Source organism: Chrysemys picta, chromosome 12 (assembly GCF_011386835.1).
Source record: "Chrysemys picta bellii isolate R12L10 chromosome 12, ASM1138683v2, whole genome shotgun sequence".
In the NCBI taxonomy this organism is placed as follows: domain Eukaryota; kingdom Metazoa; phylum Chordata; order Testudines; family Emydidae; genus Chrysemys; species Chrysemys picta.
This window is the reverse complement of record NC_088802.1, coordinates 30,212,654-30,355,856: the sequence shown is the minus strand read 5'-3', so window position 1 is coordinate 30,355,856 and position 143,203 is coordinate 30,212,654. Positions and strand designations below refer to the sequence as shown.

The 143,203-nt window shown below is 48.2% G+C and overlaps 3 protein-coding genes, 2 long non-coding RNA genes and 1 pseudogene across 10 annotated transcripts; 2 read left to right on the top strand and 4 right to left on the bottom strand.

Annotated features, from left to right (window-relative positions):
- Positions 1-1,367: 1,367 nt before the first annotated feature.
- LOC122172741 (zinc finger protein 34-like) lies at positions 1,368-4,813 on the bottom strand. Its single transcript, XM_065562556.1, has 3 exons — positions 4,659-4,813; positions 2,776-2,892; positions 1,368-2,419 (listed from the first exon to the last, which is right to left on the bottom strand). Exons 1-3 carry the CDS (start codon positions 4,783-4,785, stop codon positions 1,518-1,520), a joined length of 1,146 nt encoding a protein of 381 aa, XP_065418628.1. The 5' UTR covers positions 4,786-4,813; the 3' UTR covers positions 1,368-1,517.
- A 29,806-nt stretch (positions 4,814-34,619) lies between these two features.
- Positions 34,620-40,892, bottom strand: LOC101936779 (uncharacterized). Its single transcript, XR_006173287.2, has 4 exons — positions 39,541-40,892; positions 38,693-39,015; positions 37,349-37,393; positions 34,620-36,360 (listed from the first exon to the last, which is right to left on the bottom strand). It is a non-coding gene; the product is annotated as an uncharacterized LOC101936779 (long non-coding RNA).
- An 11,556-nt stretch (positions 40,893-52,448) lies between these two features.
- Positions 52,449-58,997, top strand: LOC112060670 (E3 ubiquitin-protein ligase TRIM11-like; annotated as a pseudogene).
- A 13,047-nt stretch (positions 58,998-72,044) lies between these two features.
- LOC101935053 (butyrophilin subfamily 1 member A1-like) lies at positions 72,045-134,356 on the bottom strand. 6 transcript variants are annotated; one of them, XM_065562452.1, is made up of 10 exons: positions 134,092-134,356; positions 118,891-119,007; positions 99,320-99,667; positions 98,153-98,434; positions 96,211-96,315; positions 95,232-95,252; positions 87,647-87,667; positions 85,860-85,880; positions 82,384-82,407; positions 72,049-79,791 (listed from the first exon to the last, which is right to left on the bottom strand). In XM_065562452.1, exons 2-10 carry the CDS (start codon positions 118,988-118,990, stop codon positions 79,277-79,279), a joined length of 1,437 nt encoding a protein of 478 aa, XP_065418524.1. In that variant the 5' UTR covers positions 118,991-119,007; positions 134,092-134,356; the 3' UTR covers positions 72,049-79,276. The 6 variants fall into 6 exon arrangements, with proteins under 6 accessions (XP_065418523.1, XP_065418524.1, XP_008173885.1 ...); XM_008175663.3 differs by having other exon boundaries at positions 134,097-134,356; XM_065562454.1 differs by having other exon boundaries at positions 99,320-99,582; positions 134,097-134,356.
- On the top strand, positions 111,989-116,772 carry LOC135974467 (uncharacterized). The gene is made up of 2 exons (XR_010591725.1): positions 111,989-112,069; positions 114,371-116,772. It is a non-coding gene; the product is annotated as an uncharacterized LOC135974467 (long non-coding RNA).
- On the bottom strand, positions 125,805-134,084 carry LOC135974446 (uncharacterized). Its single transcript, XM_065562584.1, has 2 exons — positions 127,843-134,084; positions 125,805-127,248 (listed from the first exon to the last, which is right to left on the bottom strand). The coding sequence occupies exons 1-2, from the start codon at positions 128,378-128,380 to the stop codon at positions 126,746-126,748; spliced, it is 1,041 nt and encodes a 346-aa protein (XP_065418656.1). The 5' UTR covers positions 128,381-134,084; the 3' UTR covers positions 125,805-126,745.
- Positions 134,357-143,203: the final 8,847 nt, after the last annotated feature.

Here is a 143,203-nt window from a genome sequence, read left to right as displayed (position 1 = left end):
TCTAATAGCCTTTAAAAATGAGTATCCCAGGAGATATCCCTCCAATTCACCCCATCACTCTCAAATAACACAGAACCTAAACACACATTTTCCTGTCCCTGCTCCAGAATTTAGAATCTATTTAATTCTGGTCTCTAAGGGAGTCAGAGTACAAAAAGTAATTTTTTTTCTTTGCATAACCTGGAGCAATGTGAGATTATGTGGGAATGAGACAATCTCTCCCCAAAGGGGGAACTCAGTGACTAACAATCACTCTGCTAATGGGGGGAAGAGAACATATAAGATGTTTGGGGTCAGTCTAGACTAGGACAAGTGCAAGGGGGGAGGGGGAGTTCAGGGGAGATTTGCTAGCTAATCTCCACAACCTTTCCCAACACAGACGGACCCTCGGAGGCTGATGCTGAGGAGGCAGAGGTGGGATCCCAAAGCCTTTAGGCCTCCCACAAGTCCCTGTGGAAATCAGCCCCTCAGTGGAGCTTTCTGAATACAGAAGGGGTGAGTGATAAGAGGCAGCACCTCTCTTCCCTGTACTCTCCTCTCTTATCCCACGATCCTTAACACTTGATTTCCCCAGCACCGAGTACCCTATTCTCCCCACATCCACCAGACCCAACCATTCAGTCACCCACTGTCTTCCCCAAAACCCATCCCTCCTGGTCCCTTCACATTTGATCTCCCAGAACCCAGCACCTTAGGGGATTTAGAGAGGGGAAGAGTTGCCAGCACTCAGGACACTCACCCTGCAGGGACTAGCTCCAGGTAAGTGGGGGAGCCCAACCCATAGGCTACTGGAAAATGGGGGGTGGGGACAGGTGTCCAGAGTGAATGTGGAGCCTTGCCCAAGTATCCATTTCCTAGTCTCTATGGTAGGGGCATCCTGACTGGGAAGGGAAAGGAAAGAGAACTTCATCCAGGCAGAGGGGGCTTCTGGAGGAATTTCTCTCTCCCATTCCTCAGCAGGTTACCAGGAGGCAGGAAAGCCCATCAGCAGGGAGGAGCGGCTGATCAGATCAGGGTTAGCTGCTGCTGGAACCTGCCCCCAGACATGGGCAGCTGGATACCTAGGAGCCAAATGTCACTGATGTATGTGGGAATTAGGAAATGGAGTTTTTACTACGTCCAGCCCTAGTCAGGGCACTGAGAGAATTTCTCTCCTGTGTGGAGGAGTCTCTGATGTTCAATGTGGTGTTAGCTCCAACTGAACCTATTCCATGTTAAGGACATCTGAGAGGGCTCCTCCCTGTTTGGATTTGCTGATGCTTGATGCTGTGTGAGCACCAAAAGAAGATACCCCCACATTCAAGCTCTTTCTTCTGTGAATTAGCTCATGAGGGAACAATGTGTGAGCTTAGACTGAATCTTTCCCTGCAATTATTGAAGATTTTCCCACAATCCAAGTATTTATGGGCTCTCTCTTGTGTGGATCGTCTAATGTGAAGCAAGGTTTGATATTCAAATGAAACTTTTGCCACAGTTGAGGCACTTATAGATTCTGTCCCTTGTGAATTCTCTGATGTTTAGGAAGATTTGGCCTGGGATTGAAGCCTTTCCCACCATTTATGCGGATTCTCTCTTATGTGGATTGTCTGATGTCTAATAAGGTGCGAGTTCTGACAAACTTTTCCTACAGCGGAGGCATTTTCACAGTTTTCTGTGTGGATTCTCCCATGTCTTATAAGGATTGAGCGCCGACTGAAGCTTTTCCCACAGTCCAAGCATTTATAAGGTCTCTCTCCCGTGTGCAGTCTCCGATAGGTAGTAAGATTTGAGCTCCAATTGAAGCTTTTCCCACAGTCCAAGCATTTATAGGGTCTCTCTCCCATGTGGGTTCTCTGATGTGTAATAAGGGCTGATGTTACAATGAAACTTTTCCCACACTGAAGGCATTTATATGGTCTCTCTCCCGTGTGGATTCTCCTGTGGTTAATAAGTCCTGAGTGCTGACTGAAGTTTTTCCCACAGTCCAAGCATTTAAAGGGTTTCTCTCCTGTGTGGGTTCGCTGATGTACAAGAAGGACTGATGGTGCATTGAAACTTTTCCCACACTGAAGGCATTTATATGGCCTCTCTCCTGTGTGGATTCTCCTGTGACAAATAAGGCCTGAGCACTGACTGAAGCTTTTCCCACAGTCCAAGCATGTATATGGTTTCTTCTCCTTCTGATTTGTCTGCTGGGCTGCGGATTCCTTGGGATCCTTGCCTCCTCTCCCACATTCAATGGATTCCTCCATTTTCTTCCTTTGACATTTTCCCTGTTTCCTTTCTGACCTGTGCCAATTACTCCAGGCTTTTCTCTGTTCCAAGCACTGGGAGAACTTCTCTCCAGCTTTTCTCAAGAAGGTCCCCTGGAGTTCCATTTGCTCAAGTCCTTCCTGCTGTAGATCTCCCTCCTCATTCTCACTCATTGTCTCATCACCTGCTGAGGAAGGGAGAGAGTCCCAGCAGGAGTCATTGCCTGAGCTAGCAGAAAGGGGAATAACAAAGAAGGAAAACACAACACAATAACTGTTGGGGAGCCTGAGAAATTGGATTCTGCCTCAACATCCCATCCAAACACTCACAGGGAAGTGAAGTCAGGGAGAAAATGCCTGACAGCTAACAGGGTGGGTGGGAAGCCATGAGCAATATCTGCCATGATGATATGACACCTGTTGACCACAACCTGACCTGGGTGGGATGAGGAGAACTGAGGGGGCTCACACCACATTTTGGGGATTTTCAACTTTTTCCTTCACTTACCATATAGTTTTTGTGCCAATATCACTGACTTCTCACCTGGGTGGGTGCCTCTTGGGATCTTCTTTTCCTCAGAGACCTGGAGATCCGGGACCCATGGCTCTTCCCCTGCTTCCAGCTGGGCGATCAGGTCAGGTTTGGGAATGGGGAGTCCTCCTCGGGGGTGAAATCAGGCATGATATGAGTGCACTGAGGATCAGTGGAGTATTTGTCACAAAGGACACACATTGAGTTTAAACTGAGCCCATGATTTTTTTGGGGGTTGTGGGGGTCTGAACAGATGGAAACATGGTCACTGAGCCCCCTTGGGAGAGACCAATGTCTGGGGGAGGGCAAGTTGTCACACCCTCACTAGGAGTGTTCAGGATCTGTGTGCTCTGGGGGACTTGCTGAAGCACACACAGCTCTAGTGTTAACCCCCTGTCTCTGTGTAAACCTCCAGAGCCCTCCCCACAGATGGAGCTGTGATGGGACAGCCCCCCCGCCCCGGGGTGTAGCCTGGGACTGTGGGACCACTGTGCCCCCCTGAACTCTCTCCAGCCTGGGCTGTCTCTCACAATGCCTTGCTAGTGACCAGCAGGAACCCCTCCACATGCTGTGATCACTCAGCACAACCACATGTGGAGCCTCCACACCCAGCTAGACTGCATGAATGCTCCCAGAGCCACTCATGAATCACACAGAGAGAGGCACCACAGCCAAATCACCCCAGCTCCCAACACTGTAATTTAGGAATATACCATCTAAATTTATTAATTGGTTCACTACTTCATCAATGGAAAGTGGATATACACCAGCTTTTGATACCGGAGCAATTTACCATTCACTTCAGGAAAACTCACTGGTAAAGTTAAACAAGTTTATTGACTATAAAAGACAGATTTTAAGTAGTATTAAGTGCTAGGCAAAAAGTCAGAGTTAGTTACCAAAAGAAATAAAATATAAGCACACAGTCTAAACTTTCAACCCTATAAGACTTGGCAACATCTAGATTAAGCAGTTTCTCTCACCCCAGTGGATACTGGAGTCCATAGTATATAGATTTCACCTTTGAAATCTGGGACAGTCCCCTCAGTTGGAGTCTCAAGTCTTCAGCATCCTTGCTGCTTGCAGTGTAGGAAGGTGAAGGAGAAAGTGGCCACATGCTGGGCCTGTGTTCTGTTTTATACCCTCAGAGCCATGTGGTTGGGGAGCACAAGTCCAGGCATGTCTGGGGGCTTTGCTGAGTCTCCAGAGCCAGGCTGAGCAATCCCCCTGGCGTGGCTTCATGCAGGTGAGTCACTGAATTGTAACTCCCTTGCTGGACAATGGCTGGTGATTTCTGCTCAATAGCACCCACCTGGGTGTTGATTACCTCCCTTTTCATTGTCTCTGTAGAGCCAGTATCTGAGCAACTCCCAAACCCACAGTATATTTTAGTGACAACCGTATAACACAGTCTCATAACTTCATATGCACTAAAGATACACATATTTAGATAGAACAGTGACCATAAGCCAATCTTAACCTTTTCCCTAATACCTCACATGACATGCTTTCTATGCAATATCACAATTATATACAGATGAGGAATATGGGGGCTATAGGGGGCCCTCCCAAGGTATAGAGTGTCACAGGAGCCAGTCCCAGGAAGGGAGGTGCACAGAGATCCTGTGTGTGAGTAAGAATTAATTCCCCAAACATAATACACTGCTTCTGCCCACGGGAAAGCTGGAGGGATGCAGATGAACTAGCATGTCCATTAGGTTAATGACTCCCCTATCCCGCTGGAGGGTGTATGGGGGCGAATGGGTCTCTCAAACTGGAGCTGTGGACAATGAGACCCATTTCCCTCTAATCTAACTGACCAGGGAAGAACCTGACCAGATGCAGAAATGCAGACCCCTTGGCTTAAAATAGTTTGAGGGGACAGGAATACTTACCCTGTGAGGTCACAGTCTCATAATTCTCCTGCATGACATCCTTGTAGAGGGCTCTCTGACTGGGGTCCAGCAGAGCCCCCTGCCTCTCGGTGAAATACGCAGCCACCTCCTCGAAGGTCACTGGCATCTGAAAAAACAAGTGCTCCCCACTCAGTACCCTGCTGCCCCAGCCACAATCCCACTGTTTATGGGGGAAATAGCACCAAAATACGACAGCTCTGGGAGGCCTGGAGGAGCAGAATTCTAGCCCCACCCCACTCAAGAGTGGCCATGAGTCTCCACGAAACACAGAGAAGGTGAGAGCTCCTTGACCCTCCCAGCAGAGGATAGAGGGCAGGGTCTTTTCATTGACCACACACATACTAGACACAGGCTGATGTGGAAAGCAGAGCTCCATGCAGGGGACAGGGACAGGAATTCCAGCACCTTCCCTTTATATTTCACCACAGTCTCTGCCCAGTGGGTTCAGGCTCCAGCACTCTGGTCTGTTTTCCCAGCCCTGTCCAGGGGGGCTGTCTCCTGTTTCAGAAATGGGGGAATTTTCACCCCATCCCCAATAGGCCTGTTCATAAATCAGGCCCTAAACTGAGCATGGATAATCCAACAGGATTATCACACCTTGTCCCTCTCCCTGCCTCACCCTGTGTATTTCCTGCCCCTCCCCCTCTACAACAATCCTTCCCAGCAGCTCCCCCTAAAATCCCCAACCTGACCTGGATCCACCACAGCCATTTCCCTGCCCTGTCCCCTAGGAAGATGATCTGGAGCAAAACGTGGTTGTCATTCTGCAACCTGTCGGGGTGAGAAGGGCAATTGGGGAGGTTTCTGAATTAGTGTTAGTCCATTTCACACCCTGATTCCTCCCAGGCTCTTTCCTTGCAGACAGACACTCTGCCATCCTTGGAAAAACCCCAGTTACATTATTACAACACAGACCTGACCCCTCCCATTGGGACTAAACCCATGAGACACTTTTAAACCCTCCCAGGAACACAGTCAAACCCTAGAAAAGAGCAGAATCAAAGGAGCCACTTTGAGGGTGTCACGGAGTGTGGAGGAGTCAGGGCCCTGCACCACCCCACTTCCTGCGATTTACGTGACTCTCAGCCAGCCAGTAAAACAGAAGGTTTATTAGATGACAGGAACACAGTCCAAATCAGAGCTTGTAGGTGTAGACAACAGGACCCCCTCAGTCAGGTCCATCTGGGGGGCAGGAGCTTAGACCCCAGCCTGGGGGCTCCCTCCATTTCCCCAGTCAACTCCCAACTGAAACCCCCTCCAGCAGTCTCACCCAGCCTCCCCCTGGCTTCTCCTCCAGCCTTTGTCCTGGTTCCCAGGCAAAGGTATCACCTGGCCCCAACCCCCTTCCTGGGCTCAGGTATCATCCCTCAAGTGAAGTCACACCCTGATATCCCATCACCAATGCAGACAGTCCTAGTAAAAGTCCCATGCAACATTCCCAGGTCAATCTACCCCACTCCCTACTCCGTCACAGGGGATCCCCCCTGACATTGTCCCCAGGCCAGTATTTCATACTGGAACCGGAACCAAAATTGAACCATAATTTTGTTTTACTGACTGAACTGAACAAAAAAAGGGAGGTGGTGGTGGTGGTGGGGGACTATTACCAGTTAAAATAGATATTCAGCATTTTGTAAACTCAATCTATTTAAAAAAACTACAGTGATCTTATTTTCATTTTAAGAGCAGAAAGAAACTAGCCAATGGGCTGGCAATGGCTCCCAGAATGGCCAGCCCCAGGATAGTGAGAAGAGAAGGGGGCCAGCCCACAAGTGCAGTTAGTGAGAGGGGAAGCTTAGGAGCTGCCTATACACCATGGAAGGCAGAAGGGGGGCCCAGAGGTAGAGGAACCATCTCTGAGATGCCCCCCCTGAGGAGAGAAGAGGGGGGATGCTCCCTGGGCCCTGAAGTTCATAATAACTCTTCAAGCCCAAGGGCAAAGATAATAGCTCCCCAACCTTCTCCCCTTAGACAGGCCTCCTCCCACCATCCCCAGCCCCTGGGGCAGCTTCTCCCTCCAGTTGCTCCACTTGAGGCTCCAAACTCCCTTCCCCACTGAAGCTGCCAACAGGGCCCACTCCCAAGGACACTGTCTGATACCCACCTCCAATCCCGCACCCCTACCCCAGATAGATATGTTTCTCTCATATGTATATCTTGATCCTAGGTATCAACCCCCACTGTCAGCAGAGGATAAAGTCAAGGCAAAATTTCATTACACCACAACATGAATGAAGATGGAAATGTTTGAGTCAGAAGTCAGAAATAAAGATGTCATAGAATGAATGTCCGACACGTCTGAAATTGAAAGATGAATTGGAACATCTTCTGAAAGCTTTTGAAATCTCTAAAAAGGAAGCAATATCTGGATGAAGGAAAGCCTAAAAAAGGAATGGGCCAATTTCTGATTCATTCACAGATGGGCCACATCTCCATAAGAAAGAAAACATATCAGACTACTGGGAACATCTGAAAAATGTCATGCCCAAGCTGAATCAACTAGCAAAAATTGTACTGGCAGTTCCACTAACACAAGTGAGTGTTGAAAGAAAATTTCCAGGCCTCAGATGTATCCTTTCACTGCAGAGGTCCAATATGGCCAAGCAAAGATGTTATTTTAGGTTGCTCAAACAAATTGTGCATGAAAAAAAAAATCTTGTTAATTTCACAACACAAAAGCACTAGGAAAACTCAAGTAATGGTAAAGTAAAAAACAAATAAACAGCCAATATTCAAAACATTTTACATTTTAAGTTGCAGCTCTCTTTTTTGAATTTACCTCCACTAAGACTGAAATAGGATTTAAACTGGTATCTGAACTTTTATTTGTGTTTCTCTGGGTGGCTAGAACCAGAAATGAAACTGAACAGATTGAATGGAACTAAACCAACCAAAATAAATACCAGTTGGATTCCTTGCCTGCTCTTGCTAGCAATCACTCTGGTTTAACACAGAATCCTGCACAGAAATCAGAGCAGGGCCCTGTTCAGTCCTGTCAACCCCAAACATTTAACACGCAGGAGTCAGACCCACAAATAATGAGACTGTCTTAAATAAAACCCAAAAAGACTAAATTGGGAGCAGGATGTGTGGGGGGAAGGAGGGAGAGGGGGGAATATTTGCCCTATAAATTCTGAGCCCTTAGTGGGAAGTCCCCTGCCCTCCCACCTCCCACCTCCAATGCTTGTTTGACCATTTATAGGGAAAAAAATTCCCCACTGCCTGCTGGGTGGGGTAGCCCTCTGCCCCTCTCCTCCCCCATGGGCTGGGGGAACTGCCATTGTATCTCTCACCATCCCTCCCCCTTCTCCTACCTTCTGGTTCTCCCCTCCCCAGCCAATCTCGCTTGCTCTCATATTCTCTCTCCAGGTTCCCCTCAGTCCCCCTCCCCACACACATCCCTTTCTCTCCCCACTCAGTTTCTCTCTATTCCAGCTGTGTTCCCCTGAGCCCCACAATTCTCTCCCTGACCCCTGGGTATTCCCTCAGTAGGGTTACCATATCTAACCAATAAAAAAAGAGGACCCTCCACAGGCCCAGGCCCCGCCCATTTCCCCACCCCCAGCTCCACCCCAACTCCGCCCCTTCCCCGCCCTAACTCCGCCCCCTCCTCCCTCCCACTCCCAGCCACGCGGAAAGGGCTGCCCGAGCACTACCGGCTTCATGGTTTGCCAGGCAGCCCCCAGACCCTGTGCCCCCGGCCGGCGCTTCCCCAGCGCAGCTGGAGCCCGGGAGGGGAAGCGCCCAGCTGGGGGCGCAGGGTCTGGAGGCTGCCCGGCAAACCGTGAAGCCGGTAGCGCTTGGGCTTTGGGCAGCCCCCTTGTCTCCGGACCCCAGCCACCGGCCGGGCATTTCCCCTCCCGGGCTCCGGCGGCGCAGGGTCCGGAGGCATGGGGGCTGCCCGAAGCCAGTAGCGCTGGGGCAGCTCGGCTCTTAAACAGAGCCGAAGAGTCAGGGGAGGAGCAGAGCCTCCAGCCGCGGCGGCTCTGCTCCTCCCCGACTCTTCGGCTCTGTTTAAGAGCCGAGCGCTACGGGCTGGTATTTTTCCCGGACATGTTCGGCTTTTCGGCAATTCCCCCCGGACGGGGGTTTGATTGCTGAAAAGCCGGACGTGTCCGGGAAAAAACGGATGTATGGTAACCCTAGATATGGGTATGTTATAGGGGTTTCTTTATTTCAGATTCTTCAGAATTTTAGAAAACTATTTTCTCCCAAAAAGTTGCACCAAGCCAAAAATTACTTCTACAACACACATAATGGCAAGTAAGTAGAATGTTTCCATGTGTTCCGGTGCGGGGGAGGGATAGCTCAGTGGTTTGAGTATTGGCCTGCATTGTGAGTTCAATCCTTAAGGGGGCCATTTAGGGATAAGGGGGAAAAAAACTTGTCAGGACAGTATTTGGTCCTGCTAGTGAAGGCAGGGCACTGGACTCAATTACTTTTCAAGGTCCCTTCCAGTTCTATGAGATAGATATATCTCCATATATTATTAAATATTATATTAATTGTTCATTCGTTTTCAGAACCCATTATCTTTTTTTATTGACATTTTTGTGCTGTTACACTACTGTCCTAAGTCACTATAAGCTTTATGCAGGGTAAAACAGATTTATTTGGGTTTAGACCCCATTGGGAGTTGGGCATCTGAGTGCTAAAGACAAGCACACTTCTGTGAACTGTTTTCAGGTAAACCTGCAGCTTTGGGGCAAGTAATTCAGACCCTGGGTCTTTGTTGGAGCAGACAGGAGTGTCTGGCTCAGCAAGACAGGATGCTGGAGTCCTGACCTGGCAGGGAAAACAGGGATGGAAGTAGTCTTGGCACATCAGGTGGCAGCTCCCAAGGGGGTTTCTGTGATCAAACCCGTCACATACATGTGATGAAATTGGGAAATACAGCATAATGTAAATTTCATGGTTTACTTCACTGGAAACTATAATTGCATTTCTATTTTTTTTTAAATAAATACAGAATAAATTACTTCAAAATGATAGATTATTGCTTCCTTATCACACACCAGGTCATTGGATTCTTGTGGTAAGATGTTTTGTATTGTACTTCTGGATTATGGGCAATAAATGTGGTATTAAACAAGAGATTTGTAACACAACTATAGTAGCAGTGATATAACTTCCTGTGTTGCGGGTTTTCAGTGAGTTCAGTGCATGTGTAAGGGGACTGTTGCCCCCTTACTAACATTCAGTGAGGGTGTTTTGGTTGGCTAGCTCCCAGTACTAAAAGGGGAAGGGTCGATGGCAAATCAGGAGCTTGAGACTGACAGTCCCCAGGAACAATGGGGAGAGGCCAATGCTCCAGATCAGCCTGATTGACAGGGCGGGCAGGCTAATCAGCATGACAGGAGGCCAGGGGATCCCGTCCTTCGTGTGAACTGGAATTGCCTGGGTCAGACAGAGGGGGGCTGAGCTAAGGAGAGAGCAGGGGCCCGAGCTGAGCTGGGGAGCAGAGCTGCAGCCCCAAAGCCAGAGCACAGCCCAGAGAGAGGAGACCTGCCCTGGGAGCAGAGCTGTAGCAACCGGAGCCAGAGGGGCCAGACAAGCAGCCAGGAAGCAGGTCAGAGCTGGGAGCAGAGTCACAGAAGCAGCCTGCAGAGCAGACCTGTCCTGGGGGCAGAGCTGTAGCAACCAGAGCCAGAGAGGTCAGAGAAGCAGCCCAGGGAGCTGAAGGCAGAGCAGCAGCTGCAGCCGTGCTGAGGCAGAGTGGGGCCAGAGCTGGAGCTGGAGCTGGGGCTGGAGCAGTCCGGAGCCGGGTGCGGTGAGCAGCTGGGGAGAGCGAGGGGGACCCTGGGCAGTGGGCGCAGCACAGGGAGACGCCTCAGCCAAGAGGCTCTGCAGGCCAGACTTGGAGGGGGATCGTAACCCTGACAGGGCGGGGGCGACGCTGGGAAGAAGGGTCCTGCCACCTAGAGCCTGAGAGCGTGTGGCCACCGCCAGAGCAAGTGTCCAACCCGCAACGTCTCTGCAGCACAGCCAGGGCCTGAGAAGGAGCCTGGAACCTACAAGGAACAGACTATGAACTGCCCTGATATTCCAGAGACACTGTTTGTGATGTTCCCTGCCACAGAGTGGGGTGATGTGTTTTCCTTTAACCTTTCCCATTTTTCCTTATTCTTTTTAAAAATTAATTGTTAATTAACCAACTTGTATTTGCTTTAAATTGTATGAAATGATCAATGGGTCAGGGAGGTGCCCAGTGCAAAGAGAGTACCCTGGAGTGGGGACACCCTAGCCCCTGTCCTGGGTGACCACAGCAGGGTTGGGGGTCGAGCCCCCCAGGAATCCTAGGCCCAGCCTTGTCGGGGTTTACGAGGACTCTGCCAGACAGGAGAGTGAAAGGGGAGTCCTCAAGGGCAGGGAGGCCTCTGGGTAAAGGAAGTGGGAGCGAGGACTCAGATCCTTTCACCAGCCCACTTCACTGCGGTAGTGCAGAAGCCAGGAAAGTTCCCCACAATAGCGGGACCATTCCCCTGCTTACACATGCAAAGGAAAGTGGAATGTGAACGTTAAAAATAAAATGTTACTGTCAAGTTATGTTGTTAATGTAACTTGGAAGAATACATTCTGTAATGAACTGATCAATGATTTCACAATATGCTTTTCTCTTGTGTGTTACTGAGACATTACAAACAAGAATATGTTAATTGCATTATGATTTTTTATAAATCATTATACAATTTTTGAAATAATCACATTGCCAATATAATTTGTTAATATATTTACACTTACAGATAGCCTTGATGAAAAAAAAGGAATTGTTAATAATTGATCCCTTGTGTGATGAGATGAGATATGAAAGAACATGCCTGAGGAATTGGAGGTGATTTATTAGATACTTACTTAGACTCATAGACTCTAAGGTCAGAAGGGACCATTATGATCATCTAGTCTGACCTCCCGCATGATGCGGGCCACAAAAGCTGACCCACCCACTCCCGGAAGAATTCTCTCCCTTGACTCAGCGGTTGAAGTCCCTAAAATCATGATTTAAAGACTTCAAATTGCTGAGAATCCTCCAGCAAGCGACCCCTTCCCCATGCTGCGGAGGAAGGCGAAAAACCTCCAGGGCCTCTGCCAATCTACCCTGGAGGAAAATTCCTTCCCGATCCCAAATATGGCGATCAGCTGAACCCCGAGCATGCGGGCAAGATTCTCTAGCCAGACCCTCTGGAAAAAGTTCTCTGTAGTAACTTTTAATATCCCATCATTGACCATTGTTGCTAATTACCAGCGATGGCACGTTATTGACCTATTGACTAAAATCACTTTATCCCATCAAACCATCCCCTCCATAAACTTATCAAGCTTAATCTTAAAGCCAGAGAGGTCTTTCGCCCCCACTGTTTCCCTCGGAAGGCTGTTCCAAAACTTCACCCCTCTGATGGTTAGAAACCTTCGTCTAATTTCAAGCCTAAACTTCCCGACGGCCAGTTTATATCCATTCGTTCTCGTGTCCACATTAGTACTAAGCTGAAATAATTCCTCTCCTTCCCTGGTATTTATCCCTCTGATATATTTAAAGAGAGCAATCATATCCCCCCTCAACCTTCTTTTGGTTAAGGTAAACAAACCAAGCTCCTCGAGTCTCCTTTCATACAACAGATTTTCCATTCCTCGGATCATCCTAGTGGCCCTTCTCTGTACCTGTTCCAGTTTGATTTCATCCTTTTTAAACATGGGAGACCAGAACTGCACACAGTACTCCAAATGAGGTCTCACCTTGTATAACGTAACCAACACCTCCTTATCCCTATTAGAAATACCTTGCCTAATGCATCCCAAGACCACATTAGCTTTTTTCACGGCCACGTCACATTGCCGACTCATAGTCATCCTGCGATCAACCAGGACTCCGAGGTCCTTCTCCTCTTCCGTTACTTCCAACTGATGCGTCCCTAGCTTATAACTAAAATTCTTGTTATTTATCCCTAAATGCATAACCTTACACTTCTCACTATTAAATTTCGTCCTATTCATAGATTCATAGATTCATAGATTCTAGGACTGGAAGGGACCTCGAGAGGTCATCGAGTCCAGTCCCCTGCCTGCATGGCAGGACCAAATACTGTCTAGACCATCCCTGATAGACATTTATCTAACCTACTCTTAAATATCTCCAGAGATGGAGATTCCACAACCTCCCTAGGCAATTTATTCCAGTGTTTAACCACCCTGACAGTTAGGAACTTTTTCCTAATGTCCAACCTAGACCTCCCTTGCTGCAGTTTAAACCCATTGCTTCTGGTTCTATCCTTAGAGGCTAAGGTGAACAAGTTTTCTCCCTCCTCCTTATGACACCCTTTTAAATACCTGAAAACTGCTATCATGTCCCCTCTCAGTCTTCTCTTTTCCAAACTAAACAAACCCAATTCTTTCAGCCTTCCTTCATAGGTCATGTTCTCAAGACCTTTAATCATTCTTGTTGCTCTTCTCTGGACCCGCTCCAATTTCTCCACATCTTTTTTAAAATGCGGTGCCCAGAACTGGACACAATACTCCCGCTGAGGCCTAACCAGAGCAGAGTAGAGCGGAAGAATGACTTCTCGTGTCTTGCTCACAACACACCTGTTAATACATCCCAGAATCATGTTTGCTTTTTTTGCAACAGCATCACACTGTTGACTCATATTTAGCTTGTGGTCCACTATAACCCCTAGATCCCTTTCTGCCGTACTCCTTCCTAGACAGTCTCTTACCATTCTGTATGTGTGACACTGATTTTTCCTTCCTAAGTGGAGCACTTTGCATTTGTCTTTGTTAAACTTCATTCTGTTTAACTCAGACCATTTCTTCAATTTGTCCAGATCATTTTGAATTATGACCCTGTCCTCCAAAACAGTTGCAATCCCTCCCAGTTTGGTATCATCCGCAAACTTAATAAGTGTACTTTCTATGCCAATATCTAAGTCGTTGATGAAGATATTGAACATCACCGGTCCCAAAACAGACCCCTGCGGTACCCCACTCGTTATGCCTTTCCAGCAGGATTGGGAACCATTAATAACAACTCTCTGAGTACGGTTATCCAGCCAGTTATGCACCCACCTTATAGTAGCCCCATCTAAATTGTATTTGCCTAGTTTATCAATAAGAATATCATGCGAGACCGTATCAAATCCTTACTAAAGTCTAGGTATACCACATCCACAGCTTCACCCTTATCCACAAGGCTCGTTATCCTATCAAAGAAAGCTATCAGATTGGTTTGACATGATTTGTTCTTCACAAATCCATGCTGGCTGTTCCCTATCACCTTACCACCTTCCAAGTGTTTGCAGATGATTTCCTTAATTACTTGCTCCATTATCTTCCCTGGCACAGAAGTTAAACTAACTGGTCTGTAGTTTCCTGGGTTGTTTTTATTTCCCTTTTTATAGATGGGCACTATATTTGCTCTTTTCCAGTCTTCTGGAATCTCTCCCGTCTCCCATGATTTTCCAAAGATAATAGCTTAGAGGCTCAGATACCTCCTCTATTAGCTCCTTGAGTATTCCTGTATCATTAGGATGCATTTCATCAGGCCCTGGTGACTTGCAGGCATCTAACTTTTCTAAGTGATTTTTAACTTGTTCTTTTTTTATTTTATCTGCTAAACCTACCCCCTTCCCATTAGCTTTCACTATGTTAGGCATTCCTTCAGACTTCTCGGTGAAGACCGAAACAAAGAAGTCATTAAGCATCTCTGGCATTTCCAAGTTTCCTGTTACTGTTTCTCCCTCTTCACTAAGCAGTGGGCCTACCCTGTCTTTGGTCTTCCTCTTGCTTCTAATGTATTGATAAAAAGTCTTCTTGTTTCCTTTTATTCCCGTAGCTAGTTTGAGCTCATTTTGTGCCTTTGCCTTTCTAATCTTGCCCCTGCATCCCTGGGTTGTTTGCCTATATTCCTCCTTTGTAATCTGTCCTAGTTTCCATTTTTTATATGACTCCTTTTTATTTTTTAGATCATGCAAGATCTCGTGGTTAAGCCAAGGTGGTCTTTTGCCACATTTTCTATCTTTCCTAACCAGCGGAATAGCTTGCTTTTGGGCCCTTAATAGTGTCCCTTTGAAAAACTGCCAACTCTCCTCAGTTGTTTTTCCCCTCAGTCTTGATTCCCATGGGACCTTACCTATCAGCTCTCTGAGCTTCCCAAAATCTGCCTTCCTGAAATCCATTGTCTCTATTTTGCTGTTCTCCCTTCTACCCTTCCTTAGAATTGCAAACTCTATGATTTCATGATCACTTTCACCCAGGCTGCCTTCTACTTTCAAATTCTCAACGAGTTCCTCCTTATTTGTTAAAATCAAGTCTAGAACAGCTTCCCCCCAGTAGCTTTTTCAACCTTCTGAAATAAAAAGTTGTCTCCAATGCAGTCCAAGAATTTGTTGGATAGTCTGTGCCCCGCTGTGTTATTTTCCCAACATATATCCGGATAGTTGAAGTCCCCCATCACCACTAAATCTTGGGCTTTGGATGATTTTGTTAGTTGCTTAAAAAAAGCCTCATCCACCTCTTCCACCTGGTTAGGTGGCCTGTAGTAGACTCCTAGCATGACATCTCCCTTGTTTTTTACCCCTTTCAGCCTAACCCAGAGACTCTCAACACTTCCGTCTCCTATGTCCATCTCTACCTCAATCCAAGTGTGTACATTTTTAATATATAAGGCAACACCTCCTCCCTTTTCCCCCTGTCTATCCTTCCTGAGCAAGCTGTACCCATCCACACCAACATTCCAATCATGTGTATTATCCCACCAAGTTTCAGTGATGCCAACAATGTCATAGTTGTATTTATTTGTTAGCACTTCCAGTTCTTCCTGCTTATTCCCCATACTTCTCGCATTTGTATATAGGCATCTGAGATACTGGTTTGATCTTTCCTCACAGTTTTGTCCTGACCCTCCTTTCTCTCTGCCAATATAGCCCACACTCCCTCTCGTTTCCAACCCATCTCCCCGGTCTCCATGTTCCCCACTTGCCTGTGGGCTTTGCTCACCTGTCCCCGTCGAACCTAGTTTAAAACCCTCCTCACTAGGTTAGCCAGTCTGTGTCCAAATAGGGTCTTTCCTCTCCTCGAAAGGTGAACGCCATCTCTGCCTAGCAGTCCTTCCTCGAATAGCATCCCGTGGTCTAGGAAGCCAAAGCCCTCCTGGCGACACCATCTTCGCAGCCAGGCATTCACCTCCATGATGCATCTGTCTCTGCCTGGGCCCCTACCTTTGACAGGAAGAATTGAAGAGAATACCACCTGTGCTCCAAACTCCTTCACCCGTACTCTCAGAGCCCTGTAGTCACTCTTGATCCGCTCAGTGTCACACCGCGCAGTATCATTTGTGCCCACATGGATGAGTAGCATGGGGTAGTAGTCAGAGGGCTGGATAATCCTCGACAATGCCTCCGTAACGTCTCGGATACGGGCTCCTGGCAGGCAGCCTACCTCCCGAGATGAAATGTCAGGGCGACAGATGGGCGCCTCCGTCCCCCTCAGCAGAGAGTCTCCGACCACCACTACCCTACGTTTCCTATTCGCAGTGGTGGCAGCAGACCTCCCAGCCTTAGGGGTACGAGGCTTCTCCTCCTTTACTGTAGGGAGTGATTCCTTCTTTCCTGTATCAAGAAGAGCATAACGGTTACCTATAACCACGGCAGGAGGGTTCGGAGCAGGGGTGGAGCGCTGCCTGCTGCCAGAAGTAACCAGCTGCCAGTGTCCACCCTGAGCCATCTCCTCCTCCACCAGTGGTGTATCAGCAGTCATGTGTACTGGGACAGCTACCTCAGCTGTCTCCACATGGACACTGTCGAGGAATTGCTCGTGGATTCGGATGCTCCTCAACCTAGCCACCTCCTCCTGTAGCTCTCCCACCTGCTGCCTGAGAGATTCCACCAGCAGGCACCTCTCACATTGGATGGTCCCCCCAGTCTGGATATCAGTAAGTGGAAATTGCAAGTTACAGTCTCTGCAAAACCACACCAGGATCTGGGTAGAAGCATCCATGCTCAGGCGCTCTGTCTGGCTACAGGCACAGGCGGAGGAGACAGAAGCAGTGCTGGCACAGGTGTTGCGGGTCCTCCTAACCATCGTAAGCCTCCCTCTGTAAAACTCCCGTCTGCAGCCCCCTGTAAGCTGAAAGGGTTGTTTAAGCAAGAAGTTTTGAATGTAGTTGGTTTATAGGTATTAAGGGGAATAAAGAGAAAACAGATGGAACTGGCAAGGGACCCTCGCCCCCTTCCTGCTCCCCTTCCAAACTCTCTTGCGAAACTCCCTGTTAGCAGCCCCTGTTACTATTACTCCAGTTTACAAGGTCATCCAAATCTCCCTGCAGGATATCCCGATCCTTCTCCGAATTGGCAATACCTCCCAACTTTGTGTCATCCGCAAACTTTATCAGCCCACTCCTACATTTGGTTCCGAGGTCAGTAATGAATAGATTAAATAAAATCGGACCCAAAACCGAACCTTGAGGAACTCCACTGGTAACCTCCCTCCAACCTGACAGTTCACCTTTTAGTACGACCCGCTGCAGTCTTCCCTTTAACCAGTTCTTTATCCACCTCTGGATTTTCATATCGATCCCCATCTTTTCCAATTTAACCAATAATTCCTCATGCGGTACTGTATCAAACGCTTTACTGAAATCGAGGTATATTAGATCCACCGCATTTCCTTTATCTAAATAATCTGTTACTTTCTCAAAGAAGGAGATCAGGTTGGTTTGGCACGATCTACCTTTCGTAAAACCGTGTTGTAATTTGTCCCAATTGGCATTGTCCTCAAGGTCCTTAACTACTTTCTCCTTCAAAAATTTTTTCCAAGACCTTGCATATTACAGATGTTAAACTAACAGGCCTGTAGTTACCTGGGTCACTTTTTTCCCCCTTCTTGAAAATAGGAACCACATTAGCTATTCTCCAGTCAAAAGGTACCACCCCCGAGTTTACAGATTCATTAAAAATGATCGCTAATGGGCTTGCAATTTCTCGCGCCAGTTCCTTTAATATTCTCGGATGAAGATCATCTGGTCCGCCCGATTTAGTCCCGTTAAGCTGTTCAAGTTTGGCTTCTACCTCGGATGTCAATCCCCACTCCTTTATTCCCATCCATCTCGCTTCTACTATTCCTCAGCCTTTCATTAGCCTCATTAAATACCGATGCAAAATATTCATTTAGATATTGTGCCATGCCTAGATTATCCTTAATCTCCACTCCATCTACAGTCTTAAGCGGTCCCACTTCTTCTTTCTTTGTTTTTTTCCTATTTATATGGCTATAAAAGCTCTTGCTATTGGTTTTAATTCCCCTTGCAAGGTCCAACTCTACACGGCTTTTAGCCTTTCTCACTCCATCTCTACATGCTCTGACTCAATAAGGTAGGTTTCTTTGCTGATCCCTCCCATCTTCCACTCCCCGTACGCTTTCTGATTTTTCTTAATGACCCCTCTGAGACGCTTGCTCATCCAGCTCGGTCTAAATCTCCTGCCTGCGAACCGTTTTCCCTTTCTCGGGATACAGGCCTCTGACAGCTCCTGCAACTTCAACTTGAAATAATCCCAGGCGCCTTCTGCCTTTAGATCCCTAAATATGTTAGTCCAATCCACTTCCCTAACTAGTTCCCTTAATTTATTAAAGTTAGCCCTTTTGAAATCGTAAACCTTAGTCTCCGATTTAATTCTGTTAATCTTTCCATTTAGTTTAAACTGAATTAGCTCATGATCACTCGAGCCAAGGTTGTCCCCTATAACCATTTCCTCAACGAGGTCCTCACTACTCACCAAAACCAAATCTAAAATGGCATCCCCCCTCGTTGGTTCAGCAACTACTTGATGAAGGAATTCATCAGCTATCACGTCTAGGAAAATCTGAGCCCTATTATTGTTACTAGCATTTGTTCCCCAATCTATATCTGGGAAGTTAAAGTCTCCCATGATTACACAGTTCCTATTAGTATTTACTTCCCTAAAAACGTTAAAGAGTTCTCTGTCCATATCCAGGCTAGATCCCGGCGGTCTATAGCACACCCTAAGCACTATCCCAGGGGAGGCTCTAGTAGTTCTTTTACCCAATGTGAGTATTGCCCAGACAGACTCCGTCTTATCCATTCCATCACTTATTATTTCTTTACAGTTTACCTCATTATTGACATACAATGCTACTCCCCCACCTTTACCTTTGATCCGGTCTTTCCTAAACAGCACATACCCTTCCATACCTGTACTCCAGTCATGGATACTGTTTCACCACGTTTCAGTTATTCCTATGATATCTGGTTTCATTTCTTGGACCAGGAGCTCTAATTCCTCCATTTTGTTACCTAGACTTCTCGCATTGGTGTATAAACATCTTAATTTATGCCGTTTGGCCTCTCTCACATTTGTTATCCCATTTGGTATGGACACCGTATTGCTAGTGTAACCCTTCTGCCCATCTAAGTTGGCAGCAACAAGGGCCGGGTTCTGTATCTAGGGGTTCCGTTTCAATAACACAATGCAAAACCGGCTCGAGCCCCCACCCAGTGACAATTACATACCACCCCCTGGGCACCTCTAAGAGGCAATACTTCCCCTCTCGCAAGCACGGAGTCTGAGTGTAACAGAAAATGTTTAATAACATGAGGTAAACAACATCAGCATTAAATTGGAAAAACACCACAACTAGAGTTCTTAGACCAAACCATGAGCGAAGACCCACCCCAACAAATTGGGCTGTGTCCTCTCCCGTTGGTTCTTGAAACCAGAGACCCAAGAATCACCAAAGTCCCAAAAGTCCACCAATCCCAAAGTCTCTTGGGTCCAGCAACCCAAGAATCACAAAAGTCCCGAAAGTCCGACAACCCCCTAAAGTCTCTGTCCATGATCACTGCAGCCCCAGAGTTCAAAAGGGGGTGGGGGTGAGCAGGGTGTTAAGGGGCACCTTACGTGATCCGAGGCCAACCGGCTGCTTCTCCGTGGGGTTCCACCACAGCCTTCACCACGAACTGCTCCACTCCACCCGCAGTCCCACTCCTGCCATCCCACGAACTGCTCTGGCAGCCGCGCCGCTCCGCTCACCAACCTGTGAGCCGCGCCGCTCCGCTCCGCTCACCGACCTGTGAGCCGCTCCGCTCCAGCCGTCCCTTGGGCCTCTCCCACAAGGCTCTGCTCTGCTCTGCTCGCTGCTCCTCCAGCTGCTCCGCTCACCGACCTGTGAGCCGCTCCGCTCCGCTCACCCCTGCTAAGCTAAGTTAGCTTTATAGCTTCAGGCTCCCCCACTAGTACAGCCTCAGTGATCTCAGCTTTTATATAGCTGTAGCTCTTTTGTGATTCCAGCTCTTAGCAATTTCAACTAGTAGTAGGGGAGCCCCAGTGCTGGTGCACTATTGGCCCAAAGTGAACTCAGCTCAGCAGTCTGTAACTAGACTCCTAAGGGAATCAAAGTTAGCTCTGACATTCAACAGTGGAGAGAGGAGGTAGTGCAATATATATGATATTGGGGGGGGGGGGGGCATACCATCAGGTACAAATACCTGTACCCAACCTCTCTCAATTCACTAGGTTTTGTAACCCATGCCCCTTGACAAGCAAATGCTACTTAGGTAATGGTGAATGACTCACTCAGTCCTTCTGTCATACAACAGTTCCACTGGCCTTGATTCACAGAATCAGGGTAACAAAACTTTATTCTTCCTGCCCCAATAACAGAGAAACTGGGGATCCCACACCAGCCAAAGTAACCACTTTGAGTTGCTGTGGTTTCATGCCAGGCGAGTGGGTGTGCCTATGCAAACAAGATCAGCCCCTGGAGTTCTTTTCCACACTCGCCATAATTCACCACCAGATGTCAGGGTAGAGCTCATCCTGACTCTGCTTACATCCTCCCCCCAGCCGAAAATTTGTCGTCCCGACAAATCACACTCCCTATTATAACAACTCACTGGTTCCCTCCAAAGGGCCTCAGATAGCCCACTTTAGCTTCCACAAGCCTGTGTGCTAAATATATTGGTTCCTCACTAGTTACCCCAGGTGCATCATAAGTCAACCGTTTTACTGGTCTTATTACCCTGTCTCGTCTATTGAAAATCTCTGTTGCCGTGGTGGGCGGGACAGCCTCTTGAACGATGGATGGAGAGGTTTCCTTTGAGGGTCCCTTGGCTACTGGCATAGGCCCCTGCATTTCTAGTTCTAACAGTGGAGGGTCCAAGGTGCCCAGGACGTCCTCCACCTGTATGTCTCCACTGTCCAATAACCTGGGTGTGTCATCACATGGGGGTCCCACCAGTGGCTCAGGGGTGTCAGGAATGGGCCTAAATACTTCTGCCATGGGGTTTAGGGTGGAAGAAGAGGAGCTCTCTTTTGATTCAGCCGATCGAGACTGAAATCTTGTCTCCATCCCAGGATACACCATGGTTGTGTCTTCCTCCTCAGACTCACTCTCAGATGTGCTGCATGGGGGTAGGTTAGCTGCAGGGGGCTGGCTGTCCACGTTGGAGGGCGGCTTCGTTCTGCCCAGTTGCCCTGTTGTGGCCCATCTCATACGGGGTGCCTACCAATTCCCCCACAGGGAGCAAAAGGTTTCTATGCACTGTCTTTGTCTGCCCTGGACCCTCTTCAGGTTTGATCTTGTAGACCGGCAGGTCTCCTAGCTTTTCCATCACCAAGTAAGGTATTGCCTTCCATCTGTCGGCTATCTTGTGTTTGCCAGCAATACCCAAATTTCGCAGCAGAACTCTGTCCCCCGGCTGGAGTTCTTGCAGACGTACCCTAGCATCATATCGATGTTTGTTGCGGTCGGCGTTCTTCCGAGCTGCAGATGTAGCTAAGTGATAAGCATCCCGCAGCTTTTCTCTCAGTCGGGATACATATTGCTGATGAGTTAGCTTAGCTATAGCTTCAGGCTCCCCCACTAGTACAGCCTCAGTGATCTCAGCTTTTATATAGCTGTAGCTCTTTTGTGATTTCAGCTCTTAGTGATTTCAACTAGTAGTAGGGGAGCCCCAGTGCTGGTGCACTATTGGCCCAAAGTGAACTCAGCTCAGCAGTCTGTAACTAGACTCCTAAGGGAATCAAAGTTAGCTCTGACATTCAACAGTGGAGAGAGGAGGTAGTGCAATATATAAGGGAGGGGGGGGACGGGGACCATACCATCAGGTACAAATACCTGTCCCCAACCTCTCTCAATTCACTAGGTTTTGTAACCCATGCCCCTTGACAAGCAAATGCTACTTAGGTAATGGTGAATGACTCACTCAGTCCTTCTGTCATACAACAGTTCCACTGGCCTTGATTCACAGAATCAGGGTAACAAAACTTTATTCTTCCTGCCCCAATAACAGAGAAACTGGGGATCCCACACCAGCCAAAGTAACCACTTTGAGTTGCTGTGGTTTCATGCCAGGCGAGTGGGTGTGCCTATGCAAACAAGATCAGCCCCTGGAGTTCTTTTCCACACTCGCCATAATTCACCACCAGATGTCAGGGTAGAGCTCATCCTGACTCTGCTTACACTAGTATGACCTATTAGTCCAGTATCCATCCCCCCCCCCCCTTATGTCCAATCTCGTCCCCCCGGCTATATCTGTTCTTATCTCATTGTCCTCCCTCTCAATGTTATAATCTGGTGTGGAGATTAACTGGACATCTCCCAACCATCTCCCCCAAATTCCTAGTTTAAAGCTCTTTTGATGAGATGAGCCAGCCTTCCTCCCAGAAGTCTATTTCCTTCCCTACTCAGGTGAAGTCCATCCCGTGAGAACAGTTTTCTGTCCCCGAAAGCCTCCCAGTGGCCATACATCCCAAAGCCCTCTTTATAGCACCACTCCCTTAGCCAACTATTTATCATCACAATCCTGTCACCCCTTTGCTGCCCTTCTCTAGGAACAGGCAGAATCCCACTGAAGATGATCTGAGCCTCGATTTCCTTAAGCGTCTTCCCCAGCCTGGCATAATCTCCCTTGATTCTCTCTTACTTTTACAGTGGACATGAACTGTTCCATTGAAACATTTTTTAAAGGGAATGTAACAATAGTGAGACTAATATCTTCTTGTTAGCTACAAATAAAAATTGAAACAGCATGTACTTGTACTGAATATGCTTAGTAATGGACTTTGAGTGAAATTGTGTGATTTGACTCTGGGGAATGACGTCACAGAATGTAGACGCGAAACATTAGCATGTTGCATGATTGAGAATGTGTTATTATCAACATGGGGCACAACAAATCAGGTGATACATTGTGTAAGAGTGAGACAATAATATGAAAGCAAGTGTGTATATATGTGAGCAATAAATAATTTCGATCATTAATTAAAAAGAGATAGAATGGATTTGTATCTATGTCCAGAAACTGGAGGGGGGGAAAAAAGGAAAGCAAAGTTCATTTATGCAGTCCGCTAATGTACTCTTTAAAAATTCCAGAAACTTTATCAAACGGTTAACTAGCAAATCCTCATCTGATTGGAATAGTAAAATTGTTCAGCATCCCAGACAAAGTGATGGCCACAACTGTGGACCACTCATTTTAAAGGTATTGAATACTAAATTGCAATTATCATTTGTTATGTATGTGTAATTATCCAGGGTGAGAGTAAATGCTAGAGATTACCAGTGGGCACTGCACCGGCGTCCTTGCCAAGGTGTGTGGGGTGGGCTTGTGGCCCCCAGAAGGGATGAGGTCTGCGGCGGAAGGTGCAGTGCTGGGGGGCCAGATTTCACCAGCCAGCCCTTCCTGACAGCCAGTGCCGGCTCTGGCTTTTTTGCTGCCCCAGGCAAAAAAGCCTCCCACCGCCCCCCGCCTCTGGCGGGGAGCGCGGCAGGAGAGGGCGCCGAGCCCGGCCGCGGGCCCACTCTCCCCGACCGGCCGGAGCACCGGGGGGAGACCGGCAAGCCCGCTGCGGCTCCGCTCTCCCCGGCCAGGGCTCTGCTTTCTCCGGCGGCCAGAGCGCCGGGGGGAGGGCGGAGAGCCTGGCCAGGGCGCCGGGGTGAGGGCGGCGAGCCTTCCGCGGCTCCGCTCTCTGCCCAGCGCTCTGGCCGCCGGGGAGAGCAGAGCCGCGGCAGGCTTGCCGCTGGGGAGAGCGGAGCCGCAGGCTGCGGGGAGGGTGGCAAGCCCGCCGCGGCTCCGCTCTCCCTGACCGGCCGGAGCGCCGGGGGGAGGGCGGCAAGCCCGCTGCGGCTCCGCTCTCCCCTGCAGCCAGAGAGCCGCGAGGAGGGCAGTGAGCCCAGTCGTGGCCCGCTCTCGGGCCGGAGCACCGCGCCACCCCACTCCAGGTGCCGCCCCAAGCACATGCTTGGTGGGCTGGTGCTGGAGCCGGCCCTGCTGACAGCTGCTGCTGCAATGGCCAGGAGCACCAGGCCCTTGTAAATTGCTAGAACCCAGGGCCCCTTTCGCTCCCCCATTGTCGGTGGCTCTGCCAGTAGCGTCCAACAGCATTGCTGGACCCTATGGCAGGGCCGCTGATGCGGTAGGGGGGAGATGGGATAAAGGGGGCAGCGACGAACTGGGATTGTTTAGTCTGCAGAAGAGAAGAATGAGGGGGAATTTGATAGCTGCTTTCAACTACCTGAAAGGGGGTTCCAAAGAGGATGGATCTACACTGTTCTCAGTGGTACCAGAAGACAGAACAAGGAGTAATGGTCTCAAGTTGCAGTGGGGGAGATTTAGGTTGGATATTAGGAAAAACTTTTTCACTAGGAGGGTGGTGAAGCACTGGACTGGGTTACCTAGGGAAGTGGTGGAATCTCCTTCCTTAGAGGTTTTTAAGATCAGGCTTGACAAAGCCCTGGCTGGGATGATTTGGAATTGGTCCTGCTTTGAGCAGGGGATTGGACTAGATGACCTCCTGAGGTCCCTTCCAACCCTGATATTCTATGATTCTATGATATCTTTAAGTACAAAAAAATTTGAATGGGGTGAATGATTGCTATTGATTGACCAGTTACATGAAATTGGTATTTTTATATACAGGTGCAGTAAAATAAAAATTTGAGAAAATATGACTGACAAAAAAGAAAAAGATATGTTCAAACCAGTGACTGGATTAAAATATTGACATTAATTAATAAATCAAGATTTGCATTTTCATTGTTGGTCGTAACGTATTCATCATTTCATAGCGCTATATTTATTTTTAAGAAAGCATGGAGGACTACTGCATATACTACAACCTTGTCAACTGTGAAAAGGAAAGTGAGGATTGCACAATGGTAAGAAACATAGAACTGTATGAGAAATAAATGCCATAAACTGCCTAAGGATCATGATTCTTGTAAAAATTCCACATCAGTAAACATTTTCATCATGCTGATGGGCATATGTTAGGTAATCCTGACATGTGGACGGAATAGCATGAGTGAATGCAAAGTATGTGTAACATTATAACGTCTGTAATTTCATTTTCTCAATTGTTACTTATCAAAGGTCCAGTATGATTCTTGCAAGAGGTGGGCATATGCCCTGCATTACAGAAGGAACTAATCAAGAAAACCTGACTGATGAGGAGAAAGAGTTCACTTCTTTACCAAAACAAAACAAACAAACAAAAATGCTTAAATGCCTCTTGTTCAAAACATAATGCAACCAAAAGAATTGTTTTTATTTATATACCAGATTATAATCATAGAATCATAGAATATCAGAGTTGGAAGGGACCTCAAGAGGTCATCTAGTCCAACCCCCTGCTCAAAGCAGGACCAATTCCCAGCTAAATCATCCCAGCCAGGGCTTTGTCAAGCCGGGCCTTAAAAACCTCCAAGGAAGGAGACTCCACCACCTCCCTAGGTAACGCATTCCAGTGTTTCACCACCCTCCTAGTGAAATAGTTTTTCCTGATATCCAACCTGGACCTCCCCCACTGCAACTTGAGACCATTGCTCCTTGTTCTGTCGTCTGCCACCACTGAGAACAGCCGAGCTCCATCCTCTTTGGAACCCCCCTTCAGGTAGTTGAAGGCTGCTATCAAATCCCCCCTCATTCTTCTCTTCTGGAGACTAAACAATCCCAGTTCCCTCAGCCTCTCCTCATAAGTCATGTGCTCCAGACCCCTAATCATTTTTGTTGCCCACCGCTGGACTCTTTCCAATTTTTCCACATCCTTCTTGTAGTGTGGGGCCCAAAACTGGACACAGTATTCCAGATGAGGCCTCACCAATGTCGAATAAAGGGGAACGATCACGTCCCTCGATCTGCTGGCAATGCCCCTACTTATACAGCCCAAAATGCCGTTAGCCTTCTTGGCAACAAGAGCACACTGTTGACTCATATCCAGCTTCTCGTCCACTGTGACCCCTAGGTCCTTTTCTGCGGAACTGCTGCATAGCCATTCGGTCCCTAGTCTGTAGCAGTGCATGGGATTCTTCCATCCTAAGTGCAGGACTCTGCACTTGTCCTTGTTGAACCTCATCAGGTTTTTTTCGGCCCAATCTTCTAATTTGTCTAGTTCCCTCTGTATCCGATCCCTACCCTCTAGTGTATCTACCATGCCTCCTAGTTTAGTGTCATCTGCAAACTTGCTGAGAGTGCAGTCCACACCATCCTCCAGATCATTAATAAAGATATTAAACAAAACCGGCCCCAGGACCGACCCTTGGGGCACTCTGCTTGATACCGGCTGCCAACTAGACATGGAACCATTGATCACTACCCATTGAGCCCGACGATCTAGCCAGCTTTCTATCCACCTTATAGTCCATTCATCCAGCCCATACTTCTTTAACTTGGCGGCAAGAATACTGTGGGAGACCGTATCAAAAGCTTTGCTAAAGTCAAGGAATAACACATCCACTGCTTTCCCCTCATCCACAGAGCCAGTTATCTCCTCATAGAAGGCAATTAGGTTAGTAGGCATGACTTGCCCTTGGTGAATCCATGCTGACTGTTCCTGATCACTTTCCTCTCCTCTAAGTGCTTCAGAATTGATTCCTTGAGGACCTGCTCCATGATTTTTCCAGGGACTGAGGTGAGGCTGACTGGCCTGTAGTTCCCCGGATCTTCCTTCTTCCCTTTTTTAAAGATGGGCACTACATTAGCCTTTTTCCAGTCATCTGGGACCTCCCCCGATCGCCATGAGTTTTCAAAAATAATGGCTAATGGCTCTGCAATCTCACCCGCCAACTCCTTTAGCACCCTCGGATGCAGCGCATCCGGCCCCATGGACTTGTGCACGTCCAGTTTTTCTAAATAGTCCCGAACCACTTCTTTCTCCACAGAGGGTTGGTCACCTTCTCCCCATGTTGTACTGCCCAGTGCAGCAGTCTGGGAGCTGACCTTGTTCGTGAAGACAGAGGCAAAAAAATCATTGAGTACATTAGCTTTTTCCACATCCTCGGTCACTAGGTTGCCTCCCTCATTCAGTAAGGGGCCCAAACTTTCCTTGATTTTCTTCTTGTTGCTAACATACCTGAAGAAACCCTTCTTGTTACTCTTAACATCTCTTGCTAACTGCAACTCCAAGTGTGATTTGGCCTTCCTGATTTCACGCCTGCACGCCTGAGCAATATTTTTATACTCCTCCCTGGTCATTTGTCCAATCTTCCACTTCTTGTAAGCTTCTTTTTTGCGTTTAAGATCAGCAAGGATTTCACTGTTTAGCCAAGCTGGTCACCTGCCATATTTACTATTCTTTCTACACATCGGGATGGTTTGTTCCTGCAACCTCAATAAGGATTCTTTAAAATACAGCCAGCTCTCCTGGACTCCTTTGCCCTTCATGTTATTCTCCCAGGGGATCCTGCCCATCTGTTCCCTGAGGGAGTCAAAGTCTGCTTTTCTGAAGTCCAGGGTCTGTATTCTGCTGCTCTCCTTTCTTCCTTGTGTCAGGATCCTGAACTCGACCATCTCATGGTCACTGCCTCCCAGGTTCCCATCCACTTTTGCTTCCCCTACTAGTTCTTCTCTGTTTGTGAGTAGCAGGTCAAGAAAAGCTTTGCCCCTAGTTGGTTCCTCCAGCACTTGCACCAGGAAATTGTCCCCTACACTATCCAAAAATTTCCTGGATTGCCTGTGCACCGCTGTATTGCTCTCCCAGCAGATATCAGGGTGATTAAAGTCTCCCATGAGAAATAATAATAAATGTTTTTATTTGAAAAAAATATTCTCTGTATTTGTGTCCACGTGTATAATGCAAATTATAAAAGCCAATGAAAAAATTCAAAGGGGCCACTCTGGTATCACCTTGGGCTCATGGGCAGGCTCCATACCCCCAAACCTTACCTCCCTTTTCACATACTCACACACAAAGTGAAACAGCACATCTCAATCATCCAATAAATCGATTTGGCACATTAGCAAGGAGGAAGCAAATCGTGAGTGTTTGCTATCAAAAACCCATCCCTCCTGATTCGCAACCCCTGGACCAGGTGGTGCAAGAAGGAAGCAAATTGTGAGTGTTTTCTATCAAAAACCCATTCCTCCTGATTTGCAATCCCTGCAAAAAATGTGCATAGTTCAGTCACAAATCACTTTGGCGTCTGGAAATCTACCGTGGGGGTTGCTGTGATGCAAGTAACCAATGCAATCGTTGAGCTACTGCTGTCAAAGGTAGTGACCCTTGGAAACGTCCATGTCATCATAGATGGCTTTGTCGCGATGGGATTCCCAAACTGCGGGGGGGGGGCTATAGATGGAACTCACATCCCTATCCTGGGACCGGACCACCAGGCCAGCCAGTACTTTAACCGAAAGGGCTACTTTTCAATGGTGCTGCAAGCACTGGTGGACCATAGGGGACGTTTTACCAACATCAACGTAGGATGGCCGGGCAAGGTTCATGACGCTTGTGTTTTCAGGAACTCTGGTCTGTTTAGACGGCTGCAGGAAGGTATTTACTTCCCGGACCAGAAAATAACTGTTGGGGATATGGAGATGCCTATAGTGATCCTCGGGAACCCAGCCTACCCGCTAATGCCCTGGCTCATGAAGCCCTATACAGGCACCCTGGACAGTGAAAAAGAACTCTTTAACTACCGGCTGAGCAAGTGCAGAATGGTGGTGGAGTGTGCTTTTGGACGTCTCAAGGGGAGATGGAGAAGCTTACTGACTTGCTCTGATCTCAGCGAAACCAATATCCCCATTGTTATTGCAGCTTGCTGTGTGCTCCACAATCTGTGTGAGAGCAAGGGGGAGACCTTTATGGCGGGGTGGGAGGTTGAGGCGAATAGCCTGGCTGCTGATTACGCCCAGCCAGACAGCCGTGCGATTAGAAGAGCCCAGCGGGACGCGCTGTACATCCGGGAGGCTTTGAAAGCTAGGTTCCTCAGTGAGCAGGGTAACCTGTGACTATTAAGTTTGTTTAAAGAGAAGCTGAACCTGCCCCTGTTTCTTTACCCACTTACTGTTGACTATCCTCTCCAGCTACATACCCTGTTCACCCCGTCCCCTCCCCTTCCAACACACATTTAAAAATAAAAGAAATGGAACTTTGTTAATGAACACCGTTTTCTTTATTACGCATTTCGCGGTAAAGTGTTGAAAGTGGGACGCAGACTGTGGTGGGTAGTGGGCGTACTGATGGAAAGAACGCTTTTAAACTCGAGGAATGACAGGCTCCTGCTAATAGAGTGGTCCGCAGTGGTGGACTGCTTGTTTTAACGGAGCCTGCCACCCCTCCTTTTTGGGACTCTGTGTGTGGGGGCTATGTGACTTTGTGGCGGGGGAGGATGGTTACTGATCCCCTGCTGCGTGGCTCTGTGATCCAGGACAAGGACCGCTGCATAAGATCGTTATCTGACCTCCCCTGCCACAAAGTCACATGCCCCCACACACACAGAACATGAAAACCACCTCCCAGACTGACCAGGGTGCCTAGTCACTGCAATGTGTGTGTGACCTTCTGCTGAACCTGCCCCCGTGTCTGTACCCTGGTAAAGGTGACTGTCCTCTCCAATTACCAACCCCCTTCCCCCCCTTCAGACACAGTCTCCCCTAAAAGAACATGATGGATATAGTAATTAACAGAAACATATCTTTTATTATCAACTACACACTTAGGGGATGAAACTGGGACGGGGGCTTGGGTGAAGCGGGAAGGAAAGGACTTATCAAATTTTTGGGAATGAGAGCCTTCTGGTACTTGAGCAGTCTGCGGGGGTGGAGTGACAGTTTTCACAGTCCCTGCCGCCCCTCCTTCTTGGGACTTTGGGTGAGGGGGGGTATGGGACTTCGTGGCGGGGGATGGCAGTTAGAGAAAGACTGCAGCGGGGCTCTGTCCTCTTGCCTCCGGTCCTGCAGAACATCCACAAGGTGCCGGAGTGTGTCCGTTTGCTCCCTCATTAGTCCAAGCAGCGTTTGAGTCGCCTGCTGGTCTTCCTGCCACCACCTCTCCTCCCGTTCGCTGTGTGCTCGCTGTGTGCGACATGTTCTCCCTCCACTGGGTCTGCTGTGCCGCCTCAGCTCAGGAGCAGCCCATAAGTTCTGAGAACATGTCGTCCCGTGTCCTTTTCTTTCTCCCCCTAATCTGCACCAGCCTCTGCGAGGGGGATGCCAGAGTAGGTCGGGAGACATTTGCAGCTGTGGGATGGGAAAAAGGGAGTGAATTCCTACAAAGATAATTTTTTGTGAACAATGAACATAGTCTTTCTCTGTGAACAAGACCATGCACAGCACCTATCACATGCGCACTCAGGACAAGGTCGAATTTTCGGCCTTCGCATTCAGTGCCTGGGGTCTTGCAGTGGAGATCAGACAAGCGGGGCAGGACAGCGGAATTCGGGTAGAAGGCGACATGGTAAGCCGTAGACTTTTGGCTGCTTAAAACTTAAATTATAGCTGTGCCCTCCTTTCACGTTCAAAGCAATGCTCCTATCGTAGGCCAGTTCCTGCTGCCGGCAATCCGGCAAGCATGAACTCTGCCCCTTTCCCACCCCCTTGCGGCTGTCCCCGGGAAAGATCCCTGTATGCTGCCCCTCTCCTGCCTCCACCGCATGGGTGTAAACCGCCGGTGGGAGTTCTGTAAAGGAACAGGCAAGTAGTCCCAATAGTAACATTCCCCTAACTCTAAGCAGGTCACCATGAGCGACATCACTCTGCTGAGAATTTCTGAGACCAAGAAAGAACTCATGCTGCGTGAAAGCCAGCAAAAACCAGGGCCGTATGCCGCCATGCTCTGCAAGGCAATGATCCCAGAGTACTTGATGATAGCCTGGCGAGGAAAAGTTTCCTACTACAGAGGACACAATAAGGCAGCTCTCCCCAGGAACCTCATGCAAAGGCTTTCCAATTACCTCCAGGAGAGCTTCGTGGAGATGTCCCATGAGGATTTCAGCTCTATCCCCGGACATATAGACCTTCTTTTCCAGTAGCTGCACTGGCAAGGACTAAAAAGTAGAGCGCCTAGGGCAAACTAATCATGATAAACTGGACATTGTTAGATTCTTTTGCAGTAGTTGCACTGCCAAGGACTAAAACGATAAGCACCTAGGGCAAACAAATCATGAAAAACCCATTGATAATATTCCTGTTCTGTTCAAAATAAATGTTTACATGTTTAAAACACTTACTGACTGATCCTTCCCTTGATTCAGGGTCCGGGTTAACACCTGGGGACGGTTGGTAGGGGATCTCTGTGAGGGTGATGAAGAGATCCTGGCTGTCTGGGAAATCAGCGTTCTAAGCGCTGTCGACTGCCTCGTCCTCCTCCTCACCTTCCTCATCTTCCCCGTCCGCTAACATCTCCGAGGAAGTGGCTGTCGACAATATCCCATCCTCAGAGTCCACGGTCAGTGGTGGAGTAGTGGTGGCGGCCGCACCTAGAATGGAATGCAGTGCCTCGTAGAAACAGCATGTCTGGGGCTGGGATCCGGAGCATCCGTTTGACTCTTTGGTCTTCTGGTACGCTTGTCTCAGCTCCTTGATTTTCACACGGCACTGCGTTGCATCCCGGCTGTATCCTCTCTCTGTCATGGCTTTTGAGATCTTCTCGTAGATCTTTGCATTCCATCTTTTCGATCGCAGCTCCGAAAGCACGGATTCATCGCCCCACACAGCGATCAGATCCAAGACTTCCCGATCAGTCCATGCTGGGGCCCTCTTTCTATTCTGAGATTGCATGGTCACCTCTGCTGGAGAACTCTGCATCATTGCCAGTGTAAGCAGAGTCAGGATGAGCTCTACCCTGACATCTGGTGGTGAATTATGGCGAGTGTGGAAAAGAACTCCAGGGGCTGATCTTGTTTGCATAGGCACACCCACTCGCCTGGCATGAAACCACAGCAACTCAAAGTGGTTACTTTGGCTGGTGTGGGATCCCCAGTTTCTCTGTTATTGGGGCAGGAAGAATAAAGTTTTGTTACCCTGATTCTGTGAATCAAGGCCAGTGGAACTGTTGTATGACAGAAGGACTGAGTGAGTCATTCACCATTACCTAAGTAGCATTTGCTTGTCAAGGGGCATGGGTTACAAAACCCAGTGAATTGAGAGAGGTTGGGGGCAGGTATTGGTACCTGGTGGTGTGGGTCCCTTTTGTGGGTCTGAAACACCAATTGCACCTCCTCCTCCTCTCTCCACTGTTGAATGTCAGAGCTAACTTTGATTCCCCTAGGACTCTAGTTACAGACTGCTGAGCTGAGTTCAATTTGGGCCAATAGTGCACCAGCACTGGGGCTCCCTTACTACTAGCTGAAATCACAAAAGAGCTAAAGCTATTTAAGAGCTGAGATCCACTGAGGCTGTGTTAACTAGTTGGGGAGCTTAGCTTAGCTTAGCGGGGGTGAGCGGCGTGGCTCACAGGTCGGTGGGCAGAGCGGAGCAGCTGCCAGAGCAGTTCATGGGACGGCAGGAGTGGGACTGCGGGTGGAGTGGAGCAGTTCGTGGTGAAGGCTGCGGTGGAACCCCACCGAGAAGCAGCCGGTTGGCCTTGGATCATGTAAGGTGCCCCTTAACACCCTGCTCAACCCCCCCCCCCCCTTTGAACTCTGGGGCTGCACTGATCATGGACAGAGATGTTGGGGGGTTGTCGGACTTTTGTGATTCTTGGGTTGCTGGACCCAAGAGACTTTGGGATTGGTGGACTTTTGGGACTTTGGTGATTCTTGGGTCGCTGGTTTCAAGAACCAACGGGACAGGACACGGCCCAATTTGCTGGGGTGGGTCTTCGCTCATGGTTTGGTCTAAGAACTCTAGTTGTGGTGTTTTTCCAATTTAATGCTGATGTTGTTTACCTCATGTTATTAAACATTTTCTGTTACACTCAGACTCCGTGCTTGCGAGAGGGGAAGTATTGCCTCTTAGAGGCGCCCAGGGGGTGGTATGTAATTGTCCCAGGTCACTGGGTGGGGGCTCGAGCCGGTTTTGCATTGTGTTATTGAAACGGAATCCCTAGATACAGAACCCGGCCCTTGTTGCTGCCAACTTAGATGGGCAGAAGGGTTACACCAGTGCTGCTGAGCTCGCCACGATGTCCAAACAGGAAATGAGATTCAAACTGCCCAGACAGGAAAAGGAATTCAAATTTTCCCAGGGCTTTTCCTGTGTGGCTGGTCAGAGCATCCGAGCTCGGACTGCTATCCAGAGCGTCAACAGAGTGGTGCACTGTGGGATAGCTCCTGGAGCTATTAGCGTCGATTTCCATCCACACCTACCCTAATTCGACATGGCCATGTCAAATTTAGCGCTACTCCCCTCGTCGGGGAGGAGTACAGAAATCGAATTTAAGAGACCTCTATGTCGAACTAAATAGCTTCGTTGTGTGGACAGGTGCAGGGTTAATTCGATTTAACGCTGCTAAATTCGACATAACCTCCTAGTGTAGACCAGGCCTTGCAGTGTTCAGTGATGCCCACTGGACGCTGCAAGTTTATATGAGTTTGTCAGTTTAACAAAGAAATTGGTATGTACCAGGCTTGTTATCCCAAGGGGAGTCTCTGACATGCTTCAAACCAAATGCACTGCTTCAGGTAGAATAAACAAACAGATTTATTAACTACAAAAGATAGATTTTAAGTCAGGGGTCTCCAAACTTTATGAGACGAGGGTCATATTAGATTTTTGAAGGGGCTTCGCGGACCGAAGCAACTGTGAAATAAATTAAATATTGCAAATATATGAAGGTGATATATATATATATACCTTCATCCCCAAGAGTGATACAATAGAGGAAAAATTAAAAATGGATAGTCAGGAGAGGAAACAGGGTGTCAAGCTTCCTTCCCCACTCTGAACTTTAGGGTACAGATGTGGGGACCTGCATGAGAACCTCTAAGCTTAACTATCAGCTTAGATCTGGTTTTGCTGCCTTGGGATCTTAAAACAAGGAAAAATCAATCAGGTTCTTAAAAAGAAGGCTTTTAATTAAAGAAAGAAAGGTAAAAATCATCTCTGTAAAATCAGGATGGAAAATAACTTTACAGGGTAATCAGATTCAAAGAGCCCAGAGGAACCCCCTCTGGCCTTAGGTTCAAAGTTACAGCAAACAGAGGTAAACCCTCTAGCAAAAGGAACATTTACAACTTGAGAAAACAAAGACAAAACTAACACACCTTGCCTGGCTGTTACTTACAAATCTGAAATATGAGAGACTTGTTCAGAAAGATTTGGAGAGCATGAATTGATGTCTGGTCCCTCTTAGTCCCAAGAGCGAACAACTCCCAAAACAAAGAGCACAAACAAAAGCCTTCCCCCCATCAAGATTTGAAAGTATCTTGTCCCCTTATTGGTCCTTTGGGTCAGGTGTCAGCCAGGTTACCCGAGCTTCTTAACCCTTTACAGGTAAAAGGATTTTCGTGTCTCTGACCAGGAGGGATTTTATAGTATTGTACACAGGAGGGCTGTTACCCTTCCCTTTATAGTTATGACACAGGGGTAGGAGCATAATATAGAGGGGTAATATAAATATAGAACACACACCCAGCATAGGTTTTGTGCCTTAGTTTGTAACTGTTTGCCCTGAGGCTGTTACTCACATTCGTGAGCGTCTCTAGACAGCTGGACAGAAGGAATTGAACCTGGGTCTCCCACATCACAGGTAAGTGCTTTAACCATGGGGCAAAAAGTTATAAGGTGGGTGACATCACCACCACCCCCAATAAATTTTGTGTGCAGTGAGGCAGGTGCCTAACTCCTTCCAGCAAGAAACGTCTTAGGTGCCTGAGCCACCTGATGTCAGGCAGTGCGTTCCCATTTGTGGATTACTAAGCAGAGAAGACACCACACTGCAATCCAGATTTAGGTATCTGGCTGTAGAGAGGGGCAGGGATTAGGACACCCCTCTCCCCGTCACCCTCTCCCATTGGCTAGCTTAGATAGCTCCCCACGTAGTGAGCTGGGTTTTGTGAATCACATTGTAAAGTGCCTATGTTGCCCATGCATTGTATAGGGAGTTTTGACACCTCACTCAGCTTTGCAGGTCACAGTGCTGTTCCTGTGATTTTCTAGTTGCCTAAAAATTAGACCCTGTTACGCTCAGCATTGCATTGCCTAAGTCCCTTCACGGATTGCACCCTGCGTAACCAGTCACCTCTCTGCAGAGCACAGCTGAGCAATTCCTGATTGATATGGGTATGTACAGGACAAGAGACAGAGCACAGGCTGGATAGTGACACATCACAGTACAACCCAAACACTCCTCCTAGAGGCACGATGTTCCCTGTGGGTACTGGGGGGACACAACCAAGTCAGGAAGCAAATCCCAGGACTCTGCCCCCAACAACTGCATCTGGGATATTAAAGTGAAACAAACAAGAAGAATTGTTTGTAATGTTTTATTTACAGTATGTAACTGAAAGTTGGTAAGTAAAAGGAGCTAAGAATGAGATTTAATAACCACAGTGTATAGAAAGGAGATCCACAGCTACTGAGAACAGTTTTCTTAATGCCACTATATGTGCCTTATATATATATAAATAAATGGGACGGAAGTCCTCCATGGTCATATAGACTGGGAAAACTGCAGCTAGAGAAGCCTATTTTTCTTTTCATTCTCACTGGGCTATTCCCCCCTCTCAGTGACACTGACTAAGCTAGGATCCCCCAAGTCCTCCTGACCATAGAGGACAGTGATAAACAGGCTGCACAATCCTTGGGGTAATGAGATTGATTGAGATAGAGAAACCACTCACTGCTCTCTATGGTTTGACAGTCCAGAGACACCACGGAGCCTACAGGGTCATGAAGATGACATGGTAAAAGCAGGAGTCCTTCAGAGTCATAGAGACTAGGGAGTATGAGGCTAGAGAGGCCAATTTCAGGGTCCCCAGTGGGATATCCCCACCCCATGTCTCAGGGACACATTCTGAGCTGGGATCCCAGCCACACCCGGACCCAGGGGCGGATTCTCTCCTCAGTGACAGAGGCTGGCAGGAAAGTGAAGATTGGGGCCTCGTTACCAACATCGAAAAATGTCACCTGCCCCTGATCACAGTCCAGACAAACCCAGATCCTGCTGGGGACCCGACTCAGGGGCAGGCGGATATCAGGGGAGATGAGAGTCTGGAACTGACTCTGCCACCTCCACACAGCCCAGATCCCCCCCCTCAGGGCTTTGGTTGATCCATCCCTTCCTCCTCACAGACTCTCTGGCCACCCCCACAGCCCAGTATTGCCCATCCCCCACCTCCACCTCCCAGCAATGTCTCCCCGAGGTGAATCCCTCACACCCCAGCACATAGAGCTCAGTGTCAAATCTCTCAGGATTGTTGGGCAGATCCTGCCATGTGTGTCCCCATCTCACACTTTTCCGATCCTCAGACAGGGCGAGTTCAGGATGACCCATGTCTGGATCCAGAGTCACATTCACTAGGAGAGAGAAAGGATCAGAGCGTTAGAGGCAGAGCTCAGCCCTGGGGGAGGCTGGGTCCATTTCTCACCCTCCCCAGCAGCTCTGTTCTGGCTGGGACAGTCTTGGATCCCAGGAAGCTGCCTCTGCCCCGGGGCACCTGAGACTGAGCAGAGGTGTCACTGCAGTTCCTCACTCTGTTTAATGGAAGCACTTCATTGGTTTCTCATTGGTTTGCAGAGACTCAGCTCTTTGATTCCCCTGCTGGGGCTAATCCACTCCCAGCAGCAGAGACACAGCAAGGAAGGCATCAGAAGTTTTTTGGGTGAGGGAGCAGAAGAGGGAGGTAAGAGCTTTAAATGCCAGAGGGAAGCTCCCTCCCTTAAATGCAGCCTCCACTCCCAGGCCAGGGAACAGAGAGGAAGGTGCAGCCAATGGAGAAGAGTCAATCAAGCCCAGAGAGTAGGAGGTAGCACTGAGTGGAGTAGCCCCATCCTTAGCCTAGAGAGAAGGGACCAGCATCAGAGGGAGAGCATCTTCCCAATCCATGAAAGAATAAGAAGCTGCAATGGGGAAGCCCAGCCCTGCCCACAGGAGAGGGAGGATGTCGGCGAAGAGTGATGGGGGAGACCCCCTCCGCCAGGGTAAAGGAGAGGGACGTGTCAGCCTGCAGGGGAGAGAGCTCTCTACTCATTCCTCTCAATTTAATATTAAAAGTCCTGTGAATGTCTATGAAAATGCCAGGGTCAGAGTTAAGGGTGTTTGGATGCTGCTCAGTGAGAGTATTTTTGTTCATCAGCGAGGGCATGGACTCAGCAAAAAGGCTGGTGTCGGGATTGATTGTGAGAGTTCAGCTTGGGATCGCCTCAGTATTTCATGTTTTCATTTTTAGGGCTGTGTGGTCATGGTTGATTTTGGTTTGGTTGGTAACTTTAGGTATAATTTCATCGAAGTGTTTTCATGGTAATTTTCTCATAATATAAAGATAATCTCCACCTGCAACCTCACCTAGGGATCCCCCTCTTTTTGTCTCCAGTTCAGACGGCAGAGTGTCTGGTGGGGGAAAGGAGAAAAGAGATGAGATTTTCTGCTTTCATATTTATAACAGCATCCCCACTCTTAACTGACCTAACTTGGTTTTAATTGACAGAGAAACTGACATAGAGGGACAGAGACACACTCAAGTCTTTAAACATAAACTAATCTGAAACCTTTTCCTCTTTCATTCAGGCATCTCACAGCAATGGAATCAGCAGCCATTAGGTCTCACAACCACCCTAGGAGATACAATTTGTAAGAGAGATTTACTTTCTCCTCATCATCCCCTCCCTTGCTCCAGCCCCCAGCTGGTTTCTATCATTCACCTATTGCATTTGTCAGACCCTAGACCCAGATCCTGCAAAGACTTTAGCATGAATGTAACTTTACACACTTTGGCCCCTTTGACATTAATGGGATGTTAAGAGTTTGCAGGGTCAGGGCTCTTAATTATAAGCCTGTTGGGTCTATTTACTTAGCAGCTCTACAGAGCTCAGCACAATGGGGCCTTCGTCCTCTTTAAACTGAAATACAAATAACAATAAAATCATTTTATAAGTGTGGAAATTCGAGCTGGGAGAGGGTTGGCAAAATGGCCCAGATTCCCCCTGAACTGGCAAAGGAATAGAAGGGGGCAGTTTGTGACTCCCCTAGTCAGTGGCTGCAGAGGCCCGTGCAGACTTTGGCACAGGCTAGGGAAGTCCTGAGGTCCAGCCAGAGTAGCATCCCTGTTTCTGTGACCCCCACAGGATTTGCAAGTTTTGTAGCTGGGAGAGAAAATCAGGGACCAAAATTAGGCCATTTTGCTAAATTTGGGCCTCAACGTAGTGATTTTTGGTAAGTCATGAATTAATGAGACATGTCTTGACACCTGCGCCCCTGCTACTCCTGTCCAATTTCTCTATTTTCCACCTTTCATTCAATAGATATGTCATCTAATTATTGATCAATTGGCCAGAGCTCCATTCCCTCCCACAGTCTCAGAGGATCATCCCAGTTTCCCCTCCTAGTCCTTGGCTACACTTGGGGATTCACAGCACTGCCGCGGCAGCGCTGTGAAGCGCGAGTGTAGTCGCGCCGCCAGTGCTGCAAGAGAGCTCTTGCAGCGCTGTATGTACTCCACCTCTCTGAGGGGAGTAGCTTGAAGCACTGCGAGTGAGCGTGCAGTGCTGCAGGTGCTGATTACACTGGCGCTTTACAGCGCTGCACTCGCTGCGCTCGGTGGGGGGGGGACGTTTTCACACCCCTGAGCGCAGCTAGTTGCAGCGCTGTACAGCACCAGTGAAGCCAAGGCCCTAGATCCCGTCTCAGTACCTTTGAATTTCCTCAGAGTCTCCATTAGAGCAATAGTTCTCTTGGAGACATTGCCGAGTCTCTTTTCCACTTCAGGAAAAATCTCCACTGGCTGCTGGAACTTCCCCATCTCACACCTGGAGACAAATAATTTCACTTTCTTCTATTTCATTTACTGACTCATTATTAGTTCTTGCTGGTGAGTCACTGCTTTAATGGGCCTGGAATTAGAATTGCTCTACTTCTCCCAGCCTCAGAGCAGGTGCAGCACAGGCCATGGCAGTGAAACCTTCCTGCTGAAGGTCCCATTAATATTCTTCACCTCTGGCCTGGAGAGATCAGCTCTGGGGATAAAAGACAAATTGAGTCTCCATGGACAAGTCACTCCATAGCCTCCATGCTCTGAGGGACAGCAGGTTCCCATGTTAAGTGTTGTAGAAATCTGTCCACTGGGAACTAGACTGATACACCAACTCTCCCCTCCCCAGCTTATTCCACACAGCTCTCCAAACAGTCCTCAGGTGGGAAAGACTCTGGGTCACTGCTGTCTTGGGTTGAAGGGTAACCAGTGCCCCAGAAGTGAAAGGCCCATATTCCATCCCCACAATCCTGAGGCAGCCAGTCCCCCAGGGATGTGACATCTCTAGGAAACACTTTTGGTCAGTCTTTCTCACTGAATGGATAATTATAGAGACTTCTATAAAATGGTGAGAACTTCAGGATTAAGTTAATTACAGAGATTTGTATTCAAAATGTGACTGTCTCAACACATTTTGCTGTAGAGATCTGGGGAGATGCGGCTCTAACATATCTCCAAACTCTTTCCCATCATTGTGAAGTATGTGTGGGAGGGAGAAAAAGTCACCTACCTGCTCAAGATGCTTCTGATGTCCTAGAGGAGAAAGAGAGAAAAAACACACCCCCTCAGTCTCACCTGATACACTCATTTCAGATTCCAGAGAAGGGATTTTGTAAATACAAGGAAAATCGGCCCTGCCTTGGCCCCAGGGCCATGGTTTCACTGAGCGAATGGGACTTTTCCATCTCTAATACCAATGTGTCTGTGTCTCTGCAAAGACCAATAGTCATTCATATTTCAACAATGCACACGTTGAGTTACACTGTGATCTCTGACAGCTGGACTCCACTACCCAGGATTCAGGAGCTGTCCTGTCCCTGTGTTGGCATCTGGGATGTTTCTAACACAGTCTCACCTGCAGGAATTCACTCACTAGCTCCTGATACTTCCCTTCTATGTCACCGATGAGCTCACTGAGATGGGAAATTTGCTCGGATAGTTTACTGACATTTTCATTTTGTATCTTCACAATCTCCTTGTCCAGCTTTTCCAGCTGGGCCAGCAGGAGTTGCCCTTGTTCCTCCAGGAACTGCCACAGTTCCTGAAATTCAGACACAATCTTCTGCCTCTCAGTTTGTGTTTGTTTCTGTATAAAAATGGGAAAAATCTGGTTAGGGACATGAAAGGAGCCTGGGGTCCTTTCACGGAGTGCCGAGTGTGCAGGAGGGAGAACTTCTTTGACAATCCAAAGATTTCTGACATTTGATTCTACCCTGTGGTTACTAGGGAGAGGATTCTCTCACACCTTCCTCTTTGGCCCCTATCTCTCTGAAAGGGATGTTTCCATGTCTGTCATAGTCAGCATATTATGTTATTCATGGTCTCTGGGAATCAGCACTACATTGACAGAGATGCCAGGGGAGAAAAAAGAAACAAACATTTTAACACTGCAAGAAATGACCAGACACAGTGGACAGCACAGCATGGATGACATTCAGTTCACTTTGGGAGGATTTCTGTGAAAGCCACAGGGGCTAGAAATTAACATATTAACTGCAATGGAAACTTAGGGCATGGCTACACTTGCAGATGTAGAGCTCTGTGAGTTAAACCAGTCCTAGGAGAGTGCATAAGGGAAAGCGCTGCAGTGTGTTCACACTGTCAGCTGCAAGCACACTGGTATGGCCACATTTGTGGCTCTTGCAACGGCATTGGGAGTTGTGTATTATGGGCAGCTATCCCACAGAGCACCTCTTCCCATTCTGGTGCTGTGGCTTGTGGGAAGGAGGCAGGGGTGCGGGGCATTCTGAGTCCTGTCCCAATGCCCCGTGGTGCAGCGCTTCGCATCCCAGCAATCCCTGTGCTTCCGTCCACATTTGGCGCCATCTTTCAACGTTTTTTGTACTGCACACTCTGTCTTCCTTTTCGATCTGTGGGAATGGATCCTGAACTGCTAAGGAATATGCTGATGGGTCTCGCCAGCATGTCATGAATTGCATTCGAGTTACTCCGTAAGCTACAAAGTGACAGTGAGGAGTCCGATGATGATGTCGACTTACATAACGCTTCTGACACGAGTTTGCTTGTGGCATACACGGACATGCTCACCACAGTGGAACGCCGTTTTGGGGCTCAGGAAACAAGCACTGAATGGTGGGATCACATCGTCATGCAAGTCTGGGATGACACGCAGTGGCTGCAGAACTTTTGGAAGAGAAAAGCCACTTTCATGGGACTATGTACTGAGCTCGCCCCTACCCTGCGGCACAAGGACACGAGATTGAGAGCTGTCCTGCCGGTGGAGAAGCGAGTGGCTATTGCAGTCTGGAAACTGGCAACTCCAGACAGCTACCAATCGGTCGCTAACCAGTTTGGAGTGGGAAAGTCTACCGTTGGAACATGTTGATGCAAGTTTGCAGGGCCATTAATCGCATCCTGCTCAGAAAAACCATGACTTTGGGTAATGTGGGTGACATTGTGGCTGGCTCTGCACAAATGGGTTTCCCTAAGTAGGAGGGGCGATAGATGGGACGCATATTCCAATTCTGGCACCAGCCCACCTAGCCTCCGTGTACATACATTGGAAGGAGTATTTCTCTATGGTTCTCCAGGCGCTTCTGGATAACCGTGGGCATTTCATTGACATTATCGCAGGCTGGTCCGGAAAGGAACAAGCCTGTTCAGGAAGCTGCAAGCTGGGACTTTCTTCCCAGAATACAAGAATGGCCATACTGTGTCAGACCAAAGGTCCATTCAGCCCAATATCCTATCTACCAACAGTGTCCAATGCCAGGTGTCCCAGAGGGAGTGAACCTAACAGGTTAGGATCAAGTGGTCTCTCTCCTGCCATCTACCTCCTCCCTCTGAAAAACAGAGGCTATGGATACCATTCCTTACCCATCCTGGCTAATAGCCATTAATGGACTTAACCTCCATGAATTTATCTAGTTCTCTTTTAAACCCTGTTATAGATCTAGCCTTCACAAACTCGGATGTTGGGGAAAGTGGGTTGGCGGTGACATGGGGGCACAAGGCAAAGAGTTTTGGGACAAGGGCTGCAGGGGGGGGGGGGGGCGGGCGCGGATATGCTCCACCTGCATTGCTACGAGCGCCTGTATCGAGTCTGCTTGGCGCTCCATGATGCTTAGCAGCCGCTCCATACTTTGGTGCCGGGGATCCACATTCTGCTGGCAGACCCATCTTTCACTCAACTCCTGCCACTCCTGCACTTTTTGATTTTCATTAAGGGATTGCTGCATGACTTCATGCAGCATGTCCTCTTTGCTTCTTTGCGGATGCTTCCTGATTCTTTGGAGTCTTTCAGCTGTTGATAACAAGGACGGCTGGGATCTCAAGATTGCATCTGTAAAGCCAAAATGGAACACTTAACAGAGGCAGCATTGTTCACACCAGACAGAGCAATGAGTCAGCCATACTTAAAGACAAGTACAGTGAACACAATATCAGATATTGCCCATCCCAAAGCGAGTGCACATAACCCACAGGAGCCCCAAAATGGTGAGTAAGCACAGCGAGGAAGGGGTCCTGGGGGAGGTATAGCTCAGTGGCTTGAGCATTGGCCTGGTAAACCCAGGGTTGCGAGTTCAGTCCTTGAGGGGGCCACTTAGGGATCTGGGACAAAAATGTCTGGGGATTGGTCCTGCTTTGAGCAGGGGGTTGAACTAGATGACCGCCTGAGGTCCCTTCCAACCCTGATATTCTATGATTGTTTCACAGCCATACTGCCCTCTGGGGTTCTGTGCCTTGGGGAGAGCCAACAGCTGCAGGGGGCCCCTATACTGAACACTGTCCCCACATTTTCCACAGGATGAGTTTGTCCTGGAAGATAGCTTACTGCTGAGGGTGACCTGGGAAGCAAGGGAGGGTTTTCTACTACAATGCGTCTTCCGCCCTGGCCCATATACAGCATGCCTGTGTGCAGCAATGGTCCCCCTGCCTGTCACGGCACTGTGGTGCAGACATGTTAGCCTTACTGGGACAAGGAGCACAGTAGCTCTGCCAAGGAACCTGCTCAAGCGGATTGCCCACTTCTGGCATGAAACCTTTGAAGAGATCACTGATGCCAATTACCGTGATGTGAGAGAGCACATCAATGCCCTATTCCGCATCTAGGCATGCAGGCAGCCCTAACCCTCCTCACCCCAAGAGCCCACACCGAACAACTTCCTTCCCAAGATAAAAGCCACTTACCGGGCACCTCCTCTGCTGTTTATTCTTCCCCAAGCACTGTCCGCTGCAACTGGTTACCTTCCTCCTGGCTTGAAAACAGCTCCTGGCTGCATGCATCTAGGGATGCCGGGCTGTCCCCCTCTCCTCAGCACCCTCGCTCCCGCTTTCCTCCTCCTGCCTTGTTGAACTGGGCTCTGAAGTGTCCATGGTGGTCTTGTCCATGTGTCCATGTTCGGAGTGGAGGTGGGGTTGCCCTCAAGTGTCGTGTCCAGCTCTTTGTAGAAACGGCAGGTCATGGGGGCAGCACCGGAGCGGCGGTTTGCCTCTCGCGCTTTGTGGTAGGCATTCTGCAGTTCCTTCACTTTAACCCTGCACTGCAGTGCATCCTGGTCATGGCCCTTTTCCATCATGTCCCTTGATATCTGCCCGAAAGTATCGTAATTCCTATGGCTGGAGCCAGGGCCAGCTCTAAGCACCAGCCCTCCAAGCATGTGCTTGGGGTGGCACTTTCTAAGGGGCGGCACTCTGCCCCCCTTTTTTATTTTTATTTTTTTGCTTGGAGCAGCATTGCCGGGAGCCGGCCCTGGCCCAGCCACTCGCCCTGTCAGTGCACGAGCTGCGGTGGCGGCAAGAGGGGCTCCCAGAGTGTGTGCGGAGCCGGGGAGGGAGGGAAGCAGGGTCCCCTGGAGCTGAGCCTAGGCTGCGGCAGCGGCGAGAGGGGCTCCCAGAGTGTGTGAGGAGCCGGGGAGGGAGGGAAGTGGGGTCCCCTGGAGCCGAGGCTGGGCTGCGGCGGCTGCGGCGAGAGGGGCTCCCAGAGTGTGTGAGGAGCCAGGGAGGGAGGGAAGCGGGGTCCTCTGGAGCCGAGCCTGGGCTGCGGCAGCGGTGGTGAGAGGGGCTCCCAGAGTGTGTGAGGAGCCGGGGAGGGAGGTAAGTGGGGTCCCCTGGAGCCGAGCCCAGGCTGCGGCGGCAGCGAGAGGGGCTCCCAGAGTGTGTGAGGAGCCGGGACGGAGGGAAGCGGGGTCCCCTGGAGCCGAGCCCGGGCTGCGGCAGCGGCGAGAGGGGCTCCTGGACTGTGTGAGGAGGTGAGCGGCCGGATGGGCTCGTCAGTGCTGAGCAGGTAGCCTCACAGCCAGAGAGCTTCGCCTTCCCACCCGCTGGGGCTGGGCCAGGGCGCGGTGAGGCTGAAGAGCAGCAGGTCCGGGGAGCTCTCCAGGTCTTCGGCCACCAGCATGTAGGGGTGAGGGCGGTGAGCACGAACTGATCCACCTTGGCCACCAGCAGTGCCGTGAAGCCCAGGAAGGGGGCCGTGTTCTCCGTGCCGCCCCACAGCCGCACCGCCACCTGGAAGTACTCCCGCTCCGGGCCACCCAGCAGCTCCACCCGCATGGCGACAGAGTCGCGGCTGGGCCAGGGCTCGGCTGCCGTGTGCTGGTAGCGGATCCCACGTTTGGGGAGGAGCCCAGTGCTGGGGCTGCGAGGGTGTGTGGGGGGGGAAAGAGAGAGCCCAGTGCTGGGGCGGCAGGGGGTGCGGGCAGGGGGCTCAGGGCTGGGGTGGGGGGCAGCCAAAAATTTTTTTGCTTGGAGCGGCAAAAAACCTAGAGCCGGCTCTGGTATGAGAAATGGTCCCAGCCTCCCCCAGGGCTGAGCTCTGCCCCATATGCTTTGCTTCTCCCTCCCCAGCAAATGTGACTCTGGATCCAAGCACAGCGAGTTGTGAATTCAACCTGTATGCGAATCAGAAAAGTGTAACATGGATGGAAACGTTGCAAAATTTGTGCCTGACAATCCTGAGAGTTTTGTGCCTGACAATCCTGTGTGCTGGACTGTGAAGGAAACACCTCAAGGAGACATTTCTGGGAGGGGCAGGGTAACAGAGACTTAAACATGGATGTTGCCAGAGAGATCCTAAAGGACTTTGGAGCTGAGTGGAGGCCATTCAGTGCTGTCAGCCCCTCCCCCTCCAGATCCTGAATATGATTCAGGAAGATTGAGATTAATCTGGACTATGAAGATGGACAAGTGACATTTTTCGATACTGATAACCAGGCCCCCAGCTGCACTTTCCCGCTGGCCTCTTTCATTGAGGCGAGAATCCACCACTGATTCTGGATGGGTCCGGAATGACGGCTCTCACTGTGTCCCTGAGATGGCTGGTAAAATATCCCACTGGGACTGGGTATAATAGGCCAGGGGAGGCTGAGCCTCCCCAAACAGCCCAGCGTGGCCCCGCCCACGCTCTGCCCCCAGGCTCCCGCCTGCCTGCTTCCAGTTTCTGCTCTTCCGTGGCTGGAACTGGGGGCGGCTGGGGCTGGTGTTTGCAAGGCCTGGGGCTGGGGTTGGGTGCACTGGGGCCACGGCTGCACCGCCCGGCACTCCGGGGCTGGGGTTGGGGGCATTGCAGCTGTAGTGGAGGTGCTCTGGGCAGGGGAGGGGGAGGGAGCGGGGCGAGGCCTCGGGCAGAAGGGGTGGGGCCGGGAGCTAACCTCCCCCAGTAGCCTGTTCACCCGCTTCCCATGCCACCTGGGTCATTAAATTGTTAATTCAGAGTGCAACCAGTTAGTGTACAATCATTTGAAACCTCACATTTATTTACTGTCAATAAAATGTTTAAAGTTATTTTCTTTCCACTGTTTTTAAAACAACCTGAGGCCTGGTCTACACTACGGGTTTAGGTCGACTTTAGCAGCGTTAAATCGAATTAAGCCTGGACACGTCCACACGACGAAGCCCTTTCTTTCGACTTAAAGGGTCCTTTAAACCGGTTTCTTTACACCACCTCCGACGAGGGGATTAGCGATAAAACCGGCATTTGCGGGTCGGAATTGGGGTAGTGTGGACGGAATTCGACGTTATTGGCCTCCGGGAGCTATCCCACAGTGCTTCATTGTCACCGCTCTGGACAGCACTCTCAACTCAGATGCACTGACCAGGTAGACAGGAAAAGACCCGCAAATGTTTGAATTTCATTTCCTGTTTGCTCAGCGTGGAGAGCACAGGTGACCACGCAGAGCTCATCAGGACAGGTAACCGTGATGGAGTCCCAGGATCGCAAAAGAGCTCCAGCATGGACCGAACGGGAGGTACGGGATCTGCTCGCCATATGGGGAGATGAAGCAGTGCTAGCTGAACTCCGTAGCAGTAAAAGAAATGGCAAAGTATTAGAAAAGATCTCCAAGGCCATGAAGGACCGAGGCCATAACAGGGACACACAGCAGTGCCGCGTGAAAATTAAGGAGCTACGGCAAGCTTACCACAAAGCCAGAGAAGCAAATGGAAGGTCCGGGGCAGAGCCGCAAACTTGCCGCTTCTACGCGGAGCTGCATGCGATCCTAGGGGGTGCAGCCACCACTACCCCAACCGTGTGCTATGACTCTCTCACTGGAGAAACACACAGGGAAGACGGTTCGGGGAACGAGGAAGATGAGGATGGAGGTACTGTAGGTAGCTCACAGTAGCAAGGAAGCGGAGAAACCGGTTTCCCCAACAGCCAGGATATGTTTGTGACCCTGGACCTGGAACCAGTAACCCCCGAACTCACCCAAGACCCTCAGGGCACACAGGAGACCTCTGGTGAGAGTACCTTTGTAAATATTACACATGGTTTAAAAGCAAGCGTGTTTAATGATTAATGATTAATTTGCCCTGGCAATCGCGGCCAGTACAGCTACTGGAAAAGTCTGTTAACGTGTATGGGGATGGAGCGGAAATCCTCCAGGGACATCTCCAGAAAGCTCTCCTTCATGTACTCCCAAAGCCTTTGCAAAAGGTTTCTGGGGAGGGCTGCCTTATCCCGTCCGCCATGGTAGGACACTTTACCACGCCAGGCCAGTAGCACGTAGTCTGGAATCATTGCATAACAAAGCATGGCAGCGTATGGACCCGGTGTTTGCTGGCATGCAGACAACATCCATTTCTTATCTCTCTTTGTTATCCTCAGGAGTGTGATATCATTCACGGTCACCTGGTTGAAATGGGGTGATTTTATTAAGGGGACATTCAGAGGTGCCCGTTCCTGCTCTTCTGAACAGAAATGTTCCCCGCTGTTAGCCACGCGGTGAGGGGAGGGGTGAAGTGATCATCCCAGAGAATTGGGTGTGTGTGTGGGGGTGGTTTACTTGGGTTTGTGCTGCATGTTAACCCGGAAACCGCAGCCCCTCCTTTTACATTGAAAACCCATTTTAAATGGCCAACCCAATTCATCCTTGATATGGGAAATGAGGGCACTGCTGTTTGAAACCATTCCCACATGTTAAGAAGGTTAAAAAAGCCAAAAGACTGTGGCTTACCATGGCTGCCTGCAGGCCAAAATCTGTTGCCTGGCACTACGTGAGTGATCTCTCATACCAAACCGGCAGGCCCTCACTATAAGAGGAAAAATGCCACCTTGTAACGAAAAAGTGTACCCATTGTTCTCTAAAATGTGTCTTTTTTAACCACCTCTCCCTTCTCCTCCACCAGCTGCAAATGTTTCTCTTTCACAGAGGAGAGTGAACATTAGAAAGAGAAAACGGAGGACGCGGGACGATATGTTCACGGAGCTCCAGATGTCCTCCCACGCTGATAGAGCACAGCAGAATGCGTAGAGGCAGTCAATGTCAGACATGAGAAAAGCACAATATGAACGAGAGGAGAGGTGGCGGGCTGAATCGCGGGATGAAAAGAGCAAGTGGCGGGCTGAAGACGATAGGTGGCGTCAGCTTGCAGACCGAAGGCAAGAGTCAATGCTCCGTCTGCTGGAGCATCAAACTGATATGCTCCAGTGTATGGTTGAGCTGCAGGAAAGGCAGCAGGAGCAGAGACCGCCGCTACAGCCCCTGTGTAATCAACAGCCCTCCTCCCCAAGTTCCATAGCCTCCTCACCCAGACGCCCAAGAAAATGGTGGGGGGGCCTCCGGCCACCCAGTCACTCCACCCCAGATGATTGCCCAAGCATCAGAAGGCTGGCCTTCAATAAGAGTTAAAGTTCTAAAATGCAGTGTGTCCTTTTCCATCCCTCCTCCCCCACCCATCCCAGGCTACCTTGGCAATTATCCCCCTACTTGTGTGAGGAATTAATAAAGAATGCATGAATGTGAAATAGCAATGACTTTATTGCCTCTGCAAGCGGTGCTCGAAGTGGGGAGGGGAAGGTGGGGTGGTTGGTTTACAGGGAAGTAGAGTGAACCGGGTGTGGGGGGGGCGGAGCGTTCATCAAGGAGAAACAAACAGAAGCTTCACACCATAGCCTGGCCAGTCACAAAACTCGTTTTCAAAGCTTCTCTGATGCGCACCACGCCCTGCTGTGCTCCTCTAACCGCCCTGGTGTCTGGCTGCGCGTAATCAGCGGCCAGGCGAGTTGCCTCAACCTCCCACCCCGCCATAAATGTCTCCCCCTTACTCTTACAGATATTGTGGAGCGCACAGCAAGCAGCAATAACTATGGGGATATTCTTTTCGCTGAGGTCTGAGCGAGTCAGTAAGCTGAGCCAGCGCGCTTTTAAACGTCCAAATGCACATTCCACCACCATTCGGCACTTGCTTAGCCTGTAGTTAAACAGGTCCTGACTCCTGTCCAGGCTGCCTGTGTACGGCTTCATGAGCCATGGCATTAAGGGGTAGGCTGGGTCCCCAAGGATCACGATAGGCATTTCAACATCCCCAACGGTTACTTTCTGGTCCGGGAAGAAAGTCCCTTCCTCCAGCTTTCGAAACAGAGCAGAGTGCCTGAAGACACGAGCATCATGTACCTTTCCTGGCCATCCCACGTTGATGTTGGTGAAACGTCCCTTGTGATCCACCAGGGCTTGCAGCAGCATTGAAAAGTACCCCTTGTGGTTTATGTACTCGGTGGCTTGGTGCTCCGGTGCCAAGATAGGGATATGGGTTCCGTCTATGGCCCCACCACAGTTTGGGAATCCCATTTCAGCAAAACCATCCACTATTGCCTGCACGTTGCCCAGAGTCACTACCCTTGATATCACCAGGTCTTTCATTGCCCTGGCAACTTGGATCACAGCAGCCCGCACAGTAGATTTGCCCACTCCAAATTGATTCCCGACTGACTGTCTGGCGTTGCAAGCTTCCACAGGGCTATCGCCACTCGCTTCTCAACTGTGAGGGCTGCTCTCATCCTGGTATTCTGGCGCTTCAGGGCAGGGGAAAGCAAGTCACAAAGTTCCATGAAAGTGCCCTTATGCATGCGAAAGTTTCGCAGCCACTGGGAATCGTCCCACACCTGCAGCACGATGTGGTCCCACCAGTCTGTGCTTGTTTCCCGTGCCCAGAATCGGCGTTCCACGGCATGAACCTGCCCCAGTAACACCATGATTTCCACATTGCTGGGGCCTGTGCCTTGTGAGAGGTCTATGTCCATGTCAATTTCCTCATCACTCTCTTCGCTGCGCTGCAATCGCCTCCTCGGCTGGTCTGGGTTTCGCCTTGGCATGTCCTGGCTTTGCATATACTCCAGGACAATGCGCGTGGTGTTCATAGTGCTCATAATTGCCGCGGTGATCTGAGCGGGCTCCATGATCCCAGTGCTAGCTATGGCACCTGGTCTGAAAAAAGGCGCGAAACTAGTATCTGAGGGACCAGGGGAAGGAGGGAGGGTGGGCCGAGTGACGACATGACGTACAGGTACAGGGAATTAAAATCAAGAAAGGTGGCTGTGCATCAGGGAGAAACACAAACAACTGTCACACAGAATGGTCCCCCCAAAGATTAAACTGAAAACCCTGGGTTTAGCAGGCCGTTGATTTGACGGAGGGAGGGGGAAGCAAATGAATACAGAACAAATCTATTTTTTACATCTTAAGACAACGGTGCAGCATGACTGATAGCCCTTGGCATCTTCTGGGCACTTGGCAGTTAGTGTACTATAGCCACATTTTTCCTGTATGATGACAATGGCCTTCAGGCCTATTGCACGATCTGCTGTTCAGGGAAGACTCTGCTAATGTGCAATAATCCAACTTGTAATAGGATGGTTACCAGTCATAATACACCATCTACTGCCAAAAGGCAAAGGGCTGGTGCAATGCAGCCCTACGGCTGCCAGCCCCACAGCTGCCAGCACCCAGATTGCCAATGAAGGCTACTAGTCATGCTGCACCGTCTACCGCCAAAAGGCAGTTAGCTGCTGCTACTGTGTAGCAATGCAGTCCCACGTCTGCCGGCACCCAGATGACATATGGTGACGGTGAGCTGAGCTGAGCGGGCTCCATGCTTGCCGTGGTATGTTGTCTGCACAGGTAACCCAGGTAGAAAGGTGCGAATCTATTGTCTGCCGTTGCTCTGACGGAGGGGGAGGGGCCTGACGACATGTACCCAGAACCTCCCCCGACACTGTTTTGCATCATTCGGGCATTGGGATCTCAACCCAGAATTCCAATGGGCGGCGGAGACTGCGGGAACTGTGGGATAGCTACCCATAGTGCAATGCTCCGGAAGTCGACACTAGCCTCGGTACTGTGGACGCGGTCCGCCGACTAGAGCACTTAGAGCATTTTATGTGGGGACACACACAATCGGCTGTATACAACCGATTTCTATAAAACCGGCTTCTATTAATTCGACCTAATTTCGTAGTGTAGACATACCCTAAGTGTAAAACCAGAGACAACAGCTGGCTACAGACAGATGGGGGAACATAAGGGACTAGTGGGACAATATTGTTCAGCATGATTGGCAATGGTCTCAGCACATCAGCAGCCTAACCCTCGCCAAGTGGTTTTGTAGCCATCATGGAGCAGGAGAGTTTTAAGGAGGGTTTTTATGGAAGATAATGAGAGAGTTTTGTGGATGTTTATGGGAGCTTCTTCCAAGCATGAGGAGCAGCATGGAAGAAAGTGCAGCGAAAGATTATACATAGGATGGGGATGGGTTGTGAAGGGCTTTGAAAGTACAGACAAGCAGCTCATGTTTGATGCAACAGAAAAAGGGTGACCTGGTGTAGGGATGCAAAGAGAGGGGTGACATGGTCAAAGCAACGGGCTAGGAAAATGACTTTTGCAGCAGCATTCTGAATGGATACAAGCAGGAAAAGATTGCAGTGATCAAGGACAGAGAGAAAGATGCTGCAGTAATCAAGACATGAGATGATGAGAGTGTAGATGAGGGTTTTAGCTGTGGAGAGGGATAGGAAATGAAACTCTAGTCTCACCTCCATAGGGGCTATATCCAGGCAAGCATGAGGCATCTTCTCATTTCAATACTATAGTGATGGTAAGGGTTATCTCCAACGTACATTTTCTATCCAGCCTGTACATTTCTGCACCCCAAATTGCATGCATCTACTGACTACAACTGTGCCTGTGAAATGGTCTCAGCTGGTGTGGGGATGAGATTTCGCCATCTGTTCCAACAACTTGGGTTTGTCTCTGGTATTACCTAGGTACTCTGTGTTGTCAGACTCTTCCTCCTCACACCCGCCTAGCTGCAGGGTATGTCATGCCACAATCTTGAGCTCTCTGTGTAGAGCACTCACATTTGAATCTCCACAAGTCTCTTGTTCTTGCATCGGGTGATTAGACAGTCAACCAGCACCTCTGCTTTCATTGACCTGCCTGGATGCAATTCTGAGTCCGATGGTCCCCGGATATATCCGGAGACTTGAAAGCACAAGAATGGGTGTTAAGACATTGTGGCCCTTCATGTCTGCTTGGCTGTGCACATTTTTCTGTAGGATGCGTGTGGAGCATCACTCATAGAACTGGCTGGGAAATGGTTTTCCTATCTCCTGAATATTTCATCCCCATGTGATGAAAAGTAAAATCTCAAAAATATTCATGAACCAAAAAATATTTTTTCCCATTTTGGGTCAATCAAATGTGTTTTGACTCAGAAATTTTGAAACATTTCATTTCAATTTTGACCTTTTTCCCCATTTTTTTTAAAAACCTCATCTAAATTAGCTTAAATTTAAAATGAAAAGTCATTTTAAACCAGATTTCTTCAATCTAAAAAGTCAAAACAAAGTATTGACAATTTGGAATTTGTCTGAGTTGGAAAATCTGTCACACCTGACCTGTGTCACAAACAGTTTTGGGTTTGATAACTCTACATTTTTCAACAACAAAAAACAAAATGATTAGATGAAAAATTCCTGACCAGTTCTAATCACTGACTCCTGGCAAATGTTTTTGGGTCATTGCCTTTCTCTTTCAATCCAATTCTGAGTCACTCCTCCTCCCTCTTGTCAATTTTCCTTTTATTGGAAGGATGTGGTTTTCAGGAGGCCAGTGATAAAGGAGACAGAGGGTTAAGTATGAAAACTTAAAAAAAAAAAATAGCTCTAACCTTTATGACCAGTTTGGCCAGCTGGGAGACTACAGAAAATTCTCCTCTTTCTATGCCAAGTGTTGAGTTGTCAGGGATTGAATGAAATGCTGCTCACTGCACACAAAGGGCTTTGTAGAATTTCATGACTCTTCCTGCTCCTCAACTGCCCTTTTCTTCTTTCACATTTGCTTATGGCAGAAACAGACAGAAACCCAGAGGCAGAAGACTGTGTCCGAATTTCAGCAAGTGCGCCAGTTAGTGGAGGAAAAACAGCGATTCCTGCTTACCCAGCTGGATGAGATAAACAAGGACATTTTAAAGAGGCAGAACAACTATATTGCCAGAATCACAGAAGAAATATCCCGTCTTGACCACCTGATCAGTGAACTGGAAGGGAAGTGCCAGCAGCCAGCGAGTGAATTCCTGCAGGTGAGACTGTGGATCAGGGACACCCCAGCTCCCTGCACAGGGAAGGAGAGTCTTTTAAATTGGTATTGGCATCCAGGATTATCATAGTCAAGTAAGCTGTTTTATTTTCTGAATGAAGAGTAACAGATTCACAGTTGTCCTGCATAAAAGTGGACAGGTGTTTGTGGCCCAGTCTCTTCCAGGGTGGCCAGCCTTCTTCCACATGTGCGATTTTTAATTGCAAGATTTCTTATCCCACAAAATGGGTATTTCTGGAAGCTAATAGCCTTAAACTGCTGCATTCTCTGATCCCATCCTCCATTCTGCAGCACGCTGAATTGAAGTAACTCCTGGTTCCTGTGTTCCTTGTTGTCACCCAGATTCTCCCTGGTAGTAAAATCCTAGAAATGAAACATACCTTGGACTCCGTATTCCAGCCCGCTGCCTGTGGGTAGCTCTCATTCACACCCCTGAGAGATATGCACACACCACTGACGGGTGGGGGAGGGCCTCTTGAAGCATTTTTGGAGAAAAGTTCACCACAAGGTCAAACGTCACACAGAGAACAGGAATCCAAGGAACTAAGATATTAAAATGAAACGAAGCTGCCAACTATGTGTAAAGTTGCTGGCTGCAGGGGACTTGGGCTGGAACTCAGACTGGGGGTGTCAAAGTGAGTCTGCCCCAGAGCAGGAGGGGTCCTCAGTGTGCAGCGTTTGGGACTGAGCTCCCTGTTCTCTCTCGCCCCTCTAGGACGTCAGAAGCACCTTGAGCATGTACGAGGCTCCTTCTCACTCCCCCTTATTCGCCACGGTTCTGGAAGGAGCTTGGACACTAGGGCCAGATTTACAAAGGTATTGTTACCCCTTTTGGCCCTAGTGGCTGGCCAAAAACTCAGGGTCTCGTAATGTTGTTCCTGCTGGAAACAGAAACTGGAGATAGAGTCAGGTATTCCTTTGATGCAATCCTGTTTATTTACAAAATATGTACAAAGTCCTGCTTCCCCGGGGATGGGGGCGGGGGAGGGGGGGAGAGAATCCAGCAACAGGAGACAGTTTCCTCACCCACAACTCCAAGCCTCTCTTAGCCAGCACTCAGCCCCGAAAGCTGGAGCTCCTCGGCTCCTCGGGGCCATGTCCCCAGTGCTTGTTCAGGCTGTGTCTGGAGCTTCCTTCTCTGTCTCTTTGTGCGTTGTGTCTGTTGCTTCTCACTCACACACACACACGCACCCCTCTACCCAAAATATCCCCAGTGAATCCCTTCCACCTGTATCGTTCCAATTCCTGAGTGGCCTCACATTTTTCTTTATTCTGGTGGGGACACGTGCTCCTCTGTGGTTGGAGGCCCCTCTCATTTCAGCTTCCTGCTTCCATAAAGGAGTTCAGTGACTTCCTACGACTTGTCACAGTTCCAGGGTTAACGGCACCTCCGTCCCTCCCGTGGCCTCCTCTAGGGCAGCCCTTTAGGTCTCAGGCCTCCAGCCATCACCTCTCTCTGGGCAGGAACCCATGTTCCTCTCTCTCCAGACCAGGGGTTTAGGCTTGCAGTCCCCTTGTAATTCATTGCACCTACCCCAGCAGGTCTGGCCTTAGTCCAGCACTGCGCTTCGCACCTTCTCAGGGGACAATGACAGGGTCACCCGTGAGCAGCCGGCTTGCACCCAGTGCAGTATATTTATTTTCAGACTGAGGAAACCTATCATAAAAAAACGAGCCTACACTCATGCATTTGTCATGGGGACACCTTGGCAACGTCCAGCCCTTCTAGCAGGGGTTTTCCCTCTTGGCTGCAATGTCATGTCAGTTTTTGGATCAAAATTAGGGACATTCTCAGCCAGTTCAGGCTGCCCCTTTATACCACAAACTTTTTTTTTGTCTCCGGGGCCTCTTGAACCTGGTCTGAACCAGTCTGTGCAATGCACCCCGGAGGTGGGACATCTCTGAAGTGGTTAACCCATCCCAGGATGGAAAGGAATTAGCCCCCATTGATTTTAGTTCTTGGGAGGAGCTCGGTTACCCTCCCCTATAGATGCAGAATACAACCCCTGGCTCACAAAGATACAGAGAACATTTACAGGTACAAAAGCTTATGAGTAATCTCATTGCACAGCTCCATATAATCATCTTTTCAAGGTTCCACGTTCCTAAGATCTTGCATTTCCCATGCAGTTATCTCAAAGGACGGGTGGCAATTGCATTTACCAGCTCCAGTGAGGTTTAACCCAGGCTATTACAATATTTAGCCTATAGCTGTGCAGATGGTGCTTAGTGGGACTTTCAGAAGCTGCTAGCTACGGGGAACTGCAGATAGCTAGTGATGGCCAAGTGAGTTCCCTCTGAGCAGGAGGGGTTCCCAGTGACTAGCATGTGGGACTGAGCTCTCTTTTCTCTCTCTCTCCTTTCTAGGACATCACAAGTGCCTGGAGCGAGTACATGGCTCCTTCTCACTCTGCCTCCTTCTTGTCGACTCTGGAAGGGGTTTGGACAGCAGGGGCCAAATTTGTACCCATCTGAATGTGCAGCTAGATGCTCACTGGGACTTTCAAAAGCTGAATGGCATGTGCAGCTCAACTAGTGATGCCAAGGGGGTCCCCTCTAGCACAAGAGGGGTCCCCAGTGTGGGGCACGTGGGACCGAACTCCCTTTTTTCTCTCTCCCTCTTCTAGGACGTCAGAAGCACCTTGAGCGGGTAAGTGGCTGCTGCTTGCTCCCCCAAGAGGATGTTTCCATTTTGCAGGGTGTGACACAAAATATTTTTTTACTCTTAAATATTTTCCACACAACTGATTTTCAGTTAAAAACACTGGAATTTTGAATATCTGTTTTACCCCCACCCATATCTTCTCTCCTTTTATTTCTTTTTTCTTTTTCGTAACCTAGTGCCATAAAACAAATGATGTCCAAGGTTGTGACTGTGACTGGTTTGTTCATTTCTCAGTTTTTCTTTCCTTTTTCCCTTTGATGACACTTTTCAAAACTTCTCCACCTTGGGCAGTGCTACAGAGTGGCAGAGGATATCAGAAAACCCCATCAGCTCAGGCAGTTTAGGCATCAGCATATCTGTGGTCACCTGTTGGGCTGACAGGCCCTGGAGCTCCAAGCACTGACTCAGGATTGAGTCAGGAAAACACTGAAACCCATGCTTCAGTCCAGCCTTATTCAGGAAATGGCCTGCTTCATTTAAGCACCTGCTTAAGTTCTCTCCTGAACAGGGGTGCTTGACTTCTCTGATGGGCTCTAGCATGATGGGGCCCTGCATCTGTGGTCCTTCATTCCCCTTTGCCGAGCCAGACGTGGGGAAAGATGCTTGAGAGGGTCCAAGACTCAGTTCAGCATCACAATGGCAAACTTTTAGGTGCTTGGGGAAAAAAGCCCTGCAATTCCCAAAGCCTGGCTTGGGCACCGAGTGAATGGAGAGAGATGGGTGCCTAAGAATGCCATGCTCCAAAGCCAGGTGGGTAGTCTAGCCCCTGGGGGAGGCTGATGAGAGGGGGGGTGTCCTAAGCCCCACCCCCTCACAGAGATAAGCGAAGTCCAGGCTGCAGGGAGGCCCCATCTCTGCTTGTGATTCTCAGACCGGGAATCTCCTTGGAGTTAGGCGCCATATGCTCTTTTAGCAAGAAGCCGAGCAGGCGCCTAAAGTCACTCGCCTACGTTTTTCAGAGTAAAAGTTCCCTAGTCACCATGTTTCCATCTCTAGGTGTGCACACTGCTGTCCCGCTGTGGGCCTCCAGCTGCCCGTCTCCTCCCTCAGCCCCAGAGCTATTCCCAGAGAGAGGTAAAAGAGGCATGCCGCTGCCTAACTCACATGCAGGGCCTGATCCAATAGGTGTGCGCAGAGGCTACCTTCTGGAGCTGACACCATTCCAAATCTGGCTGGTGGTGGTGTCAGCAGCAGCTGCTTTATAACTTTTAGCCCAGTGGCTGTGCACTCGCCTGGGAGCTGGGAACCCCGGTTCAAGTCCACTTTTCTATTCGACGGGGAGAAAGGAGTTGAACAGGGTCTCTCACAGGAGCAGCAGAAACTAGGCAGCTAGGGATCTTTTACTCTGAAAAAAGTAGGTGCTGCGTGACTTTAGGTGTCTACAGCATTTGACAGGGAATTTGGGGCAGTGCAGTGGAACCAAAATTGAGACTTAAGTGCCTAATTCCTTTTGAGCATCGAGCCCCATATCACTATTCCAGGGACTCCCAACACTTTGCGTGGGGGCGAACGCTACAAAGGGTCAGGGTGCACTGTGCGCTGTCAGGCAGGAAGCGATGGGTGCAGGAGGAAAAGATTCGGAGTCTCAGGCGTGGCGTGGCCAATCCTTTTGCTGTCACTGACCCATCCTTGCCAGGGGAGTGACTCTCCCCTGCACTTTGATGAGATCTCAGAGCTGCCTCTATTCAGAGCTGAGTAAATCCTAGAGGAAGGAGATTCCCTGAGTCACTCTCCAGCTGGGGCAGATTCTGTCACTGGCACGATCAACCCCTTCCCCAGGGCTGAGCTCTGCTTCTGATACTCTGATTTTCTCTCTCATTCTCTCTCCAGAAAATGTGATGCTGGATCCAGACACAGGAAATCCCTGGCTCATCGTGTCTGAGGATCAGAAAGGCATGAGATGGCAGAATCCATACAACAATTTCAGAGTAGAAGATTTATCGTTTCTCCCTGTCCTGGGCCGTGAAGCATTCACCTCGGGCAGACATTATTGGGAGGTGGAGTTGAAGGAGGGGGGGAACGTGCGTCTAGGGGTCGCCAGAGAGTCTGTGAAGAGAATGGGAAAGGTCACCTTGAAGCCCAAAGCGGGGGTCTGGGCTATAGAGCAGTTGGGGCCCTATTACCAAGCTTTCACCTCCCCTATTACCAACTTGTCTCTGAGTCGGAGCCCCAGAAAGATCGGGGTCTATCTGGACTATGAAGGGGGGCAGGTGACATTTTATGATGCTGATACCAAGGCCCTGATCTTCGCGTTCCCACCAACCTCTTTCACTGGGCAAAGAATTCGCCCTTTCTTCTTTCTTTTTGGTGTAAACTCCCAGCTCAGACTGTGTCCCTGAGATGTCCAGAGTTTGGGGGAGGATATCAGAAAACCCCATCAGCACCTATGAAATGAGCTTCTCTAATCTCTGCCCTCTCTGATCTTGAATGATTCCCATGTTCCTGCAGAGACATCGAAACTGCAGACAGGCCAGGAAAGTCCATGCCAGTGTAACCCACTGATCAGTACATGTCACATGCCCCCCTCTTGGTCTGAGCTGCAGAGGATGTGACTCTGTTACAGTGGCTGGCTGTAGAGGCTGGCTGCTTAGCTCACGCTGCAGTGACTCAGGTTTCTGAATTTAGAGAGTCCTGGTTCAATGCCCAGTGTGCTGGCCAAGATGGGGCTATTATACCGATATTGCAGCAGGCCTCTCCTGTCTGTCTCTGGTGTTCAGTGGGACCATGCAGACTTCCAGAGAGTGAGGGGGAAGCTGCTTGCATAGCTGTAGGGGAATCCCCAGGGCTCAGGCACCTCATCAAAAGGCCTGTCTTGCTCTGGGGAAGAAACCAACTCTCACTTTCCCCAGTAATTGTTGAACCCATTGTAACATGGGCATCTCGTAGCCTTTCAGGCCCAAGTCCTCAAAGGTACATAAGTGCCTACCTACCATTGATTGCAGTGGGAGTTAGGTGCCTAAATACCTTTGAGGATCTGGGGCCTGGTCTCTGATTCTGGAGTCTAAAATACTCTGCTTCACAAACAGACTGAAACCAGCCCCCAGAATTGGGGCTCGATTTATTTTAGCTCCCATTAGGCACCTAAATAAGAGGCCAGATTTTCAAAAGAGTTTAGCCAGAAGTTTCCACCTCCCAGTTGGTCTTATTGAGAATTAACTGGTTGCTTCATTAGGTGCTTAAATGGGAGAAGAGCTGTTTGGAAAAGCCAGCTCCAGTTGTGGTGACTGAGGCCTGTAAAATCTGGCCTGCTGTGACTTGTATCTAGAGCTGGCTGAAACATGTCAAATGAAAATGTTCTGCAGTGGTCAGGCCTCCCCTCTGCCATGCTGGTGTTCAGTCTGTTCCAGGGGACATGCCGCACACTGCGTTCATGCAGACCTTACCGTTCTGCCTTCTTGTTTCACTGGGGTCTCAAATAAAGTCATTTTGACTGAAAATACAGGGTTGCTTCTCACATATGGAAAAATCTAAAACTAGGGTTACCATTCGTCCGGATTCCCCCGGACATGTCCGGCTTTTTCGAGTTAAAAATAGCGTCCGGGGGGAATTTGTCAATGTCCGGACTTCCCCTCCTCCCCCCCCATACAGAGCGTGCGCGCGGCTTACAGAGCAGCCGGGGCTCCGACAGTCAGAGCCAGAGCCCTTCCTTCACTTCCCCCTCCTCTCTCCTGAAACTTGACACCACTCCCCTCCTCTCTCTCCCTCCCCCTCCCTCCCTGCATTCACAGATCGCCGGCCGTTCGTCTGGAGCTCCGAGCCTGCTCCCCGCCCCCGCTGCCGAGCGCGCTGCTCTGCAGCACAGTAAGGGGGCCGGGGGCCAGAGAAGCAGCAGGGAGGTTCTGGGGGGGGGGGGTAGTCAAGAGACAGGGAGCAGGGGGGAGGGTTGAATGGGTCAGGAGTTCGGGGGGGGGCTGTCTGGGGGTTGGGGGTGTAAGGTTTTGGGCAGTCAGGGTACAGGTGGGGGGGGTCTCAGGAGGGGGCAGTTAGGGGACAAGGCACAGGGAGGCTTAGGTAGGGTGTGGGGTTCTGGAGGGCAGTTAGGAGCAGGGGTCCCAGGAGGGGGCAGTCAGGGGACAAGGAGCGGGGGGGTCGGGAGTTCGGGGGGGGGCTTTCTGGGGGGGTGGATAAGGTTTTGGGCAGTCAGGGTACAGGTAGGAGGTAGGGTCCTGGGGGGCAGTTAGGGAGAGGGGTCTTAGGAAGGGGCAGTTAGGGGATAAGGAACAGGGAGGCTTAGGTAGGGGGTGGGGTTCTGGAGGGCAGTTAGGAGCAGGGGTCCCAGGAGGGAGGGGACAGGGAGCAGAGGGGTTTAGATGGGTCAGGAGTTCTGGGGGGGGCTGTCAGGGGGTGGGAGTGTGGATAAGGGTTGGGGCAGTCAGGGGACAGGTAGGGGGTAGGGTCCTAGGGGGCCAGTTAGGATGTGGGGAAGGTCTCAGGAGGGGGCAGTCAGGGGACAAGAGGCAGGGAGGCTTAGGGAGGGGGTGGAGTCCTGGGGGGCAGTCAGGGGACAAGGAGTGGGGGGGAGGGTTGGGGGTTCTGAGGGGGCAGGAAGTGGGTGGGAGTGGAAGGGGCAGGGGCGGGGCTAGGACAGGATGGGGCGGGGCTAGGACAGGATGGGGGCGGGGCTAGGGCGGGGCTCCTCCCGTCCTCTTTTTTGATTGTTGAAATATGGTAACCCTACTAAAACCCACGAGGAGGGGTTTGTAAAACAACACTGAAGACTCAAAGAAAATCTAGAGCTTTTCATGTTGTGACTGTTCAGCGCAGAGCTCACCGGCCTAGGAGGTGCCTAGCAATGGGAGGGACTGGGATTCTTCTCGCAAGGCTCACACAAACTGGGAGGGTGAGGGAGACAATGCAGCTTACATGATGATCTGCTCAGCAGAAATGGAGGCAAGAATTTCCATCCTGCTTTGAACCAGGCTGAGATCCCAGCACATTCCATAGGGGCTACTGAGTAGCCACTACGTGGACTTTCAGCCATTGCCCACAAGAAGACCCTCTATGCCCTGCTAGTGATTCAACCTTCCCAATCCAGTTTTGAAATTATGCATACTGAATCCCTTAAGGTTCACATGCACTTCTTTCTTTGACAACATTCAGGGGAAGACAAAGATCCAGATCTCATATCACAATCACAGTTCTGAGCAACTCTCACACTGATCTCCAGATCTCCTCATATCACAAGCACAGCTCTGAGAACCTCTCACACTCATCCCCAGGTCTCCTCATATCAGAGGTACAGCTCAGAGAACATCTCACACTAATCCCCAGATCTCATATCACAGTCACAGCTCTGAGAAACTCCCCACAGTAATCCCCAGATCTATATCACTGTCACACCTTTCAGAAAGGTTTCAGAGTAGCAGCCGTGTTAGTCTGTATCCGCAAAAAGAACAGGAGTACTTGTGGCACCTTAGAGACTAACAAATTTATTAGAGCATAAGCTTTCGTGGACTACAGCCCACTTCTTCGGATGCATACAAAGAAGTGGGCTGTAGTCCACGAAAGCTTATGCTCTAATAAATTTGTTAGTCTCTAAGGTGCCACAAGTACTCCTGTTCTTTTTACCTTTCAGAAACTTCTCACACTGATCTCCATATCTCCTCATTTCATAGTCTCAGCTCTGAGAATCTCTCACACTAAACCCAGATCTCCCCATATCACAGCAGAACTCATTACGCTATTCCTGAGATCTCCTCATATCACAGTTACAGCTCTGAGAAACTACACACAATAATCCACAGATCTCCTCGTATCATAGTCACAGCTCTGGGAAACTCCTCACACTAATCCCTAGATCTCCTCATATCACAGTCATAGTTCTGAGAAACTCCTCACAGTGATCCCCAGATCTCTGAATATCACAGTCACAGCTCTGAGAAAGTACCCACAATAATCCCCAGATCTCCTCAGATCACAGTTACAGCTCATGGAAACTCCTCACACTCCTTTGATCTCCTCGTATCACAGTCACAGCTCTGGGAAACTCCTCACACTAATCCCCAGATCTCCTCGTATCAGAGTTACAGTTTTGAGAAATTCCTCACACTAATCCCCAGATCTCCTCATATCACAGTCACAGCTCTGAGACCCTCTCACACTAATCCCCAGATCTCCCCATATCACAATCACAGCTCTGAGAATCTCTCACACTAATATCCAGATCTCCCCGTATCACAGCAGAACTCTGAGAATCTCATTACAGTATTCCCGAGATCTCCTCATATCACAGTCACAGCTCTGAGAAACTCCTCACACTAATCCCCATCTCCTCGTATCAGAGTCACAGCTCTATGACACACCTCACTCTAATACTCACATATCCTCATATCACAGTCACAGTTCTGAGAAACTCCTCACGCTAATCCTCAAATCCTCTCACATCACAGTCGCGGCTCTGAGACCCTCTCACACTAATCCCCAGATCTCCTCATATCAGAGCACAACTCAGAGAAACTCCTCATTCTAATCCTCAGATTTCCTCATATCACAGTCACAGCTTTCAGAAACTCTCACACTGAGCCCCAGATCTCCTCGCATCATAGTCTATGGAATCCCCACACCTTCCCTTTGTATTTCATCGTAGTCTCTGTCTAGAGCGTTCAGGCTTCAGCACTCTGGTCTGTTTTCCCAGCCCTGACGAGGGGGCTGTTTCTTGTTTCAGAAATGGGGGAATGTTCATCCCATCCCCACCCCAATGGCCTGTTCATAAATCAGGTCCTAGGCTGAGCATGTCCCAGCAGGATTATCACACCCTGTCCCCCTCCCTGCCTCACACTGTGTATTTTCTGCCCCTCCCCCTCTACCACAACCCCCCTGCAGCTCACCACAAAATTCCCTACTTCAGATGGCTCCACCACAGCCTTTTCCCTTCCCTGTCTCCCGTAAAATGGGACAATCTGGAGCAAAACATGGTCATTATTCTGCAGCCTGTCAGGGTGAGAAGGGCGATTGGGGAGGTTTCTGAATTAGCGTTAGTCCATTTCACAACCCAATTCCCCCCAGACTCTTTCCTTGCAGACAGATACTCTAGACTCTGCCATGCTAGGAAAACCCTCAGTTACATTATTACAACACAGACCTGTCCAATCCCACAGGGACTAAACCCGCGAGACACTTTTAAACCCTCCCAGGAACAGAGTCTCTGAGCCATACCCTAGAAAAGAGCAGAATAAAAGGAGCCATAGGCGCTGACTCTGTGGGTGCTCCAGGGCAGAAGCAGCCAAGCTCCCCTACCCGTCCCCCCGCCTCACCTCACCTCCGCCTCCACCTCCTCCCCTGAGTGTGACGCATCCCCGCTTCTCCCCCAGCTCTCAGAGCTTGCTGCCACGAAACAGCTGTTTCACAGCATAACAAACTCCAGGTGGGAGGAGCAGGAACGCAGCTCACTCAGGGGAAGAGGCGGGGATGGGGTGAGGATTTGGGGAAGGAGCCCAATAGGGTCAGAACGGGGGGAGGGGTTGGAATGGGGGCGGGGCGGGGCAGGGTGGAGTCGGTGCGGGGTCAGGGGCAGACGCGGGTCGAGCACCCACCGGCATCAGCAAAAGTTGGCGCCTATGAAAGGAGACACTTTGGGAGATCCCCCTGACACTGTCCCCAGGGCAGCACATTCCCCCAGCAGCACAGGGACTAGCCAGGGGCAGGAACTGGCTTTTCCTCTCTCTGCTCCTCACCTTCTTCCCAGGAAAGTCAATCTGCCCCGGGATGCTGCAGGAAATGGAGCTGGGAAGGGCTGGGAGCTGGGAACCTCTCTCCCCACTTACTGCTCTGGCTGCCCCTTTCAGGCTCTCCACTCTCCCTTCTGCATGGAAGAACTGGTTACTGTCCTGCCAATCCTGTGGGTGTTTCCTCTCTAATAGCTATTGCCACTGCTAACAGGAGTGTGAGCCTAGATGTGTCGGGGGCAGCAGCTCTGGGACTTACAGACACCCGGGAGCAGAGATGGGGTGAGGAGGGGCCGTTTTCACAGTGTCACTTTCCTGTTTGGTCCTGCCAGCATTTTCTCTTCCATCACCTGGAGTCTCTGGCTCTGAGAAGTTTATGCCGGCAGAGCCATGGCTGCCCCAGGGGCTGGTTCAAGCCACTGGAGAAAGTCCCCCTTTGGCTGGGCATAGAGGGGGCATTAGTGATGATCTGTCCCAGCACAGACCCCACTGGACAGCAGCAGCTGCTCAGCCCGGTCTCCCAGATCACAATGGAGGCAGCAGCATCTTCCCCAGGAAGCCCAGCTAGCTCTAAGGCTCCAATATCCTGAGCACAAAAAGAGACTGACACTGGCCTCCTCTGCCTTAGCAATTACCAGAGCCCTCTGCTTGGGGCAGCTAATGACCGAGCCTCCCTGTGCTGCCCCTGCAGCCCCCAAGGGACAGCCAGGCCGATGCTGATCTCATTTGCCATCTGGACTCACACTGGAACTAGAGACCCAGTTCAAACTGGGATTTTGTATTTGAACCAGAACCAAACCTTTTAAGAGAAGACAACAAAATACCCAATGGGCTGGTGATTTTCCCAGAACGGGACTAATCAACAGTTTCACTGACTGAACCTGAACCGTAACTGAACTTAAAGGGGGGGAGGTGGTGGAGCGGGGAAGTGGCATGCACTGAGTTGGGCAAAATTTCATTTAACCAAAACATGGATGAAGACACAAATCCTTGAGCCAGAAATAATGAGGTCATAGAAACAATGTCAGACATGTCTGAAATTGAAAGATAAATTGGAACTTATGGACCAAGGAAAGCCCAAAAAGGGATTTGGCCAATTCTTGATTCATTTGCGGATGAAAGAAAATATATCAAACTACTGGGAACATCAGAAAAATGTCATGCCCAAGCTTATCAACGAGGAAAATATGCATGGGCAGTTCCAGCAACACAAGTGAGTGTTGAAAGAAAATTTCCAGACCTCAAATGTATCCTTTCACTGCAGAGGTCCAATATGGCAAAGCAAACCTTTAAAGATGTTATTTTAGATTGTTCAAACAAATTATTAATTAAAAAATTGTGTTTATTTGACAACACAAAAACACTAGGAAAATTCATGTAAAGTTAAAGTTAATAAATAAATAAATAAATAAATAAATAATCAAAAATCAAAACAGTTTCCATTTTAAGTTGCAGCTCTCTTTTTTCAATTTACCTCCACTGAGATTGAAATAGAATTTGAACCAGTAACTGAACTTTTATTTTTATTTCTTTGGGAGGCTTGAACTATAAATGAAACTGAACATATTGAATGGAATCCGAACCAAATGAAAATAAATACACCCCTACCCTGATATAACGCTGTCCTCGGGAGCCAAAAAATCTTACTGCGTTATAGGTGAAACCGCGTTATATCGAACTTGCTTTGATCTGCCGGAGTGCGCAGCCCCGCCCCCCCGGAGCACTGCTTTACCGCGTTATATCAGAATTCATGTTATATCGGGTCGCGTTATATCGGGGTAGAGGTGTACCGGTTGGACTGCCTGCCTGCTGTTGCTAGCAGTGACTCTGGTTTGACACAGAATCCTGCACAGAAATCCTGTTCAATCCTGTCAACCCCAAACAAAACCAGACTAAATTGGGGGGGGGGCCCACAGGAGTAAATTCTGAGTCCTTAGGGCAGTGGTTTTCAAACTTTTTGTATTAGTGACCCTTTTCACACAGTAAGCCTCTGACTGTGACCCCCCTTAGAAATGAAAAATGTGGGCTCGGGGATGTCAGCCCCATGGAGCTGAAAGCTCATAACACGCTTGTAACCATCTTGCGACCTCCTGCGGGGTCATGACCCCAGTTTGAGAACCCCTGCCTTAGGGAGAAGTCCCCTGCCCTCCCAACCACAATGCTTGTTTGACCATGGGGTGGGGTAGCTGCCATTGTATCTCTCACCATCCCTCTCCCTTCTCCTACCCTCTGGCTCTCTCTCCTCCCCAGCCAGTCTCCACTTGCTCTCATATTCTCCCTCCAGCGTCCTCACAGTCACCTCATAGAATCATAAAATATCAGGGTTGGAAGGGACCTCAGGAGATCATCTAGTCCAACCCCCTGCTCAAAGCAGGGCCAATCCCCAACAATCCCCCCCCCCCCAGGCAAATGCTCAAACCACTGAGCTATCCCTCCCCCATATCCCCCCTTTCCTTCTCTTTATCCTCCCCCCAATGTTTCCCTCTATTCCAGCTCTGCTCCCCAGAGCCCCAGAATTCTCCCCCTGCCCCAATTCCTGGGTATTCCCTCAGCCTCCCTTCAGCGGCCCCTGCATTCCTGTTCACCACCCTCCTGCCCCCTCACACATCCCTGTTCACCCCTCAATGCCCTCTGGCTCTCAGAGCCCCCTGCCCCTCTTCAGCCCCCTTCTGGCTCCCACCCTCCTTTTTGTCCCCTCAGATGTCACTTTCCCAGCCCTCACCATGGCGGGGGTAGCTTCACCTGCCCTGCAAACAATGGGAGCTGGCGGCAGTTTTCCTGGACACAGGGCAGGAATCGCAGTCAGCTCTGCTGGGAGTAGCCTGGGGCCAAACCCTCCCCACGCAGCCTGGGTGGGACTGGGGGGCACCGCTCCCCTGTGGGGGGTGGGCATGGTGGGCAGGTCTCTCTTACCTTCCCTCCAAGTGGTGCCTTCCCTGGGAGCAGGGGCTGGGGCCCGGGAACGGGGGTCCTGGCCAGGCTGTGGTTTCTGCACTGGGAATGTTACTGCTTAAGATTCACCTCTCCCGGCTGTAGCCAGGGCTCTGGGGTCCCAGCAACAGCTGCCAGGGCTCAGGGATCTTGCAAGGTGCGTGGGCTCCCCACAGTGCCCCAGAGTCATTGCGATTCATTTCCTGCTGCCAGGACTGAGTGTCCCCAGGGATCACCCCCAGAGCTGCATCCCAGCTACTCCTGGGTCCTACCGACTAAGAGATTGCACTACAGCCCCCTGCCTCAGACCCTGCCTCCTGGGGCCCCATGTCCCCTGGGCACTGGCAGCTTAGAATATCAGGGTTGGAAGGGACCTCAGGAGGTCATCTAGTCCAATCCCCAACTTCCCCCCCCCGATCCCTAAATGGCCCCCTCAAGGACTGAACTCTGGGTTTAGCAGACCAATGCTCAAACCACTGAGCTATCCCTCCCCACACAAAAATAGTAGCAACTCTCAGCATTAAGGGGGCATCAGGCATAGAAGCCACCCTGTCAATGGACAGAAAGGAGACATGCAGATCCCTGGGAGGGGGGAGAAGGGGCGTTTCTATGGAGACTGGGCATTGTTCCAGAGAGTCCCCAGTATCAACAGGGACGCAGAAGTCATGGGTCCTGGTCCTCGAGAAGCTCCTGTGACCAGGAGCTGCAGGAGACACATTTCTCAGTGACGCTGACTCTGTGTGTGAGTCGCTCTGGTCACAGACTGGCACAGGGAGCAGTTTGTCAGAGATGGTCTCTTGTCTCCATGCCAGGTTCACTGGCTACTAGCCCTGGGCCGGAGCTGCAAGCTCTGCTCCCCTGACTCGGGCCATGGAGTTGTCACTGTTCAGTGCTTTGCCACCAGCTCTGTTTGGTGATGGGCAGGGCCAGATTAACCCATCGCTGGGCGTTGGGCAAAGCCCCTTATGTCACACCCTGCCCCAGGGTTCCCCTCTGCCCCTCTCCCAGCTGGATCCCCAATGTAGACCCGCACTGCAGCTCCCTGCTGGATACCTGGCTGTTGGCACTGAAGCTCCTGCTGGTCTGGTTCAGCTACTGGTGCTCTGTCCACTCAGAAGGGGCTTCAGCATTCCACCTCACCCCATTGTGAAGATGTGGGGTGCTGGCACCAAAATTGAATGAGTAGCCTGGAGCCCCTCCCCCCAAAATAGGCCATAGGTCTGGGCCTAACCTGAATGGGCAGTGGGGCAGCCAGCACTGAGCCTTCCCACTGCTGCCATGGGGCAGGGTCCTGAGCCCCCTCCCCCCCAATCTAGATACATGCCTAGTTTACCTGTTCCTTAACCCAGCCCTGACTACACCTGGCCCTCTGGGGTGGGGGTCTGATGGGGAGGGTGTGGGGAGTTGATTCAGTAACTGTTGTGTCCAGAGGGGTCTGGTCCCTGCTAAGAGAGAGGAGGCTGTGCTCGATCTGAGGATTGTAGAGTGACTCCATGAGAGCTTCCTAGAGACATCCATGGAGGATTCCCACTCCATCCCCAGGCACATAAACAGCCTTTTCCAGGGAGTACCCTTTGTGCAGCTGGACTGGCTGCTACTGTATCCCAATTGTTTAACTCAGATTAAACATTAAACACAATTGCATTTAACCCCTATAGTGTGTTTACAAATATGTACTCACCAGAGGCACCTTCCTCGCCATCACGGTCCAGCAACAATAGGTCCTGGGAGGGGATTGGCTCCAGAGTTAGGAAAAGGTCTTGGCTGTCAGGGAGAATGGATCCTCCACTTGCCTGCTGTGCATTCTCCTCCTCCTCCTCTTCCTCATCAACAGTGTCCTCCTCATTGTTGCCTGAGGCCACCTGAGGCTCCTGGGAGGTATGCATGGAGAGTTTTGGGGTACTGGTGGGGTCCCCACCTAGCATGGCATGCAGCTGATTATAGAAGCAACATGTCTGTGGTTCAGAACCAGAGCAACGGTTCGCCTTCCTTGTCTTCTAGTACGCTTGTCTGAGCTCCTTTATTTTCACGTGGCACTGCTGTGTCCCCCTGGTGTAGCCCTTGTCCCATGTGCCCTATGCAATTTTGGCATAGATGTCAGCAATTTCTTCTGCTGGTTTGGAGCTCTGCCTGCATGGACTCTTGTCCCCAAACAGCAATCAGATCCAGTGTCTCCGGTATGCTCCATGCTCAAGAGTGTTTGTGGCCCTGGGCAGCCATGGTCAGCTGTGGTGGTGAGCTCTCCATGCTGATCAAACAGGAAATGAGAATTCAAAAGTTCCCAGGGCTTTTCCTGTGTACCTGCCAGAAGTACAGTGGAGTTGAAAGTGCTGTCCAGACACCTCTTGGAAGCCAATCCCTTCGAAATATACAGTGCTGCTGTGTCTACACTATCCCTAAGTCGACCCGGGAAGGTCAACTCTAGCGCTACGTCTCTCGAGGAGGTGGAGTACAGGAGTCAATTTTAAAAGCTCTTTAGGTCGGTGAAAGGGGCTCAGTAGCGTGGACACATTCATTATCAAATTGACCTAATGAGGTTTATTTTGACCTAAAGCCATAGTGTAGACCAGCCCCATGTCTCCATGGAAGGGGGATCCTGTCTGGGAAGGGAAGGGATAGGGGAGAATTTCAGCCAGGCAGAGGGAGCTTCTGGAGGAGTTTCTGTCCCTTCTCCCACCTGTGGCCCATCAGCTCAACGGCTAGGGCTGCAGCAGGGAAGCGGGACTGATCAGGGCTTCTCCTCCTCTGCCTGGAAACAGGACCCCAGAGTGGTGGTTCTTGGAGTTAATGCCCTATTTGGATGCATGGGGCCGTTCTGCCTTCTCAGCGCTGTTATCTTAAGCTCTCTGCAGACTCAGACAGATGTTACTGTATCAGATATTGTTGGGTCTCAGTTTCAAGTTTTCCCCTGCAAACATGGGGGCTAGAACCTTACTCAATGGCTATTGGCAGTCATAACATTAAACAGCCAAGTAAGATTTTGCAGGCATGGGAGTTTAGATTGGAAGCTTCGGGAGTCTCTGTTGATATTCAACCTGTTCCTCTTACTACATCTTTCCCCAAATTCATTCTTGTCTCACTATAAAATAGTTGTTTCTGTTAATGCCATGGTTATCTATAATACAGCAGCAGCCAGAGGCTCCACCCTATTGTGCTAGGTGCTGTAAATAAACATCATGAGAGACAGCTCCTAAGGGAAAGACCTTACAGCCTCAAGATCAAAAATTGTAATAATAATAATTAATAATGATTTTGTAGGTGTCGAGAGAGATTCCATGATTAAGGCCGTTTCCTTACAGCAGGTATTCAACTTCCATTAAATGAGAAAAGTATAGATTTCCCCCCCCCAAAAAAAATTATTCTTACACATCACCTGAGAATGTACTGCTTGGGCTGGAAATAACTTTAGTGCTTATCTGAGGGGTGGAGAGGCTCCCCTGTGGCAGCGTAGTGTCCCCCGGGTGCTGCATGGGACTCCGGATGGCTTCGGCACACATAGGGCTCGGCTCCTCCTGGGCAGTGCCCCAAGCCAGTCAGAATCAGTGGGGAAGGAACGAGTCTGCTGAGCAGGCTGCATGTGTGCTGCGCATTCCTGCCAGGGGCTGGTTCTCCACACAGTGCTGGGAGCGGGATGCGCCCTACCAGGGGTTTATGGGGGAGTAGTGGGCTGGGGATGGTGGTGAAGGGACAAAGTGGGGAAAGGACAGCGAGGAGGGGAGCATGTAAAGGGTCGATGAGTGGGCAGCAGAGGCAACATGTGAGGCAGTCACATGACTCCCCTCAACCTTTGAATTGTGCCTCCCCCCTCTATCGACAGTTATGAGTTGCCTGTGCTGGATCTCCGGGGCCTGTGGGTAGAAGAGGCTTTGCAGGCACAGCTACAAAGCAGCTGTAGAAACGTCGACATCTGTGAGCATATTGCACGGGGATGCAGGAGAAGGGATATGACAGAGGGCAGTGCTGCGTGAAAGCCAAGGAACTGCAGCAGGCCAATCAGAAGACCAGGGATTAGCCACTGGGCCAACGTGACTTGTGCCCAAGGGCCCAGCCAACTGGGGGATCCTGGAAAAAATCTGCCACTGGGTGACAGAAGCCTGGATCCCTGGCCACTGTGTGGGTCGGCGGGGGAAGACCCAGAACCCCGATACCATCCCCAGCAAAAGCCACGGGATGGGGGAAGCCCCAGTGCCCAACCCCATTCTCTGGCAAAAGCGCGGGGCGGGTGGGGCAGGAGAAGCCCCAGCGCCCTGATCCTGGTCCCCCACAGAAGTGCAGGAGAATGGCAAGGGCTGTCCCAGGACCCCCTTGCAGCCCCAGGCCTGGAGGAGCTTTCACTCCCTGCTGCAGCACTGGGGTGTAGTGGGGGACAGAGCTTCTCCAGTCTTGCGGCCATGGGAGGGGGGCTGAAGTGGGGGGCAGAATGGGGGAAACCCAGGGGGGAAGAGGAATGGGCCGTGGGGAAGGGGCAGAAAGAGGTGGGGCAGTGGGAAAAGCAGAGGAAGATGCACCAGGACATAATAGGGCTTCTCCAACAGCAGGCATAGAGGCTACAGCCTGTTGTAAATTTACAGCTTCAACAGTCATGGGCTCGCCTCCCTGTGTAGTCCGTGGAGATCTCCACTGCAGCACTTTCCTACAACCCCCCCCTCAACATGTTTGCATAACCACAGAAAAATAACCCTTTCTGTTGATGTACTCTGAAGCAGGGTAGTGTGTTGCCCAAAATAGGGGTATGATTGCTGTCTATCGCTCCCCCGAAGGTAGGGAACCCTATTGCTGCAAATCCATCATGTCCTGCAAGTATCAAAGTCCTGCGTAGCAGGAGACAATTAATGGCCCTCTATGCTTGTATGACAATGACCTCCACAGTGGACTTTCCAGCTCCAAACTGATTTCCCCATGACTGGCAGCAATCCGGCATTGCAAGTTTCTACAGTGTGATTGCCACTGTCAGTGCATCAAAACAAACATTGCTGGTGAGGTCATGCAGCACTGACACAAGGAGACAAGTATGCAAGTGCACAAGCAATATACTAATGGCAGTGGCTTTATGGTGACATAACTTGCGTTGGCAAAGTTTGTAGTGTAGACAAGCCCTTAGACTTTGTGAGTCAGTGTTGGTCTTGCGATTTTTTAAGCACCTAAAAATTAGGTGCTATTATGCGCAGTGTTGCAACACCTAAATCCCTTCATGGATACCAACTTGGAAGTTCACAGAAAACAACCCTGGAGGGGAGATGGGAGTGGGATGTCTCCTTTTTCTCCCTTTAGATTGCATCATTTAGTTCATGTCCACACTGGGACAAAGGTGTGTTGTTCAATGCGATAGCAAACACAAGGCAATGATCTCATTATTATACCGTCCTAGTGGAGATGAAGCAAGTGATGCTTTCACTTTGATGTAGCTGATCAAGGTGATGGCTAACCCTCCGAAAATTTCCCAACCCATTAATTTCTTCTCAACCTGATACACTGCAGTGAAATTATCACTTACCTTTTCTTTTGAGGGTTATTTATTTTGCAGGATGTTTAACCCTTTCTAGCCATGCATCACACCCCCAACATGAGACTGGTGTGGAAGGGCGAAATTAGAGCTCCTGGATACATATTAAGGACCTTTCAACATTGATACAAGCTGTGTTTATACTGAAGTCTTTGTAAGGCCAAATTATTGACGCACGCTTTGGCCCAAGTTAAAAACTTAGTCCACACTTTGTGAAACACTTTAGTGATTCCAGGGTTTGGTCTATGTGTTGACTTAACATAGCAATTAATGTTCTTCAGAGAGCACTTACTCTGGCATTCAGAATCCATGAAGGCTGTGAGGTGCTGTATCTCATTTTCCCTTTTGCACAGCAGTTCTAGCTTGTAGTGGTTTTTCTGATGTGTACAGTTTCAAGATTAACAGGAGTACTTGTGGCACCTTAGAGACTAACACATTTATTTCAGCATAAGCTTTCATGGGCTACAGCCCACTCCATAGGATGCATAGAATGGAACACACAGAAAGAAGATATTTATACAGACAGAGAACACGAAAAGGTGAGAGTTGCCATACCAACTGTAAGAGGCCAATCAATTTAGATGAGCTATCATCACCAGGAGAAAGAAAAACCTTTGAGATGACCCATAGAAGGTGTGAGGATACTTAACATGGGGAAATAGATTCAATTAGTGTAATGACCCAACCATTTCCAGTCTCTGTTTAAACCTAAGTTAATTGTATCTAATTTGCATATTAATTCAAGTTCAGCAGTCTCTCTTTGGAGTCTGTTTTTTAAGTTTTTTTGTTGCAAAATTGCCACATTCAATCTGTCTCTGAGTGGTTAGAGAGGTTGAAGTGTTCTCCCACTGGTTTTTGAATGTTATGATTCCTGATGTCAGATTTGTGTCAGATTAGATACAGGCACTAACTGTGAAATATCAGTATTACCAGGCCTTTTAACGTAAACTGTTTTGTCATGTAATGAAACAGTATAACCATGGGTTTCAGAGTAGCAGCCGTGTTAGTCTGTATCTGCAAAAAGAACAGGAGTACTTGTGGCACCTTAAGTACTCCTGTTTTTTCTGAGTATAACCATGAAGGCTTTTACAACATAATGAGTTCTTATGTATTACTTCCAACATGTTCAGGGTTTTTTCCAAAAAACCCTGTACATTGTACATTTTTACAGTTCTTGGTATCAGCACCACAGTCACAAAAGTTAACATTAGCATTAACATCAAATGTATTACAAGTGTACATTCACAATCATTTTTGTATGCCAAGTCTTTTGTTTAGACAAATCATTCTTTAGGTCAGCTTGTTCAATATCCCTTTTGAACCTCTGTAGCTTTTTCTTGACCCCCAGGGTCTCCCTTAACATAGGCTTTTATTTTAACCACTTCCTTGGGGTTTTGGTATTTTAGGGTTAACCTGTGGCTTTTATTTGCAAGGTTTAATCCTTCCCTTCCTCCCTGTCCAGTAGGGTCAAAATCTGAACTCTTTTGTATAACAGAATCCATTGGCTGGCTATGGGAAAGTCTTTCTCCCCCCAGTCAGCCAGGTAATTTGCATTAAACACAGACACTAGCTTGTTTACTAGTTTTCAAATCCTCAAGCTTTACCAATTCCAAGGCTGAACTCTTTCTTAAAGAGATACCATCCATTTTCACTATCATGTTAGACTCAAGGTTCTTTTGTCCTTCCCTCACCAACCTCTGCTTCCACATGGAATCAGATGTCAAGTCCAAGAGACTACAAGACACATCCAAAATCTATAGAGATGAGAGTTTACCTGTCATCCCCTGTATTCTCGTAACTGCACAACTGTCCTCCTGTTCTGCAGATTCAGCTGTACAGTCTTCCCTCTGAACTTGAGATACAGACTGTTTACTCAAAGAATCAACATGGAGACAGTCTTGTCCCAACAATATTTTCTCCCCGACAAGCTGGTTATGCTTATAGGGCTGTTTAAGCTCTCTAACAATTTTTATTCCATCTGAAATCTCCTCAAATCTACAATGAATTATTTCAAAGCAAATTCAGTGGATTCATTTTCATTTGAAAGACTTTGGCCACTAGGCCCGAACACACTTTCCTCAGAAGAGAGACTGTTTCAATGTTGTTCAACATTTCAATGACTGTTCAACAATGGCCCATTAAGAGTCAATGGAAACAATTCCTTTTTGCCCCTACTAGGCACAGCTATTGACTTTTTACAGACTTCAGAGACTTCACCCAGAAATTCCTTTCCTTCTGCAATATCAAGCACTGAAACAGATTCTTTCTGAACTTTATTCCTGTCCAGAACTGACTTTGGCACAACAGACAAATCATCAAACTCCATCTGAGTTTCACTTACATCCAGAATCACCTCTGACCCATCAGGAGGATTTTCATAAAACCCCCTTTCAGGTAAACTGCTAGACTTCATAGTCACAAGATCAGAAGCATTCTTTTCCTTGTTACAAGTTTCCACACTGTCAGTGGGTAACAGTCAAATCACCTTCATGCTCTCCTTGTGCCTGGATATATCACATCACCCTGATCAGACAAGGTTGTCTTATCTTTACCCAGCAACACTAGCAAGAAGCAAAATAGAAATACCCGAATCGCTCGGTCTCTGGGAGCTATGTATGACATCAACTGGATGTAACCTATTTGCAATGTCATCATCCCTAGCAGACACAAATTTAGGACCACTTCCTGCCTGCTTTAGTTGGATCTAGAACCAACTTTGGGTCAACTGATAAATTTTCAACCTTCAGAGGCTGACAGGCTTCTTCTGTCTGCTCTACAAACAGAAAAGAGCTGGAGAAACATTCCCCTTTAACAAACAAACAGCTTGGGATATCCTTTCCTCTGTGCCAGAACACATGACTATTCACAGACAACTGCTTGGAGACTGGGGTAGTTCCCTTCATGGGAAAGTCATTACCCCTAACAGACACAGGACCATTTCCTTCACTGTCATAATTCTCCACACTGGTAACAGATAAGATATAGGGATAGTCACATTCCACTAACCTTGCCTTCCCAAACTGCTGATTAGACAAAGCCATCAGCGCAGAAAGCTGCCTATGCCCAACTAAACTTAAGCTTTTTTTACCTTCCCCTCCCTTAACAGATAAACTACTTTCTCTTACAGAAAGAGTCTCATTACATTGAGCTGCTTTAAACAAATCATTTCTACCTTTTTCAGGCTTACTTTCAAAACCTTTACTTGCAAACAATCCATCACTCACCAAGGCTGTACCCCATCCTTCCTCAGTTAGGGCTTTAACCTGATCACCAACTTTAATTTGCCCTAGAGAAACATCTTCCTGAGTCTTGTCTAATGCCAGATTCACTTCTGAGATACCAGACACTCAGAAATTTCTTCCACATATGCACTGCTTCTTTGCACAGATAAACAGCTATCTTCCTCATACAAACATTTGGAGAAACCCTCCATAGGCAAATCCTTGCCTCTAGTAGACACAAGTTCAGGATTATTTCTTTCCTGTGACTGGTTTATGTTATCAACTTGACTGAACAAAGTTTTGAATCATCCCCAATCAAAAGATCCTTAGGCAATAACTTCCTTACACCATTCAAGATGGTTTCTGGCTAAACACACACTTACAGTAAACTCATAGAGGATCACAATATTCACACTCTTATCTGGTAAATAATCTTCCTGTTTGACAAAATCTGCTTTAACAAGACTGATGTTAGAAGCTGTAATTTGCCATAAACAGCTTTTACCATTGACGTTTACATTCTCTGCACAAGTTATGGGGTTACCTTCACCTGAGCTTACAGTAAAATCATTTACATAAAAGGTGGCAGTGTTGAGGTAAATTTTGTACACACAGATAACTGCTTAGAGTCAAACAATACACCAACACTCTTACAAACTGGATAGATTTTATCCCCATCTTTGCTGTTGAGAGGAGCTGGCTTTCCAGGATTTAATTTAATTTAATTTAATTTAATTAATGGAGATATCCCATCTCCTAGAGCTGGAAGGGACCTTGAAAGGTCATCGAGTCCAGCCCCCTGCCTTCACTAGCAGGACCAAGTACTGATTTTGCCCCAGATCCCCAAGTGGCCCCCTCAAGGATTGAACTCACAACCCTGGTAGGATGATACAGTTCCTGTTGTTCCTTCATTCTCTTGAGTTGGAGCTTAAGTCTGTCCACTTTTGCCTTAGCTTCTAGTTACTGCAATCAAATGTATGCCATTCATGTTCAAAACACAGGCACTCTCTTTCAGCAGCTTCTCTTTCCATATCAGCTATTTTTGGTTCATGTTCAAACTGCTGCTGATTTCTTACTGCAAGCGTTTCCCCTGGATCTGCTTCCTTATCACTGGCAATTAGCACTGTCTAGCTTCTTCATTGTTGTACCTGAAAGACTACTTGTAGGTGTTTCCAACTTCACATCTTTCAGTAATACATACATAGCAAAAAGAACAGGAGTACTTGTGGCACCTTAGAGACTAACAAATTTATTAGAGCATAAGCTTTCGTGGACTACAGCCCACTTCTTCGGATGCATATAGAATGGAACATATATTGAGGAGATATATATACACACATACAGAGAGCATAAACAGGTGGGAGTTGTCTTACCAACTCTGAAAGGCCAATTAAGTAAGAGAAAAAAAAAACTTTTGAAGTGATAATCAAGATAGCCCAGTACAGACAGTTTGATAAGAAGTGTGAGAATACTTACAAGGGGAGATAGATTCAATGTTTGTAATGGCTCAGCCATTCCCAGTCCTTATTTAATCCTGAGTTGATTGTGTCTAGTTTGCATATCAATTCCAGCTCAGCAGTCTCTCGTTGGAGTCTGTTTTTGAAGTTTTTCTGTTGTAATATAGCCACCCGCAGGTCTGTCATTGAATGACCAGACAGGTTAAAGTGTTCTCCCACTGGTTTTTGAGTATTATGATTCCTGATGTCAGATTTGTGTCCATTAATTCTTTTGCGTAGAGACTGACCGGTTTGGCCAATGTACATGGCAGAGGGGCATTGCTGGCACATGATGGCATATATCACATTGGTAGATGTGCAGGTGAACAAGCCCCTGATGGTATGGCTGATGTGATTAGGTGAACACAATGCCATCTACAGCCTCAGAAACAACCCTGACATCATAATCAAAAAGGCTGACAAAGGAGGTGCTGTCGTCATCATGAATAAATTGGAATATGACCAAGAGGCTGCTAGACAACTCTCTAACACCACATTCTACAGGCCATTATCCTCTGATCCCACTGAGGATTACCTAAAGAAACTACACCATCTGCTAAAAAAACTCCCTGACAAAGCACAGGAACAAATCTGTACAGACACATGCCTAGAACCCCGACCAGGGGTATTCTATTTGCTACCCAAGATCCATAAACCTGGATATCCTGGACGCCCCATCATCTCAGGCATTGGCACCCTAACATCAGGCTTGTCTGGTTATGTGGACTCTCTCCTCAGACCCTACGCTACCAGCACTCCCAGCTATCTTCGAGACACCACTGACTTCCTGAGGAAACTACAATCCATCGGTGATCTTCCAGAAAACACCATCCTGGCCACTATGGACGTAGAAGCCCTCTACACCAATATTCCACACAAAGATGGACTACAAGCTATCAGGAACAGTATCCCTGATAATGTCACAGCTAACCTGGTGGCTGAACTTTGTGATTTTGTCCTCACCCACAACTATTTCACATTTGGGGACAATATATACCTTCAAGTCAGCGGCACTGCTATGGGTACCCGCATGGCCCCACAATATGCCAACATTTTTATGGCTGACTTAGAACAACGCTTCCTTAGCTCTCGTCCCCTAGCGCCCCTACTCTACTTGCACTACATTGATGACATCTTCATCATCTGGACCCATGGAAAAGAAGCCCTTGAGGAATTTCACCATGATTTCAATAATTTCCATCCCACCATCAACCTCAGCCTAGATCAATCCACACAAGCGGTCAATTTCCTGGACACTACTGTGCTAATAAGCGATGGTCACATAAATACCACCCTATACCGGAAACCTACTGACCGCTACACTTACCTACATGCCTCCAGCTTCCATCCAGGACACACCACACGATCCATTGTCTACAGCCAAGCTCTAAGATATAACCGCATTTGCTCCAATCCCTCGGATAGAGACAAGCACCTACAAGATCTCTATCAAGCATTCTTAAAACTACAATACCCACCTGCTGAAGTGAAAAAACAGATTGACAGAGCCAGACGAGTACCCAGAAGTCACCTCCTACAAGACAGGCCCAACAAAGACAATAACAGAACACCACTAGCTGTCACCTTCAGCCCCCAACTAAAACCTCTCCAGCGCATCATCAGAGATCTACAACCTATCCTGAAAGATGATCCTTTACTCTCACAGATCTTGGGAGACAGACCTGTCCTCGCTTACAGACAACCCCCCAACCTAAAGCAAATACTCACCAGCAACCACACATCACTGAACAAAACCACTGACCTAGGAACCTATCCTTGTAACAAACCCCGATGCCAACTCTGTCCACATATCTATTCAAGTGACATCATCATAGGACCTAATCACATCAGCCATACCATCAGGGGCTCGTTCACCTGCACATCTACCAATGTGATATATGCCATCATGTGCCAGCAATGCCCCTCTGCCATGTACATTGGCCAAACCGGTCAGTCTCTACGCAAAAGAATTAATGGACACAAATCTGACATCAGGAATCATAATACTCAAAAACCAGTGGGAGAACACTTTAACCTGTCTGGTCATTCAATGACAGACCTGCGGGTGGCTATATTACAACAGAAAAACTTCAAAAACAGACTCCAACGAGAGACTGCTGAGCTGGAATTGATATGCAAACTAGACACAATCAACTCAGGATTAAATAAGGACTGGGAATGGCTGAGCCATTACAAACATTGAATCTATCTCCCCTTGTAAGTATTCTCACACTTCTTATCAAACTGTCTGTACTGGGCTATCTTGATTATCACTTCAAAAGTTTTTTTTTCTCTTACTTAATTGGCCTCTCAGAGTTGGTAAGACAACTCCCACCTGTTTATGCTCTCTGTAGTGTGTATATATATCTCCTCAATATATGTTCCATTCTATATGCATCCAAAGAAGTGGGCTGTAGTCCACGAAAGCTTATGCTCTAATAAATTTGTTAGTCTCTAAGGTGCCACAAGTACTCCTGTTCTTTTTGCGGATACAGACTAACACAGCTGCTACTCTGAAACCATACATAGCAAAACTTCATTACTTCACATACAATGATAGTACATAAATCCAATGAGGTATTAATGTTTAGCAGATCAAGACCTTTAGAATGATACCTCACAAGGCATACTTGGACCAAACAGATCATAATTATATTACAGTGGTGAATATGGAGGTGCCAGGGTGTTGTTTTGGGGCATAGATTGTCACACTCGTTTATCTTGTGATTTTTGTCCACTCCCTCCCATCCCTCATGTGTTTGATAATTTACAGTGGTGCCAACCTTCCTGCAGGAGGGTTGGGGAGGAAATTCCAAGGGTCACAGAGGCCAGAAGGTTGGGTACATAGGTGTCCTCCAAGATCATAAAGACTAGGGAGTACGAGGCTAGAAAGGCTGATTTCAGGGTCCCCCGAGTGATATTCTCCCATATCTCAGTGACAGAGTCTGAGCTGGGAACTCCACCCTACTCCCACCCAGGGGAAAATTCTCTCCCCAGGGACAGAGGCTGGTGGGAAAGTGAAGATTGGGGACTCATCATCAGCATCCAAAAATGTCACCTGCTTACGTTCACAGTCCAGACAAACCCAGATCCTGCTGGGGACCCAGCTTTGGGGCAGGGGAGTCGGAGGGGAGGTGAGAGCCCAGCATCGACCCCACCAGCACTCCACAGCCCAGATCCCCCACTCAGGGTTATGACTGATCCCTCCCTTCCTTTTCACAGACTCTCTGGCAACTCCAACAGCCCAGAATTCCCCACCCCCCACCTCCACCTCCCAGCAATGTCTCCCTGAGATGAATCCCTCACACCCCAGCACACAGAACTCAGTGTCAAATCTCTTAGGATTGTCGGGCAGATCCTGCCGTGTGTCTCTCCATCTCACACTTTTCCGATCCTCAGACAGGATGAGCTGGGGATGAGCTGTGTCTGGATCCAGAGTCACATTCACTGGGGAGAGAGAGAAGCAGAGCGTTAGGGGCAAAGCTCAGTCCTGGGGGGAGGGTTTGATCATGTCACTGACAGAATCTGTCCCATCTGGAGAGTGAACCAGGAAATCTCCCTCTTCCAGGATTTACCTGTCAGCTCTGAGATCTCAGCCCAGTGCTAGAGAGATCAGTTGCTAGGCAGAGATGGGCCAGTGACAGAGTGAAAGAAGCAGCTGGGCAAGGCCTTAGATTCAGATTTTTTCCTGTCCTGCCCTGACCTCTCCCCCTCCTCAAGAAGGGAACTAGAGACTCTGGTACCACAGGGTTGCCCCAGCAAATTGTACAACCTTAAATATCACTGCGTCCCAGCTGTCCCTTTGGTGGACTTTGGTATGGTGGACTTTCCCCACTGCATCCTGTCTACTCTGAAATGTCACATCTCAGATAGCAAGAGGCCAAATGGTACTAGTATTGAGCATGCACAGAATTTCACTGCTTAGCAGCAGTTGCAGCACAAAAGTACATTAGCACAAGAGAGGGAGGGGTTTTGACACTGTATTGCTGAAATATGACCATGTATATCATTGTTCCTACCACTACAATTGCAACAAATCTTACACAGGAGTATGCCATGTAAGGTATCAATGGAAAAATTACAATCTATCAAATAAGATTATACAGTTTAAATCTATGTATCATCACTGTATCTGAAGTTATCAATATTGGCGCTCTCTCTCTCTGTATCCCAAATGTGTCTGTTCCTGGCATAACACCCATCAGGTAAAATCTATATTGAAGCCAGACAGCTTTGTGTTTATGGCCCATCAAAGGCAATTAACTCTCATAATGGCCATAGACTAAATTAATCCCACCCAGCAAGCCTTCCTGTGGACACCTGAGCCAGAATGCAAATAATGGCTGTGACTGAGAGTCAAAGAATGTAAGGACATGTGACCCTAGACTCCATCTTGTGTAATTTTATATAAACTGAGACTGTGAGCTTTGTTTGGGACAGTAAAATTCCACCTGCATGGCAGAGGGTATAAGAGACCTTGGAAACATCTCAGTTTTGTCTTAATTTCCTGTCTCATTTCTCTGGACTGGATTTCTAGCAAGCAAGTTCTAAACAAGGACTGATGATACCCAAGCTGTTTGGGTAATTTCCAGAGAGACTTTTGCAAGCTAGCAGTTTATTCCATCACTGATTCAAACCTGACATAAGAACTTTGCAATCACTCGTATGTATATGATTTCCTTGAGCATTTTAACTCTCTATTTCTTTTCTCTTAAAATTAAACCTTTAGATTTTAGCTACTAAAGGATTGCCAAAAGCATGATTATTGGGTAAGATCTGAGTTACATATTGTCCTGGCTGTGTGACTGATCTCTTGGGATCAGAGGAACCCTTTGTTTGATGAACTTGGTTTTCAATAACCACTTATCATAAAGTCTAGTGTCTGGGTACTGAAACGAGGGCTGGGATGTATAAGGGGACTGCATTTTTGACTTATTGTTAACCAGTGTGGTGAGACAGAAAATTACTTTTGTTTCTGGCTTGGTATATCTAATGGTAGCATAATCACCAATTTGGGGTGAGTCTGCCCCATTTCTCATCAGTTTGTCCTGAATCTGGTATCCTCAGCTGTGACCCACCGAGGCATGGTGACAGGGATTAAAACAAGTCAAGGCGGTTCATGGTGGAACGAGGAAGCAGCTACATGTGTAGGAGAAGGTGCAGAATAGGTGGCTGGTGGAAAGAGAGATGGTCATGCTAGTGATAGGGAGGCTGAAGTGATGCCCTGTTTAACAGAGACAGGACCATGCTGGGATCATGGTGGTTGGAGAGAGGAGAAAAGAGACAAGATCACAGCTCTGATCACAGGAGCTCCCCAGATCTGTATAATGGAGCCAGGAGAGTCCCTGTCTGTGATCAAGGCCCTGTTTCTCCACTTGAGACTGGAGCAAGAATCTCCCACAGACACAGTCCCTGCTCACCCTGTTAGTATGGGGACTTTGCAGAGCTAGTGGCTTTCTTCATAGGGGAGAAGATGAAGAAAGAAACAGAGTGTCATTGGAGATAGTCCATCAGCACAGGGTGATAAAACAAACTGCCCCTAGAGTAGTGCTATGGAGGTGCATGTCCCACTGGATCTTTATGAGTGGAGGCTGCTATTACAAATCTCTGTAGGGTGTAGTGCAGGGGTAACAAATTCCCCTCCCTCCCCAAGGTCCAGATATCTTGGTCCAGGTACAGTCAAGGTCCAGACTCCAGAGAAAATAAGAACAAAAAATTAACAATAATGATAAGTAAATAAAAATATTTTGGGGTCCATTCAAAAGCCCATAGTCCACCTATTAACTACCCCTGGTGTAGTGCACATGCAGGTGGTGGAGGGGCAGAAAGAGTAGATGCCATATGATATAGATTCATTATGGTGTGGTAGGGCAGGACATAGGCACAAACCCTGCTTCACCTCATGATGTCCTGGGAAATGCAGGGTGTTGGAGAGGTCTGCCTGAACTATCACATCCACACCCCCATTCAAGGAAAAAGAGGCACATTGTCTCATGGGAATTGATATTTGGATTTTGATAAAATGTGATCTTTAATTACCTTCTTCTCTAGTTCTTCTCCACCCTAAAACCAAGCATATAATTAGAAATGAGAGCTGATCTGAACCAATACTGTATGATTCAATATTACAAAACTAATACACTGAGGAAAAAAGAAAGACAGAATTTCTTCCAGATGTATGCTGCAATATTAAGCTGCAGAACCTCCACTGGGTTGCATGAATGTTTCTCTACCATGGTGTAGCTTCACTGCAGAATTAGCTCAGGATCTTACCTGGCTGTTGCGCCCATACACAATAATACACCCGTTTACTGCCCATACACAAAAATTCTGACTCAGGTTTGATGATGCCTTAATCCTAGGGTTAGTGGAAAGGCTTGGAGTATAGGTGATAGCCCAGTTTAACTCAAGTTGGTTACCTGCCCACTTTCCAGTGTGGATGGAGGCTAATCAACTCAGTTGCCGATAGTCCTCCAGTGCCTTCCCACAATTCCTCCTGGGACATTTTCTTAGCCACTACCTACTCCCTTCTTCTACACCACAGGCCACCTTCCAGTTTATAGACTTTGGTTTGGTGTTTAAACCCTACACTGCATATGGTCTGCTACAACTCTACTGCACTTCCAGAGTACTTGTACAGAGATGCCACCTAGGAGATCATCCTTCCAGCATGCTACCAGCTGGTCAGGTACTAAGATGAAGATCCTGGTGGACCTCTGGTGTGAGATCAGTAACACCCACAATTTGGGGAGGGATGGAGTCAAAATATGCTGTTCCAGGAGGATATCTCCAAGCTGCTGGCAGAGGAGGGAATTCACCAGAGGGAATCACAATGCAGGGAGAAAATCAAACTCTCAAGACCACATAAAATCAAGGATCACATCCTCAGTCTGACAACTCACTGGGAATGAGCCCTTTCTGTGAGGAGCTGGGCCAGGTGCTGGTATTGCCCCAAGCAGAGATCCCCCTTTCCCCCTAGATGGGCTTTTGACTATGGATGGAACTGGTGCTTGACCAAAGTGGAACCAGAGGAGCTGGAGCAAATGCTACATGCTTTGTGACATAGCCAGGATGACCTGAAGTCTGAATCCTAGGACCTCTTCAGGGTGGAGATGGGAGAATGGACCAGGGAGGATGCAGAAGAGGGACCAGCATTGCAGCAGCTGGGTAAGAGGCAAGCTGCTATATTTGTTAGTGTTATGGGGAATATTACAACTGTTTATGACCAGTCTCATCACTGCCATAGGGATGTTATATACTTGGGACCAGCTTTGATAACAAAGCTTTAACTGAAGACAGAAGAAACCTCCATTTTCCCTGCTCCTCCTTTCTTGCCCCCTCCTCTCTGGCCATGTGGATTCCAAGTGTGTGTGGAGGTGACAGGGTGTGTGTGTGGGGGAGATAAACACAAAATCAGTGATGTGTTGTGGCACACTCTGCTGCGTGCATCAAAGCAGTACAACCAGCAATACTTGCAAACATAGGGAAATTGGCAGCAGAAGAGGAGGAGAGTGAGTGAGATTGGGAGCTTTACCTAGGTACATTTAATCCTGACTCAATGAACGGGTGTGGACTAGATGATTTCGTCAGGTCCCTTCTAGCCCTACATTTCTATGATCTCATACTGACACTAGCATTCAAACATTTCTGGAAGCAGCTTACATAGTAAGTTCCATGCAAAGTCCTTGGTGAGGACAGCACCATTGTGGACACAGCAACATGGGTATGACTTGTGTCGGGCTTTTCAGTGGGACACTCACATCTGGGCGACACTAACCCAGTTGCTCAGGCCCAGGTGATGGACACCTGGACTAACTCTGCAGTGAAGATGTGTCTCTAGAGACTACACATTTAAAATACTTTTCTATTATAGGAAGTCCAATTACCCATGTAACTATTAACACATTACAGTTTCCCCACTGACACACTACAATTATGTTGCAAAATATTTGGCAATAAAGGCTTAATTCTTCACCCATTGAGGTCAATAGCAAATCTTTCATTTAGTTCAGGGTGAGCAAAACTAAATGCAAAGGTACTAATCTTACAAAGACAGATGCACGTATTTAACTTTGAGATCCCACAGGGGTCTGTCCTGAGTCTGGTACTACACTTCTACCCTGATACAACGCTGTCCTTGGGAGCCAAAAAATATCTTGCCACGTTATAGGTGAAACTGTGTTATATTGAACTTGCTTTGATCCGCTGGAGTGCGCAGCCCTGCCCCCCTGGAGAGTTGCTTTACCGCATTATATCTGAATTCGTGTTATATCAGGTCTCCTTATATCGGGGTAGAGGTGTATTCAAGTATTTTCATTAATGACTTACATAATGGAGTGGAGAGTATGCTGTTCGGAGTAGATATTAGGAAAACCTTTTTAACTACAAGGGTAGATAAGCTTCTGAACAGGCTTCCGAGGGAGATTGTGAAATCCCCATCACTGGAGGTCAGAGAGTTAATCATTATTCATAAAGATTTACAATTGTGGAGAAAAATTAAATTACAAATATGTATACTTGGATAAAATGACTTGGGTATTTGCTATTTCTTTGGTTAATAGAAACAAATCTATTTAGAGTTACTTAGGTCTTACCACAGAAGTTAAAAGGTTTCATTTTCCTCTTCTTTTATATATTACATGTCTTTATTACATTAGGGGCTTGTACACACTAGTGCTTACTTAGGTAGAACTTAAGTCGCTCAGGGGTGTTGAAAAGCCACCCCCAAGTGACCTAAGTTACACCAATCTAAGGACTTGTCTATACTTGCCGCTAAATTGGCACTGCTGCGATCAACACAGCAGTGTCGATTTAGTGGGTCTGGTGAAGACCCACTAGGTTGATGGCAGAGCGCTCTCCTGTCAACTTCTGTACTCTACCTCCCCAAGAAGTGTAAGGTAAGTTGGCAGGAGAGCATCTCCCATCGACTTCAGTTATGTAACTTAGTTAACTGAAGTAGCATAACTAAGGTCGACTTACAGCATTAGTGTAGATGCGCCCTCAGTACCAGTGTGGACAGTGCTAGGTTGGCGGGAGAAGCTCTCCTGCCAACATAGCTACCACCACTCAGAGAGGTGGAGTAATTATGCCGATGGGAGAGAGGTCTCCCATCAGCATAGATCATCTGCATTAGCAGCATTACAGCAGCGCAGCTACATCAGTACAGCTGTGCCGCAGTAGTGATTCTGGTGTTGGCTAGCCCTAGGTTGTCAATATTTCTATTCAAATTACTGTTTTATTTCTATGACATTTATCTCATGGGTCATTTCTCAGTATTGTCAGTACTAAAGTTAAGACTGAGAGCTCATTTCTATGTAAACCTCTTCCTTTTAACTGCATGTTGCTTTTTTCAAATTATCTTCTGGCGAGAAATGATCAGTCTTGGCCTTAACCCCACATTAATAAAAATAAAGAAACACGTGAGCATGCACACAAACAAACCAAAATTCCCACCCTAATCAAGCTATAGCTTTGTACAAAGTTGTAACTGTGGAGTGAAGAGAAATGACACTTACCAAGTGCTGCAGTAAGCTTCCCTTTAAAAAAGTACAGAAATAAATATTAATGATTATTCAGAGTTTCTTTCTGTATTGGCACACAGTTAAAGGACTGAATTCTATGTGTATGAAATTCACCATGGAGTTCAGGGCTGTGTCTGAGTTATGTGAATGCTGGGCAGAGCGATTTTACAGTCAATATATTTTGACTCTGACTCAGAACTTGGTTTTGAAGTTTTAAAATTGCTATAAATTTGTTTGCTCTCTGAAGATTGTGAGCATTTACTTACTGACTTTCCTCAGATGTAGTTCTATAGGGCTTAGCCACTGAGGGTGTGTCTGACACTGCAATAAAAGGCCAAAGGCTGGCCTGGAGCAGCAGACTCAGGCTCCTGGGGCTTGGGCTGCCTAGCTATAAAATCACAGTGTAGACCGGGGTGGGCAAACTTTTTGGCCCGAGGGCCACATATGGGTGGGGAAATTGCATGCAGGGCCATGAATGACGGGCTGGGACAGGGGATTGGGGTGCGGGAGGGGGTGTGGTGTGCAGGAAGGGGCTTAGGGCAAGGGGTTGAGGCACAGGAAGGGTGCAGGGTGAATGAGGGGGCTCAGGGCAGAGGGTTGGGGTGCAGGAGGGTGTGGGGTGCGGCTGGGGGCTCAGGCAGGGGGTTGGGGTGCGGGAGGAGTGTGGCAGGGGGTTGGGGTGCAGGAGATGGTTGGGGTGCAGGCTCTGGCCCAGCGCCGCTTACCTTGAGCAGCTCCAGGTGCAGCAGCGTGCAACGGGGCTAAGACAGGCTCCCTGCCTGCCCTGGCCCCACACCGCTCCTGGAAATGGCTGGCACCTCGTCCCTGCGGCAGTGTAGACCTAGCCAGCCCAAGCCCGAACCCAAAGATCTACACTGCTACTTTTAGCCCTGCAGCACAAGCCCTGTGAGCCTGAGTCAGTTGATCTGGGCTCTGAGACTCACTGCTGAAGTTGTTTGTTTTTGCTTGTAGACGTGCCCACAGTGTCACTGTACTTTAGGTGTAGCTTGCTACTTTTACAAGTTACTTGTCTTTGGTTTTAGGTTGTAATTATTAATGTAATGGCTCAGAGATTATTTCTATTCAACCTGGAGAATCTGAGAGAGATCGTTGCAATACAAAACTCGATTTTGTTGAGTAAAACACTTCAGATTACATTTTGTTTTGAAATTTCTCAGGTTCAGTCTTGTCCCAATTTCTTTTAAAAAGCTGAAGTAAAAATGAACCAACTCCAGAAAAATTAAAGAGAAACACCCACAGAAGATCCCCCATTGCACAAAAGTTTTCTCCTCAGTGGGAGGTGAATCAGACTTACCAATTTCTGCATCATATTGTCCATAAAAAGAAATAAATAAATATCAGTTTTTGTTATGTGTTGCCCTCTTCTTATTTTATTTCCCTTTATCATTAACATGACATTTAAGGCTGCAATATTCTATTAAATCTCCTCTTCAGGAGATCAGAGCAGAGGATCTGGTGGTACCTTCTGGTCTTAAACTCTAGTCTATGACTCTATTGCTTATCAATTTTTCAATTTAGATTTTGGAATGAAATGTATCCAGTTTAGTCTTTCCTCACATTTCATAAAGTTACATTAAAAAACAAACCCACACACACCCAAAAAAGCAAGCAAGCAAACAAAAACAGGTTTCATAGTTCAATAAAATTTTAAAAGTTTAATTTACAATCAAGCAACTCCACACCAATTAAACAACTCCTATCTGAGGATCCAATTTTGTACAACTGTTTTCTTGTCAGGGGGTGGGGATAATGACACTTACCAATTTCTATATGTTGGCTCCCTAAAATAAACAGAAATAAATATAAAAGTTTATTATGCGCTTCCCTTATATGTTATTTTGCTGTATCATCAATACAAAAGTTAAGGCTGAGAAATTATTTCTATGCAACTTCCTCTTCTGCATTACTTATCTTGCCCATCACTCCTCCAATAACATTTTGGAATGAAGTTTATCTAATTTAAACTTACCTCAGATTTTTTAAAACTACATGAACATGTACACACTCACACAAACAAATCAAACAAAAGACACAAACAGGTCAATATACAACTGTGTAAGTGTTGTGACAGACCCAGACCAGTGGGGTACAGAAGTCTGGTAGAGGGTAAATATACTGGTCACTGGATGAGTAGTTTTCTGTTCCCTGAGTCACCAGACCTATTGGGATCCAGGAAGTGGGCGGGCTTCGGGGCCTCGAAGGGAGAGACACCGGAGTAGTCCTGTCCATTTCCGGAGCCGCTCCGACACTCTGCCCTCTAAACCTAGCCAGTTCTCCGGCGGAGACGGATGCGTGGCAGAAAGGTAAATGCCGAGATAGAGCAGCGGACCCGCGCTCCACCGGATGGCCTGAAGCGCGGGTGGGAGGGAGCTCGCCTGCCACCTGTCCCCTACCACCAGGCTAGAGCTCTTGACCGAGTTAACCCGGGCAGAGGAGGCCGCCGAATAGATGGTCTGGCAAGCCTCCACCCGCACCAAGTCACCCGGGTCTTGGACCACGTCGTCGGCGTACGCCGACAGGACCAGCCGCAGCACCAACCCTGCCAACCTCCTACGGAGGAGACAGAGGAAGGGCTCAATTGCCAGAGCATATAGCTGGCCCGAGAGGGGGCACCCTTGACGTACTCCTCGCCCGAAGCTGATCGGTTCGGTCAGGGTCCAGTTGAGCCTGACCAAACACTCTGCGGAGGCGTACAGCACCTGGAGAAAACCCACAAACTGGGGCCCGAAGCCAAACGCTCGCAGAGTGCCCAGGAGATACCCGTGGTCCACCCTGTCGAACGCCTTCTCCTGATCCAGGGACAGGAGGGCGAACGACAGACCATCCCTACACCCGAGTTCCAAGAGGTCTCGGACCAGATACAAGTTGTCGAAGATGGTGCGGCCCGGGATGGTGTAGGTCTGGTCTGGGTGGATCACGTCCACCAACACGGACCCTAGCCGCAGCGAGATGGCCTTCACTACGATTTTATAGTCCGTGCTAAGGAGCGAGATGGGACGCCAATTCCGTAAATCGCAGAGGTCCCCCTTCTTCGGCAATAAGGTCAGCACGGCTCGCCTGCACGAAAGAGGGAGGACCCCGCCCTGCAAAGACTCGGCCCAGACGGTGACAAGGTCCGGGCCGAGGACGTCCCAAAACATGCGGTAGAACTCCACGGTCAGCCCATCCATGCCCAGCGATTTATTGGTGGGCATGCGGCGGAGGGCTTCCGAGAACTCGGCCAGAGTGAGAGGCAGCTCCAGCCGGTCTCGGTCGCCTGCGCTGACCGTCGGGAGTTCATCCCAGAACATTCTGCAAGCATTAGGATCGGTCGGATCCGGGGAGAAAAGGCCTGCGTAGAAGGCCCTGGCCCTCCCGCACATTTCCGCCGGATCCGTGAGGGGGGTGCCGTCCTCTGCTAGAAGGCAGGTGACGTGCTTTTTAGCCCCCCTCTTTTTCTCCAGGGCGTAGAAGAAGCAGGAACCGCGATCCATCTCCCGAAGGAGGCGGATGCGGGATCGAACAAAGGCACCTCGGGCCCGATGGTCCTCGAGGGTCCGCAGCTCTTCCCGCTTCTCCCGGCACGCTCCGCAGAGGGATGGATCACCGGGGCTGATGGCCAGACGCCTCTCCAGCTCTAAGACCTCCCGTTCCAACTGCCCTATCGCCGCATCCCTCCGTCGGCTGGCGCCCCGGGTGTAGTCACGGCAGAAGAGCTGGGCGCGCACCTTCCCCAGGTCCCACCACCGTCGCGCCGAGGGAAAGGCACGCCGCTGCCCTCGCCAGGCTAGCCAGAACTCCTGGAAGGACGCCACGAAGCCCACATCCTCCAACAAGCTATTATTAAAGTGCCAATAGGCTGGCCCCGGCCTCTCCGCGCAGAGAGAGGCTGTCACGGTGGCTAGATGGTGATCTGAAAAAGGGGCCGGCCGGACGCTGGAGGAGTGGGCCCGGGAAAGATGGAAGCGTGACATATAGATGCGGTCCAACTGGGAGTGGTACGACCGATGGACCTCCACCCGGACAAAAGTGAATGTCGAAACGTCATCCGGGTGGTGGTTGCGCCAGACGTCCACCAGGGAGTGATGTTCGACGATCTCCCGGAGGACGTCCGCGGCGGCCTGGTGCTGCTCGGTTCCCGAGCGGTCCCATTCCTCAAGGGTGGTGTTAAAGTCCCTGCCCAGGACCAGGCACTCGCGAGGATCCAAGGTGCCGAGGAAGGCGGACGCCTGCTGATAAAAACACAACCTCTCCGGGCCCAATGTCGGGGCGTAAACGTTGACGAGATTAACCACAAGCACCTCCATGCGGACCCGGAGGTGCAGCAGGCGGCCCGGCACAGCCTCGGTGACCCCCAGCATCTCAGGCCGTAGGTCGGGGGAGAACAGGGTCGCCACTCCAGCCATACGAACTGTGAGGTGGCTAAAATAGACCCTGCCCCCCCACTCCAGCCGCCAGCTAGCTTCAGCGGCCGGATCCGTATGGGTCTCCTGCAGGAAAATCACAGAGTACCCCCCCTCCCGAAGGAAGGAGAGCACCTGGCTCCTGCGGAGACCCATCCTACAGCCCCGGGTGTTTAATGTTGCGAAGATGATCGGTGCCATGAGGAGGGCTGGGTGGGATCCTCGCTAGCAGAGACACCCACGGCCTCCGTCGGGCCGCGCAACAATCCGTGACCTACCCCATAAGCGATTAAGGAGTCACGGAAGAGGCGGACCCGTTGGTAGGCCGCTGCGGCCTGCCTCCCGGTCCTCTTACCCTTCCCCATGAGGGCCCTTGCGGCCCGGAGGATCTGATGGAAATCCCCCCATCGCTGGAGTGCAAGCTGTACCTTGTTGCGGGAGCCACGGACGTCCTCAAGGAAGTCCCATAGCTCCTCTCTCAGCGTATGGGGGGGTGGGGTTATTGATCTATGGCTATCCCCCTGTCACAGCCCCGTGGCCCACCGAGACGGGCAAGCAGGGGGCAGACCCTCGACGTGGCGTCCGATGGGCTGGCGCCACGTGGCCCGCCTCAGACCCTGGCTCAATGGGGGGCGACGGAGGGAAAATAGCAGCCCCTGGTAGGTCGGGACAGGGAAAAACAAAGGCCGCTCCTTGGGGGTCATCCTCTGGGATATGGAAGGAGACAACCCCAGGGGCGGCAATAGCATCATGGGAAGTGGAGGGGACAGGGACGGGGTCAGTGACAAGGGCAGGGTCGGAGTCAGGAATAGGGACAGGGAAAGGGGCGATAGTGGGATCGGGGGCCTCAGCAGCCAGGCCACTGGGTGGGGAGGGTGGCACCCCACAAAGGGGCTCAGGGATTTGCAGGGAGGGAGGTGGGCCCTCGGCGATGCCGGACTCGTGCTCCAAGGCAGATGGTAAGGCCACGGCATCCGTAGGTGGAGAATCCCCACCCGGAAAGGAGGTCGGCTGTCCCTCAGCCATGAGGGAGTCCCCTGGTGACTCGGGTCCCGGTTGCGTGGCACTGGCCGTCGCCTCAAGAGGCTCGGCGGCTGCTAGCGGGGTGCCATCTGCAGCTGGGATGGTGGAAGAGTCCAGGGGCTCCTGGGAGGCGGGAGTGGAAGTAGTGGGTAAGGGGACGGAATACGGGGAAAGGGGGGCCGAGGCAAGGTCGCTCAGATCGAGGCCCGCTGGCAGAGGGTCGTCCTCCCCCTGGGTAACCAGGGTCAGACCCAGGGCCTCGATCTCCTCATGAATGGAAGGGAGATCACCTTCCACCACCCCAGGGCTCTCCCCTCCTGCACCCGAAGCGACGCTCGCCTTGGTGCGTGCAGGGGCTTCAGATTGTAAGGGGGCGAGAGGGGTTCCATCAGGGGTTTCCATAGGAAGGGACACCGGAGGAGGGGTAGTGATTTCCTCCGATGCTGCCACGTCTTCCCTAGCCGGCAATGGTGGACAAAACCCACCCGGGGGCAAAGCGGAAGGCTCAGCATCGGTTCCCCCCTTCCTGGTCTTCCGGGGGGCTACCGCATCAGATGGAAGGAGCGGAGCTCGAGCCTTCCGCTTGCCCCGCTTCCCCTGCACTAAGGACCAGCCCTCCATGGCATCATCTGGGGGCTGGCTAACAGGAGTTGGGTCAGGGAGCAAGAGCGAAGGCTTAGGGACTCGGGGAGGCAATGGTGGGGCAGCATGTAGGAGGGAGGATTCTCTCTGGGGCATGCCCTCTTCTATGCCCGGCGATATCCCTACCTCACCCTCCTCCACAGGCCCCGCCAGATTGCAGGCGGCAGAGGCGGGGCCTTCTTGCTCGTCTGGGCGCACTGGGGGAAGATACCCCTTGGGCCCGAGCGGGAGCATTGGTGGACCGGAAAGGAGGAGGGGTGGCTTCGAGCGCCGGGCAGCTAGGGGCGCCGGCGATGACGGGGCCGGCGCCCTGCCGGGGCTCGGGGGTCCCGGATGTCCCTCCGTGCCGGGCCAAAAGGCAGTCCCTCCGGACGTGTCCCATCGCTCGGCAGAGGTAGCACCGGGCCTCCCCCATTGAATAATGTACCCAGTAGCGGGCCCCCTGGTAGGGGACCAAGAAGGACCCCTCGAGCGCCTCACAATCACGTGCCGCCGGCAGTAGTTGTAACTTTACCTGCCGGCGGAATGAGAGGATGTGACGGAGGGCGGGGTCTTTGCAGCCCAATGGGAGAGGGCTGACCACAGAGATCGGCCTCCCCAGGGTAGAGAGAGCGGGTAACAGGGCGGCATTTGGAAGGAAGGGAGGGACAGAAGTCAGGACCAGTCAGGCGCCCAGGTCTTCTAGCGGCTCCAGGGGGACATACATGCCCCCCACCGCCAGGCCCTTCTCCACTGCCTCCTGGGCGGCGGCCTCTGATGCTAGGAAGAAGACGACCTTTCCGTACATCTTGGAGGCCGCCACAATGGCTGTGGGCTCCACCACCCTCGCCAACGCCCGCACGTAGGTCTCCACGTGGGGCGAGGCAGGTACCAGGAGGCAACGGACGCCGTGCTTCCTGGTCAAGGTGGGGAAGGGGCCCCGGCCGCTATTGATGGTAGCAGAGGCGGTGGATGGGGGAGATGACGTAGCGGCAGGCGGGGGGGCCGCCGCCACCTGGGCGTATGCCCTGGGAGCTGGGGGTGGGACACTCATAGAGCTGGTGGAGGGAACAGCAGGGAGGGACGCCGCGGCTTGTTGCGGGGCTGCGGCAGTGGGGGCACCCCCTGCCATGGAGGGCCTGGCTTTTTTAGCGGGGCCTTTACCCTTCTTCGTGCCCTGGCCCTTCCTGCCGGCTGGGGGGACTCCCCCAGAGTCAGAGGGGGCAAGGGACGTGGCAGCAGCGGAGGTCACCTCGTTACTCACCGCTGCCGGTGCTCCAGCAGGGATGGTAGTAGGTGGCTTGGCAGCGGCGGTTGAGATAGAGGTTAGGGGGGATGATGGTGGGGTGGGTGGAGGAGGGGCAGCAGGGTCTGCCTGAGGGGTCTCACTCTCTTCGTCCCCTGTCATAATGAGGACAGGGGGAGAGCAAACACTGGAGGGGGGGTAGGGAAAGGGGAAGCAGTTCGACCACTCCTCCCCGCTAGGCTGTAGGCAGGGGAGGAGGGCGCGAAAAAAGGAGGGGGTTGATGGGGGGGCTATCAAGGCTAGGGGTCAGTCACCGACTCGGGGAGGGTTTCCGGCTCCTCTAGTCGCATCAAGGAAGGGGAATATAACAGCATTGGGGGGTGCAGTGAGACAAGGTCAAACTAAAATGGGGAGGGGCACAAGCGCAAGGGAGGGGACATGGGCGCACAAAGGGAGAGGCTAATCAATGCAAGGGGACCGCAGGGGAAGGGGAACAATCAGGCTGGGAGTGGGGCAGAGGAACCATGAGGCTAGCTTCAGAGGCTGGGGCGGGTCAAACAGACAAAGGTTGTAGAGGGAAAGGGCGTGGCAGGCAAACAGACTGGAGCTGGCAAGGGGCTGGGGCAAGGGAAAGGGGCAAAAGCCTGCAAGGGGCAAATGGGTAGGTAGCAGGGGCAAAGCTGGGGGCTTGCTGTAGGGGGTAGGGGGTCAGTCCAAAGGAGGGGGGGCACGTGCACCCACGTGCGCTTGCAACAAAAAAGGAAGTCCTTGTAAGCTGGCTGCTGTATCAGGCCCAATGGTGGCAACAGGGCGTGGCAAGCCTTGGGGAGCAGCTGAGTCCCAGAGGCAGGAGCCCAAGGCAGATGGTGAGTAGTCAGTGGGGGTGGTGGAGGGGGCAACGATGATGGTGGTGGTGGGGGTTGGGGGAGACACAGATGGACCAGGGGGCAGGCTCCACACCACACCCCCTGTGTCTCCACAAACACAGTCTAGATCCCCACCACAAGAGCACAGTTCAAAAGTTACTCAGTCCAGGAGGGCCCCCTCCACAGTGGTCTGTAGAATTCCTACGCGCTCCCCCACTGGCAGATGGTCCTCTTCTTCTCCTCAGGGCTCCAGCGGCTCCCCAGCAGCAAACGTAGCAGCTCCAGGCGGCAGTCTGGTGGCCAGCAGGAAGGACCCTTCTCAGGTGGAGGTGGTGGTGGCATTCTCAGCAGCAGGAGCAATGGTTGGGGTCTCTCCCTCCGCTTCTCTGGGGAGTGGGCCAGTAGGCCCCCCCCAAGGGGCTGTAGCTGGAACAGCAGCACCCAAGGGTGTGGGTGGGTCTAGCAGCCAGCCAGCAAGCAGGTAGCAGAGAAAGAGGAGGAGCAGTCCCCTACCTCCCTCCAGGCCAGAGGGCTACAGGAGAGTGATCTATTAGTCCCAGGTTAGACACAGTTTCTGTTCCCTGAGTGACCAGAGTAGGGGCTGCATTAGAGTAATCAGGAATCTGCTAGAACCAGTTAAGGCAGGCAGGCTAATTAGGACACCTGGAGCCAATTAAGAAGAAGCTGCTAGAATCAATTGAGGCAGGCTAATCAGGGCACCTAGGTTTTAAAAGAAGCTCACTTCAGTTTGTGGTGCGAGTGTGAGGAGCTGGGAGCAAGAGGTGCAAGGAGCTGAGAGGTTGGGCTGCTGGAGGACTGAGGAGCACAAGCGTTATCAGACACCAGGAGGAAGGTCCTGTGGTGAGAATAAGGAAGGTGTTTGGAGGAGGCCATGGGGAAGTAGCCCAGGGAGTTGTAGCTGTCATGCAGCTGTTACAGGAGGCACTATAGACAGCTGCAGTCCACAGGGCCCTGAGCTGGAACCCGGAGTAGAGGGCGGGCCCGGGTTCCCCCCAAACCTCCCAATTGACCTGGACTGTGTGTTCTTCCAGAGGGGAAGGTCTCTGGGCTGTTCCCCAACCCACATGGTGAATCTCTGAGGCAAGAAAATCCACCAATAATTGCAGGACCCACCAAGATAGAGGAGGAACTTTGTCACAGTGTGTACAAACAATGTATTTGTGGAAAAAGAGAAAATTAAACTTACCAATTTCTTCAGTACGTTTCCCTTAAAAATATAGAAATAAATATTATCATCTCCTTTCTTCACGAAACAGAGTTAAAATATGTATGAAATTCACTAGGAGCACAGAGGGATGTGTCTGAATTTTGTGAAACTTGGACAAAGACATTTTTTATGCATGAAATTCACCAGGGTTTACAGATAGCTGTGTCTGAGTGATGTGAGAGATACTATTATTTTCTCTGTAACCAAGGAACAAATGTGTTTATTTACTGACTTACCACAGGGGCATCTTTATAGGGCCCATCACTGTAATGTTAATGCACTATACTTTAGTAGCAAAAAAGAGATTTGAAGTACAAATAGGAGAGACCAGGCTTTGCAGAACCTTGTTTCAAGTGGGACCAGAGATGAGAACTGGGAGGAGCGGGAGCTGGAGGACCAAGCAGGATGTAGGGATGTAAAAGGTTAACCGGTAAGCATTAGTCTTACCAGTTAACCCGCCTTAACCGTTAATCCCGGGACGGCCGGCCCCAGCAACCCTGCGCCTGCCTGCCTGCTGACCCCAGCAGCATCACCTGGCTGGAGCGGCCCCAGCCACCGGAGCAGTGCCGCCTGGCTGGAGTGGCCCCAGCCATGCTGCCTGGCAAGAGCAAAGCCGGCCGGCTGGAGCGGCCCCAGCTGCAGGATTGTCCCCAGACAAACAAAATATTTTTAATCATTTAAATGGTTAATTTTTAAATGGTATTTACATCCCTGGCAGGATGCAGATGCATCAGCTATGATCTGATTCTCTGGCTCAGTTCTACTGCCAGAGACTCTCCTCCCTCCAGTTCCCCTCCCCACCTCCCCTCTACCAATAAATTCACATGTATTCTTCTCCTTTATTTAGGACAAGACCAGCAGGTCACATATTCTTTTAATGTTAAATTCCTGAAGTGCCCTTATTAATTTATTAGGCTAAAACCTGTATTTATAGTATATTTCTCCCTCTAATATTTACCTTTCCTTGTAAAGAGATAAACAGTGAGGCTAATGAAACCAAACAAAACCACCAGGATCACACTCAGAGCCACCATCCAGGGATTAACCCTCGGGAAAAAGGGATCTAAAAAACAAAAAATCCAGGACTTGCCTTAGTTTGGAAGCGGTGACTAAAAACATGTTTTTATTCCATACAAACACATAAATAGTGCCCAGCATGATTTGTGTGAGATAAGAATGAAAGAGTGGTCAGGTCTACCCTACACAACCAACCAGAAACTGATTTTAAAAGTGGCTCCAACCAACACAGCTTTAACACTGATTTATCCTTGAAAAAACAGGCCTGATTTGATTGATTGATATTCAGAGGGCCATAGAGTTCAGATATAAATTCTCTGCTAATAAAACCCCATTGACTTCAATAGAGTTACACCAGCAAAGAATTTGGCACTCAGTGTTCAGCAAAATTCACAAATTGCCAAATTAATTATCATATTTTTGAAAAACCCACTATTACCCCCAAATGTTTGGATAAGAATCAAAATTCCTCCAAACATTTGTGCAGCAAACTAATTAAATTTTATTTGCTGTTCTTGTGCTCACAGTCAGAGGTGGATTAAGGTTTCATGAGGCCCTGGGCCACAGAAAGTGGGGGGGCCCTCCCCAACTCTCCTGCCCCGTTCCGCCCACAGTCCTGCCCACAGCCCCACCCCATTCTCATTGAATGTCAGAAGAAACAGCACCACGACTTAGGTGGCATTTCACACAACAACTAATGAAGAACGAGTTGGTGCAGCAACAAGATCACAAACAAGCCACAGTACAAAATTTACCACATTAATAAAAGGTTTCAGAGTAGCAGCCGTGTTAGTCTGTATCCGCAAAAAGAACAGGAGTACTTGTGGCACCTTAGAGACTAACAAATTTATTAGAGCATAAGCTTTCGTGGACTACAGCCCACTTCTATGCATCCGAAGAAGTGGGCTGTAGTCCACGAAAGCTTATGCTCTAATAAATTTGTTAGTCTCTAAGGTGCCACAAGTACTCCTGTTCTTTTTGCACATTAAAAAAAGTCATTTATGGTGCATTTAAGGTTGCAGGAATAGAAAGTGTCAGTGGATTGAGTGAAAATTTCTTCTAAAAAATGTTGGAAGCTTGTTTTTTTTGCTTTTGGGTTTTTTGTTTTTGTTTGTTTCTTTTATTTTGTGCTAGAGTATCAGGAAAGTCGGACTCAACATTAAATTTACATGAAATCCAAATCTTTGATAGTCTGAATATAATTAAGGGAATCAAATTGCCTGAACTGTGACTCATAGAATCATAGAATATCAGGGTTGGAAGGGACCTCAGGAGGTCAGCTTGTCCAACCCCCTGCTCAAAGCAGGACCAATCCCCAACTAAAAAACCTCTAAGGCCTTGGCTACACTTACCGGCAAGTTCGACGGCTGGAAATCGAACTTCTGGGTTCGACTTATCGCGTCTAGTCTGGACGCGATAAGTCGAACCCGGAAGTGCTCGCCGTCGACTGCGGTACTCCAGCTCGCCGAGAGGAGTACCGCGGAGTCGACGGGGGAGCCTGCCTGCCGAGTGTGGACCAAGGTAAGTTTGAACTAATTCGAAATAAGGTACTTCGAACTTCAGCTACGTTATTCACGTAGCTGAAGTTGCGTACCTTAGTTCGAATTAGGGGGGGTAGTGTAGACCAAGCCTAAGGAAGGAGATTCCACCACCTCCCTAGTGAAAAAGTTTTTTCCTAATATCCAACCTAAACCTCCCCCCACTGCAACTTGAGACCATTACTCCTTGTTCTGTTCTGACTCTGCAAATATACCAGCCTCCCATCTTCTTTTTGTATGTGGATTATGAAATATCCACTACAGATTCTTCAGTTCTTTTCTTCCTATGTTTTGTTTAGTTTCTAGTGGTGGTGAGTTCAGAGTGGGGTTTGGATGGTAACTGACCTGCTATAGAAATGGCTGATTCCTTGTCTTGATTAAGAATGGTGTTCCTGATGCAGCAGGACAAGTTTTGGTTTGAATGCTCCGTTACAATGATAGCAGTTTTTGTTTCAAACAGGCCGTTATCATCTCGGGATGTTGTTTCAGAGACTGACAGTAGATATCTCCCACTGAGATCTCTCCACAGTACTTCAGGCTCTGGGTACCAATCAGTTGATTGACAAACCACCCGGATCCCTCCATTCTGGTGACCCTCAACAGAGATGAGAGGAGCAGAGCCTAGACCTAAGAGGAAAAATACATAAAATGGTGTTAATTCCATGAATTAATTTATAAAGCATAAGGGAAAAGGGACAGTTTGTGGGTCCCTTACTCACACTAGAAAGCACTAATTCACATGGATAGTCAGTGGAAGGGATAAATGAATACTGGAATCTCTGAAATCCCAACACGTATGGGGACACAAAAATGTGAACAAGTATTTAAAATAATTTCACCGAGTCAGTGGGAAATATTGTCATCTTAACACAGGAGTAACTGAGTGCTGAGCACCTTTGGCGATATGACACTTGATTTAGATATTTAAATAGGACCTGAACTCTTTGAAAATCTGGTTTTTAGTGCATTGGATGGAGATATATATATAACTGGCTTAATGGTTACAGTGTCAAAGGAGCAGGGGAGAAATGCTCAGTCTTGTGTAAGAGTAGAAAATACATAACTTCCCACCCCACCCACCCACCATCACCATTATACTGCCTCCGCAAATAACAAGGCTGCATTCGATTTTAAATAATTTCTAAGTAACAACCAGCAGTGAACCAATAAGAAGGCCATAAAAGTGTGGCAATCCCACCATAGCCACACATCCTAGAAACAGCTGCAGAGCAACTGGAAGGCCATATTTGTCCAGAAGTCCTTTCTCTCCTAACTTCAAACAAAAATTTATTTTGGGCAAGAAAGTGCCTTCGCCATCCTGAAAATGTTTTTAACAACATGTTGGGGAAGTTTTCAGACTATTTCCCCCAAGTATGAACATTGCTGTTTGCTGAAATTTAGATGCACTGTGTTATTCTAAAACAATTCACAAGCAGGGAGTCCGAGTTACTGTAATAAGAAAGAATAAAGCCTGCAGCCCACACAAAGATAATACAGACACAAGCCACTGACCTGCTACCTGCAGTTCCAATACAGTTATTTCATCAAATGTATCATCTTGAACAAAGCAGTGGTATAGTCCTTCATCAGACTGTCTGATATTGAAAATCCTCAAGGCAATGTTTCCATCTGTGAGCCCAGCTTTCAAAAGCTCCGTCCTTCCCCGATACTCTGGCATCTGCATTTCATACTGATCCTTCCCATCATGGTAGCAGTGCACAAAGGAAGAAAACTCAGACCGGAACCATCTCACCTCCATGTTTACAGCACTCATCCTGGGGGACAGGTGACAAGATAACACTGTTTCCTGACCCACGATGGCAATGACAGGGTCACTGGGTCCAATCACTGTGAATTGGGCTGCAAAATGCACCAGGACAAAAAAAATAAGCTCAAAGGAAAATGAGGATTTGATATGAAGGTCACATCCAACAGGTTCTATTTTATACAAACTTTCCAGAAAATTCACCCAGAGGCAGATACCTGCCATGGAAAACTTCAGTTTGAATGTTTAAGGGAGAGCAGTGCTCTGTTCTAAGAACAGACAGCCTCAGTGTATAGCACAGGCACACAGCACTAAGATAGTGTGTGGAGCTGATAACAGGCAAGCTTGGTACTGGGGATTTCCCTACACCCCCACCCCGAATTTCCCCAACACCCCCCCAGTAGTCAACTAGGGTATGTCTACACTACGAAATTACGTCGAATTTATAGAAGCCAGTTTTATAGAAATCGGTTGTATACAGCCGATTGTGTGTGTCCCCACATAAAATGCTCTAAGTGCTCTAGTCGGCGGACCGCGTCCACAGTACCGAGGCTAGAGTCGACTGCCGGAGCATTGCACTATGGGTAGCTATCCCACAGTTCCCGCAGCCCATTGGAATTCTGGGTTGAAATCCCAGTGCCTGAATGATGCAAAACAGTGTCGCGGGGGGTTCTGGGTACATGTCATCAGGCCCCTCCCCCTCCGTTAGAGCACCGGCAGACAATAGATTCGTGCCTTTTTACCTGGGTTACCTGTGCAGACAACATACCACGGCAAGCATGGAGCCCGCTCAGCTCAGCTCAGCGTCACCATATGTCATCTGGGTGCCGGCAGACGTGGTACTGCATTGCTACACAGCAGCAGCTAACTGCCTTTTGGCGGTAGATGGTGTAGCATGACTGGTAGCCGTGGGGCTGGCAGCCGTAGGGCTGCATTGCACCAGCCCCTTGCCTTTTGGTAGATGATATATTACGACTGGTATCCATCGTCGTCGTACTGCAGTGGCTGTCAATCATTGGCACCTGGGCAGACATGCTACTGTCTTGATGATGATGGCTATCAGTTGTAGTATGCTATTTTCTGCCAATTGCCCAGTATTGTCTGCTAAGCACCCAGAAGAGGCCGAGGGCAATCTGGGTGCTGGCAGACGTGGAGCTGGCAGATGTGGGGCTGCATTGCTACACAGCAGCAGCCCCTTGCCTTTTGGTAGAAGATGGCATATTCCAATTGATATCCATCATCGTCGTACTGCAGAGGCTATCAGTCATGCTGCACCGTCGGCTGCCAGCTTAAGATGTAAAAAAATAGATTTGTTCTATATTCATTTGCTTCCCCTCCCTCCGTGAAATCAATGGCCTGCTAAGCCCAGGGTTTTCAGTTTAATCTTTGGGGGGACCATTCTGTGTGACAGTTGTTTGTGTTTCTCCCTGATGCACAGCCACCTTTCTTGATTTTAATTCCCTGTACCTGTACGCCATGTCGTCACTCAGCCCTCCCTCCTTTCCCTGGTCCATCAGACACTAGTTTCGCGCCTTTTTTCAGACCAGGCGCCATAGCTAGCACTGGGATCATGGAGCCTGCTCCGATCACCGCGGCAATTATGAGCACTATGAACACCACGCGCATTGTCCTGGAGTATATGCAGAGCCAGGACATGCCAAGGCGAAACCCGGACCAGCTGAGGAGGCGATTGCAGCGCGGCGAAGAGAGTGATGAGGAAATTGACATGGACATAGACCTCTCACAAGGCACAGGCCCCAGCAATGTGGAAATCATGGTGTCACTGGGGCAGGTTCATGCCGTGGAACGCCGATTCTGGGCACGGGAAACAAGCACAGACTGGTGGGACCACATCGTGCTGCAGGTGTGGGACGATTCACAGTGGCTGCGAAACTTTCGCATGCATAAGGGCACTTTCATGGAACTTTGTGACTTGCATTCCCCTGCCCTGAAGCGCCAGAATACCAGGATGAGAGCAGCCCTCACAGTTGAGAAGCGAGTGGCGATAGCCCTGTGGAAGCTTGCAACGCCAGACAGCTACCGGTCAGTCGGGAATCAATTTGGAGTAGGCAAATCTACTGTGGGGGCTGCTGTGATCCAAGTTGCCAGGGCAATGAAAGACCTGGTGATAGCAAGGGTAGTGACTCTGGGCAAAGTGCAGGCAATAGTGGATGGTTTTGCTGAAATGGGATTCCCAAACTGTGGTGGGGCCATAGACGGAACCCATATCCCTATCTTGGCACCGGAGCACCAAGCCACCGACTACGTAAACCGCAAGGGGTACTTTTCAATGCTGCTGCAAGCCCTGGTGGATCACAAGGGACGTTTCACCAACATCAACGTGGGATGGCCGGGAAAGGTACATGATGCTCGCGTCTTCAGGCACTCTGCTCTGTTTCGAAAGCTGGAGGAGGGGACTTTCTTCCCGGACCAGAAAGTAACCGTTGGGGATGTTGAAATGCCTATAGTGTTCCTTGGGGACCCAGCCTACCCCTTAATGCCATGGCTCATGAAGCCGTACACAGGCAGCCTGGACAGGAGTCAGGACCTGTTCAACTACAGGCTGAGCAAGTGCCGAATAGTGGTGGAATGTGCATTTGGACGTTTAAAAGCGCGCTGGCGCAGCTTACTGACTCGCTCAGACCTCAGCGAAAAGAATATCCCCATTGTTATTGCTGCTTGCGGTATGCTCCACAATATCTGTGAGAGTAAGGGGGAGACATTTATGGCAGGGTGGGAGGTTGAGGCAAATCGCCTGGCCGCTGATTACGCGCAGCCAGACACCAGGGCGGTTAGAGGAGCACAGCAGGGCACGGTGCGCATCAGAGAAGCTTTGAAAACGAGTTTTGTGACTGGCCAGGCTACGGTGTGAAACTTCTGTTTGTTTCTCCTTGATGAATCCTCCGCCCCACCCGGTTCACTCTACTTCCCTGTAAACCAACCACCCCACCCTCCCCTCCCCACTTCGAGCACCGCTTGCAGAGGCGGTTCCTCACACAACTAGGGGGATAATTGCCAAGGTAGCCTGGGATGGGTGGGGGAGGAGGGAAGGAAAAGGACACACTGCATTTTAAAACTTTAACTCTTATTGAAGGCCAGCCTTCTGATGCTTGGGCAATCATCCGGGGTGGAGTGACTGGGTGGCCGGAGGCCCCCCCACCGTGTTCTTGGGCGTCTGGGTGAGGAGGCTATGGAACTTGGGGAGGAGGGCTGTTGGTTACACAGGGGCTGTAGCGGCGGTCTCTGCTCCTGCTGCCTTTCCTGCAGCTCAACCATACCCTGGAGCATATCAGTTTGATGCTCCAGCAGACGGAGCATCGACTCTTGCCTTCTGTCTGCAAGCTGACGCCACCTATCATCTTCAGCCCGCAACTTGCTCTGTTCATCCCGTGATTCAGCCCGCCACCTCTCCTCTCATTCATACTGTGCTTTTCTCATGTCTGACATTGACTGCCTCCACACATTCTGCTGTGCTCTATCAACGTGGGAGGACATCTGGAGCTCCGTGAACATATCGTCCCGCGTCCTCCGTTTTCTCTTTCTAATGTTCACTCTCCTCTGTGAAGGAGAAACATTTGCAGCTGGTGGAGGAGAAGGGAGAGGTGGTTAAAAAAGACACATTTTAGAGAACAATGGGTACACTCTTTCGTTACAAGGTGGCATTTTTCCTCTTATAGTGAGGGCCTGCCGGTTTGGTATGAGAGATCACTCACGTAGTGCCAGGCAACAGATTTCGGCTTGCAGGCAGCCATGGTAAGCCACAGTCTTTTGGCTTTTTTAACCTTCTTAACATGTGGGAATGGTTTCAAACAGCAGCGCCCTCATTTCCCATATCAAGGATGAATTGGGTTGGCCATTTAAAATGGGTTTTCAATGTAAAAGGAGGGGCTGCGGTTTCCGGGTTAACATGCAGCACAAACCCAAGTAAACCACCCCCCCCACACACACCCAATTCTCTGGGATGATCACTTCACCCTCCCCCCACCGCGTGGCTAACAGCGGGGAACATTTCTGTTCAGAAGAGCAGGAACGGGCACCTCTGAATGTCCCCTTAATAAAATCACCCCATTTCAACCAGGTGACCGTGAATGATATCACTCTCCTGAGGATAACAAAGAGAGATAAGGAATGGATTTTGTCTGCATGCCACCAAACACCGGGACCATACGCTGCCATGTTTTGTTATGCAATGATTCCAGACTACGTGCTACTGGCCTGGCGTGGTAAAGTGTCCTACCATGGCGGACGGGATAAGGCAGCCCTCCCCAGAAACCTTTTGCAAAAGCTTTGGGAGTACATGAAGGAGAGCATTCTGGAGATGTCCCTGGAGGATTTCCGCTCCATCCCCATACACGTTAACAGACTTTTCCAGTAGCTGTACTGGCCGCGATTGCCAGGGGAAATTAATCATTAATCATTAAACACGCTTGCTTTTAAACCATGTGTAATATTTACAAAGGTACACTCACCAGAGGTCCCCTGTGTGCCCTCAGGGTCTTGGGTGAGTTCGGGGGTTACTGGTTCCAGGTCCAGGGTGACAAACATATCCTGGCTGTTGGGGAAACTGGTTTCTCCGCTTACTTGCTGCTGTGAGCTACCTACTTTACCTCCATCCTCATCTTCCTCGTTCCCCGAACCGTCTTCCCTGTGTGTTTCTCCAGTGAGGGAGTCATAGCACACGGCTGGGGTAGTGGTGGCTGCACCCCCTAGAATGGCATGCAGCTCCGCGTAGAAGCGGCAAGTTTGCGGCTCTGCCCCGGACCTTCCATTTGCTTCTCTGGCTTTGTGGTAGGCTTGCCGTAGCTCCTTAATTTTCACGCGGCACTGCTGTGGGTCCCTGTTATGGCCTCGGTCCTTCATGGCCTTGGAGATCTTTTCTAATACTTTGCCATTTCTTTTACTGCTACGGAGTTCAGCTAGCACTGATTCATCTCCCCATATGGCGAGCAGATCCCGTCCCTCCCGTTCGGTCCATGCTGGAGCTCTTTTGCGATCCTGGGACTCCATCACGGTTACCTGTGCTGATGAGCTCTGCATGGTTACCTGTGCTCTCCACGCTGGGCAAACAGGAAATGAAATTCAAACGTTCGCGGGTCTTTTCCTGTCTACCTGGTCACTGCATCTGAGTTGAGAGTGCTGTCGAGAGCGGTCACAATGAAGCACTGTGGGATAGCTCCCGGAGGCCAATAACGTTGAATTCCGTCCACGCTACCCCAATTCCGACCCGCAAAGGCCGATTTTATCGCTAATCCCCTCGTCGAAGGTGGTGTAAAGAAACTGGTTTAAAGGGCCCTTTAAGGCGAAAGAAAGGGCTTCGTCGTGTGAACGTGTCCAGGCTTAATTCGATTTAACGCTGCTAAAGTCTACCTAAACTCGTAGTGTAGACCAGGCCTAAGTTACATACAGTGCCAATTTAGTCATTGATTGGAAATTTGAATTGAAATGAAACACTAACACACTTTAAAAGCATATATAATGTATGATAAAATACTTGTACCTAAAAAAGTATAATAGGTTTGAAAAGTGTGACCAAAGATTAGCTTTTTGACACACCTGTTTTTTCTGACAATGTTGGCACATTTGTTTTGGCAATGTCAGCCAACCTTATCATTTCAAAATTATGATTTGTAAGCAAGGTCTGAATGACTCTCCCCTGACAGCTAATGATGAGCCAGGGGTGGGGCGAAGGCTTCAGGACTAGACTGTATTTACATGAACTCACCTACTCTGCTTAGCTATCCAGCAGACAGAGCTGTGTCGCCCAAGTGATCAATTTTGGCTGGTGTTGGGTTACAAATCACTTTAGTATTGAATGTGGGGGTCCTGAAATGTTGTTATCCTTACTGTATGCGTAAAGGGCAGCAGAACTGTACTTAGCCTGTCCTGATTGAGGGGGGCACCCTGAGTGCTTAATTTTTGCCAACTCTGAGCCGGCGGCACATCTAGGCTTGGCAGTTCATCACCCCTGGACCTCTGGGCTTGCCATATCAGTTATGAAAGTAAAAAACCTGCTTGAGCCCTGGCACCTCTTTCATTACAAATTAAGCACTGGTCATGCTCAACTGAACTCACTCACTAAGCAAGGGGTTTGGATGGTAGATCCCAGTGGAAGGGGGGGTGGAAGAGAACAGAGGTTTTGCTCGGTGGTGTGGGCTATCCCTAAGAATCACAGGCACTATTTGACTTGCCCCCCTCACCTATTTAAAGATAAAGCTTATTAGGCTCCATAGAGATTCTTTTGTTTTGTTAAGTGGTCGCTAAAGCTGAAATCACAGGTCTAAGTGCTTAGATCTGCTGTAGGACAGTGTTTCTGTGGAAAAGACAGCCCAGCCTGAACTCGCTGTGAGGTTCCCCCACTGAGAGCTGAAATCACTGAGAGCTGGGTGGAACCTCAAGAGACCAACTTGCAGAGGTCACAGTGGCAGGTGGCAGCAGAAGGTGACAGCACAGGACCATCGGCAATGGAGTGGTGGAGTGAACGGTGGCATGACAAACAACAGCGGCCATAGTGAGTGGCCGGAGCGAGTGGCGAGCAGCTGGAGGAACAAGCAAGGTGCCTTGTCCCCTGCACCCCCCCCCAGGGTGGGAGGTGAACTCATGTGAAAGCACCTCTGAACTCTGGGTCTTCACTGACCAAGGACAACAACTATGAGTGGGATGCGGTAGAGGGAGAAAGGAAGGACACATTAAAGAAACATTTGTTGGTTGAACTACGTTTTAGTGACTTTGCTCCAGAATGCTAGATTTTTGACTGAGAAACTTATATAAATATACATTTCCTAGTAGGCCAAGATTTTTAAAATGCATCATTTGCCAAGGCAAATATCTCACATCGTTGCTATCTCCAGAGGTCGTTATCTTTGGGAGTTTCTGCACTAAACATTTTTATTATATTATAATTAATTTTTACATAAGAATGGTCATATTGAGTCAGACCAATGGTCCACCTAGCCCAGTACTCTGTCTTCTGACAGTGGCCAATGCCAGGTGCTTCAAGGGGAATTAACAGAACAGGGCAATTATTGAGTGTTGTCCACTCCCAGCTTCTGGCAAGCAGAAGCTCTCAGAACATGGTGTTGCATCCCTGCCCATCCTGGCTAATAGCCATTGAGGGACATATCCTCCACGAACTTATCTAATTCTTTTTTAAATCCTGTTCTGGTTTTGGCCTTCACAACCACCTCTGGCAAAAAGTGTCACAGCTTGACTGTGTGTTGTGTGAAGAAGTACTTCCTTTTGTTTGTTTTAAGCCTGCTGTCTATTAATTTCATTGGGTGACGACCCCTAGTTCTTGTGTTATGTGAAGGAGCTTATTCACTTTCTCCATACCAGTCAAGATTTTATAGACCTCTATCATATCCCCTTTTAGTCCTCTCTTCCAAGCTGAAAAGTCAGTCTTTTAAATCTCTCCTCATATGGAAGCTGTTCCATACCCCTAATCATTTTAGTTGCCCGTCTCTGTACCTTTTCCAACTCCAATATATCTTTTTTGAGATGGGGCGACCAGACTGCACACAGTATTCAAAATGTGAGCATACCATGGACTTATATAATAAAAGTGGAGGAGCTTGGTTTGCCAGAACAATCAGCAAAGCCAATGCTGACAAACTATATGTGAAAACTATGTGAAAAGGTTGCAAAACACCAATCCTCTGGACTGCAGACAGCCTTATAAGCCAGTCATTGTCAAAAAATGCTGGAGACACAACACAGTTTATTCCAGTGGTTCTCAAACTTTTGTACTGGTGACCCCTTTCACATAGCAATCTTCTGCGTGCGACCCCCCTTATACATGTGTGGGGGTCTGGATGCATGGGGGTTAGGCAGTGATCCTATGACTGAGAAGCGATGGGGACAGGAAGTGTGGGGGGGAGGATGCAGAGCTTCCTGCAGCTGTGGGAGGTTTCTGGGGTTGGGTGTGACCCAGCCTGGCCCCGGCCACTCCTTGCAGGGGAAGAGAAACCCTGTCCTCCCCCAACCCCAGCCCAGCCAGGACTAACAGCTGAGACGAGTGCAGGGTCAGAGCCACCAGCTGGGGCATTCCCCAGCCCTGCCCCCACAGCAGTTATTTGCCTCTTTGCCAGCTGCTCTGGGTGCCTGAAACGATGCGTCCACACTGCCGAGGAGGGGCACATGACTACTCTTGCAGTTTCCCTTTGCTTCCCAATCAGAAAGTCATTTTTTTCCTGTAGAGAAGCAAATAAATCTGCGGGGGACATGAATTCTGCATGCACGCAGTGGTGCACAATTCCCTGAGGAGTAGAAACTGCCATGAAATTTGCTGTCTCCCATCGGGATTCAGGAAAGGGTTAGTGGTCATATTTGTGGTTCTGTCACCAAGGTGTTCCTGAGCCACAGTCCCACTAAAAAAGTCACATGACATCAAAATATTTCAGTTCTTAAGACATTTTTGTGGACATGTGGAGCTCAAATTATGGCTCTGATCTGGTACAAAGTGAGGCCATACCTCAGGAGCGTCTAGCATCCACTGCCCCTTTGAGGAAGCAACAGTTCAGAAGTGTAAATTTTGGTTCCAAACCTGGCTTGCGCAGAGTTGATCAACCAGACAAAGTCATTTGTGCATATACAACAGGACCAGGGGGTCTCTCGTAAGCCATGTATTTTGTAGACAGTACAGTAGGAGATTGATTGAAGGTGCCATGCTTTGGCCACTCTGCCTGTGCAACACCCATATACTGTGAGCTAAATTCCTGTACTTGGCAGACTTCTGAGAATATTTTTTATGTGTATTAGTTGCTCTCTGCTGGCAAAGTTTTTAGTTTAAAAAATGATTAACTGCTTTAAAATGGCATTAATGCAGAGTTCAGGTTGTCCAGTGTTGACTCATGCCCTTCCAGAATGGGGAGAGTGACTAAATTTAAACCCAGGAAATCACTTTGTGTGATGCCCCAACATGCCACTAACACACTAACACACGCTAGCCTGGCAGATGCTACAAAACAGGGTACACCAGCACTGTAGGAAAAGGTCTAATATCTTCTCTTTGCTAAGGTAAAACTCAGGTTTAGGTCACGGGTAGTGAATAGGAGCTACTTACATTGAAACCCTAAGCCTACTCTACACAAACTACCCCCCCTTCTTTCTGATATACTGCCTTAACTTACCCCTCATTAAGCTGTGAAAGTTATTAGTGACCCCCCCGCCCCGTTAACAGAGTAGCCGTTATGTCAGCCAGCGGCCATTAGGGGGAAGCAGACACCTTAAAGACACAGTAGCCTGAACTTTTCAACTGTCTTCCCTTCAAGGCCTTAAGGTAGTTGGAGCTGGTCCCAATCAAGTGTTAACACTGCAAAGACCTTAGTCTAAATGTGTATAAAAAATCTGTAAAATGTGTGTAAGACAGAGTTTTTGTACTAAAGTGCAAAGCTCTCCTTTCTTCTGCAGAATAAAGCAACTCTTCCTTATCCCTGTCTGGCTGTTATTGGCTCTCAGCTAGGTGGACCCAATATTTCGGTAACAGTTTCTGGCGACCCCAGATGGGACCCTCCTAGCTCGGACATTGGACTCTGGACGGCTGCGGCGAACTGGGAACGGCGCCAACGGAGTGTTTCGCCCCTTTTCTCTGCTTCACCGCGGCCCCCGGGGTTCGTGCTCCGATAAGGTGAGTCCTAATAGGATAAGGAGACACTATCTGGTTCTGGTCTGGTTAACCGGTTTATGAATTTCTGTCTTATACATTGGGCGTTAGGTGTGTATTAGTAGAAATTCCTGTAATAGGATCCTATTAGACCATAATTCCTTCTGTTCTCTGTGTAATTCTCTGTTAGAGTGTCAGCAGGCAGATAGGTGGGTCTCTGTTTAGGCCATAATTCCCTCTGTTCTCTGTGTAATTCTATTTTAAGAGTGTCAGCAGGCAGATGGGTGGGTCTCTGGTAAAACCCTCTAAGGATAGTCCTTTGGATTATATGTTAAGCAAATGGCCCTTACCCGGTGTTCAAAAAGGGATGTCAAGGAAGTGTTTTTTACAACTTTGCACCAAGGACTGGCCAGCCTTGGGGACTGCGTGGCCCGAGTATGGCTCCTTTGATATTCCTACCCATTTAACCCCCTTACGCCTGACATTGGAAAACCAAGCACCGGGGCAAATGGACTATTGGTTTTTGTGGGACGATGAGGCCCATCGTCGCATGAAGAAGGTACAGGTTCAAGCCCCTCTATTCCCGAAAGCTTCTGTCCCTCATGAGGCTGATTATTTGGAGGATATCCCCCCCATATATTGCTCTAGACCACGCCCACCCCCGGCGGTAGCATTACCAATTAGGGGGGACCTGGTACCCTCCTCAACGGAGACCAGGACAGCAGGTCTACCGAGACAGATATTACCAATAAAGACTGAGGACACCACAATGCAGGCAAGCAAATCAGCTAGTGGAGCCACCAGCAGTGAGTACACTACCTCCCTGTCTGTTCCCAGCCTTAGTCCGTCCCATACAAGGAAGGGGGCACTTTATGGGGACGAAGTAATTAATGTCCAAGCACCCCTCCGGACCATCCCAGTCCCTACAACGGATGAGAATGTTGTAGACCGTTATGTTCATGTCCCCTTTACCACTGCTGACCTTATGAACTGGCAAACCACTACACCTCGCCTTAGGGACGACCCGGACGTCGTTCACAGGCGATTCCGTGCCATTTTCCAGTCTCATAGTCCTGATTGGCAAGACGTGGGCCAACTTTTAGATTGCTTATTGCGCACGGAAGAGAAAAAGCGGGTACTGAGGGGGGCCCGGGAGGCTGCAGAGGCTGCCAACGACGGTCGCAATTTTATAAGGCTCGCCAATCCGCCCCATTGGAACCCGAATGATTTGACCCAACAAGCAGATCTGAAGAAATTCCTAGATTATATTTTGACAGGCATAAAACAAGCGGGAAAAAGAACTTTAGATTGGACAAAAGTTCATAATACTGTGCAAGAAAAAGAAGAACACCCTTCTGACTTTTATAAAAGACTTTGTAAAGCATTTTGTATCCATACTAATATAGATCCCAAGGCCATGGACACACAGTCCACGGTCAGGCTTATTTTTATTTCCCAGTCAGCCCCGGACATCAAGAAGCGGTTGCAGCAGCTTGAGGGTGCTAAAGAAAAATCCCTGAAAGAACTGGTAAGCGTGGCCACCCGAGTATATCATACAAAAAAAAAAGTTCAAGAGACCAAACAGGTGAGGATGCTAGCAGCCCTTGTAAACACTAGAAATGAAAAACAGGGAGGGAGACAGGGACCCCCCAAGTGGCAACCAAAATCAGATTATGGGGGGACCCTGAGACATGCCAATAATATATGTAACTACTGTAAGCAGCTTGGCTACTGGAAGAGAGAGTGTCCGAACAGACCTACCGGACGACAACCCCGTCGCCCAGACTGACCTCAACAACAGATGGCTGTGACAAAAACAGACGCTGTTGCTAATGAGGAATGACGGCAACCAGGGGGTCCTCTTGTCACCTATTCAAATGATTTTACCACTTATGTTTGTTCCTCCACAGACCCCCAGGTTTGCCTAACATTGGGAGGAACCACCTATTCTTGTCTTTTGGATTCAGGGGCTGCACTTTCTACTGTTACTGCCAAGCCGGAGAGAGGAAGCCTTACAGATAAGAGCATTCCGGTAATGGGTATAGGCGGGAAGCCATTTGACTGTTCTGTATTACAGGAGGCTGCTGTAAAAATCTCTGGTGTCTCCTCCTCCCATGCCTTTCTGCTAGCCCCGGATTCCCCAGTTAACCTCTTAGGCAGAAATCTGTTGTGTAAACTACGTGCTCAAATTTTCTTTTCAAATGACAAAATCATTCTTCGGTTGCCTCAAACCCAACTTCCCCAGCTGTGTGCTGTTCTAACCCAAGTTTCAAAGGACCCGATCCTGCCTGCGGACCAAATCTTACCCGAGCGACTCAGACAGGAGGTAAACATCTCCCTGTGGGGCACTTCAAGGGCAGACTTGGGGACTCTCCAGACAGAGCCAGTGCGTATAACCCTGAAGCCAGGCATTGAAATTCCTCGAATTCGTCAGTATCCCATCCCCCAAGAAGCTCTGCTTGGCCTCCGGAGTCTTATCACCACATTCCTACGGTTGGGAGTGCTGGTTCACACCAAGTCTCCTTTCAATACTCCCATCCTGCCAGTAAAAAAACCTGACATGGACTCAGAGGGAAAACCGGTATACCGATTTGTCCAGGACTTACGTGCAGTAAATAAGGTTGTCCAAGCTAAACACAATGTGGTACCAAACCCTCACACAATCCTGACTGCCATTCCAGCAGGTACTGCTTGTTATTCAGTAATAGACTTGTGTAATGCTTTTTTTAGTATTCCTCTAGATAAGGACAGCTGGGATATCTTTGCATTTACATGGACAGACCCAGAAACTAGAAGAGCAGAACAACTGACCTGGACTCGGCTCCCGCAAGAATATGTTGAGTCCCGACTATTTTTTCCTCTATCCTGACACGTGACTTAGCTGATATCAGCCTACCAGGTGGGTCTACATATCTCTTGTATGTGGATAACGTCCTGGTTTGTTCTCCGGATCAGGTAACATGTAAAACAGACACTATTTACTTGCTAAATTGCTTGGCAAACAAGGGACATAAAGTATCTCCTTCTAAGTTGCAGTTTGCCAAAGACAAAGTAACTTATCTTAGTCATGTACTCACCCCTGGGTATCGAGCGTTATCTAGTACCCGTATTCAGTCAATTCTTAACATTCCCCGACCAAAAACAAAACGCGAAATGCGAGAATTTTTAGGCCTGGCAGGATTCTGCCGTTCCTGGATTCCAGGTTTTGGGGAAATGGCAAAACCCCTCTTTGAACAGATCACCCATGATGCTGAAGAGCCCCTTTACTGGGATTCTGGGGCCGTCAAAGCCTTCCAGGGAATTAAAACAGCTTTGGCCTCAGCCCCAGCCCTTGGACTCCCTGATTATCGCAAACCCTTTGTTCTCTATGTACATGAGCGACTTGGGGTGGCCTCTGGTGTCCTTACTCAGGCTTTTGGACCCAGAGAACGACCTGTGGCCTATTTCTCCAAAAAATTGGATGCTGTGGCACAGGGCTTTCCTGGCTGTCTCCGAGCAGTGGTTGCTGCTAGTCTCCTGGTACCCCAAGCGGAAAAAATTACCTTGGGCCATCCACTGACCTTACGGACCCCTCATGCAGCTCAACAATTGTTAGTCCAAAAGGGCACGCAACATTTGACCTCTCAAAAATTAACGCATTTAAAAGTTTCTTTATTGTCCAGGACCAATTTAAAAATTAAACAGTGCCATACCTTGAACCCTGCAACCCTTTTACCGTTCCCGGACTATGATTATGAGCCCTCACATGATTGCCTTCAAATAGTGCAACATCAAGAAAAACCTCGAGTAGACCTTTCAGATGTGCCCATTCAAAATGCTGAACTAGAACTGTACACTGATGGTTCAGCACGGGTCATGGAAGGCCAACGGGTATCTGGGTTTGCAGTAACTACTCAGTTTGATGTATTACAGTCTGCTCCCCTGGGACCTTCCACCTCAGCTCAGGCAGCAAAATTGATAGCCCTCACCCGAGCATGTGAGTTGGCAGCAGGTCAGTCGGTGAACATATATACTGACTCGAAATATGCCTTTAGTGTTTGCCATGCCACAGGCCAACTGTGGGCAGAGCGTGGCTTTATTACCTCCAGTGGCACTAAGTGGCCCATGGGCCCCTGATCCTGAAATTATTAGAAGCCATACATCTGCCATCTGAGATTGCCATCGTCCATGTTCGGGTTCATCAGAAGAGAAACGATCCCACCGTTAATGGGAATCGGTTGGCTGATTCAGCTTCAAAAGCAGCCTCCCTACAGCCATATGTTACCAACCAGATAGTACTCACATCCTCCACCCCGCCAACTCCAGTCCCAGCCCCTTTTACCCCTAAGCCATCAGAGGTCGAGCGTTGGAAAAGCATGGGGGCCACCAAAACCCGAGGGGGGGAGTGGCAACTGCCAGATGGAAGAAGAGCATTGCCCCGAGCTGCTCTACGGCCTGCCCTATTTAAATTACACCAGGAAACCCACAGTGGTGCAGAGGCCATGGCAGCTACTGTGAATAGACTTTAGTATGCTCCTGGAGTATTCCAGGAAGCTAAACGAGTCCTTGCCACTTGTGACATCTGTGTGAAATTCAATCCAAGGGGGGAACCTAAAGGCCCCCCTGGAGCCAGGTTATGGGCATACACACCCTTCGAGCGACTTCAAATTGACTACTCAGAAATGCCTAAGTGCCAAGGCTACAAGTACCTCCTTGTAATCGTGTGTCAACTGACTGGATGGACTGAAGCATTCCCGACTAGACGAGCAACTGCCGTGGAAGTGGGAAAGACCTTATTAAACCATGTCATTCCTAGGTTTGGCCCCCCTAGGTCTATTGACTCTGATCAAGGGACTCATTTTACTGCCCAGATTATTCAAAACATTGCAAAAGCCCTAGGTATTGACTGGCTTCTACACACCCCTTGGAGACCACCATCTTCAGGACAAGTGGAAAGGATGAACCAGACTTTAAAACTTAAACTTTCTAAGCTGTGTGCTCAAACCGGGTTAAAATGGCTTCAGGCTCTGCCTTTGGCCCTCTTGGCAGTTCGAACTGCCCCTAGAGGCCGGCTCCGTCTCTCTCCCTTTGAACTTTTATTTGGCAGGCCATACACCGGATTTGCTGATCCAGGATTTGTAACTGATTTAGCCACTTGGGGTGACGAGGAACTAACCAAATATGTTGTTTCCCTTCAAACCACTCTCAAATCTCTCCACAGGTATGCGGCTCAATTTCAGTCCCTACCCGCTGATGTTCCTGCCCACCGGATCGCTCCAGAAGACTGAGTCTATGTGAAAAAGTAGAAACACGAGCCTCTCCAACCCCGGTGGGCGGGCCCTTTCCAAGTCCTTCTTACCTCTCACACTGCTGTTCGAGTGAGAGAGCAAGACACTTGGATACACCACACCGGAGTCAAGCTAGCCCCTAGGACGGGGCCAGAAGCAGATGACTTCGGACCTCGAGGGAGCACCGCCAGCTCTTCCCACCGCGACCCGGAAGAGCCAGAAGCAGACGATACCTGGAAAGCTGAACCTCTTGAGGGACTAAAGCTTCTGTTCCGGCGAACAAAATCCTAAGACTTTATAACTATGGGTTCTCAGACGGTGCTGCAGTGGCTATTGCTTTTGGGTTTGCCCCTTGTACAAGCTAATCCACACCCAGCCGCTAAATCTCTTCAGCAAATAGCCACATTAGGACACTTATCTAATTGTTGGCTGTGTCACAAAACCCGCTCTGAGGAAAAAATAGAATTGTGGGCTGTACCAGCAAATCTTTCTAAAGTACTCTCCTTACAGGTAAAACAAAAAACTGAATAAGCATAAATTAAAAAATATCAATATAACAAATATAAAAGAAGGTCTGAGGTTTGGCATTATTATTGGGCAGCTAAGGGGGTCCCTCTTTTTAAAGTTCTTGGAATCGAGTATAAAATGCCCCTTTGTTTAAAAAATGCTGAAAAAAAAGAAAAAGAAGTAGGCTACCTTCCCCTAGAAGCCTGTAATCAAATCCTTCGGTTTGAAGTCAGAAATAGAACCTTTTACCCTTTAAATACCCCTGAAAATGCCCAAAAACCCCATTGTCTCCTACACATGGCCATTACTGTGAGACCAACAGGCTTTTGTTATCAAGGGCAGTGGTTTCCCTCATTCCTCCCGTTAGGCCCCATAAATAAAACACATATGTATTATATAAATATTTACTCTGGCATTCTGTTGCCCCACACATCCCTTGAAAGGATGTCTGGATGCCCGGAGCCTATAGAATCACTTGCAAGTTTTACAGCTAACATATTTAAAGTTACGTATTGTAGAGCCATTTTAAACACTACCCATGCCCTAGGAAACTTAAATGTTTCCCATTGAAGGTGCCAGGACCGGCTAGTAAGTAACTCCGAGAGCTGGAATAGAAGAGTGACCTGGCGCCATCGAGTTGCAGGTAATACCCTTACCCTCTATTTAAAGACCCCTGGCTTGTACTTTATCTGTGGCCACAATGTCTATAAAGCTCTTCCTCCAGGTTGGCAAGGTCGGTGCAGTGTAGCCCGGGTGTTACCAGATGTCCAAGTAAACGACACATTGGATGCCAGCCAGATTCTTAATCTGGGCAGCTATGTCCATAAGTTTTTGACACCCCCCCTTATAAGGACTCGAGCGAAACGTGCCAACAATCCCCTAGTAGTCAGGCAAACGGGGTTTCACTCTTTTGTTTGTGCGCTCATTCCTGGGTTGGGAGTAGCCGAGCTAAAAAAAGCAGTAGTAAATATTTCTGCAAAATTAAAAAAAATAGCCAATGCATCAATAAACGCTTTGCAAAAGTTAAAACAAAAAATTAATAAAGTAGCAGAAATAGCTTTGCAAAATAAACGTGTGTTAAATGCTATAAATGCTAAATTAAAAAAAACTTGTGCTCGCATCAAAAAAAAATGTTGTTTCTATGTTAATCATTCTGGCTTAATTAAGCAAAAATTTACAAGCCATTAAGAATGCTGCTGTTGTTTTCCATACTGTATCTCTTGATCACACTTTTAGTTTTGAGGACCTCCTCCCAGACCTTGGGTCATAGTTTACAGGGCTCTTTCGAACAATTGTTAAATAGATTCTTTTTTTTCTTTTCCTTCTATGTGTTATTTAAACAATAATACAATGTGCCAAATGCCTGTGTAATGCTATAATCAAAAGCTCTGCTGTCCATAAGAAAACCCAATATCTGTCCCTCCAGCTTGATCGCAAATTGCGTAACGGGCCTGACAATTTTTGAATTTGTCAGGCCCGAAGGGGGGACTGTGAAAGTTATTAGTGACCCCCCCCGCCCCGTTAACAGAGTAGCCGTTATGTCAGCCAGCGGCCATTAGGGGGAAGCAGACACCTTAAAGACACAGTAGCCTGAACTTTTCAACTGTCTTCCCTTCAAGGCCTTAAGGTAGTTGGAGCTGGTCCCAAGCCGGTTTTCACTGACCAGATAGCAAAAGCACGGGTCTGACCACCACCAATCAAGTGTTAACACTGCAAAGACCTTAGTCTAAATGTGTATAAAAAATCTGTAAAATGTGTGTAAGACAGAGTTTTTGTACTAAAGTGCAAAGCTCTCCTTTCTTCTGCAGAATAAAGCAACTCTTCCTTATCCCTGTCTGGCTGTTATTGGCTCTCAGCTAGGTGGACCCAATATTTCGGTAACAAAGCCTCAGTAACCACTGCCACCAAGCTGCTGACAACACATGACTGCAAGCAGAGGGAGATTATGATTTTGTGGGACCCTGGGCCAGAGCAAGTGGGGACCCCTCTCCCACCCTTTCTGCCTGCAATCTGCCCCACCCTCCCCGGTGCTCCTGCTGGGGAAATAGGGTCAGGGCATAGGAGCTTTTCCCCCCCATCTGGCACTGCTGCCAGGGAGTGGGGTTGCAGCGCGGGGGCTTCCCTGCCCACCCGGCACTCCTGCCAGGGAGTGAGGTTGGGGCACGGGGGCTTCCGTCATTCCCTGGCAGGAACACCAGGGGGGAAGAGCGAGGCAAGCCCCCACTCCACAACCCCACTCCCCAGCAAGAGCACCGGGTAGGTGGGTGCCCTCGTGCCACAACCTGGTCCATTTTTCCAAGGCCTCCCAATTGGCCGGGGTCCCTGAATATGGGCCCCATTGGCCCAGTGGCTAATCCGCCACTGATCGCAAGAAGACACTTTTGTGCACCTCTAGAGACACAACCTATCAAGATTCAATGTCAACATGAAGCATGCTTGATTCTTCAAAGTACATAGTCCCTCTTCTCATACCACAGTCACAGCTCTGCCAACCTACCCCAACGAAACCTCCACCATTCAGTGCAGCTACACCAAACACCATGAATGGCAGCTGGAGAGCATGCAGATAAATGTGTTCAAATCCTTGCAAGACAACACTTCAATGACATGATATCTTAATACTTCCTCAGATCAACTTATTACGGCATCATCTTTACCGAACCCGCCGCAGTGGCCATTGCCAGCTCAAGGGCAGAGTTAAGGTTATATTCTGGGGGTAGCATGTACCTTAACTTTGCATTTCATAGTTTTCAGAGGTTTAAACTGAACAATTCTCCACATTCTGGAAGGGCACAAGGTAGCCCTGGGCAACCTTAACTCTGGTTAATGAAGATGTGGGCAGTTAATTTCATTGACAATCTGTTTCTTATTATTCTTCTGTCCCACAAATCCTGCCCTCCCCATGCAGTAGCATGGACTGCCCATGGAGTATGATTAGGCCTAGTAAACTGAGAGAGGCAAATAGAGGAATTCTGAGGGGGGAGAGGGCATGATCCAAATCTCACTGAAGTCAGTGGGATTTTTTCTACCCCTACCTTTCAGTGGGATTTGGATGAGGCCCTAGAGAAACTGTCCATTTTTTTGTGCATGCTTAGAGAATGCCTTGTCACCTGAAGTTTAGTTGGCATCTCCAGCTGCTGCAGATTATAGTGTCCTGCTTGCTTAACTCTGCTCTTCCAGTGGAGTGTTAAACACCTGAGCTCTGCGATCTGTTCTGGGGTCCAGAATGTTTCTGGTGCAACTCAAGGAGTTTCTTTTTTGATATAGGAAGCTCTAAATAGTTTGGTGCCAAGCTGCCACCTCTGTCTCATGTGACACCACGGTGTCTGAGAACAGCTGAAATGCTCAGGCTAATAGTCCCACCACCATCCCCCGCCCATTAAAACCAGTGGGACACTTTCAATGTAGGGGCTTGGGTGGAAGAGGATGGAATTGAGATAAGGTGAGCTGGGTAGTTATTAGGCCCGAAGAGTTAGGGAGCAAAGATGGTGTTAAAGAAAAAGAGAAACCAAACCAAAATAACACTTATTGTTGGTCCAGTTTGGAATTTGTGATAGTTTTTGTCCAGTTTTATATTTGCAACTAAAGAGAATAATGGGAACGTTTTCATAAATACAAAACCCAAATAATTTCATGTATCTAGATTATCACTCTGCAATAAGAATATCCATCCAATGCTCTGGGCATAGTTTACAATCTTTAAGAAACACATGTATGAATAAACAGACCTGTAAATTCCCCAAGATCAGATAAAGTATTCCAGCAACAAAATAAATATAGCCAAAAACAACTAAGGTCCTGCTTCTGCTCGATGCTTAAGTTTACTTCTGTGAGTAGTTCCATTGACTTCACTGGGACTACTCACAGTAATTGAAGTTTAATGTGAGTCAGCATTGGGGCCTAAATAAATCCTATAAGAAGCAGCAGAGGCAGTGAGGAGTCCTACCTGATTCCAATTTGTGAACATAAAAAGTTATGAAGAAAATAATAAAACCGGGCAGAGAGGAGCTGAATCTGGACCTCTGGCAGAACAAGAGAAACTTCATCTTCACTGTAACTTCATCTAGACAACAGGGAAGAGGAGAGAAACAAACAAACAATAATACAACTTTGTGAGTAGAATGCAGTGATTATGAGAAGCTGGATATTGGAGTTTTCACATGATGGTGTGACAGCAGTTATTCCATATTTTAGAATGAAATTGAGTTTCCATTAGGAGTCTGATTTTGTACCCTCTGCATCATATCCGTGCATAGGCGCTGACTCAGTGGGTACTCCAGGGCTGGAGCACCCACATAAAAAAATTGGTGGGTACTCAGCACCCACAGGCAGCTCCCCGCCCCGCTCCCCCACTCCAGCTTACCTCCGCCTCCTCCGCGAACGCGCCGCCGCGTCCTGCTTCTCCCCCTCCCAGTGCTTGTGCCGCGAAACAGCTGATTCACGGGGCAGGGAGGGAAGGGGGAGGAGGGGGAGCGTGGTGCACTGGAGGAAGAGGCGGGGCCGCGGTGGGGATTTGGGGAAGGGATCCAATAGGGAAAGGGAAGGGGCGGAGTTAGGGCGGGGACTTTGGGGATGGGGTTGGAATGGGGGCAGGGAAAGGGTGGAATCAGGACGGGGCCAGGGTCAGGGAAAGGTGGGGGGGTATGGGCACCCACCGGCGCCGGAGAAAGTTGACGCCTATGTATCCACACACAAAGTCAGAGGGGTGTAAAATGGGATAAAAATTTCCCATGATTATAAAAAGGAAGAAAACTCTCCTGAATATGAATTAAGGGTAGAATTCTGAAAATTACTGAGCACTGACCTAATTGTGCCCCATTGATGTCAATGGGAAAGCTTGAATGGGGGCAGCAAGGTCAGACCAATCCTCAGAGGTTTCAACAATCTGACCCTAAAACTGTATGTGCCAGAATATTTCCTTTTTGTGATTGAAATGATGGCTTTAGCATTTTTCCCTCATAATCCCATAATCCCCTTGTGATGCTGGTAAACCAGATGCCAGCTCTTGCCAAGCCTGTAGGTATCAGCTGAGCACTGCCAAATTCATAGCTGGAAACCAGACCAGCTCACCTTTATGTTAATATTGTTCAGGATAGGTCTTAGACTTGTAAAGATTTGTTTAGAGCTTAGATTCTGTACAAGGCTTGTAAATTGCTGCATTCATTAATCTTACTTGTAATGGCTGTATCCCATGCTATAAGGTAATATGTAAGTTTTGCTTTATAATTGTAAAAATGCCTGCTCTAAACTTGTGAACCTCGGCAAGAAAGGTGGTTTCTCCACCCCTCCAGAAGAACTATCAAGACTAAATGGGCCATTGTGGAACATCACAACACGAAGGCTGGTTTAATGGCCCTCTTACATCCATGAAGGTGCTATGTGTGAGAAACCACTTTCCATCAGCTTGAATTCTGGAAGAGGGAAATGAAGAGAGCTAACATGAAGATATTTAATCTCTTTGCTCTTTGAACTCTTACAAGGGCTGGAGCTAAAAAACAAAAAGCAGAGATCCCCAGGGTCAACCTGGGTTAGCCCTAAAAAGACATTCAGTGCTGACAGATTACTAAATCTCTGTTGCCTTTTGGAACTGAACTCATAGATTGAACTCATTTGTATATATATGTTACCTGCTTTAACCTGTAAATATCTCTCATTTCTTTTTCCTAGTTAATAAATCCTTAATTAGTTTACTATGGGATTGGCTACCAATGTTGTTTTTGGTGTAAGATACAAATTGATCTGCGGTAAGTGACTGGTCTCTTGGAACTGGGAGCAACGTGAATATTTTGTGATTTTTTGTGCAAGTGATCATTTGTCAACTGAGTCGTTTTTCTGGGTGGCAAGATAAACAGGCATGACCAAGACACTGTCTGTGACTCCATGGAAAGACTGTTACAATGATCCAGGATTTTACATTTGTTACAGGCTTGGTAAAATCCAATTATAGAATATACCACCAGTATTAGGTGTCTGCCCTGAGGTTGGCACTCTTGGTCATGAGCCACTCCAGACAGAATGACACTTCCCCACATACTTTACTTTTCCATAATGGGAAACAATAAGCCAATATCATAAGTAAAGGTGAGTAAGCTGTGCAGGAAACACCTGGGAAGTGTTTAGGAACAGAACATTTTATGATTTATTGTTTGTATTACAGCAGCACGTAGGGAATCAGCCACTGATCAGGATCCCATGGAACCAGGCACTGTACAAAATCCAAATCTCTATCCTCGAGGGAATCCCCTCTCTCATGGATCTGTATGCTTCCACATGGCCAAAAAATACATTTGGGGTTCTTTTTATTTGCCTTTTGGTATCTGAGACTTTAGCTCACACTCAGGTCATATTCTCAAGCTTTTTTTCTACAATCATGTGGGCTAGAAACTTCCTTAAAAAAAAATAAAGCTGAAATTCTCTCATAATCACAGGATTTGAACAGTCGGAGTTTTAAGTAAAACATCAAATATTACAGGACATTAAAATGGTGAGAATTCATAGAATATCAGGGTTGGAAGGGACCTCAGAGATCATCTAGTCCAACCCCCTGCTCAAAGCAGAACAAATCCCCAAACAGTGTTTTTGTTTTGTTTTTTACACCCCAGTTCCCTAAATGGCCCCCTCAAGGATTGAACTCACAACCCTGGGTTTAGCAGGCCAATGCTCAAACCACTGAGCTATAACTAGTCAAATATGTTTCATTAAAAATTCATAAAGAAATAATGGCTTTCAGAATGAAATAAAAATATTCTACTTAACTGCCAGGGGGCAAATTTGCCACGTACGCATGGGAGAAAGGACAAGGGAAACATGCAGTGTCAGCTATAGGTAGTCTTAACTCAGGAAGTTCCTTCGAGAGGAAATGTAGCCAAACTCCAATCCTGCAGACAATGGAACTTTCTGTGCCTGCATCCTGTAGATAACTAACTGCTTGGTTTGCAAAATAACGCAAGGAGGAGGGGGCAAGTAGATGAACAATAAGGGGTCACAAGAGGGGCAGATACATGTAGCTTGCTAATTATGTATGGTAATGATAGCAACTTTTGGCCAATCATAGAGCGATGGATTATCATAGTCAACTGCATATAATACTTTGGTGTAAGTGTTTTCGGGGTTCTTGCTGACTTATGAGCTCAAACCCAATTGCAATTGAAATAAACGGATCGCCCCTCCTGGGGCTCCTTGCTTGATTAGCTGTGTCCATCTCTCTTTATTCCTCAGCTGGAATGGAGAGGAATTTCTACCACAAGAACAACACAAAAACAATCACAAAAGCTTTGTGATTTGGATTTTTCAACAACATATTTCAACAAAATGAATTTTCTTATTTCAAATAGATTCAAAATGAGCCGCTCAAACTAAAAGGAATCAAAAGCTTTGTTTATTGTTATTACTTATTATTATTATTGTTTCCCCTGCATAATTTCTTAAAAAATTAAATAAAAGAGAGAGAGAGAATGAATATTGGAAAGTCTCAACTCCCATGCCCTTCAAATTAAAGTATTTGTTTTGATTTCATTCATTGATTTAATGCAACAATTTGTTTCAAGCTGTTTCTTTTAAAAACTGGAAAAATCCATAAACATTTCAAATCAAACAAAAATCGTGCAAACTATTTGATGAAAAATAAATCCCAGTTTTAATCATGCCCTCATGAAATCTCCCCTCCAATTGCTTTTTACACCACAGGGAACAACGTGTCTCACAGTTTGTAACATGGCCTCACTTGTCATTATGTCATCAAATCTTTACTAAACCCAGAACAGTAAAATCTACCTGTTTGGATGGTGCCAAATTGGTGTGGCCATACTGAATGAATAGTGAGAGCATAACCTGCCACGACTTAAACATGGCTGAAGGGCTGCAGAGGATCCTGGAACCAGGTTCCCTTTTAAGCAGAAGCAAATTTGATAAGGAACTGGCAAAGTCTGCATGTACTATCGATATTGAGCCTATTGGTCGGCAAATATGGGCCCATGGAAAAGTAAATCTCACATGTATAAAGTTCCAGCATGGAGCACAGGTTGACCTGGTTGTAGTGACCTTACAGCAAGGTCACCATGCAGAGAGTCAGAGTGAATGACTGATGAGTGAGTAAACGTGGGGGGGATCTTCATTTGGTACCACCACCCTCAGCCCCTTCTAAAACACTAAATAGGTAAAATTAGTAACCACACGCCTGCTGGGCATGCTTTTAAAACATGTGACTCCTTTGAGGAAAAAGGGTACAAGGATCAAGCAAAGTAAATTACTGAGGGTATGTCTACACTACGAAATTAGTTCGAATTTATAGAAGCCGGTTTTATTGAAATCAGTTGTATACAGCCAATTGTGTGTGTCCACACATAAAATGCTCTAGGTGCTCTAGTCGGCGGACCGCGTCCACAGTACGAGGCTAGCGTCGACTTCCGGAGCATTGCACTGCTATCCCACAGCTATCCCACAGTTCCCGCAGTCTCCGCCGCCCCTTGGAATTCTGGGTTGAGATCCCAATGCCCGGATGATGCAAAACAGTGTCGCGGGCGGTTCTGGGTACATGTCGTCAGGCCCCTCCCTCCCCCGTCACAGCAACGGCAGACAATAGATTCGTGCCTTTTTACCTGAGTTACCTGGGTTACCTGTGCAGACAACATGGAGCCCGCTCAGCTCAGCTGAGCTCACCGTCACCATATGTCCTCTGGGTGCCGGCAGACGTGGGACTGCATTGCTACACAGCAGCAGCTGCTAACTGCCTTTTGGCGGTAGACGGTGCAGTAGACTGGTAGCCTTCATCGGCGATCTGGGTGCTGGCAGCCGTGGGGCTTGCCTTTTGGCAGTAGATGGTGTATTACGACTGTTAACCAGCCTATTACAAGTCGGGTCATCGCACGTTAGCAGAGTCTTCCCTGAGCAACCGATCGTGCAATAGGCCTGAAGACCATCGTCATACACCGCCCCATATTTGCTGCCAAGCACCCAGAAAGATGCCGAGGGCTATCAGTCACGCTGCACCATCGTCTTAACATGTAAAAAATAGATTTGCTCTGTATTCATTTGCTTCCCCCTCCCTCCGTCAAATCAACGGCCTGCTAAACCCAGGGTTTTCAGTTTAATCTTTGGGGGGGACCATTCTGTGTGACAGTTGTTTGTGTCTCTCCCTGATGCACAGCCACCGTTCTTGATTTTAATTCCCTGTGCCTGTACGCCATGTCGTCACTCGGCCCGCCCTCCCTCCTTCCCCTAGTCTGTCAGATACTACGTTTGCGCCACAGCTCAGAGAGCCGAGAAGCGGTTCACGCCTTTTCTTTGAATTCTGGGTTGAGATCCCAATGCCCGGATGATGCAAAACAGTGTCGCGGGCGGTTCTGGGTACATGTCGTCAGGCCCCTCCCCCCTCGTCACAGCAACGGCAGACAATAGATTCGCGCCTTTTTACCTGGGTTACCTGTGCAGACAACATACCACGGCAAGCATGGAGCCCGCTCAGCTCAGCTGAGCTCACCGTCACCATATGTCCTCTGGGTGCCGGCAGACGTGAGACTGCATTGCTACACAGCAGCAGCTGCTAACTGCCTTTTGGCGGTAGACGGTGTAGCATGAGTGATAGCTGTGGGGCTGGCAGCCGTAGGGCTGCATTGCACCAGCCCCTTGCCCTTTGGTAGGAGATGGTATATTATGACTGGTACCCGTCGTCGTCATACTGGAGTGGCTGTCAATCATGGCCACCTGGGCAGACATGTTTCGATGATGATGGCTACCAATCGTAATATACTATTTTCTGCCAATTGCCCATTGCCCAGTATTGTCTGCTAAGCACCCAGAAGAGGCCGAGGGCGATGCTGGGGGCTGGCAGACGTGTGGCTGGCAGACGTGGGGCTGCATTGCTACACAGCAGCAGCCCCTTGCCTTTTGGCAGATGATGGTATATTATGATTGGTATCCATCATCATCGTACTGGAGAGGCTATCATCTCATGCTGCACCGTCGGCTGCCAGCTTAAGATGTAAAAAATAGATTTGTTCTGTATTCATTTGCTTCCCCTTCCCCCGTGAAATCAATGGCCTGCTAAGCCCAGGGTTTTCAGTTTAATCTTTGGGGGGACCATTCTGTGTGACAGTTGTTTGTGTTTCTCCCTGTTCCTGTACCTGTACGCCATGTCGTCACTCGGCCCTCCCTCCCTCCCGCCCTCCCTCCTTCTCCTGGTCCATCAGATACTACTTACGCGCCTTTTTTCTGACCAGGCGCCATAGCTAGCACTGGGATCATGGAGCCCGCTCAGATCACCGCGGCAATTATGAGCACTATGAACACCACGCGCATTGCCCTGGAGTATATGCAGAGCCAGGACATGCCAAGGCGAAACCCGGACCAGCCGAGGAGGCGATTGCAGCGCGGCGACGAGAGTGATGAGGAAATTGACATGGACATAGACCTCTCACAAGGCACAGGCCCCAGCAATATGGAAATCATGGTGTCACTGGGGCAGGTTCATGCCGTGGAACGCCGATTCTGGGCCCGGGAAACAAGCACAGACTGGTGGGACCGCATCGTGCTGCAGGTATGGGACGATTCCCAGTGGCTGCAAAACTTTCGCATGCGTAAGGGCACTTTCATGGAACTTTGTGACTTGCTTTCCCCTGCCCTGAAACGCCAGGATACCAAGATGAGAGCAGCCCTCACAGTTCAGAAGCGAGTGGCGATAGCCCTGTGGAAGCTTGCAACGCCAGACAGCTACCGGTCAGTCGGGAATCAATTTGGAGTGGGCAAATCTACGGTGGGGGCTGCTGTGATCCAATTTGCCAGGGCAATGAAAGACCTGGTGATAGCAAGGGTAGTGACTCTGGGCAAAGTGCAGTCAATAGTGGATGGTTTTGCTGAAATGGGATTCCCAAACTGTGGCGGGTCCATAGGCGGAACCCATATCCCTATCTTGTCACCGGAGCACCAAGCCACCGACTACGTAAACCGCAAGGGGTACTTTTCAATGCTGCTGCAAGCCCTGGTGGATCACAAGGGACGTTTCACCAACATCAACGTGGGATGGCCGGGAAAGGTACATGATGCTCGCGTCTTCAGGAACTCTGCTCTGTTTCGAAAGCTGGAGGAAGGGACTTTCTTCCCGGACCAGAAAGTGACCATTGGGGATGTTGAAATGCCTATCGTGATCCTTGGGGACCCAGCCTACCCCTTAATGCCATGGCTCATGAAGCCGTACACAGGCAGCCTGGACAGGAGTCAGGACCTGTTCAACTACAGGCTGAGCAAGTGCCGAATGGTGGTGGAATGTGCATTTGGACGTTTAAAAGCGCGCTGGCGCAGCTTACTGACTCGCTCAGACCTCAGCGAAAAGAATATCCCCATTGTTATTGCTGCTTGCTGTGCGCTCCACAATATCTGTGAGAGTAAGGGGGAGACCTTTATGGCGGGGTGGGAGGTTGAGGCAACTCGCCTGGCCACTGATTACGCGCAGCCAGACACCAGGGCGGTTAGAGGAGCACTGCAGGGCGCGGTGTGCATCAGAGAAGCTTTGAAAACGAGTTTTGTGACTGGCCAGGCTACTGTGTGAAACTTCCGTTTGTTTCTCCTTGATGAACCCTCCAAACCCCCCCCCGACCCAGTTCACTCTACTTCCCTGTAAACCAACCACCCCACCCCACCCTCCCCTCCCCAATTCGAGCACCGCTTGCAGAGGCAATAAAGTCATTGTTTTTTCACATTCATGCATTCTTTATTAGTTCCTCACAGAAGTAGGGGGATAATTGCCAAGGTAGCCTGGGATGGGTGGGGGAGGAGGGATGGAAAAGGACACACTGCATTTTAAAACTTTAACTCTTATTGAAGGCCAGCCTTCTGATGCTTGGGCGATCATCTGGGGTGGAGTGACTGGGTGGACGGAGGCCCCCCCACCGTGTTCTTGGGCGTCTTGGTGAGGAGGCTATGGAACTTGGGGAGGAGGGCTGTTGGTTACACAGGGGCTGTAGCGGCGGTCTCTGCTCCTGCTGCCTTTCCTGCAACTCAACCATACGCTCGAGCATATCAGTTTGATGCTCTAGCAGACGGAGCATTGCCTCTTGCCGTCTGTCTGCAAGCTGACGCCACCTATCGTCTTCAGCCCGCCACTTGCTCTGTTCATCCCGCAATTCAGCCCGCCACCTCTCCTCTCGTTCATATTGGGCTTTTCTCATCTCCGACATTGACTGCCTCCACGCATTCTGCTGTGCTCTATCAGCGTGGGAGGACATCTGCAGCTCAGTGAACATATCGTCCCTCGTCCTACGTTTTCTCTTTCTAATGTTCACGAGCCTCTGCGAAGGAGAAACATTTGCAGCTGGTGGAGGAGAAGGGAGAGGTGGTTAAAAAAGACACATTTTAGAGAACAATGGGTACACTCTTTCATTACAAGGTCGCATATTTCGGCTTGCAGGCAGCCATGGTAGGCCACTGTGTTTTGGCTTTTTTAACCTTCTTAACATGCGGGAAAGGTTGCAAACAGCAGCGCATTTCCCATATCAAGGATGAATTGGGTTGTCCATTTAAAATGGGGTTTCAATGTAAAAGGAGGGGCTGCAGTTTCCCGGTTAACATGCGGCACAAACACAAGTAAACCACCCCCCCACACACACACACGATTCTCTGGGATGATCACTTCACCCCTCCCCCCACTGCGTGGTTAACAGCGGGGAACATTTCTGGTCAGAAGAGCAGGAACGGGCGCCTCTGAATGTCCCCTTAATAAAATCACCCCATTTCAACCAGGAGAGCTTTCTGGAGATGTCCCTGGAGGATTTCCGCTCCATCCCCATACACGTTAACAGACTTTTCCAGTAGATGTACTGGCCGCGATTGCCAGGGCAAATTAATCATTAAACACGCTTGCTTTTTTTTTTGTAATGTTTACAAATATTTACAAATTTACACTCACCAGAGGTCTCCTGTGTGCCCTGAGGGTCTTGGGTGAGTTCGGGGGTTACTAGTTCCAGGTCCAGGGTCACAAACATATACTGGTTGTTGGGGAAACCGGTTTCTCCGCTTCCTTGCTGCTGTGAGCTACCTACAGTACCTCCATCGTCATCTTCCTCGTTCCCCGAACCGTCTTCCCTGTGTGTTTCTCCAGTGAGAGAGTCATAGCACACGGTTGGGGTAGTGGTGGCTGCACCCCCTAGGATCGCATGCAGCTCCGCGTAGTAGCGGCAAGTTTGCGGCTCTGCCCCGGACCTTCCGTTTGCTTCTCTGGCTTTGTGGTAAGCTTGCCGTAGCTCCTTAATTTTCACGCGGCACTGCTGTGTGTCCCTGTTATGGCCTCGGTCCTTCATGGCCTTGGAGATCTTTTCTAATACTTTTCCATTTCTTTTACTGCTACGGAGTTCAGCTATCACTGCTTCATCTCCCCATATGGCGAGCAGATCTCGTACCTCCCGTTCGGTCCATGCTGGAGCTCTTTTGCAATCCTGGGACTTCATCACGGTTACCTGTGCTGATGAGCTCTGCGTGGTCACCTGTGCTCTCCACGCTGGGCAAACAGGAAATGAAATTCAAACATTCGCGGGTCTTTTCCTGTCTACCTGGTCAGTGCATCTGAGTTGAGAGTGCTGTCGAGAGCGGTCACAATGAAGCACTGTGGGATAGCTCCCGGAGGCCAATAACGTCGAATTCCGTCCACACTACCCCAATTCCGACCCGCAAAGGCCGGTTTTATCGCTAATCCCCTCGTCGGAGGTGGTGTAAAGAAACCGGTTTAAAGGACCCTTTAAGTCGAAAGAAAGGGCTTCGTCGTGTGGACGTGTCCAGGCTTAATTCGGTTTAACGCTGCTAAAGTCGACCTAAACCCGTAGTGTAGACCAGGCCTTAGATTGGGATTCCTTAATTAACGCTTGAAGAAGTAACACTGCTAGACAGAGTAGCCAAAACTCTGCTCCGTGGGCTCGAGTAGGACTATGAACCAGAGGGGCCATCTCAAGGCAACCAAGGCCTTGCCTCGAGGGAATCCGAGACAGACCAGAGGGCTAAGAACAGAGCAGGAGGGAAGAAGCCGTCTATAAAATTGGTAACCACCTTCTCTGTTTGCCAAGCAAGAACTGCGTGAGGCTAGTGCAGGGCCTGTTTCTGTATGTTTGTGAAAGAGACTCGTTAAGGGGAATGTATAGCTCTTACATATAGCTCTCAATGTCTAACATAGGAGTTATGTGCTTAATATAACCCTTTACCGCTTGTGTAATTACTTCTCAATAAACTGCTGTGTATTGAAGATAATTACTGTGGACCTTTTTCACTGGTATGACAGTAATCTGCTCTACTGGGAGCCAGTAAAGATCCATTTCAGGGGCAGTAGCACCCCCTGTTGTCAACCCTTCCACAGCGTTGTGCTACAAAGACAGGAGGCAACATAAACTCGATCACAAGATAACAATGCAATGAGTACAAACTGATCACTCAATACTTGTTGTGGATCAATTAACATGGACACAGAAAGCCAATACCTAGCTAAATGTGGAGACATGCCCTCATTGTCTAACCACATTGAAGATTCTGGGCCAGATTCGGTAATTAAGTCCATCCCTATTTCAGCAACACACTTCAAATCGTGCCTAATGTTAGGCACGAACTTAATTCCCACCGATTTCAAACGGATGTAATTTTGTTTCTATTGATTGTGGATAAACTTGGACTTTTTTCCTTTGAAAGTATCAGAAGCAAAAGAACTCAGCCCCACAGTCAGAGGTAGAAAACTAGTGACAACAGACAGGCCAGGACACTGTGGCGATGGTGGCTGAGTCTGCAGCACTGTTTCTCCCTGTATTCTAAACACAAGAAGATTTTTTGTTACATATCTCCCTTTAACCTTATTAAAAGCAGGACTGGACCCAATGTTCTGGAATAAAATACAGTAAAAGAGAAAATGAATTACTAATTGAACATACTGTAAAAACCTGGTTGTGCTAGGAAAGTGACCTGAACTGTAGTTTGATCTAGACAATAGAACAGGGAAAAGAAAAATACTTTATCGAAACATATTTTGCATTTACAGCTGATTTGTTAAACATTATCTGTATTTAGTGAATTGAACTGATTGTTTCTGGTCACCACAACCTTCAGGATTTTAGAGCTGGTATATTTCATCCTCCCACACTTTGTTTTTATTGATAAGTTGGAAGAGGAAAACAAATTTTAAGAATATAAGAACAGCCATACTGGGTCAGACCAAAGGTCGATCGAGCCCAGTGTCCTGTCTTCCGACAGTGGCCAGGTGCCCCAGAGGGAATGAACAGAACAGGTAATCATCAAGTGATCCATCCCCTGTCGCCCATTCCCAGCTTCTGACAAACTTTCCTGCTTTTTCAACTCCCAACCGGTTTCTCAACTTTGAATGAATAAGTCATTAAACTGAGCTAGTTGGGTACATTGAAATGAAGAAAATATTTGCTCTGCACCTGCAGTAGAGGTTATTGCTGTCAAAATTCTGGTTCCAGGTGCTAAGCCAGTTTCTGCCACTAGTCATTCATCTGACTTTCTTTGAAACTTCTGTAGCAAGCGTATACTGCTTGGATATTATATATAAATTTCAATGATTTTAATAGATTATAGTAAATTTAGGCTTTGTCATAATTTTAACTTAAATTTAAACTGGTTTATTTATTTTTTTAAAAACCTATATTTAATTTAAATTTAAAAAATCCAAGTTAAAGAAAAAACTGATTTAAATTAAAAAATCATTTAAAAAAAGATCAGTTTTCAACCACCGGGTTTGATATTTCCTTCAGCCCCTGTTGCCAAAGAACTACAGCACTTTGAGGAATTAAATTAATAGGTGTGATTCTTTGGCTTGGGTAGATTGGATGAATTACTGTAGAAAGCTCAAATTTGTTTGTCCCTTTCAAAAGCAGAGCAGTAGCATTCCCAACCCCAGTAATCAAAAGTCAGTGTAACCCCATACAAATGTCTGGTCTTGTGGCTTTGATTAGCTGTAAAACTGCATGATTTTATTGGCGAACTCATGAAGAATGTGGTATCTGGAAACACATGCAAGCTATAAATTGCTTTTTACTAGGGCTGTCAAGCAATACAAAAAAATCATTGCAATTAATCACGTGATTAAAAAAATTAATTGCCATTAATCGCACTGTTAATAATAGAATACCATTTATTTAAATATTTTTGGATGTTTGCTATATTTTCAAATATATTGATTTCAATTACAAAATGTACAGTGCTCACTTTATATTTATTTTGATTACAAATATTTGCACTGTAAAAAAAAAGAAAATATTTTTCAACTCACCTAATACAATTACTGTAGTGCAATCTCTTTATCATGAAAGTTGAACTTACAAATGTATTATGTACAAAAAATAACTGCATTCAAATATAAAACAATGTGAAACTTTAGAGCCTACACGTCCACTCAGTCCTACTTCTTGTTCAGCCAATCATTCGGACAAACAAGTTTGTTTACATTTGCAGGAGATAATGCTGCCCACTTCTTGTTTACAATGTCACCTTAAAGTGAGAATAGGCGTTCGCATGGCACTGTTGTAGTTGGCATTGCAAGATATTTATATGCCAGATGCGCTAAAGATTCATATTTCCCCTGATGCGTCAACCACCATTCCAGAGAACACACTGATGATGGGTTCTGCTTGACAATGATCCAAAGCAGTGCGGACTGATGCATGTTTATTTTTGTCATCTTAGTTAGATGCCACCGACAGAAGGTTGGTTTTCTTTTTTGGTGGTTCAGGTTCTGTAGTTTCTGTATTGGAGAGTTGCTTTTTTAAGAGTTCTGAAAGCATACTCCACACCTCGCCCCTCTCAGATTTTGGAAGGCACTTCAGATTCTTAAACCTTGGGTGGAGTGCTGTAGCTTTAGAAATCTCACATTGGTACCTTCTTTGTGTTTTGTCAAATCTACAGTGAAAGTGTTCTTAGAATGAGCAACATGTACTGGGTCATCATCTGAGACAGCTATAACATTAAATATATGGCAGGAGACATGCAATTCTCCCCCAAAGAGGGCAGTCACAAATCTAATTAACGCATTATTTTTGTAACGAACATCATCAGCATGGAATCATGTCCTCTGGAATGGTGGCCGAAGCATGAAGGGGCATATGAATGTTTACCATATCTGGCACATGAATAACTTTCAATAATGGCTAAAAAAGTGCCATGCAAACGCCTGTTCTCACTTTCAGGTGACATTGTGAATAAGAAGCGGGCAGCATTATCTCCCATAAATGTAAACAAACCTGTTTGTCTTAGGAATTGGCTGAACAGTTGGCGATAAGTGGAGTGACCCAGCCCCAACCTGCTCTGCTCAACTCCGCCGGCTCGTGCTGGGGGGGCAATTCCCCCCCCCCCGTGCCCTCCAAGCCTAGGGAGGAGATGGAGCGGTAGAGAAGGGGCATGGGATGGGGAAGAGAAGGGGATGGAGGAAGTGGGAGCAGAGGGGAAGCTGGAGCCCAGCATTCGGCATCCTCTTGGCAGAAGCTGGGGCTCCCCTCTTAAGCAGGCCCATCGAACCCTCACCCTGACAAGCCCCACCTCCCCTGCATCTGTACTGTCCCAATGAGCCCCCCCAACACCCTCTCCACTGAGCCCCAACCACCTGCATCTGGACTCCCACCCAATGAACCCCATGTCCCCTGCACGTAGACCCCCGCCCCACTAAGCCCCAAACACCTTCACCTGGATCCCCTGCAGAGTCCCATTGCCCCTGCACCTGGAACCCCCCAATGAGCTTCTGTGCATCCAGATCTCCCACTGAGCCACCCACACCCAGATTGCCCCACAGAGACCTCTGTTACCCCCACCTGGATCCCCCCACACTAAGTCCCTCTGCACTTGGATCCTGCTGCCGGGCTGAGCCTGCTAACCCACACCTGGTGTGCCTGGCAAAGGGAGACAGGGCCCCCGGGTGTTTCTGGGGCAGGTCTGGCCCTTGCACTGTTTCAGGGTCGGGTGCAGTCTCACTGCCAAGTCCCTATCCCGGGATGGGGTAGGAGGAGACTGCAGGGTAATCTCTCACCTCCATGCAACCAGTGGCCTGTGCCTCCCACTGCCATGTTGGAGCCTCCACATTTATTTATTGACAAATAAAATGTTCAGAATTTTAAAATATTGTGCACAGAATTTTTGGTGAAGAATCCCCTCAGGAATATGGGGTGCAGTGCAGCTGTGATGGTGGGACTGTGAGGAAGGTGGTGGGCAGTGGGGAGGTCTATGGGTGGAGGGTGCTGGGCGAGAAGTGTGGTGTGCAGGGTGTGCTGTGCAGTTGTGGTGGGAGGCCAGCGGGGGAGGTCTCTGGGAGGGGTGGGGGCTGGGCATAGAGATCTGTGGTGGCGATCTTTGGGCAAGGGGGCACTGGGCATAAGGGTGGGACACTGGGCAGGGGGGCGGTGGGTGCAGGTCTGCCCTCAAGGGGAAGGGGGATGCTGGCAGCACAGGGCTGGGCAGGTCAGTATGCAGCTGGCAGCTGCAGGTTTGTAAACAGTGCCCATGTCCCCAGCCTGCCCTACACTCTGGACACTGACCATCCCGCCCCCCCTGCCCTACACTCTGGACACTGACCATCCCGCCCCCCCCTGCACCTTGCCCCATGGGAGCCCACAAATATGTTTGGCGCCAGGCCCACAGAAAGTTAATCTGGCCCTGCTTAATTCCCACTGATTTCAGAAGGAGAAAGGGATGCAATTTTCTGTTTTGATTGACTCAGGACATTACTTTACTTTTTTGTTTTGAACGTATCTGAAGCAAAAGGATTCAGCCCCACAATTTGTTCTAGAAAACGGCAACAACAACAACAGGCAGAAAACTAGACTGATCACAGCTGGTTTGGCACAGTAAATTTTTTCCTGTATACAAAATATAGGTAGTTATTTGTTACAAATCTCCCCCTGAGGTCACTGAGAACAGGATCGGGCCCAGTGTTCTTAAGTAAAACACAGTAGCAAAAGAAATAATCATTCAACATGTAAAAAAATCTCATTACATTGCTAGGAAAATAGTCTGTGATGCATTTGACTATCAATCATTTTGAGTGTGCATGTGATGCAGTGTTTACAGAAAGAGTAAAACGAACTATCACAGAATTATTTAATATTTACATTGTTAATCTGTCCCAGCAATAAACTGGGTATATTAGGGGTTAGAAAGAATCATTTTGAAGTCAAATTACCCTACCTGATTGGTCCTTCCGAGAAGATTTGCAGTCTTCAGGGTGTGCTCAGACCTCACTGGTTTTGTTGAGATAGGGACATTTTAAATGACTCCTTCAGTTTATCAAGTTGCCAGGCTCATTCTGGCTTTCAAACAGCTGCAGCGTTTTCTCGTCGCTTTTCCTCACACTTGTTTAAAGAAATCGGTTTGTGTCCGAACTGCCAATCGCCCGCTCCGCTTGTAGAGTGCTCCCAATGTGAAAGTGAAACTTCCCGAGAGGAAATGGGAACGAGGAGTAGGCGGAGTTAAAACCAGGAGTGAAGCGCTGGCAGAGTGTGACAGAAGGCAAAACCCAGAACAGGCAGCGCACAGGGGGTAACAGTTACCCCACTGGGACTGAGACCCCAGTGTTTGCAAAAATGGTGGGGGACAAAGGGGCTTTTTTATTTCCCCCCAGGGCTGGGTTCTTAAAGGCACAGGCATCCCAATGCCTAGTCAATGCAGCTCCTCTTTGTCTGATCTAACCTACTGAGGCTATGTCTACACTACAAAGTTCAAAGTGCTGTCGTGGGAGCCACTGCTCCTGGTAATCCACCTCGACGAGGGGATTAGCTCCGAGCACTGGGAGCCGAGCCTGTCCACACTAGCGCTTTAAAGCGCTCAAACTTGCTGCGCTCAGGGGTGTGTATGTGTGTGATTTTTCACATCCCTGAGCCAGCAAGTTAGAGCGCTTTAACTTGCCAGTGTAGATAATCCCTGAGATTTAATTCAGTGAAACATTTTACAAATATCCCCTCAGAAACAAATAATCCCTTATCACTGTATCTGATTACATAGAGTCTCCGAGCAGTTTCCCAAGTTGTCTTATCTGCTGCTGGGATTCCCTGAATTCCCTGAATTTTTAAATTTAATTTTTTCTTTTCATTTTTGAGGTGACTGAATTTCTGGCCTAGTGTCAAAACTTTGTTTTGAGTCAATCCACCAATGGGGATTGCATTTTTGCAACTGTTATTTTGCCTCTCAGTCTAGTCCTTAGTGTTTTTCTGCATGCTGTTGTGTACAACTTGATTCTGAAATATTCAGTAAAGGCAGTATACTATCTCCTATAATGTTGAGGATGGATTCAGGCAAAGAGATAATAGAATATCAGGGTTGGAAGGGATCTCAGGAGATCATCTAGTCCAACCCCCTAAATATACGGAAATATACCTATCTCATAGAGCTGAAAGGGACCCTGAAAGGTCATCAAGTCCAGCCCCCTGCCTTCACTAGCAGGACCATGAATAGATATCCCACTGTATTTTGGGAAGCTTTGTTTTGGCAGAGTATGCTGGGTACCAAACAGGTCAGACGGGGTGGTTGTGACCATGGGATCCAACTTCTTATAATGCATTGTTAACTATCCACTAATTTCATATGAATCCCATACATAAATGTATACATAATGTTTACACTTTTTTTTCTAAACCCACTAACCTGCCTGGCCCTCCTCACTGTCTGCCATCTCACACAGACTCATGGAGCTTGCATGGCTCTGCACTATTGTCATGAGCGTTTGCACCCAAAGGTGCATGCTCCTTTACTATTTGCAGAGCAGCAAACATACATGTGGGGTGTGACATTATACTCTACATTATTTATGAAAATATGCTTATGATATGGATATAACATAGCTAATATATACTTTATGCAAGATGGCTGATGTGGGGTATCATTGCAAAACTTAAGATCTATTGACTGTGTTTATCCAACCTGTATGCATGTAACATTTGTATCTGAGGCTAGAAATATTGACCATGTCTCTGTATTTCAAATGTGCTCTGTGGGATGAGGCCAGACAATGTTAGTGGCTTATTGAAGGAATGCACAAAGACATAAAGATTACCCCAGGAACTGTGTGCAATAGGAACCTCTGAACGATAGTGCTATACAATGGGGACTACTTGATCAAGATCAGATACCTCTACACAGTGGGTGCTGTTTGACCCAGGTCACAGCACAAGAGCCTTCCAGAAATTGGGGGGAAGAAAGAAAAGGTGAACAATGACAGCCTACAAGAACAACCGGAAACACCTGAGGTACAAAGACTGAACAGTGAGAAGTGCTTGTCCCAGCAATCTGGATGATGGGAAGACAGACACTTCAGCTCAGCTCAGCATACTGAGAACGAGAAGGATCTGACATTATCAACCACTGAAGAATAATCCAGGTGTGTGTAATATATCTTGTGTCCCCATTATGCAGGCATAGACCCTTTTCTCACTGCTAATAACACTAATGAAAACAACACAAGACAAGTTAAGTTTTAACAGTGAAGACAAAGGCTAAAGAAAATGTCTCAAAAATTAAATGAGCGCACAATGAGGTGACATGTGAGTACCACAGTTCTGAGTGTAATTTTTGTGGTGATACCTCTTTGCTCCTTATGTGCATGAAACAGTGACAGAAGTGGAAGTCTGTATAAAGCATAATGGTAGATTTTTTGCCTATGAGCTTGCTTTCCAAAGGAATTAAGTATTTCATATACTATTTATAATGTTTTTCACTACTCTCAATGTTTTGTGTGCGTTCAATGTTTTTTTTTTTTTTATTAATAGACTGTATGACCTACTATGCAGTGGAAAGGGACTAATAAAGATTTCTTTTTAAATGTTCAGACTTTCATTAAGGTTTTTCATGCAATAGCCATGAAATTCCACTTGCAAAATGTTTTTTAAACAGTCCTGAAAATATAGGAATGTGGACTTGGGTCTCTCTTCTCCAAAAATGTGTTTGGTATCAAGTGTTTGTCTAATGGGTATTTTGAGGATGGCAACTAAGCATCTTGTCATACAGTGAAAGTGTCACTTAAGATTTCTTGAGTAATAAACATGTACATAAGGCTTTGACACTGGCCCTAAACCATGGTGGATTTGATTTAAATTTAAATAAAAATTTAAATCATTAGTCAGGAAGTCTCAATTTAATCATGCTTTTCTAGATAAAAGTGCATTCTTGTTGGTTGTTATAGCCTTAATACATATTCTTCACAACTCAGAGTTAGATATAAGTTTCATTTCTAGAAGGTACACAATATACATTTTTAAACAGTAATTTATTTAGAAAACTTTTAAGAGTAGTTTTACAGCTATATCAGAAAATGAATGTGTGACATTCTATACCTTGCGGGAGTGTACCCCATGTTCCTCATTTTCATATAATTGTGATCTTACATATAAAGCATGCCATGTAAGGTATCAGGGGAGAGGGTTAGGGTTACACACCAAACCTGTCCAAAGGAAAGTTTATGGCATATGTTTTTTTTCCTTTCAGCCTAACTTAGAGAGGTGCAAAAAATTGAGACTACAACATAGCTTCACCAACCCATACCATCCACAAACCAATGGACTAGCTGAAAACAAATCCATCAAAAGGTAATTTTAGGGCAGGGAAAATTATAGTATTAATAGAAAGGAGAATGTACTTTGATAGAAGCTACAAATTGCTTCAAATGTTTAGTACATTGAAACTCAACTTGTCTTCTATTTCAAGTAAAAGGAATTATCCCACTGCACTAAGATGGCCTCTTTACACCTTTTCGATTGCATACAATTTCTCTCAGTAAAGACAGTCCTTTCCCCTTCCCCTACAAATAATCCATCCCCATTTTTTACAGAGCATTGCACAAGTTGGTTGATGACAGTGCGACTAATTGTGATAAATTTCTTGGTGACATTGTATTTTCTTTGAGAACAAAACCAAACATGACAACCAAATTGTCACCCTATCAATTACTTTGAGGCAAGCTTCCCAGACCAAATCTCAGACAACTACACAGTAAGTGTCCTTCAGCTTTCAAGTGCATATGTTATTTTGTGATTGTTCTTTTTACAAACACAACTCCTTCTCCATTTGTTTCCAAAGCCAACAGATTTTGAGGAACTTGATGAAGAATACTACAAAGAGTACATCATGAAAATTGAAGCTAGACGTGATGCTGAAACTAAACTGGCTATTAGTAATATTTCAAAAGCACAAGAAAAGCAACAAATACAGTATGCCAAAATGAAGACTCGTAAACATGGGGAAATAACATTCAAGATTGGTGACACTGTCATGTTACTAAATGCGAGAAGGAAAACAAGAAAGGGAGGGCAGCTACAACCGACCTATGTGGGACCATACAAAACTGCCGCTGTAGAGGGCAAAAGAGTTAAATTAGGAAACAAGTTAGGGAAAGGTTTAGCAAAGTTGTACAGTACCTCCCAACTAAAAGTATTTAAAGAGCCTCCAAAATTAGGTGAGGAAAACATATCACTGAGAAACATGGAAAAGGAAATTGCTGTGGATGACACTGTGAAAACCTCAGAGGTAGGAGAAATGGGAGGCAATGTATCTAACAAGCCTCGCAACAGCCAAGTGTCAGTCACACACATGGAAAAGGAGGAATGTGTAGTGTAAAGAGTTTCAAGCAGTCATCCAGATGATTTAGATGACATGGTTACAGAGGATGATGAAGACAGAGAATGGTTTCTCAAAGGTGTTGCTTACCACACAGTTGTTATTAAAGAATTTGTTGACACATATCGATTTATCAAGCATGTCAATAGTTTCCATGTAAGAATGGAATGTTTGTTTGCAAAAATCATTTCTCTATCTCTTTTGTACACTACACTACACAAGAGAGGTGGGAGGCACACCAACTTCTATCTAACACCTGGTGATAGATCCAGAGGGGTGAAAAGATCTGCTGCTGAAATCAGAATTGTAGCTGGCCTATTTACTCTTGAGTTAACAGGGCAGGGGAAAGTTGAGAGGACAAACTGGAGGCACACAAGGCGATGTAACTTGCCAAAGGTTACGCAGCAAGTCAGTGGAAATCCTGGCTCTCATTTCCCTGTACTTTTCTTCAGAATCCCAAATTATAAAAATCCTGGATTTCCCCTGGTAAATTCTCAAAAGGCCTGATCAGTGTAATCTCTCTGGTATATTCCCCCCGCTATATTTCCAGCAGCAGCAGCTATTATCTGGCAGGTTAATCAGCTGAAACTCTCATCTTTCCAAATGTCATCTTGTGTGTATTTCATTTTGTGCTGAGTGAGAGAAGCCAGATGAAGGTAGGGAGTGTGATTGGGCTGGACATGTGCAGAGTTTAGCAGAAAGCTCTTCTAACAAGACAGAGATCTGTGTGATACTTGTTTACATCGCATTCTGTCAGCTGCAGTATTCAGCATTAGTTTCTTTTGCTCTTAATGAAAATAGCAGGGTAGGTTTGATTATTGTGCTAGACCAGGGGTTTTCAAACTATGCGTTGCAGCTTGTAAGGGAAAGCCACTAGCTGGTCATGAGACACTGTTTACCTGAGCGGCCACAGGTACAGCCCTTCGCAGCTCTCAGGAACTGCTAATGGTAAGAATTCACTATCTCTCTGCTACAGGTTGCAAATTGCTACAGATAGCAGACTCACATACCTATGGTGTGAGAAACTGCTATCTGTAGGAATTAGCTTCATCACATATATCATAGTAAAAAGAAGAACAGGAGTACTTGTGGCACCTTAGAGACTAGCAAATTTATCCGAAGAAGTGGGCTGTAGTCCACGAAAGCTTATGCTCTAATAAATTTGTTAGTCTCTAAGGTGCCACAAGTACTCCTGTTCTTCTTTTTGCGGATACAGACTAACACGGCTGCTACTCTGAAATATATCATAGTGTTACAGGTAGCACATGCCTACAGATTGCAGTTTCTGACACGTGTCTGTCAGAAACTGCTATTTGTAGAAATTTGCTTCATCATATATATATATATATATATATAGCAGTGTTACAGGTAGCACATCCCTACAGATTGCAGTTTCTGACCTGCAGCAGCAACAGGTCCTACTTTGCTAAAAAAGGCCATCTGATGTAGCTCATTCAAGCAGATAGCAGTCTCACATATCTACGGTGTGAGAAACTGCTATCTGTAGGAATTAGCTTCATCAGATTGCAGTGTTACAGGTAGCACATCCCTACAGATTGCAATTTCTTATACATGTCTGTGTGTGTGAAAATGCTATCTGTAGGACCGGTCTATCTTGCATTTAGTAAGGCTTTTGATACTGTCTCCCATGTATGTGTAAGAAACTGCAATCTGTAGGGATGTGCTACCTGTAACTCTGCTATATATATATGTGATGAAGTGAATTTCTACAGATAGCATAAACAAACTATGGAAATGCAACCTAGATGGAGCTAAAATAAGATGGGTGCAAAACTAGTTGGAAAACAGTTCCGACAGTAGTTATCAGTGATTCACAGGCTGAAAGGGCTGAGTCAGGCTGAAAGGGCATAATGTTGTACTTAAAGTACTGCACAGGATCTTTTCAGGGGGAATAAGGCAAAACGCCACATTTATTAGTAATACATGTATTCATTAACACTGTATCATATGCATATAATATATTACACTTACACTCACACACACACACAAACACACTCCGTCTTGTTGTTATCAATTAGTTGCTCCCCTTAACTTCACTGGCCAGGTGAGTTAGATGGGGGAGGGGGTGGAGCCGGGCTTCTGCCGATCCGGATCGATGCTCCCATGTTGACAAGACGAGACCCGAGGTCCTCTGCAAGACACCTCACTTTTATAGCAGCTTCCCTTTTATGCAAATCTAGATTCAAACTCTGTGTCTGTGTTCATTGGTCCTTTGTGCTGCTTTCTTTTGAGTGTTGTCCCAATGCTGCAAAGAGGGTGTTTCCAAAAGAAGGTGCTTGCTTCTAACCCCGAGGCCGTAGGTATGTCTGCTTGTCTTTAATGAGCCCACTTGACACGTTTTATTGTCCTTGGGTCTGGCTCCCAGCCCCTCTCCAACAGTTGAGGCTGTCTGGAGGTGCTGCCTTCCATGCCTTGCTCATCCACACCTCATTCATTCAATAGGGCAATTGATTAAGAGTGGGGGGGGGGGGGGGGGAGCTCTTGTTCTACTTCTAGCAAAAAGAAAATTTTCTTCTATCTTATTCTATCCTTAGGGGATATAATATTATACCAAGGGCAATGCAAAGTTTCTAAATGAGGCTTTGATACAAAGTCCCATGAAAACCGAGGTCACATGTGGGTAGACCCACCACAAGGTTATATGAAGAGGCACAATGTAAAGTCATATGAAAATTATCAGAGATTTATCTACATTGTCCCCCTTTTTGACCTCTCAAGAACAATTCTTGAGTGGTCACCATATAAATCTTTTGTATTTGTTGCAAACAAACCAAACAATTATAACCAGGTGAATATAACTAAAACCATTACAATTGACTAAACACCAGATATAACATAAACACAAATGCAAACAATTATAATTATAATAATTGGAAATACAACAAAACCATTACCATTACAATAATTGGGTACATTGACAAACAAAATGAGGCCCAAGTTTGATGCTGCAATAGCCATCAAACAATAAAAGTCACTGAGGTCAGGACCTTCTTAAGCACACACAACAAATAAGATTTTGTAGGAGTACCACAGTTTTTATGCAAGGTTAAGCTGATTTGGACTTAAACTAACATTCAGTTGCTAAAATGTTGTAGAATTCCCTATTTTTAACAGTTGTTCTCAGAGGTTTCTGGGGACCTGAAAGATGGGGCCATACAATTATGGGCCAAGGTCTTACAGGTTATGGGGGCCCAAGAACTACCCTTTAGGGCTTGGGGAAGTAGAACCAGAGTGCATAGAGGAAAGTGTGGAATTAACCATACAAGCAAATGTAACTAACAATACAAATGTATTAATAACAAAAATTAACAACAAAATGACTATTAGAGAACCTAACAAAAAATAAACCTGATGCATTGGGGACCAAAGTGTTTTGGACACAAGTGGTGATTGATAAATTGGATGGACATGGGGGAAGTAGAGAGAGAAAAAGACATTTGCCCTGTCTAGTGTAGTATCCCCTCTTTTTCTGGACCCAATGCTAGCACAGGACACCACCAGAGACAGACACAAAACATGCAACACAGAACACTGAACACAGACTTTGTCATGACACTATAACCATAGTATTTTATAACTCTTCAGCTGGTACCAGCTCTCCTGATGTTCTGGTTCAGAGCCTGAAAGATAGAAGCTTGGAAACAAATTAGCACAGTGCTCCCACCATGGCAGAACCTGCTTAGTCTCTGCCACAGTGTGTTTGGTACTTGGGGCTGCACAAATGCTAATTAAGTGGTGCATTTCTTGTGAGTGTAAATCCTTCCTTTCTCTTAGTAAAAGGGCGTTAACACTCCATTTAGAAAAAAAATTCTGTTTTAAAATCTTTAGCCATTTTGCCATGGCCTGGAGATCTGAGGCAGAAGCAGGCACTGTTGTTAACTGTTTTAATGGCATTTTGGCTCTGGGAGGAGGAATTTACCCAAATATCCCCCTTCCCAATCTCCAGAGGGGTCCCAAAGGTCTGCCCCCTTTTGGGGTTTTAAATGTTTCTTCTCCTCATGTTACTGCTGCTGTAAGATTTGAGAGTGCTGTTTTAACTCTCTGTACCCAACCTGTTTTTAGTTTCTTTATCTGTTGCTTGCCTGGGCCCGATCCTCCTTTTTCCAATAAACAGTTTCTTTTTATGGGCACAAGCCTTGTTCCACTACCAATTTAGCAAGGAGGGTGGGCTTTTCAACTAGCCCCCACCCTTCCTGGTCCCATTCCTTAAACATTTTCTTCAAAATTGTGAAATTACCACAATATTACTTACAAAAAAACAAAACAAACAAACAAACAAACTACACTGCCCAAACTCCTATATCCTTCAGAGTTTGGTTTAACAGAATAAGATCTGTATTTTATGTTTTTAACCCACTCTGGGCCAGAGGGAGAGACGCTAAGCCTCCCTCTGTATTACTCGGTCTGCTACCACCAAGGGTTCATACACCAATTATACAAATTCTTCCCCGGATCAGAGTGAGAAACACTAAGTTCTCCTCTTTAGCTCAGTCTTGCTACGGCTGAGGGTGTCTGTACCTCTATAACACAATTTAAACCTAAACTCCTATATCCTTCAGAGTTTGGTTAATTAACTGAAAGTTTACACTCTTTTTCCTATAGTGCCAGGCTTGCTAAAGCTGGCGGTGTGCACACCAGTTTTATAATAACAGTGGATTCTATGCTTGCTC

Bases quoted from the DNA above. Each gene is read 5' to 3' on its own strand.
- LOC122172741 (XM_065562556.1), bottom strand. From the start codon at position 4,785: ATGCCAGTGACCTTCGAGGAGGTGGCTGCGTATTTCACCGAGAGGCAG. The intron at 2,893-4,658 runs GTAAGTATTCCT...TTCACCCCCGAG, and splicing joins TGAGACTGTGACCTCACAGG to GAGGACTCCCCATTCCCAAA. The intron at 2,420-2,775 runs GTGAGAAGTCAG...TCCCTTCCTCAG, and splicing joins CCCAAGAGGCACCCACCCAG to CAGGTGATGAGACAATGAGT.
- LOC101935053 (XM_065562451.1), bottom strand. From the start codon at position 99,797: ATGGCAGGTATCTGCCTCTGGGTGAATTTTCTGGAAAGTTTGTATAAA. The intron at 98,435-99,319 runs GTCAGTGGCTTG...TTTTCCTCTTAG, and splicing joins ATTGGAACTGCAGGTAGCAG to GTCTAGGCTCTGCTCCTCTC. The intron at 82,408-85,859 runs GTAAGTGTCATT...GCTTGGTTTTAG, and splicing joins GAAGCTTACTGCAGCACTTG to GGTGGAGAAGAACTAGAGAA.
- LOC135974446 (XM_065562584.1), bottom strand. From the start codon at position 128,380: ATGAAGTCCCAGGATTGCAAAAGAGCTCCAGCATGGACCGAACGGGAG. The intron at 127,249-127,842 runs GTGAGTGTAAAT...CTCCTCCACCAG, and splicing joins GGGCACACAGGAGACCTCTG to CTGCAAATGTTTCTCCTTCG.